The sequence below is a fragment of the Gigantopelta aegis genome, chromosome 8, assembly GCF_016097555.1.
Source record: "Gigantopelta aegis isolate Gae_Host chromosome 8, Gae_host_genome, whole genome shotgun sequence".
Taxonomy (NCBI): Eukaryota; Metazoa; Mollusca; class Gastropoda; order Neomphalida; family Peltospiridae; genus Gigantopelta; species Gigantopelta aegis.
In genome coordinates this window covers 67,015,446-67,159,624 of record NC_054706.1, presented here as the reverse complement: position 1 = coordinate 67,159,624, position 144,179 = coordinate 67,015,446, and the positions used below count along the sequence as shown (strand labels likewise).

The window sequence follows — 144,179 nt, the reverse complement described above, 5'->3', positions numbered from 1 at the left end:
TTGTATCTGAAATATAACAACATGCAACCCTCTATAACCTGTGAAATACAACATTTATACAGGGCGTAAAATAACTTTTGTATATTGTCTCTATCGTGAAACTTTTACCTGCATATTGCAACAGGGAACCCTCTATAACCTGTGAAATAAAACATTTATACATGGGGTACAATAACTTTTGTATATTATATCTGTCATGAAGATTTTAACTGGAATACAATAACAGGCAAACCTCTATAACCTGTGAAATAAAACATCTATACATGGGGTAAAATTACTTTTGTATATTGTCTCTGTCCTGAAGATTTTACCTTGAAATACAACAAGCATACATGTATAACCTGTGCAAGGCCACATATAGGATAATTTATCCTGCAAACTCTTTCTATTGACAGATTATGATGATGGACAGTAGCAGGATATGACTTTTGACGTGACTTATGTGACGTCACACGCATAGCTACATTACAAAATCACTCATTTGACCTCTAGGTCATCGTACAATGTGGCTCAAATAACAGAAATAATAGCTTTTTCACTGAATTTTTATGGTCTGCAGGATAAAGATAATAACAAGTTAATGACATAGGATATTGGCTTTATCCTGTTCAGGCTGAATTAAAAATTTCCGATTCGTACCTTCACAGGATAAAGCCGATATCCTTGTTATTCTTTATATAATTTTAGGCATGTGTACAGGGAGTGGTGTTTCAACCACCCCAAAAAAATTCTTTTTCTTAAATATATTTTCTGGGGTACCCAAGTAACTTCACTCACCAGTCTAGACCACCCCCCACCCCCCTATAATTTCCTGCACACACATCTAAATTTAAATTTTAAGGCTGTATCTAGCCAAGAAAAACCCAGGGGGAACAGAGAAATTAATAGGGCATTCAATTTTTAATTTTTTTTTCATTCTGCTATAATAGTACAAATCATGTACAATGTAATATAGATGTTCTGAAACTCCATCTCTAAATCTTATATTTCCAACCCACAATCTTTGATTCATGGAAGCATGGAATCCTGCTAAATCCACAGCCTGGTAACACTGGGTCTTTATTGGTCTGATAAAACAAATCCACTGTTTAGACAGTGATTCATGAGTACAACTGACCACCTGTTTAAATTTCCAATGAGCTCGGTATTGTGTAGGTTTCGATTTGTTTAACTAGTATTCAACTTGGAGCCCACTGCGCTATTTCTTGTTCTAGCCAGTGCACCACGACTGGTTACATCAACGGGATGGTGCATACAAAAGATCCCTTGCTACTAATGGAAAAATGTAGCGGATGTCTGCTCTAAGACTATATGTAAAAATTACCAAATGTTTGACATCCAATAGCTGATGATTAATAAATCAATGTGCTCTAGTGGTGTTGTTAAACAAAACAAACTTGAACTTTAACTTTCTACTTGGAAGTTCTTCTAATGGTGAAACACCTGACAGTAACTCATGGGAACAGTCATTATAATGGTGAAACACCTGACAGTAACTCACGGGAACAGTCATTATAATGGTGAAACACCTGACAGTAACTCACGGGAACAGTCATTATAATGGTGAAACACCTGACAGTAACTCACGGGAACAGTCATTATATTGGTGAAACACCTGACAGTAACTCACGGGAACAGTCATTATATTGGTGAAACACCTGACAGTAACTCACGGGAACAGTCATTATATTGGTGAAACACCTGACAGTAACTCACGGGAACAGTCATTATAATGGTGAAACACCTGACAGTAACTTACGGGAACAGTCATTCTAATGGTGAAACACCTGACAGTAACTCACGGGAACAGTCATTCTAATGGTGAAACACCTGACAGTAACTCATGGGAACAGTCATTATATTGCCAAAACATCCTTCTGACATTCCCTGAAATTATCAAGCATTGGTCCAACGAACAATACTATTGGATGATTTGATGCTTACAAACCAATGACCTTGTCGGTACTAAATATGACATCATCATAATTTGCCAAACACACACAATGACGTCATGTAGTTTAAAGAGTTGGCGTTTACGACTGTCTGTTTTTTTGTGTTAAATTTATAACAAAATGTCATTTTAATGCAATTCATTATAGATTTTGTACCAGAATAAAGAGCTTTTGTTTTTGAAAATTATTTATGAACGTGAAAAATTACAAAGTTATAGCAATACTCAGAACAGTGCATAAAGTGGTTTATATTGTTTCTATACATGTACATGTACGTGCATATGTGTATCGAAAATAAAGGCTTTTAGAGAACAAATGTTCAGGTAATAAATAGAATAACAAACTCGGCACCAGTTATTATCAAATTTATGTTCCTCGTGAAATAATTTTTATTTGTCACTTGCTAAAACTTATATAACTTATCCACTATGCCAAATACAACATGTACCAAAACTAGTCCAACAAAAATTTGGACATTATGTTCTACTTGAAGTCTGTATCCGATTCCAAAGGAAACAGATAGAAAGACAGACAGATGGACAATAAGGCTGGCAGAAAAAAAAAGCCAAACAATGTCTATCATTCCAGCAGAGACAATCTCATCTAGAACTGTAAGTTGAATGACACATTCCTTCCTTTTTAAAATCAATTCAGACTATGTGATATATCATTTTATTAGATATTTTTTAAGACACAACTTTTCATTTGCTAACACATTACAAAACACAGACATAACTTTTCATTTGCTAACACATTACAAAAAACCCCACAATTTTTCATTTGCTAACAAATTACAAAAAAAAAACCCCACTTTTTATTTGCTAACACACTGCCAAAAAAATGACTGCCCAATTACACAGGAAGAAAAAAAAAATTAAGTCTCAACAATCCATCATCAGTAACTATTAAGCAATATGATGGTCGTTATTATTTCTGTCTTCCCCTTAAAGCACATCTGTCGAATGATGATCATCGAGTTGCCCAGCCCTCCCAGCTCTCCGGATGCCAGGGATCCGAGCCGTGTTTACAAGCAATTATCACTGCCTTGGAGCCAACAATCGACCAGCGAGAACTATCAATTACCAACAGGTTAGGACACAAGTTGTAGTTTGCTGCAACATAAACACCACAAGTGTAATCTAGCAGCCCTTGCGTAAGACTTAATTACTTTAATTTGATGTCACCTGATGTACAAATGATGGTGAGAAGGACAAGGAAAGTAGGCCGATAGGATCCGTAAGATCAAACCACTCCGGTTGTCTTGATGATGGCAAGTGCCATGATCACAAGTTAAATATTGGTTGGAAGACTGGCATTACTTGAGGATCAAACATTACTGCAACCAGATATATGTAGATAACAATATGTTACGGCAGTTCCAAACGTGATCAAATGGCGGTAAGTGGGCGGGGACAAATACCCCCCCCCCCCACCCATCCACATATACTCAACAAAATTAATTACGGGACAATAGATCTTTTGGGTAATGTTATTTTAGCAAGTCGGATGACTTCTGAACATTGTTTCATGAAAATTTAACCTGATAACTGAAAAAATATGTATGTTTATTATTTTATTTTTTTTAGCATTTTTAAAAGCAACAAAAAATATGCATTCGGCTATGATTTGTTTTTGTTTTTTTAACCATTTTTAACAAAAAATGCTAAAAATATCTACCAGCCAGTAATACATTTTTTTTGAGTATATACATGTATCCACCATAAGCCTACAAAAACTGCAAGCATGATTTCGTTTGCCTGTGGTTCATAACAATTACATAACCCATTTTCATCCGCGCAGTATATTTAGGATAACATCTACATGTAATTATATAAATATCAGAGTAAGTGAGATCTACAGCTCCTGGTAACATTTTTGACTGACTGGAAAGAAATGTTTGAAACACTCAATCATGTTGTCTTTAATTGGCAGTTATTGAAGGGAAAGATAAGAAATGTTTCTTTAGTAACACCCAGGGCTCACACAAGGACAAATTTGGGTTTAGACAATTTTCGGATATGTACTGTACATGTATGTTAAGTATTTCCTTGAAAATTATTAAAATGTGGTTAATTAAAAAAAAAAAATATTAGCCAAAAACTAAATGTTGTAGCCACTTTGAATAAAAATTAGCAATTGGCAAATTTGGCAATACACAGGGTGAGCCCTGGACACCTTTTACAAAAACGATAATCTCACCTGTAATCTGTGTGCTCTAGTATCTGAAACCCTGGAACTCAAGCTTGATACAAAATGGAGCAGACTTAGGGACTAGATATATTCTGAGCACAAGAAAACAATTACCATTATGGTCAGGACCTAGCGGCAATTGTTCTGCTAATGGTTAATCACAGCTCCAGGACATAGAAGGGGGGAGTATATATATGTACCCGGTAGTAGATTTGATATGAAGTGCTCTTATTGGCAGTAGCTAGTGGGAATTTTTCTTTAATTTGTATGGGTTTTAAAGTCTTGCATGAAAGTTCTGTGGTTAGAATCCCTTCAGTGGAGGATGGTTTATTTTCCAGTATGGAAGATAAAGGGTCTTTTGAGATGTGGAACAGACATCAAGTCTGGAGAATAACTGTGCCTTGATTGAGTGTTGCAAAAACACCATAGAAACCATGGCAACAGCTTTATCCATAACTGACACTTCAGACTAATCATGAATTGAGATGGTCATGAGAACACTTTTTTCTGAACTGGAGTTAACAGAGCTTATTCAAGGCGACCTAATCAACAGTTTCACTGGTTATGGTTGCTCTCTGTTAAAAGTACACTCAAAGAAGACAACTGTTCATACTACAGATGGAAAACTTTAAACAAATTAAATGTGTATTCCCAATAGGTATAAGAATAGATGACAACCCTCCATATGGAAATCCAAAGACCTTAAACTCGAAAGCAGACACTAAGTACAATGCCTGGGATGATGTGGAAACAAATGTTACGGGACTGAGACAAAAATGTGCAATTTCTATGTGGAGAAAATTTCTTTTTAATTCTGGTTTACCAAGCTGGTCTGTCAATCAATAAAACAGCAAAAACATTTCTTTTTAAATGATGTCATGCAATGCATTGTGAAGACCAATGGTGTTCTTGTTATGCCATTAAGAGTGAAAAGGAATGGTCCAAAGATTCTATGTTGAAGATGAATTTAGTCCAATGTGCCTATGAATAAAAAGAGATTATTATACTAGCTTGTGTGCCATACTGATTTTATGAAATGAGTGTCATGATTCTTGTATTGCCGAAGTGAGAGTGACAATAATACATGATATCCTGACACGAGTTTCACAAAATCAGTATGATTCACACACAAGCGTAATACTTTCTTTATTATTCAGAATAAAAAAAATTATGAATCGGCTAACAAGGATCGTATCAAAATGTTTCAAACGTAACCAGAAGGAGATAACAAAACATAATTTTCTGAAATGGCGTCTTTTGGTAAGCGATTACACAGAGCTAAGACTGGGGAAGACATATTATGTTACGACGTCGCTTCTCAAAATGACGTCAGTTATTGGTCACATAAAATTGTTATGTCACACATGTGTTATACTGGTTATATTTCCCTATGAACTATGTGGATAATAAAGAATTTTATGAATTTGATAAAAAATTACAACATTCAACATTAGAAAATGTTGCTCTTTACTCAACATAGAATATCAAAATTCATCACAATGTAAAACAGTTAACTTTATTTATTTCAAGAATTTTGTGAATATGAGTGAAAATGGGGGAAAAAAGGAATCAACATTAGAAAAGGTAACTCTTACTCATCACTGAAGGAAACTCACCATAAATGACTTAATCTCAAAAAGTATATAACTTTATATATAAAAAAAACAAAATGACAACCACCTCCTCTCCCAATCAAAGGAAAAAAAAAAGACACCTCATCCATCCCCCCCAAAAAACAACCTCCACGTCAACAATAACAAAAATAACAATCAAACAAACAACTAGTCACTTTTCAAAAGAATTTCGCAAACATTCAGAATGTTAGCAGGGACCAGTTTATTAACAAAAGCTAACACCACCACATTTCAAAATCCTTCTCATTAAAAAACTCACGGATGAACTGATATGAACTTCATGCAGTGTTCTCGCTGCTCCATTTAAAAACCCCACAATGATCAGTCTGCACACTAGACATCAAAGCAATTGATAAAACATTTACGACAGCTACCGTAATGTAATTTAACAGTATTTTTAACAGCCTCTATTTTGTCCAATAACCGTATCTATCTGAATGTTTAATACACACAATAAATGTTATATTTTATTTGAGCAATGAAAACATTTTAATTTTTACGGATTTGGCAATCTCTGACTGTAAAACCCCAAATTATTTGGCGCCAAATTTATCACATGATCATAACGGTCATTCTGTTTTTTGTCTCCACTAACTATCTGTCTGATATTTTGTTCTCTATTGCAGATATAATTGGTTGTAACTCATGGTCTTTTTTTTCTGTCATTCTGTTTATTCAGCAATTCTTTATAAAATATTGTAAACTTTTAATTTTAGGGGGGATATCACCGCTTATAAAACCAACGGAAGCGGTAGTGTTTATCATTAAAATCATTTACCTTGGGTGCCAAATAATATATACACCGCCTTTACAAAAACGAAACTACTTTTTATCAGCTGGCGATAATTTATCACAGCGATCGATTCATTCGATGAAGATGGAAAGAACAAAAAATGTATCCGACATTAGGGGATCACTTTACAAACATTGTATATCTTGAAATCTTTATTAAAATAATAATATTAAAACTTTGAACGGTTCAGCAAAACCGGAACTGCCCATGAATGTCAGCCCGATAACATCTTTGGTTCAATTAAAAGACGAATCTGCTTGTATTTCGTATAAACTTATTGGCACTTTTTTGTAGGCAAAATAAGGACTATATCTTTCCACAACACACACTAATATGGTAACCTTTTTTTTTTTTAAGGGTGTGGTGCCGCGCGGCCGCCCTCCTTTAATTTTCACCCAGCAAGAACACTGCTTCATGCTCGATAAATGTAAAATCCTTTTAAGATGCTGATATGGATAGTGATAATGATGTACACCTTGAACAATGGACCTATGACCGCTTCATTACTAAGCTATTGGCATCCATATCAAATATTTCAAAAGATAGATTACTACCTGCATGTTAGACTTAGTAGAGAACTAGTCAATTTAAGAAAGTCACGAAATTTGAGCAACTTATACTTTTACTAATCAAGACTTAAAGTCTGAACCAAATTGTTAACAACTACAATAAATTACTCTCCTATCTTTAATTACCGTTAAGATTTCCCCCAAATTTTGTCCAAATACAAGTTTTCACAAGCTGAGATTGCATAGGGCAAAATATATGCAGTTTTCTGCCGTCTGCAAGTTTTGTCCTAGGAGATATTAACAAAGCCGATATAGGTGATATGGTTTCAGTCTAATATGTGGAATCCATGTTAATGTAATGTTTTTTCACGATTTATGTTTGAACAAAAAGTGGTGAAAATTAACGGTAATTAAAGGTAGGAGAGTAATTTATTATAATTGTTAACACTTTAGTTCAGACTTCAATTATCAAAGCTGACTCAGTTTTTTTTATTACCAGAATGTATGTAGAGTACCAAAATTTATCCTGCAACCACTGTTTCTATTGACAGAATATGATGACGGATAAAGCAAAGTTGTATCCTGTTACTAGCAGGATATGAATTTTGACATCACTCATGTGACGTCACACGCATAGCCTACATTACAAAATTGCTCATTTGTCCTCTAAGTCATCGTACAATGTAGCTGAAATAAAAGAAATAATAGCTTTTTTCCTTAATTTTTATGGTCTGCAGGATAAAGATAATAACTAGTAAATGATGTCGGATATCTGCTTTATCCTGTTCAGGTCGAATGAGAATTTCCACTCGGCTCGAAGTTCCCATCAGAGGATAAGGCAGATATCCAATGTCATCAACTAGTTATTTTCTATACATACTGTTGCCACATGGGCTACATTTCAATTTTGAAGCTTGGGATCTTTTGTGTCCTTCCCATTCAAGTGGGCTTTGGAATTTGAAACTCGACTAATCTACTAGGTAGGATGAATAATATGATTGTTCTTTTCTATGGAGCTCAAATTCTACTTTGATATCAACCAAAAGCACTGTGTTTATAACAAACTGTAATGAAGAGACATTTATACATTTATAAATTAAGTTATTGTACTTTACTTAACTTGGTATTGGCCCAAGTCCAAGTTAATAATCATACCTGATGACAAGTTGAATGTTCGTCCCTTCACCGTCTCCTTACTAGGGGACCACCAGTTGAGTAGGGAGCCTACAAGAGGAACTTGTCGCAACACACCCTGAAATAAACCAGTAGATATATAACACACAACTTGTCACCTCTATCTAAATAACATATGGTTACATCACACCCTGAAATAAACCAGTAGATATATAACACACAACTTGTCACCTCTATCTAAATAACATATGGTTATATCAAACCCTGAAATAAACCAGTAGATATATAACACACGACTCGTCACCTCTATCTAAATAATATATGGTTACATCAAACCCTGAACCTGTTGGATATATGCATTTATTATTTAAAATTATCTGTGATATGTGAATACAATACAAAGTTAAAGCAATACCCAACAGTAAAGAAGTTTACATTGTTTCTATATACATGGACGTGTAGCCAAAGTAGGCCATATCGAAAATAAAGACTTTTTAAAAAAACCCAAATAGCTGGGGTAATAAACAGAATAACAAACTTGGTACCAGTTATTATCAAATTTATGTCCCTCGTGAAATAATTTTCACTTGTCACTCGCTAAAGCTTATGACAAGTGAAAATTATTTCACTCGAGACATAAATTTGATAATAACTGGTAACTTGTTTATTATCCTCTATATATTACATTCAACCATCACAAATTTTTATTAAAATTTTATCACCACCATAGATATGCTAAATTACTTCAACATCATTAGAAACCCGAGAACATTCAGTTACCATTTAAGAATTGGTACTTTTGGCAAATGCAGAGATAAAAATGAGTGACAAAACAAAATCCAGAAAACTTCATTATAGTCTGACACAACAGAAAGAAATGTTTTATTTAATGACGCTCAACACATTTTATTTACGGTTATATGGCCTTACACAACAGTGAGTTGCTGAGAGCCTTTTCATAATTAAAAAATAAAGAGAACAGGGTCAGTTTTGAGGTGGCCATAAAATAGGAAATTCTGGAAAAATCCTCTGAGTTGAGGCAGTTTTGAGCTCTACGAACACCAGGCAGTTTTGAGCTCTACAAACACCAGGCAGTTTTGAGCTCTATGAACACCAGGCAGTTTTGAGCTTTACGAACACCAGGCAGTTTTGAGCTCTACGAACACCAGGCAGTTTTGAACTCTACGAACACCAGGCAGTTTTGAGCTTTACGAACACCAAGCAGTTTTGAACTCTACGAACACCAGGCAGTTTTGAGCTCTACAAACACCAGGCATTTTTGAGCTCTACGAACACCAGGCATTTTTGAGCTCTACGAACACCAGGCAGTTTTGAGCTCTACGAACACCAGGCAGTTTTGAGCTCTACTAACACCAGGCAGTATGATCAGAAATGCAATAGATTTGCCAAAATTTATATTTTAAGCAAAAACACTGTAAGTAATGAATGGTAAAACAGTCAGAATTTTTTTTCCTAAAACCTAGGGTCAGTGACTTTAATGTCGACGGTGTATTTTAGTTTTAACAAAAGTGTAACTCACCTCCTCCATCAACTTGTGGGTGCTTTCTTTCTGCAGTTCCTCATTGGCCTCCATGATTCCTTTCTGGACCATCTCTGACATGGACTCAAGGAACTGAAACACACACACAGAAAGTATGTCACTTGTCAATGATGTCACTCAATGTATAATGAATATAAAACAAGCAACAGTTCATGCAGCATGCAGATGGTAGTTTTTAAACAATTATTATAATTGTTGTTTTTGTGTTTTTCAAATCCAATTTTAACCTCTTATTTTCTTCTCATCCCATGGTAAGAGGTATCTGAACATACTTTTATAAAAGGGATGTGCACCCCTAGTCACCCCCACCCTTCTTGGATCCACTCCTGATTTTAAACTACATATATGGCTATTTGGAAATTAAAAAAACAGAAAGAAAGAGTATGTATAAGAACAGTTTGGCATATTTTAAGCTACAGTCATTTGGTTTTTAACATATGGTTATTTCGAAACATGGTCGAGAGTGAAAGAGAAAAAACCTTGCTAACACAGGATACTCCTACTGAAAAAGCAGCAAAGTATATTTTTTATGTCCTTGCCAACAGACAGGACAGTAAGACTGGTATATCAAAGATTTTGGTATGTGCTATCCTGTCTGTGGGATAGTGCATATAAAAGATATCTTGCTACTAATGGAAAAATGCTGCAGGTTTCCTCTCAAAGACTATATGTCAGAATACCAAATGTTTGACATCTAATAGCCGATGATTAATAAATCAATGTGCTCTAGTGGTGTCGTTAAACAAAACAAACTAACTTTTTCAATATAAACTTAAATAAGTTGTACTGCCACTCACTTTGAAAAATCTACATTTATAGAAAAGGCCAGACTCATTGGTTCTACAGCCATTAAGGAATTTAACTAGTTACCATGTAGACATATGACAAGATAAAGCTGAAGCCAGTGAAGGCCAGATGCTAAGAATACCAGACAGACAGGGATGGATGAAAAACACTTGGGTATACAAATCACATACTTTGGACGATTCCTCCACCTCTTTGCCGGTAGAAGCGACGAGACTGACAAGTTCCTCGATGTCGGTGCTGTCTGTTATCAACCCAAACCGAATGCATACATCGCCATCATCGGTGTGACCTGGGATAAACAATATATGAACTGATTTTTGAAACAAAGATTGGGCAATCTTATACTATTATAGCCATTGATCCTAGTTTCAGAGACAGTTACCCATTTCTGTTTTGTATAAAATCCATTTTGAGATTTTTGCAAACACAAGGACAACTAGAAATACACTGAATTTGCAAAAATTAGTGCAAATAACCAGGACAACTAGAAACACTGAATTTTCAAAAAATAGTGCAAATAATCAGGACAACTAGAAACACACTGAATTTGCAAATTATTATAATTTAAGCAAAACATTTTAAATAACGTGGAAGTTAATGGTAAAAAAACTCTAATAGTCAAAATATTTTCATGTGCCCCAAAACTAGGGTTAGCAGCTTGAAAACATATTTGTTTGCTACAAAACTCTTTTAACAGCAAATCACTTGGTTAATATTTTTATTTATTTATGAAACCGTACATTGAAAAATAAAGAAATGATCACTAATAAAAATAAGATTAAGTGAGGTATTCCCTAAAACTTTAATGTTAGGTTTTAAATTTTTTTTATTATCTAAAAGAAAGGAAGAAAAAACAATTATAGTTACATAAGAAAAAACAAAGAAAGAAGCAAATTGATCACCTTTTGTGTTTACTATACTTGTTGTTATTCACAAAAATTAATTTAACTGACAGATATGAACAGTTTTTGCCAGAGGGTATGAAATGTAAAATTACATACTTTAAAATCTTAAAAATTAATGGATACATTTAAAAAACACACACTTTTTTTAGCTAGATGTAGTGAGAGAACTACTGTTTAAAATTTGTCAAAAGTATATATGAATGCACTGTCCAATTTCAAAAGATTTCAGACACATAACCACCTAGTAGGGGCAATTATGATCTGTGTTGTTTTTATTATGTACCCTCAAATTATTTTCTGTAGGAAAGTCTGAAAATACAGTACTCCCTACCTGTGGAAAATGCTGTATCCATTGCTTTAAGCCGGTGCACAATTTCACTATTAAAATTGTTTATGTCTATCTTTCCCTGGTCGGGTAAAGAATCTGTCTGGCTGACCCACATGTCCGGGATATAACGAACCACACCAAGTCCTGCCCACGTGTCAATATCAATGAGAATCAAGTTCTTCTGGGTTGCCACTATCGACTGGAATTTTTTCCTTTGTAAACAAGTTGCATCTAGTACAGACTGTAAAGAAAGAAAAATATGAATGAATGTTTAATGACACCCCAGCACGAAACAATACATTGGTTATTGGGTATGTAAATGTATCAGTGATGTGCTGAATCAAAACATAAAAAATCTCAACTAAAAATAACATATCTGATGAACAGATTGAATAATAAAAAAAATCCTCATCAAAATACTTCCAGAAATGAAAATGTTATTGGACAAACAATCTGGAAACCTTTGAAAGGTCTTGAAAGGTCTTGAAAAGTAATGGTTACTGTTAACGTTTCATCAAAGAGCTACGAAAGGAGTAGTTTTGGCCTAGTGCTAAAGTAGAAAATTCTGAAAATATTCATATCTATTGTGAATTGTTTAAGATATACACTATTGCTGGAGGAAATGAATAGGGTAATGATTCATGCAAATTAAGTCAAAGTATGAAACTCAACTGAAAGGGAAAGAACTCTTACATAACTAACTGGTTATATTAAACATATAGGGTACTGGAAGCTTCCTACCGGCCTCGGTGGTGTGGTAATTAAGCCATCAGACATAAGGTTGGTAGGTATAGAGTTCACAGCCCAGTACTGGCTCCCACTCAGTGCGAGTTGTAACGACTCTTCCCTCTGACTAACCACTAACAACTAACCAACTGTCCTGGACAGACAGCCCAGATAGCTGAGGTGTGTGCTCAGGACAGCGTGCTTGAATCTTAATTGGATATAAGAATGAAAATAAGTTGAAATGAAATGATTGAAGGAAGCTTCCTTTTCAAGCAGATGACCCAATGGAGGTACATGGAAATCTTGCACAATTTGGTTTGTGATAAATAACATAAACTAGTAATTAATTTAATATTCTGAGTAACCTTCAGGAATTTTGGGGTGTTTTTTTTTACACCATTTTTTTTAGATGGTATACAAAATAGAAAAACTAACAATTTGATAACAACATTGAAATGTACTAAAGTTTGATGAAAACCTTCAGGAATAATAATTCAATCTCTTATATGGAAATATTATGTACTTACCAAATTTTCTTTCAAAACTCTTATAAATTCTTTTACATCTTCTTCTGTTGTGCCTTTGACTAAAAAAAATTTGAAACAATAAATAAATAAAAGTAAGTAAGTAAGTAAGTAAGTAAGTAAGTAAGTAAGTAAGTAAGTAAGTAAGTAAAAAAAAAAATTAATTAATTTAAGAAAAGACAAACTCAGAATTAATTATTAACTTGAAAAAATCTGTATCATTAAATAAAATAGTTACAGTAACATATGAACTATCAGTTTTAAATCTTGAAAAAAGGCTAGACACTTTCATCCCAAAACACCAGCATCGTATATAGAAACTGCGTACCGTGTGTATCTTATACTGTCTCCAATAGTGCTTATTGTATACTCAGGGATAGCTCTGACACTCACCAAATTCACCAATTGTGAATTTTGAAAGCAGTTGGCAAATTTTATTTTAATTTGGCGAAATAATTTCACGTAATAATTGACATTTAAAAAAAAAATTCAAACTTTATTTGACAATTTGGCGAAATGTTTTGCTCACCCAGAGCTAGCCCTGTATACTGCTTAATAAGTGCTTACTGCTTACCTTGTGCTGTCTCTAGTGGAGCGTATCGTATACAGACTCCTTCTCTGTCAACTTCCACGGCATCCACGGGAACTTTTGGACAACTTGTTTGTAGTGTCTCGGCAAGCTGTTAAAAAGAAGACAACTTTAGATTTATTTCAGGAACATATTTGAGCATACCCACACATATGTATTATCATCTTGACATGCTGCATTGTTTCATTTATAACTGTAATTATGGTAAAATAGGTCATAAAAAAAGCTATGGCTTTTGACCAATTTTAATATCAGTTTATCCAATGCATTAAACTGTTTGTACCTTTTGGTAGCAGAAGACCACATACAAATATAAAATGTTAGCACTTAGTGATTCGTCCGTAAGCTATTAAATTATTTTAAAAACTTGGATAATATCAGTCATAATTGTTAAATACTGACTAATGTTAAAACTGTTAAATATAAATGAAAAACTATTTATTTAGCAACCAGACAAGAAGAAGATCAAGCTAAAACAAAGAACATCTTGCATGAACTAACCCATGTGTTCAGTGAATCATAATAAACTGCATCCTTGTCTACTGGCGCCTCCTCTGTAGAGTTTGCCGTGGCGTACTGAGCAACCATAGTACCTGAAACATTTTGTAAAAGTGAAACCTAAGACAAACTATAATGGGTGTTTTTAAACTCTGACATATTTTTCATAATTAAAACCGTTTTGGATAATTTAAGTTAGAAGTACTTACATTTTATTATTTAAAATATTAATTTTCGTACATCTGAAGTGGTTCTGGTCATCCGGGTTTTAGTAATACTCCCAAATGCATTTTTCATAATTCTAAAAATGCATATTCGTCTGAGAAGTAATTGTTATCGAGCCAAGCTCTAGTTATTTATAAAACTAGGGTCTGCGACTTTAAGCTGTTATTTGCCCAAGATAACTTAAAGAAGAATTTGGTGAATAAGGAAAACTATATACTTAGGTGGTTTAAGCCATTATTTGATAGACAATTTGAAAAACCGTTTTTTAAAATGCTAATATGAGAATTATTATGTTTAATAGAAGTATATTTTGTTGCTTTTTGTGTCATTAAGAAAGACAATATAGTCAAACCTGTGTTAAAGAAGACATTAAAAAGTGTCAAAAAGTGACCTTTTAGGACTTAAAAGGACATACCCTAATTTTTAAACACTATAGTATATTTTTCACTATAAGAGTCATTTATGATCACTGAAATAAAAAATTACGTATATTTTATTGTTTAGATTATTCATTTCTGTAGAACCAAAGTGTTTCTGGTTATTCTGGTGTTTCTATTGCTACAGCAGGTTTGCCTGTTTTTGGCTATCCAATTTCAAATTATATATATCACTCTGTTAACAGAGAATATTTTTAATCCAGCTTAAACACTGTATAATTATATAAGAAACATTTTACAGACGTAGAATCTGAAATACACAAGTACACACACGTTATTATGAAAAAAAAGTTCTTGTTACCTGGACCTGCTACATCCTCACAGTAGCGGAACACACAGGTGGGAGTGACCACATCAAAGACAAGCTGAAAAACAGATGTGTATTAACACAAGTGAATTTCACTGAAAAACATGTGTATCAATATTTAAGTGAATTTCACTAAAAAACAGGTATTAATTTTTTTTAATAAAGTGACTGAAAAGCAGTTGTATATTACTATTCACATGAGTGAATTTCACAGCCTTTGCTTTGGTAAATAGGCTGAGTTTTTACTTTGGGCTCAACAAAATGTCATAAGAGACACATTTCATCAATGATCATGTTTAAATATGTTTTTCCTTTATTGAATGTGATCATAATATGAAGATAAAACTATTATTACTGCAATACAAATTTTGAAGGAAGGAAATGTTTTATTTAACGACACCCTCAACACATTTTATTTACGGATATATGGCATTGGACATATGGTTAAGGACCACACAGATATTGAGAGAGGAAATACACTGTCGCCACTTCATAGGCTACTCTTTTCGATTAGCAGCAAGGGATCTTTTGTATGCACCATCCCACAGACAGGACAACACATACCACAGCCGTTGTTATACCAGCCGTGGTGCACTGGCTGGAACGAGAAATAGCCAAATGGGCCCACCGACGGGGATCGATCCCAGACCGACCGCGCATCAAGCGAGCGCTTTACCACTGAGCTATGTCCTGATCTCTAAAGAAAAAAACACAAGCTCCAAAATTACAGGAAGGTTTTATTTTTCATTATTCAAGAGACCGTAGCCAAGTCAGAGTGCTTGCAATCAATTCAAATACTGGGCGTATATCTTCAAAGATATCTTAGTGTTATGAAATCGTAAAACGTACGTAGGCTATGACGTCACTATGGCTTGTGCTATAGTGATGTCATAGCCAACAATGGTTTTATGATATCATGGTTCTACGGTATCTTCGAAAATCTGTAGCCAGGATAGTTTAGGAGAGATCGCAAGCACACAAACTCCTCAACATTCTAAATGATGTTCACAAAAAGTAACTGTAACATTTGGAGGGACGGGACGTAGCCCAGTGGTACAGCGCTCGCTCGATGCACAATCCGTGTGGGATCGATCCCCATCAGTGGGCCCATTGGGCTATTTCTCGTTCCAGCCAGTGCACTACGACTGGTATATCAAAGGCTGTGGTATGTACTACTATGTCTGTGGGATGGTGCATATAAAAGATCCCTTGCTACTAATCGAAAAGAGTAGCCCATGAAGTGGAGACAGCAGGTTTCCTCTCTCAATATCTGTGTGGTCCTTAACTATATATCCGACGCCATATAACTGGAAATAAAATGTGTTGAGTGCATTGTTAAATAAAACATTTCTTTCTTCTGTAACATTTGGAGTACAGTTCTTAATTTTCTAAAGTTGTATTTATTTTTTTGTTGGTTTATCATTGTTTTTTGTTTTTTTAAAAACATAAATTAAAGTCATAAAAGACCGAAACCAAATGCAACACTGTATAAGATATTGTTTACTTGACAATGCATATAATTACGAACAAGTTCTCTCTGGTTTGCTAGTCAGTACAGGTACAAATTTGTGACCAGTGATCACTTCTCTATCTCTCATTTTACGTACCAGGGCACTGATGGCTCGACTGATCAGGTCTCCAATCGTCTGAACCGAATCCTTTTTCTTTGCATCTTTTTCTCGACTCTAAAAAACAAAAACACAGCTATTTGCCAGTGACATATTACAAGCCTTAACGATATTCAATGTATTGTTAGGAACTAAACAATAAAGATACCGTGGGAAATTACAATATTTATGTAACAGTTTATTGTAAACCATATGGGTAAAAATGTACAGCAAAACCAGACCCATATCATAGTAAAAATAACAAATATTATATTTTTCCATGGTTCTAGACTTGGACAATTTCACAATGAAGGAATCACTAATTAAAAATTGTTATGCCACTTACAGGCGCTGACCCTAATTTTAGATGTATTTGTCAGAAATGATAATTAAAAAACCAAAACATTTTAAGTTTAAGTAATGTGTAAGTTAATGATAAAAAACATTTTACTTTGCCTAAAAACTAGCATCAATGCCTTTAAGGAAATTAATCTGATAGACAGAAGTAAACTTACGATTTGCTTAATAGTTGTTATTTTATCCAGGTCTTCAAACATAGCTTTGGACTGGAACGTAAACAAGATCAATTAAACAAAGCATAAGGTAATATATTTGGCAAAGAATACACTTCAAAACTATTCTAGTTGCATAAAGTTCCAAAACACCTGATTCATAATAAACAAATCCACTGCAGCCACTGATCACATACTGAGATGCCACTAAACATTCCTTTCAGTTCTTCAAGACATACACTTTCTGTTCATTACTTCAGTATTGTAGTAGACATGACTTAAACATTGCACTCAATTAAATGACTTGCCTACATTAAACTTATTTGATGACACTGACAGTTGCATGTATAGATCTTTATTTTAATGCTTGTTAAAAAAAAAAAAATTTTTATTTTAATATACCGAATTAAAAAACAAAACAAATTCAATTAAAGAAAAAGAAAGAAATGTTTTATTTAACGACACACTCAACACATTTTATTTACGGTTATATGGTGTCAGACATATGGTTAAGGACCACACAGATATTGAGAGAGGAAACCTGCTGCCGCCACTTCATGGGCTACTCTTTTTCGATTAGCAGCAAGGGATCTTTTATATGCACCATCCCAGACAGGGTAGTACATACCACAGCCTTTGATATACCAGTCGTGGTGCACTGGCTGGAACGAGAAATAGCCCAATGGGCCCACCGATGGGGATCGATCCCAGACCGACCGCGCATCGAGCGAGTGCTTTACCACTGGGCCAAGTCCCACCCCCAAATTCAATTAAAACTTTTTTTTTTTTTTTTTTCACATGCATTGTAATGAACATCCCTAGATGCAACCAAAACAAGTTTTATTGATCTAGGACTTACATAGTTTGTGAGAAATGAATATAAACGCTAAATTTTAACCTTGAGCTAAATGCAAAAGTTGATGCCACTACCACTACAACCAGTAAATACCTATACTGAGCTAAATGCCCCCCCCGTAGAGCATGCAAATTTAGCTTAGTCAGCAGAATTAAAAAAAAAAAATTTTATATATTGGTTTAGCCTTGTTCAATTAATATTTTATGCTTGCTATCAGCATTATAAAATGAAATAATCATACAATTTTTCTAAAAGTTAAAAAAAAAAAAAAAAAAAATTACAACAGACAGATATACATGACTGTGTATTTAAGAGACATTAACTGCAATGATAAAAAACTAAACAAAAAAACAAACTCACCAGATTTACAGAGGACTTAACACGATCGACAATTCCATCGTGACCTAACGTTTGCAGACATATCCACAAAGGGAGACAACTGAGCTTGAGCCTGAAGTTGAACGTGTTGAGTCTTGCAGCGTGAATCAGGGTCGGGTCACATCCCTCTGTTTTAAACATTGTCTAAGAAAGTGTTAAGTCAAATGTTTCAGTTCACAAATGTATTTGCCTCTAGCATTATACTTAATCACAAAATCAAATTAAAGTCAAGTTAATGCAGTCCATAAAAGGCTTTTAACCTGAACATTTGTGACCATTTAACAATTATTTAACAATCCAGGAGGAGTGTCATGGGATACATTCAGAATGTAATGATGGAAAGGCTTATTTGTCAAGTTACATAATGTTTTCACAACGAGGACTCTTTTTGGTATATGTAAAGTAAATGCAGCCAGTCATAGCCAACCTGTACAAAAACCACTCTTTCAACTAAACATTCCCAGGTATTTTCCACTGAGAAAATGAAAAACTAAAGTCGCCATACTCTGAATTAATACATTTCCTGTTGGACTATTATTATTTCCGATGAGTGCCATGTGCACTATGCCAGGAAATATGAATTGGAGAATGCACTGTATACAGTGTTCAATATCTCGCCTGCAGTATTCAGAAGGTTAATATCAGAGGAGGAAATGGTTTTAGTGTTACAAAATGTTGCATGCAGTCTGTGAAAACAATACCAGATCTTCATGAACTTCCCAGAAGATGACAAAGTAAAAAATTTCTCAGGGCTAGCAGAATATATTGCCAAATTATCTAATAAACTTTTTAAAATGTAGAATCCTAGTTAATTTTGAACAAGATATCAAATATTACATAAATTTATTTCACCAAATTAAAATAAAATTCGTCAACTATTATTAAAAATTCATATGAATTTGGCGAATGCCAGAGTTAGCCCTGGTTTTTAAAATTCTTGATGAATGATGAATACTAAAATGTTCTCTAACTCTGCCAGCCATGATTAAGGATACAGCAAATGACAGAGCTGGAACACCGATCCACTTGCCAAGGTCAATTGTAAGACTGTCTCCAGACTTGGCCTGCATCACAGATGATGGGACGGAAAACATTGTTAATGTTGCCAGGTTATTTCTGAAAGGAAAATATCCACAGAAGCCTATACAGAACAGCCAACAAGGGAAGCACTAATCCACTTAACACTCACTACAGAATGATACAGATATACACGCACCTCAATGTTAAACAAAATTAGTGCAAAAACAAAAGTATGGAGAAAACTTGAGTGTTTTCTCTTTTATAGATACATTACCTGTCCTCAAACAAGTGCACCTCCCCCCCACGCAAGTGGTCTGGTCCGAACATCCCAACAGCCAATGGGATGGCCTAAATTCTTCTACTGTATACTGCTCTCTAGTTCCGGTCACATGACTGTAACTTCCTTCTTTTTCCATGAGCGCATCGCACGGAGAACAGGAAGCGGGGAGGCCCGGGCGGGATGAATCTTGAGGACAGGTAATGTATCTATAAAAGAGAAAACACTCAAGTTTTCTCCATTTCTATAGACATTACCTGTCCTCAAACAAGTGCAGCATTCAACAGATGGTGGTGGGTGCCGAGATCCGTAGATGCTTGTGATAACTCCCCAACCGGAAAAGAGGCTGACTAGTGGAAGAATAAGGCCAACCTTGGTAAACCCTCCTCCTAGGGATGCCCGTCACAGACCAATGCAGGTGATGTTAGTAACAACAACCAGAATGGTGGCATCCGTCAGCAGTGGCAGGTACGGCTCCTAGAACACATGAAACCAGGAGGCGGAAGCCACATCTCATGCTGGTTCTGACAGGGTGGGAAGACGTAGCCACCAGGGATGCAGGTGTTAGGTAACCCTCACGTATTGAAGTGTTATAGTTTTTCAATAACAAGCGACAACCTAATGAGGTGCATCCGTCAGAACATTGAACAAAACAAGACCCCCGAATGTTTTCTGTCTAGTACACCAAAGATCTGTTAGTTCAATAACGACAACCAATAACCACATGCAGTGAAGAGTTAAGGTTATCGAGACAAAAGTTCCGGCACCAGTGCGTGAACTGTGCAAAAGAACAAAAGTCTAAGCAATCCTCACCTGTCGATTCGGTGGACATCTCGGTATGCAGCCCAGAATCAGACAGACATCAACGGCGACGAGGATGGCTTGTATTCAACAGAGTCTGTGCAGCAACAACCGGACCCAGATGATGGAACCCCTCAACGTCTTCTGTGGAGACATCCCTCAGATAATAGTTGGCGAAGATGGAGTCCGTCGCCCAGAAACAGCCAGTGATGATGTGCTGAATGGATGTGTTGCAATGCAGGGACATCGTGGCAGCCAAGGCACGAAGTTCATGCGGATTGGAAGCAGACGGAGCAGGTAAACCCTCCTTCTGATAAGCGGTCAGGATAGAAGACCGGATCCAGGTGGCCACCGTGTTCTTGGTAATATCCCTCAACCGACTCTGGTTACAGGAAAGGAAAAGTCTTTTACGATGTTGTCGAAAAGATCTGGTCCTCTCGATGTACTGGTGCAAGGCTCTAACAGGGCACAACGCCAAGTCCTCAACGTCCGCCGGACCAACGATAGAGGAGAGGGCCTGCACAACATACGAGCGAGGCGCTTGGTCTGGTAACTGATTCTTTGCAATAAAGTTCATGAGTAACCCCAAGTTGACTGCACGCCGATCTCGGTGAAAACGTACCAAATCGACATCAAGAGCATGAAGTTCTGAGACACGAGCAGCCGTGGCGAAACCGAGTAAAAACACCGTCTTCCGTGTCAAATCTTGCAGGGAAGAGGACTCGATCGGCTCATAAGGTGCAGTCGATAACGCTCGTAACACCAAATTCAGGTCCCATCTTGGTGGCCGAAACCGGTGTACTTGATCTTCAAGGCGAAAACCTTTGATCATTTTATGGATCTCAGGAATACCCGATAACTTCGTTCCAGTAGTTACATCACGAACAGTAGCGATGACCGAAACGTACCCAGCGATGGTAGACCCCTTCAATCGTAAAGTGGTCCGCAGATATAGCAAAAAATCAGCAAGACGAGGTATCTGTATCGTCTGAGGTTTGATCTTTTTTCTAACACACCATCGGTGAAAGCAAAGCCATCTGACGTTGTAAGCCGCAGTAGTAGATGATCTGTGCGCTTTCAAAATGGCCGCCGTAGACTGTGAAGAAAAACCTTTCTTCCTCAAACTCTTGAAGATAAAGTCCACGCGTGCAGTTGGAACAACTGCGGACGTGGATGGTACAGTCTTGACGTGGGATGCAGCAACAGATGATCCCAGTCTGGCAGCGGTAAAGGATGTGGATCGGCAAGACGTATTAGATCTGGATACCACATCCTGGATGGCCACATCGGAGCAATGAGCAACAGGCGACAATGGTACAGCTGAAACCTCTGAAGCACCCTTGGAAGGAGGATTGGTGGAGGAAAAGCGTACGCGTCCATCTGTTCCCAGCTGATGGCCAATGCGTCGAGATCCAGAGCTTCGGGATCCGGCACCGGAGACACGTAAACCCTCAGCTGATGGTTGAATCGTGTGGCGAAAAGATCGATGTTTGGTGTCCAAAGTCTGTTGCACACCCATCGAAACGCTTCCGGATGGAGCATCCACTCCGTCGGCTGTGGAGACGACGGCCGGGACAAAGTGTCGGCTAGTACATTGCAAACCCCTGGAATATGACGAGCCCGAAGTTGCAACGGAATTTCGTCGACCAGCTTGTAGAGACGATAAGTCAACTGCAGCAGACTGCTGGAGTGAGTTCCGCCCTGACGATTGATGTAAGCCGCCGCGGTCGTACTGTCTGTGGCCACCATGAGAGAGGCTTCCGTCAACATCTGTCGCCAATGAAGGATAGCGTAGTAGACTGCCAACAACTCTAACAGGTTGATGTGGAGTCCGAGTTCGACGGGAGACCACAGCCCTGAAGTAGTCTGGTTGCTTAGATGGGCTCCCCAACCTTCCAGTGACGCGTCGACGAATAGGTGATGAGTGGCTATGAAGGCCCGCATAGAGACACCTTCTAAGACGTTCGATCGGAGCTGCCACCACTGCAGGCTGGAGCGTAGATCGTCTGGAAGTGAGATGATCAAGTCCGGATTGTTGAAACGAACAAAACGGGTTGAGAAACATCTGCAAGCGCCGCAACTGGAGACGACCTCTGAGTGTCAAATCCTGGGCAGAAGTGAGGAGACCCAGGAGACTCTGCCAACCGCGGAAGGTCATTGGAGCGGTGAGGGCTATGACAATCATGGTCTGGATCTTCTCCCAACGGTCTAAAGGAACTTGAACGAGGCCCAGGTCGGGTCGAAGCCAAGCGCCTATGAACTGTAGAGACTGTGTGGGAGCCAGTCGAGATTTCTCGATGTTGATAATCCAACCCAGCTGCTTGAGAAAGTCCATGATGAAGGCAACATGTGCAGTCAGCCCTGTCTTGCTGTGACACCTCATCAGGCAATCGTCGAGGTATGGGTAAAAGGATATACCTCTGCGATGCAGGAAGCGTGACATCGGAGTCGTGATTCTGGTGAACAGCCATGGCGCTATGGATATCCCAAAGGGCAGGACTTTCCATTCGTAATGCCGACCCTGTAGCACAAACCGTAGGTAGTGATGGAAATCGGCATGCATCGGAACGTGCAGGTAGGCGTCCTTGAGATCTAGCGAGGCAAGCCAATCCCCCGGTCTGATCACGGCTATGATATCTCGCAACGTTAACATCTTGAAGGTCGGAGGAGGAGACAGATAGCGGTCGTTGAAGACCGCCAAGTTGTGAATCATTCGCAGCTCTGGAGAATCTTTCTTTGGTACTAGAAAGATGTCCGAGTAAAATCCGGGTGTTAAGTGTACTTCCGAAATGCTGCGAACGGCTCCCTTCTCCACCAGCTTGTTGACGGACTCCTGTAGAACCTTGACTTGCGCAAACGGAATGCCGCGGTTCTCGAGGTGAAGTGGTCAATGGAGGGATGGCAGACAATTGCAGACGATACCCTGTCTTCAAGATCGACGTGACAAACGGATCTTGGCAAAGTGTCTGCCAGTTTCGCCAATAACGGCGAAGTCGACTTCCGACCATGGATCTTTCGACCGGTGTGGTACACACCGAAGCGTCAAAACCGAATCGTTGTTCTGGTTCAAAATCAGGGGCGGGCGTAGGTTGAAGCAATCTGAGCAGTCCACGATCTGTTGGCTGGCGTCAACGTCGACCAGGCTTCCCCTGGGTCCGAGCTGGCGGACCGGATGGTCGTCTGACCGGAAACCTTCGAGAAGGTTGACCTCGAAAGGAACCTCTCCAGCGTTTAGATGGTGGTTGTGGTGTGAATGTAGACTTCCGCTTTGTAGATTCCAATGTTGAAATAAGTTGCAACGCTTTGACAGTTGCTGTCGACTGTTGGTCCTTATCATTGGCCTTCACCACCTCAGAAATTTTGCCTGCAAATAGCTTAGTTGCTGACCACGGTTGAGCTAACAGCTCCTTCTTATGCTGAAAATCCAAAGTGGATTTCTTTAAATAAGCCTGGCGACGATATTGCATTAACATCGAGGACATCGAAGTCACCGAAGACGTCAGGAAAGCTAGCATCTGCGCCGATTGCTGAAATAGCGCGTAGCACCGTGCATCTTTTGCCTGGGTGGCCATCGCCGCAAGGAAAACGTCCAAGTAAGATAATACAAACAAGCAACGTCTCTGGGCAGTATCCATGGCTTGTACTTGTTTGTCCGTCAAATCCACGGTTGACGACTTCCCAAGACGGTGAACATCTTCATCCAAGGACGGAGCTACATCTGTAAAGGTCATGTCAAACACCGGATACATACGGTGACCCCAAGTCGGGAAGGCGACGAAAGACGCTGTGTCTTTAAAAGTGCGGTCTAAATCCGTCGCCACCTCGGATACGAGTGTACCGGCAGCCAAGGAACGGATCACCACATCTTCCGGAGGGACATCAGTCGCTATCATCGGTGTCGGTCCCTTCTTGGACGGCGTTGGTGGATGTGGCAAGGACGGCAACATGTCATAGACTGCCGCCAAGCAATCCCTCATATTCATATGATCAGAAGATTCAGTCTCATCAATGACGGAAACCGCTGTAGGCGCTGCATCTCCAAAGTCTCGAAGCACTCGAGCACAGGCTAATCGATCCGCCGAAACAGAATTCACTGGTGAACCGGACCGTGGACGGTCCCGTCGAGAACCCTCTGAAGCGTCAATAGAAGGTCTGCGCTGCCGATCCACGGAACCCGTAGGGAGACGTGCAGGTCGTGGGGAACGGCTACGAGCCCGGCTCCGGTCCCGGCTCCGCTGCGCCGAAGATGACTTTGAAGATCGGTGATCCTTGGAGGCCGTGGAACGCCTAACTGATTGAGTCGGCTTGTCAGAGGGCTGCGTAGTAACTGCAGGCCTGTCATCTGAAGTCTTGCATCCTGGAGCTGCACCCCCCGAAGAGGGGACTTGAACCGGACCTGTCCCCAAACCCGCCGGTTGTGGTAAGGCCGCCATTGACGCCATAGTCTCTTTCAGCATAGTAGGTAGCATCGAACGTAATACATCTGCTATGGAGTCCGCAATTGACGGCGAAGATTCCACTTTCTTGGCTCTCGCCGACAGCACCTTCAAGTAAGCCGCGAACTCGACAGTAGACAGGCCCGAACACAGGTCGCATCTCGAAGAGAGGCTACAAGGAACACGGCAACCCGGACATAATTCATGAGGGTCGCCGCCTGCAGTGAACTTCTTACAGCGTAGGCACGCTCGTACCTGACGCTGAACATTAACATCTGACATGATAATAAGTTTTCAATCTGTGAAAGAGAAAGAAAAGAAACCATGACACAAACACAAAGCCGGTCAACAAAGACGCCATTTTGCAAATGGCGTCCGACACGACAACCGGCAATATAACAACATTTCATGTAATTAACACTTGGCAAGTCAAGCGAAATACGCGAAACATACGAAAGGTAACGAATAAGGTGGAAAAAAAAACATTCCACCTAACACCAAGCCAGTCAATACAGACGCCATTTTGCAAATGGCGTCCGACACGACAACCGGCAATATAACAACATTCCATGTAATAAACGCTTGAAAGTCAAGCGAATACGCGAAAGAACATACGAAAGCTAACGAAATTTAAGGTGAAAAACATTTCACCCAAACACGAATACAAAACCAAAGGTCTTATAAAAAAAGTTGACTCCAAACAGAGCCAAACAAAAGACGTCCAGACCCTTTCGCGAAGAGAAAAAGAAGGAAGTTACAGTCATGTGACCGGAACTAGAGAGCAGTATACAGTAGAAGAATTTAGGCCATCCCATTGGCTGTTGGGATGTTCGGACCAGACCACTTGCGTGGGGGGGAGGTGCACTTGTTTGAGGACAGGTAATGTCTATAGAAATTGTTTTGTTTAACAACAAAACTAGAGCACAATCCCAGTACTAAAAATGTGGCATAAGCTGATGTATGCAAATATATACACAAAAGTTCTAAAAAAACCCAGAAGTTAAAGTTTGTTTTGTTTAATGACACCACTAGAGCACAATGATTTATTAATCATCGGCTACTGCAAATTAAACATTTGGTAATTTTGACATATAGTCTTCGAGGAAACCCGTTACATTTTTCCATTAGTATCAAGCGATCTTTTATATGAATCATCCCACAGACAGGATAGCACATACCACAGCCTTTCATATATTTAATGATGGTGTTCAAATGCAGTCTAAAAATGCAAACAATCCACCTTTGTTTGTAGATATAAATTCACTGCAATCACTTCTTATCGCATTATGCACCCAGTTTTGAAATGCACCAGGTTTGAAACGTATGAGATTTTAATCTTACCCTTCCACGTGCAACCAAATGGAATTGTTCTTGCAGATATCCTGCAATCTGGTCAGATTATCGACATGGCCGACTACAGGTGTGCCTGCAATATCATGAGATTAAAGAATATGAAAATTCAAAATGTAACAGATTTATAAATAAATATGAATCAAAATAAACAGACAAAAGGAAAATTTAATTAGAGTTGAGTTTCATAACATAGTAAATCTTTCCTATGAAATACTTCCACATGCTATAATGTTCTATTATTAAAAAAAGTATTCTTATGTCTAAAATACAGATATCATAAACAGTTATTCTTTGGTTTACAATATAGCTAAACATCTTAATCTCTAAAATGTTGAGAAAATGTCCTATGGTATAGTTTTTTCCACGAACTATTGTGATCATACCAAACCATCGACACATTGAACTTGGTTTGGAGCTTCAAGATGAAGAAGGAAGGAAGGAAATGTTTATTTAATGATGCACTCAACACATTTTATTTACCGTATATTGCCGTGTATTAGCCGACTCCTTGGATAAGCCGACCTCTTAGTTTGACCCTAAATATCTAGTACAAAATCATCGGCCTTGTGTATAAGCCGAAGTCATCTTTTGTCCAGCTGTATGTTGTATCAATTTCAATAATACTGTCAACAAATAGACTTGTGCTTTTCTTGTTCATTATATTTGTTTTCCCTTTAATTATTACAAACACGGTAATCGTGATCGCAATCAATGTGGCAATGATAACATCTACCATGCTGTGAAAAATAAGTTAGAACTGATAAAGCAAAACAGAAAAATAAATAATTCAAGCTGTAACAACATATCACTACACACAAGTAATTAATTTATTCACTGGACAGCAAAAAGTAAAATTGTTGAGGCATGTTTAATCCCCTACCACACACACAGAAACAAAAAACCATGTGGTCCGTGACTGCAGCTGTTCACTGTATATAGTATGGTCATGTGACAATAGTGGGAGTAATTATTGTCCTGAAATTCATGTTATGTTTTTTCAGTCGGTAATGTTAATAATGAGCTTAATTTATTTACGACATCACTTTACAGTTTAATGCACCCTCCCAACAAAACAATAATATTAAAAATATAATACTTGTTTGAAGAAAAAACACTGTTTTGTATCTTAAATTTGCTATATGAAAGACTGGTCCCAGCACAGGTCAAACAAAGATGGCGGACAGTTGGAAAGAATACGTTTTTACCATTGAAATGACAATAAAACAAGTAATTTTTTATTATTATTCATCAAACTTATAATGCATTCAAGAATAAAAAACTGCATAATATTGCATGATGGGGTGTTTTATTTATACCGTGCACAAATTATTGTTACATAATCTGTGAAAGGCACTGATCAAAATTTATAAGTCACGGTCGGTAGTATTTTCGATCGGAATTTTATGCTCCAATTTGTTGCCTCCGTGTATAAGCCGACTCTCTTCTTTTGGAAAGTGTTTCTAGACTTCAAAAGTCGGCTAATACACGGCAATATATGGTATATGGCGTCAGACATATGGTTAAGGACCACACAGCTATATAGAGAGGAACCCGCTGTCGCCACTTCATGGGCTACTCTTTTCGATTAGCAGTAAGGTAAATGTATCTTTTACATGCACCATCCCACAGACAGGATAGTAAATACTACGGCCTTTATTACACCAGTTGTGGAGCACTGGCTGGAACAAGAAATAGCCCAATGGGTCCAAAGACGGTGATTGATCCTAGATCGACTGCGCATCAAGCGAATGCTTTACCACTGGGACACTTCCCGCCCCTTTCCAGATGATGACAACATTTGACTGTACTCTGATATAAACAATTATTCTTGTTTCAGATACCGTACTAATACAGGAAACAATTATTCTACTGTATAAAACACTATAATTATGCCATATTTTACCTGCAAATGCCACCAACAGAAGTGGAGTTTTAGCTGCAGCAATGTCGTCCTGAATAAGTTTTTCTAGCAAAGCCACATCCTGGTCAGATATAAAAGAAAAATCAACGCCTGGCTGGCAAAATAATAAATTACTTTACAAATTACTCCATTAGTTATTATATAAAAACAAATCTGAATAATTGGGATAAACCAAGAATGTGTAGTTTATATTATTTTTAGAAGTCATCACAGAGACAAATAAAATTTAAACTGCAAATCATTAGTTAAATCTAACAAACTAATTAATAGAAAATCAAAAAATCTGTAGAAAGGATTTAATTGATTGTATATGCTGAATATTCTGTATCAGGTTAAATTATTGTAAAAGCAATTTCTTAATGATAATGATTACACCAACACATTTCACACAAATAAATAGACTGACAGACAGTCAGACATACGGTTTCTTTTACGAAGAACAAAAGATGATAATGAAAACAAACCATTTTGCTACTGGCTCCAAACACAGTGTTACATGGGACAGTGCAAATACAGGACATTGGCAAACCCAGCTGAAAGACAAATATCAGATGGTGATAAACAACTAAACAAGTGATATATATTTCAATATTTATAATCAGCAGAGCTCGCAACAGACGATGGGATCATTTTGATACCTGGTTTAGAGTGAAGAAGCAACCACAAGTTGCTGATTAGGCTATTTTTGTTATACGATCCATAAAACATGTCATAAACATTTCACATACAATTTTGTGACTTCACACTGATATGTACAGTGCCTGTTACAATAACAATATTCCATTTGCGTCTGACAAATTATTTAGATGGCTAAATGTTTATCTTGTATTTTCACAGAATAACATAGTAAAATAATTTACAAACACCTTTCATAAACTCTATAGGCCAAAACAAAAGAAACCATTGTTACCTCTAAACACAGATAGTTTCCAAGTCCTGGTTTAGCCGCTGCACTGATGTAGATGACTGGAGGTCGTGAGTACAAGGCCTCAAAGCCTTCTGTGGCATACTTGGGGTATTTCTGGTACAGAGCTAGTTTGCAAATCTTTGCCAGGCCTTTCCTTTCTTCATCATGGTACACAACCGCTGAGTCGGTAAATCTACATAAAACAGAACAGATTTAATTATATTAATGTAACACTTAATGATTATTAATCTAAAAGGGTATCACTGAAAGTTAGAATGTACCGCAAGAAGGTAACTTCAGTTACATCTCATTTAATTTTTATGGAGGAATGGTATTAGTTCCTTCGATTTCAAAGCAAGTAAGCTTAATTAAAGTAGAGTTATTGCACATTTTGTCAATAAAAACCTGGACAAATCATTTTACAAGAATGATACATATTAAAATCAATGTCAGTTTCCACTTGTTCAATTACAACTCAAACCCCAATGACATAAAACACTTACTAAGTGACTATCAGAATTGCACCTGAAATAAAGAATTATTTAAAAAGCCAATTTTCATAGGAGATTTTTTATTCATTGTTCTGAAATATATTCACTAAATTCAAATTCAATTCACTCAATTACAACTAAAACCTGGATCATGTAAAACACACTGGCACTAAATGACCATCATATTAGTACCTGGAAAGTATCTAAATTGAAAAATTATTTAAAAAGCCAATTTTCAAATCAGATTTTTGTTTAATTATTCTGATCATGCAAAACACACAGACACTAAAGCAGGCAGCGAAATAAGCTTTGTGTCTGGTAATGCATTTACAGGTTACCACAAAATATAGCCTGGTAACCTATAGGCTACCACAACAAAATGAAAGTTAGAACTGAATTCCTGTTACTACTACTTTTAATGCGGACGTTCTGAAATTGTATCGGTGTGCGCTAACATCGGTACGAGTAATGAAATCCGGAAGTAAATTTATCTAGTGGGCACTGCTAAAAGGTTCTAATAGACCAAATCAATTCCTATTGCCGATATTGTTAACATTTACTAATAAAACTTATATAAGCAGCGTATCAACATACCCAGGAAGTACAGCAATAAAAAGTGTGGCACCTCACATCTAATCTACTTGCAAGAAAATGGGGGGTCACATACCATTTAAGAGATTTAATTAATGTTTTTAATAGCAAGCGTCATTTTTGCTGAAAATTGCAGTTCCATTTTTGGGGGTACCCAGCATGAGTTTCAACCTCTGGTATATACTGCATAACAACTGTATAACAAATAAAAGTGTATTTATTTATTGTCAATGGATAATAGTATTTGCACAAATAATCAGTGTCACATATTACTACCAATCACACCCACTGCTGCTTTTACTCCGTAAATATTTCACAGTGCATCTCAAACTTTGACATGGGACTCTCTTCTTTGGTACTATGCAAACCTTAAACGCGGACTGCCGAAATTGCTTGCACGAACATCGGTGCAATTTCGTACGAGACAACGAAACGCGGAAGTAAATTCATCTAGTGGACGCTGTTTAAACGCGGAATGACTATAACTGTTTGCAATTGCACAAGTGCGCGCAAACATCGATGCAATTCCTGACGAGAAAATGAAAAGCGTTAAGTCCAGAATGCATTGCCTGGTTTACGTTCGGAAACGAAACCACATTGAAATTTTTGTCGAGAACGAAACACCATTCTTGACTTTTCTTACATGTGGTAACCTCCCGGTAACCTAACGACCATTCTCGACTTATTTCAATGCTTGTAAACTCACAGCTGACAGTTGGAGGAGATTTTTGTTTAATTATTCTGACACTAAACTCCAATCATACTAGTACCTGAAAAGTCGTATTAACCACAGCTGACAGTCGGAGGTGATTTTTGTTTAATTATTCTGACATTAAACTCCAATCATACTAATATCTGAGGAGTCGTGTTAACCACAGCTGACAGTCGGAGGTGATTTTTGTTTAATTATTCTGACACTAAACTCCAATCATACTAGTACCTGAAAAGTCTGGTTAACCACAGCTGACAGTCGGAGGAGATTTTTGCCGTGAACTTCTTCAAGTGAGCCTCGTCGAGAGTCGAGACGTACGCCGACAGACTGTATGCCATCACCGCTGCCTGGCCATGTGCATCCAGCTTCTGCAGCTCTGCCGGCCTGGAAGAAAGGAATGTTTGTTTAACACCACCCCAGCACATTATATGTTCAGTGTTGAGTTTAACACCACCCCAGCACATTATACATTCAGTCATTTAATAAGTCTCTATCATTTCAGAAACTGAATAGAAGATTTTGCTTTGGTTAAGATGTCACATGAATCGTAAAGATTAAATAAAATTAAATAAGTATGTTGGGATTCCACCTCATGATCTTACGCTTCCTACCCAAAATGTGGGATTCGTGGAAGCACATAATTTTGCAAAATTCACAGCCTGCATTTGGACTAGAGAACAATGTGAGTTTAATCAGTCTATGGACGAGGATTGATACTACAACTCGTTACATTTCAGATGAGTCATCTAATTACTAAGCTACCTCCTGGTCCTGGCTACAAATTTTTGAAGCTATTTTAGCACTACAATATTGTAAAACTATGACATCACTATGACACACACCATAGCCTACGACAGTTTTACAATATAGTAGTACTATAGCTTAAAAAATATGGGTCTTGGTCTAGAAACAAATAATTTACGCAAATTGGACATATTACGTCAGTATTTAAAACTTGAGAGTGCCAATGCTGGGACCTACAATGCAGTGTTTATCTTACTTGTGTTGGTGCTCACTGTCAGCTTCCTGGTACACGATCAGATCCTCCACCTCATGCATGATCGTATCAATCGTCTGGCCACTAGATGGAACAAACACATTTAGCATCAGGACAATCTTTAAAATACAGTCAAACCTGGGTTAAGCAGTCACCAAAGGAAATTTAAAAAACTGGTCGCTTAAGTCAGATGGCTGCTTAATAGGTCATTATTAGATAATTTAGGACAATACAAATGTGGCCTCTTAGCACAAGTGGCTACTTAAAAACAGATTTAAAAAAAAAATCGTGTTTATGCATCAGATTAAAAAAAAAATCGTGTTTATGCATCAGTGCATGTGTATTCAATTATTATCTGGTCATCCTACATTTGTATGTTTGTAGTAACCCTGGATTTTTCATGTGTGTGAAAAAACATATTAGAAAACAAAAGGTATTTGAGCTACTACAAATATTAGACATTATAAAACTATATATATTCACATATTCCTAAACTGATAACTGCAAAGCAAAAATATACCACTTCCAGTCTTGTGTATGTAATGATAAAACTCATTTTGTTACTAACACCTCTATAGTTTCCATTATTTTATTTTTAAAATAAATTCTGTGATATAAAGGAATTTTATATTTTAAAATATTATTTACACTTCGATACAAATCTGAGGCTAGTACATGTAACTAGTATGCCACTGCACAGGTCTGAATTCATTACCATTTATTAACTACATACTTTATAACTAATAAAGATTTACCTGCCCCTGAGAGCTTCAGGAATATGTTTGGCCATTCTGTCCTTCATCCTCTTCTTCCTCTCAGCAGCCATTTCCCTGTGAAGCAGGACAGAATAAAACACAATAATATATACCGGTATATGAAATAAGAGTACGGCACACTTAACACACATACTTGATCCACAAGTGATTAGAGTGAAAACAGATATACCCCAAAATTGGCTATGTAGCAGGATATGCAGAAGTTCAATTCACAATATATCATATTTAATGAGCTAGTTCACATGTCCAGTGATTATAGGTCATTATTTATTTTTATTATTCAGCATGAGCTCTGGGTGATCACAAAATTTTGCCAAATTATCTCAAAAATGCAAAACCTAACGTTATTTTCCAACAAAATACCAATTATTACACAAATTGTTTTCATCATATTAAAATAAAATTCTCCAGTTATCAAAATTCAAAATTGGTGAATGCCAGAGCTAGCCTGTTATTATATTTTTTTCACATTGAAAGTTTTTAAAATACACATATTCTTTTACTAGTGTTAGCATTTAAAAACCAAACTGTCAAAAACCAATGCAAAATAAATCAGTTAATATGTCTGTCTAGTTTGTTTATTTTGTTTTGTGTGTTTCTATTTGTTTTAAATGTATGTCCTAAAGTATATTCAAATTTCTTTATGACATATATACCAGTAAATAACCTTCTGCTAAAATATACATATACAATGCCGTGATACTTAACAGCTAAATTAAAACGTGGAATAGTGTTAAAATAGGGGAGCTATTGGTTATATACATGTACAATGTATTAAAAATGCATTCAAATGTGTTAATAATACACATCTATTATTTGTATATCTATAATTAACACTCTACTAAAACATAGTTAACCGTTGAAGTTGGAATGGTGTTAATATTGGGGATCTACCTAACAGTCCTTTTTCATTGGACCATCGACTGTAAACATTTAACTGACTCACTCAGTCATCTTGTCTAGAATCTCATTGTTCTTCTGAACTTGCTTCTCCATTTCTGCCAACATCGGGTTCATAAAATACTGAAAACAGACACAAACACAATGATGTAAACAATTTAACAAGCATACAATATGTAGTCATTGTATGCAGGGCAGGATATAGCCCAGTGCTTGCTTGATGTCTTAAGATCCATCCCCGTCGGTGGGCCAAATGGACTACTTCTCATTCTAGAGCAAGTGGAGCCCGACTCAGCAGTGTTTCTGTACGATTTGTTTAACACTAACCCTAAAGTGTGGGAGCTCCCTCCCCCCGCCCCCCACCCTACCCACTGTTGACTGTGGTTGAATTCAATTCCATAGCGCCATACCCAAAAATTTATTTATTTATGACAGAAACACTTGACTGGTATATCAAAGGCTGTGGTATGTGCTATCCTGTCTTTATACAAGATCCCTTTATACCAATGAAGTGCTCATGACAGGTGTGCGCTACGACACCTTGCTCTGAATGTGCATGTAAAACCCTATGGCCTGACCTGACCTAATGAAGTGTTCACCTACATGTACGTAATTTTGTATTGCTATGACCCTGACAGAAAGTGTAAAAGTCCAAATGGCCCTAAATTATAAACTCAAAATGGCAAGATGGTTTTCTATATTCTGTTTTTAATTTATTTGCAGGTGACAGCAGCAACTGCAGCAGCATGTACGTGACAAAAGAAGTATCTGACTTCAAAGTCCTTCTTAGAATGATATATCTGTGCAACATGCATACAAGAACAAACATAACGTGAACAAGCCATCACCTGAACAAACAGCACTAGATGTTTACAGATCTATAAAGCATTTTATATTTAAAACACCATCCGGGTTATTCATCAGAACAAAGTATAACCTATCTGAGGAGCAAAAAGGAATGAATGAATGAATGAATGAATGAATGTTAAACGACACCCCAGTACAAAAATACACATTGGCTATTGGGTGTCACAAAAGGAATGAGCATTCTGAGAGTACCGTATATCTTCGCCTATAAGTCAAATTTTTTTCACCCAAAAATTATTTTATAACTTGGGGGGTCGACTTATAAGAGGGTAAAAAAATTTCACCCAAAAATATTACCGTTTTGGGGATTATTTTACAAGTTTTATTGTTGAAGTATGCCCTGTATTTATACTCAAATATCTTAATTTGGCACATTTATTTTTTATAACCTTTTTTTTTTGGCATTATAACGGTTTTGGTTATGCGAAAAGGCATGCGATCTCACTCACATGCCAAGACAACAGTCCACTTAGTTAAAATAACAGTCATCACTAATAGCAAAAATGTATACAATACTAACTACCTGTTGCCTGAGTTTATTTTGAAATCTGGTCACTGGCATTAGTGGTTGTTCAAACAATGTTTTGTCAGTGATTAACTTCATGAACATTACTGAGCTTTCCCTTAAAATAGACTGATCTCTGCAGTTCACTAGAGCAATAGGGACACACATCATTTGGTACAAAAACCAGTGTACTTTCCAGTGTTATCCTCCTTACATGTATTAATATGGCGGCAAAACATGTGATTAACTGATGATACATGTACTTTCAGTTTTTTCGTAGTGATCTGTTGTCAGTGTTGATAAATAAAGTTGTTGTCTGTGCACAAAACCATGCTGTACAGTGCCATACAGTAACAGTCAAACAGCTTTCACTCTCTACGAAGGGAATATTTCGTTTTGGTGCTATGTAGTTTGATTGGAATGTTGCGATGTACAAAACGTTGAAAACGTGAAAAAGGAAGTTTGTAAAATAATTTTCTTTTGTTCAGATATTGTACATTATTGTTCTCATGTGCTGAAAGTAAGAAATACTTCAATATTTATAACTTGTTTTTCATGGGTCGACTTATAAACGGGTCAATAAAAAAAATAAGTTTTCAGGCCTTGAAATTAGGGACTCGACTTATAGCCGAGATAGACTTACAGGCGAAGATATACGGTACTGCAAAAGCAATACATTTTCCCTACTTGGCCCAACAAATTATCGTATCTCCTAAGTTCAAGGGCCATAACTAAAAAATGGGTAAATCATCATGAAAAGTTAAAGTTTGTTTTGTTTAACGATACCACTAGAGCACATTGATTTATTAATCATCAGCTATTGGATGTCAAACATTTGGTAATTATGACATATAGTCATCAGAGGAAACCTGCTTATTTTTCCTAATGCAACAAGAGATCTTGTCACTTTCTGACAGCCAGGAAAGCACACACCACGGCCTTTGACCAAAATGGTGATAAAAGTCAAACTTGATCTGTAATAGTATACTATAGAGTTATACACAAAATTTCAGTCAATATCTTGAGGCATTGTGAAAAAACCCCCATCCGGAAAGCTGTATGTGAGATGGATGGATGTACAGACAGAAGGACGGAGATGAAACCTACAGTCCCCTCTGGCTGGACTGGTAGGGAACTAATAAAACAGGCCACTGCATCAGGGTAAAGAGAATTGCCCACTGGCATACCAGTGTGGTATATATTGCAACAGGCTTCACCACAAGCAAAATCAAGGCAAGCTGTAGTTGACTCTCCTGAAATTGTGTTAGGCGAGCAATCACACGATGTGTCAAATGAACAGTATCAAATATTTTAGTTAGATGCGATCAATTTGCTGCTCTCCTAAATCTTTCTAGGTGAGTGTGGAGGGGAGCGGGAGTGATCACTCGCCTCTCCTGGCAAAGACTGTTGCAAGATGATGAAATGGTCCACCTGAGACTTTACATTAGGCAGAATGAAACCTTACAAGTGCTACTTGTATGTGTTTCATTCTAAACTGTTCAGCAATGTGTGAAGGCTGCTACTCTTGCTTCTCGGAAGAATACGATTTGAAATTATGTGTTAGCCATATAATGCCAAAAAGAGCATTTAAGGGCAATCAATTAAGTTCACCCTCATCCAGCCTGTGGCTATCAATTTGATCAGGTTTCAATGAATCTAAAAACAACACAAACCCACCCATTTTGTCCAATATGAACAAAATTAAAATATGGGCACAAAGGAATAGACAGTTACTGACAACAAAACTGCAGAATTGTTAAAATTAGGATTTGATTCTATGGAGGCTGTGGAACTATTAAGTGGAAGACTTGGTGAAATGCAAAGTCCCAGTAGAACAGGTGAAACTGCTATTAAATGACTTAAAACATACCTCTGGAGCATTCACAGATCTATATAATACAACTCAGTGGAGACAGCACCACCAATGGCCCAGACTTTGTACCACCTCAACTCTACACCAGATATGACTCCAGACAGTACACTTGTGCTTCGTCAGCTGGGAAAGGCACAAAACCACACCACCAAAGATATTTTCCAGGGACCCATAAATTTATTTAACGCCTTTAGAAAATCCTAAAAGTCAGGCATCCCATTATTTTATTGATACTTGTAACAATGTCATGTCATAGGGTTTTACGTGCACATTCAGAACAAGCTGTTGTACAACCAACAAGCTCCTCCGTCCATGACAGGAAAGGTGGGGGGAGGGGAGAGGGGGGACCGCCTGCACTGGCAGGTGCAAGGGAGCACCAGCAGCCCGATCAAATCGGTAGCAGGCAGGTGGGGGTGGTGGTGGTGCTATGGAATTTGAATGGAACAGTTAAATGCCAAAGAGAAAAGGGTGCGCAATTTTGATTGAGGGAATTTGGCACAATTTTGAACGGTCGGTCGAAAGGTAAATGGCCGAGCTAATATAGGTTTTGATATAGTTTGAGGGAAGAGGTGGTCTCAGGGTCCATGAATGGTCAGCTAGCTTTTAAGTCATGTCCAGTGAGCCAGAACTAGATATCTCAAAATCAGAGGTCAGGGTTTCTGCCACATGGTAAAAACGGGTATGGCACCACACCCACATATTTTTGCAGATTTTTCTTTTTCAGTTAACTTTTGTTTTACAAAATTGATTACTCTTATGATTACTGTATGATTTTCTTAACCCTAACCCTAAACTTGACCCATTTTCTCTCTGGTGGAGGCCCCCTATACCCCTTGTTGATTGTGGTTGCATCCAATTCCATAGCACCATGCATACCAAAATTTTTGCAATAATGAACAAACTACAGCAGGATGAGGCCGTGACACAATCAAATTACAAAACAAGATTGTATCAGCTCTTGGCAATCTATGTTAAATCATTGGCTTTCTTCAATGAGCACACTCACTCATTTCACTGGCGCCTAGATAGACCGCATCTTTAAGTGGTGTACCTCAAACCTAGGCAATCGCAATTATGGACAACACTGAAATCTGTAAATACTTTAATGGGAGAAGGATGTGCAAGTTGTCAGCATGTATGTTTACTCAAAAGTGTTTACTTAAAGGATGTATAAAAACACTTAATTGTAGCGTATGAGCAGTCTCTTGCTACACATGCAATACAGATTTTTACTGCACGGGAGCCTAGTAGAGACACGATCCTGACTATAAATTAATTCTAGGAGGCATAATAATCGAGGACGAATTTCACATTATGAATCCTAATGCAGCTCCAGCTGAGTCGGAAATAAAAAACACATACTTCAGCTTCCACTAATATTCCTGCATGTAAATATATGCAGCTGCTACAATACAGGTAAGACAGGAAATAGAGCATGGAAATTATGTGCTGTGACATACCCCACCAACAATGATAAGACCCATGGGGGCTATTTCAAACTCCGCTGGGCAAGTGAGATTAATACAAGATTGCAATCTTCTGGCACACAATGCTGTTAATGACTACACATGCATGTTTATCTTGCGACACTGTATCAAACACATGTATGTATACTAGTACAGCTTTACTGGTACATGTACACACATGTACCAAAATCTGAAGATGTCTAGCTTGCAGATCATATCCTGGATGTGAACAGTTCTTAGATATTTGTAGTTAAGACATTTTTTTTACCACAATAAAGTAAATTGATTTATAAATTGAATTGCAGCTTAAATTGATAATTAATTGCATATTTATTGGTACTTAATTTTCAGCTTTTTCATTCGGACAGAAAGAATAAAGAAGTTTTAATAATATTTGATGTATATCATGCACAAGCACGCAATAAAAGTATTTTCTGTCAATAATTTCAATTCAGCTTGATATATAAGATGTGTCAAATGTCATACATAAATACATGAAGGCTCTGAACCTTTAAATATCTATATACAGAAACAGGTAATTAACTTGCATATATATATATACTCTTCAAAAGAAGAAACGCAAAACCACATTGTCGTAACATTTGGAGAATTGATTTAATTATTGAATGGTGAGTCCGATAATTACCAAATGTTGCAGGATTGTTCACAATTCACTCTAGTCCATTGTGAGTAAGTGATAGGACACACCACCAAGGTCAAGGTCATCTGGAGTCAATACCGGGTGTGGCCTCCGCGTGTGTTGACAACTGCCTGGCACCGCCTGCCCATTGAAGCAACCAGAGTACGGATGACGTCCCGGGGGATGGTGGCCCACTCGGCCTGCAAGGCTGCTGCCAGCTCGGGCAGGGTCTGGGGCTGTGGTTGTCGCTGTCGGAGGCGTCGGTCCAACTCGTCCCATAGATGCTCAATTGGGTTCAAATCCGGTGATATCGATGGCCAAGGAAGGACATTAATGTTGTTGTTCTGTAGGAAAGCCGTTGTGAGACGTGCTGTGTGAGGCCTGGCGTTGTCATGTTGGAACACTGTGTTGGCGTTGGCCATAACTGGAACGATGTGTGGCCGGAGGATCTGGTCAATGTAGCCCTGTGCATTCAGGTTGCCCTGCACGTAGACCAGGTCAGTTCTGCCAGTGTGTGAGATGGCTGCCCACACCATGACACTGCCCCCGCCGAATCTTTACACTTCCTGCACGCAGTTTGCCGCATAACATTCACCACGACGCCTATACACGCAACATCTTCCATCATGACGTCGGAGCAGAAATCGGGACTCGTCACTGAACCACACCTGTCTCCATCGCAGTTGAGGCCATTGTCGATGAATCTGGCACCACTGCAGTTGGAGTCGACGGTGTTGTGGTGTTAAGATGACACCTCGAACTGGACGTCTGGCACGAATTCCTACCTCACGTAGGCGGTTCCGTACGGTCTGGTCGGATATCCTGCGCAAACCTGGTATTGCTGCGGCTGTGGAAGTGGCAGTAGTCAATCGTTCCCGAAGGTGGCGTACCCGGATGTAGCGGTCCTGCCCGGGGGTAGTGACCCGTGGTCGACCGGATCTAGGGAGGTCACGTGTTGATCCATGTTGCTGGTAACGGTCCCACAGTCTGGAGATGGTGCTTGGGGACACATGGAATGCCCTGGCAACGGCCGTTCTGGATTCGCCTGCGTCTAGTCGGCTGATGGCATTGTTTCTCTGCGGTTCACTGAGACGTGGCATGTCCTGGATTGTCAACTGTCGGCCAGATACAGCGGCCAGGCAAGCGAACACCCTGCACTTTTATACTGTCGGTGTTCATGTTGCACGTGCAGACAACGCACGTGCAGTGGTGACATGGTTTGCACGTGGCTGCGTTTTTGCGAATATTCACATTTTGGAACTTTATTGTACAGTAGCTGCGTTTTATCGAATGTAACCGTGGGAATGTGTTTGGGACATGCAATGACCTTATATTCACAAAGCATGAACCGGTAGGAAACATAAAATCGGAGTTATAACCCATTTGTACCCTTTTGCGTTTCTTTTTTTGAAGAGTATATATATATATATATATATATATATATATATATATATATATATATAGATATATTGCATATAATACAATTAATGTACTGAGTTGCTGGCCATTTATGGATACAATTCAGCAAAATCTAAGAAATAACATTTTAATAAATTATAAATTTAATTTATTAACAAGTTGGGATAATAGTTGCTTAATCAAGTTAATGTGGACTCCCTAGTAAATGTTACTTGCGGAAGCACATAATATACTCACTATTTTGCTAAATACCGTATATCTTCACTGTTTTGATGGATTTATTATTTTGTGAACCAGAAGTATTAGGAGCTTTTAATTAAAACACCCAAAAAGTACAACTTCTGAGCCTCAATTCTTGTTCTCATTGGTGTCCTCCCTATCATTTTGAAACTGAGAAAATTTCTCCAGGCAAAACTGATGGATGTAACTCTCCCATGGGTACAGAGAAGTTCAGTGCTGTCTAAATGAAGTCCAGGCTCTTTGAGACAATATAAATATGATTTCATCCATTTGAAACAGGAATTAGAGTGAAATATTATTTTCATTGTTATGATTGGCCAGGGGGCTTTGGCAGTGGGCAGAATTAAAAGTATGACTATGAGTAGTTAAGTAAAAATACATGTTTTATTTAACGACGCACTCATTACATTTTATTTACTGTTATATGGCGTCAAACATATGGTTAAGGACCACACAGATTTTGAGAGAGGAACCAGCTGTCACCACTTCATGGGCGACTTTTTCTGATTAGTAGCAAGGGATCTTTTATATGCACCATCCCATAAGACAGGATAGTACATACCACAGTCTTTAATATACCAGTTGTGGTGCACTGGCTGGAACGAGAAATAGCCCAATAGGCCCACCGACAGGGATCGATCAAACACTGACTACGTATCGAGCGAACGCTGTACCACTGGACTATGTCCCGCCCCGAGTAGTTAAGTAGTTGCACATGCAGTGTGATTTAATGTATTGGTTCTGGCTACACACTGAGTTGAAACATAGGTTTCTGTGATGGGTTTCATTTATTTCGTATGTTCTTCAAATAATATGAATGACGTTAAGGTTGTGCAACTTTATAATAAAAGGCTAGTGTTAGTCCGGTGTGTCGTGTGAAATACATTTCATTGTTTCTGTTATTATTTAGGCCAATTTGGCCAGAACGAGAAGTAAGGATGTCCAGTCCAAGTTCTTCTGCACAATAACGTAACAATGAGAACAGGTTGGAATATTACATGGATAAAGAAAAACCCAGATCAATTCCCAATGAAAACAGGTACGGTCACTTACAAAATAACCATGATATGCATGAAGGGTTACATGTACATGTAGTTTGACTAGAAATAACTCATGAGCCCCAAGCACAAATAGGCAACAAGCACAATGTACTTATCATTAAGACAAAACAAGTTACATAAAAGATGCAATCAGGAAACAGTATCGCGTCTACACAATTTTAAAACATTTAACAGTAGTTGCTTATCAATTTTCAACTGACTAGAAATATCACTAATCAAGATTTTGATAACAAAATGTTCTCTGGCAATGCGTTACTTAATGTGACTGGCACACCAAGTTAATCAAATGTATTTTAGGGTACCCTCTGGCAGAAAGCCTGCAAAGACGAGGAAATGCTGAGTACTACTAGAGCTATTACAGATCTGATGATGTCTTTGAATAAATGAAGACCCATGGAGAAAAACACCCTTCAGCTAAGGGACGGAACGTAGCCCAGTGGTAAAGTGCTCGCTTGATGCGCGATTTAGGATCGATCCCTGTCGGTGGCCCTATTCGGCTATTTCTCGTTCCAGTCAGTGCTCCACAACTGGTGTAACGAAGGCTGTGGTATGTACTATCCTGTCTGTGGGATGGTGTATATAAAAGATCCCTTGCTGCTAATCAAAAATAGTAGCCCATGAAGTGGCGACAGCGCGTTTTCTCTCTATATCTGTGTGGTCCTTAACCATATGTCTGACACCATATAACCATAAAGAAAATGTGTTGAGCGCATCATTAAATAAAACATTTCCTTCCTTCCTTCACTTCAGCTAAAAAGGAGGTTCTCTCTGTATCCTCTGCTACTGCTTCCACATCCAGTTTTCATTCCCAGTGATGACAACTAAGTACAGGTATGTATGTTGTTAATTAATTTCAGGGCTCGAAATAGGAAGCAAACCTGCTGTTATTGTTTTTTTTAAAGATAGCAGGTCAAAAGAAATATGTCCTGCTAGAAAAAATATGGTCTGCTGGGGGGGGGGGGGGGGGGGGGGGGGGGGGGAAGAAACGATAACAGGTGAGGGGTTTGGTATTGACCAAAATATCAACAACAACAATATACATAATGTATGTGGATTATATCTATTCGTGTGTATACATGTATATATAAAAATATGTATACCATATGTAATATAAAACATATTGTGAGACAATGAGCTCAGGGCACCCCAACCATGTCATTTTATATTCTGGGGACAACAACAACAACAACAACAACAACAGAAAAAGACATCTGAAATGGATCTTAACAACAACAACAACAAAAAGAACAACTTTTAGCAGGAGAAATTCTGCTAGGTCTAAAAAATAGGACTGCTTTTCGCAGGCCGCTATTTCGAGCACTGCATTTATTCACACCAGAATCAGATAATCAGATATATTGTGTACTACCAGTGTACACCGGTATTTAGTATTCAATAATCAACAGGTCAGCTACAGCACAAAGGTTGGCTTCAGACTGGACTTTTGGTGATAACAGTGAGGAGATTAAAACGGCTGAATAGAATTTTGTTTTAAAATGTCATTGGTGGATGGGGTGGATAGCTAAGGTGGGAATTGAGGAAATTAAATAAAAATACAAATGGTACTTAAAAGTACGTTGGTGGTTAAGTGTGGATGGCATTAAATTGGGGAAGGGGTAGGCAATAAATTAGGGGTACACTATACCGAAAGAATAATTTTTGTTTCAACTTTGTTATTAATTTTGGTTGTAGAAAGTGTAAAATGTTAATGGAGTAATGTGTTTCAACCCCATACTGAATCATTTCAAGAAAATTCGCCCCCGATTAATTTTGGACAAAAAATATATTGAAGTGGTAGGCCTACAACTAGTACAAGTTTTACCTTTTACTCACATATTTTCACGACGGTAATTTTTTTATTTTAAACTTATGCATCCAGCTTTATAATCAGAAAATATTGTCATTGAACCAAGTTTCCAAAGTGGTATAAATTTGTAATTTTTCAACCTCATATTGTAAGAAAATAACTAGTTTCAACTTTTAGTAGACATCCAAGTAAGTCTACTTACCATTTATAATAAAAATGTATACAATCTGAAGTTAATTATAAAAAACCCCACCCAAAAACCCTCGATATATATTAGTCCAAAATGAAAACGTTACAGTTTGTTTTGTTTAACGACATCATTAGAACACATTGATTTATTTTATCACTGGCTATTGGATGTAAACTTTTTTGTAATTTTGACATAAGAGAAAACCTGCTATATTTTTCCATTAGTAACAAGGAATCTTTTATATGCACCATCTCACAGGATAGTACGAACCATGGTCTTTAATGTAACAGTCGTGGTGCACTGACTGGAACAAGAAATAGCCAAATGGGCCCACCAATGGGGATTGATCCCAAACTGACCGTGTAGCCCTCTACATTAACTTTTTTTATCTAGGAGCCAGATGGCGCCTACAGGGTTCATACATTTAAAACATTTTCATTTTCCAGGACTTTTAAGCACCATTTTGGTTCATTTTCCAGGACTTTCTTTTTTTACATTTTTCCAGGAGTCTGAATACATTACCTGGAAAGGATTTTTTTTACAACACCCCAGTAAACTGTTTATTCAATGGTTGTTATGTCTGAAACATAAGCTACACCTAATTAGATATATCACATGGATGCTAAAGTAGTAAAAATACATTTCAAAAAATATATATGGTAGTGTGCAGATTTTTTTTTACTCTGTGTGTGTGTGTGTGTGTGTGTGTGTGTGTGTGTGTGTGTGTGTGTGTGTGTGTGCATGCATGCATCTGTGTATCAATGCTGGATCTTACAGCAAAACACTCCATAGCTATAATACATATCGAACCACAGTGTGGAAATTGAGGCATTCAATTATTTTTGGTCAAGATCCATTTATTTTTGGTCAAGATTCAGAATTATATAACTTTATATAGATGGGGCATTTAGGATTGCACCAAAGTCGAGGTGATAAAGATTGTGCCCAAAATATATATGCCCAAAACAAGCAAGCCCAAATTGAGTATAAACAATGTTAACCTCAAAACTATTTTTACCTCAATACCACGAAAATATTAAGATTAATTTGACTGATATAACTTGAAACACATTTCAGCAACATCTTTACCAGCTGTTATTAACATTACTATATTAACAAGATCTAAGAGTGCTCAGAACAGACAAAAAACAATTGTGCCCAAATTAATGAGATTTAAAACCCTGATAGAATAATAATCCATCAAAGTATTTTTTTTAAAATAAAAGACTTGTAATTCACTTACAAATAAACAATCAATAAATAAACAATGTACTGGGGTGTCGTTATATAAAAATAAATAAATAAAATTTTATGTTTAATTTATATTATACAGATTTTAAAAAAAAACACAAAAAAAATCACTCTTCTACCCAAATCTATGAAGGAAAAAAAAGAGAGTAATGTTTAAATACCGGTATCATTTAGGTCTATTATTCCCCCCCCCCCCCCCCCCAATTTTTTTTTTTAAATAATAAAACAAAGATTTAGATTGTTTTTGTGCAATGTAAGTCACTAAACGTCTAAACAATAATTAATACATTTACGGTATTACGTTTATAGGTCAGTGCTTTTTGAGTACATGTACTTTAAATCATTATTTATTTGCTTTTTTTAAAAGTACCTAATGACAAAATTACATAAATCATATAAACATGTTTTATTATTTTAAACTCATCAGTGACATCGTGTTTTGAAATTTACTGGAATTATACCCGTTTTCATGAGTAACTAAATGTCAATCACATTATTCATTGATAGCACAAAAATATTCTTTTGAAGTGGACTCTTTGTTACCACCAATTTACATCACAAGCAATCAAAACTAACCCATAAACTGATTGTTTATTTAGTTAATTGGTCGCTTTGAATGTTGACATGTGGATTCCGTTTTGCTGAGTATTGAGTCATCTAAAACTTCAAAATTCAATGGAGATCAAAAGAATATGTGTCAACTACAAGTTCTCAACTTTTGCACGAGTCTCGCTGCACAGAAGCATAGCAGACATAAACCGTAGGAGTATTTTTGTTGGAAGGTGCTGGTTACAGCTAACTACTGAATTATTTATCTTTGACTAGTTTCGAACTCACAAACATCAGAAACAAGACTGCTGACAGTTACATAATTTATCCAACCAATCACAAGTTGTGTTCATTTATGTCCATGCCTTTTTACTATATTTTAACAGTTGACCAATGGCAGTCAACCTCTTATAATTACTGTTGCGTGAAGGATATAGTTTGGAACCAAACGTCATAACGCGATTATTAAGCATCAAACACATATTAATTTAATCACTGTCATTTTGAAGTTTTAAAATGCTCATTAATAATTAATTACTAACCATTCTTACTGATTAACTTTATACGAGTTCACTATATAACAGAGTATGACAAATATTTTGAAAAGTCACTAGCCACAGGGCTAAGTGGGTTTGTGAAAACCACTAGCCCACCAAGATAAAGCACTAGCCCAAATTCTTGATCAATCATAACTGGATTTTTATCTAATTTTTGTAAGATTACACATTTACGAGTATAATAGTAAAAATAAAACAAACACTTAAATTATGTTGTAACTTTCAGTTTTGTCGTGTTGTACGTTTGGTCTTTTGTCAAGTGTGAGCCATCGTCATTGTCCAGTTTTCACTTTTGCCCTCTCCCCCGGAGAAAATAATTGAGCTCATGATTGGTATCTAAACCCACTATCAAAATAATTAAATTTAAATGAGGGTACGACAGTGTGACACACGGTAATAGATGGTTCAGTGTATTTGGTAGTGGGTTATACAGTAACATTTAGGGCCTACTATTTAGGTCGCCAGGAACGCTGATGCCAATTGCTCAAATACAGGGCATCATCCCGTGTCAGATCAGTATCAAAAGAATATAACGGCGACATCTAATCCGTTGTTAACTGATGAACAAAAATAGGTATTATCTTGTAGCCTATCGGCAGCTGCGACACATTATCCAAACCGTTACACGTAATAGGCCAAGCCGAGTCGTTGCATGTGCAGTTACCATTAAAGAAAATTGTTTTTCTGGTTGCCGATAACCATATGTAAGCGAAGTGTTAAATTAGAAAACAATAGGTAAATAAAACAAACACTGAAATTCAAAGCATGACTGGGGTTTACTTGATTGAGATTAACCTGTCGTCGCGATTGGTGATTTCCAAGTTCTTAGCCTAAAACATATGTGCGAGATTAACTACCACGTGACGTGTCCAACCAATCAAAACATGCATGCCATTAGACTTATTTCCTGTGCCAGAAACTTGAAAGGGAAAAGTAAACAATGCATGCTGTAACTGTGACGATGTAGAGATAGCATGTTACTGCAGTTTGCAGACCTAGTTCAAGTGGATTATTATTATATACTGATGGCGTTGTTGATACTATTCGATGACAAACGTCACAATCAAATTTATTAAACGAAATTTCAGCCGAGAGAAAAAGAAAAAAAAACACACGATTGAGCAATAAGGAGAGGGGGGTGGGAAACCACTAGCCCTGCAGGCTAGTGGTTTTGCGTTTCTCACTAGCCCGAACCTAAAAACCACTAGCCACGGGCGTCGGGCTAGCGGATTTGTCGAACTCTGATATAAGCACCACTGTCAAACAGTTAATTATTAATCAGTTCTTTTGTAGTTTTTGGAAACACTTCCGTATAACTGTCCAAATGTTTATCTAGCTCTCTTACAGTCAGAGTACTCGGGCTATGGGTGGGTGTTCTGTGCTGCCAATGAAATGCAGGCCTTCACAAATTGCACAAATGATTGATTCGTTCGTGCATCGGTTATGCAAATGTATTTCGCATAACTGATTTATCGTTCGTGTGAAATATGCTAAATGAAGTTTCTACATTTTCGCAGAGTACAAACAACTTGACGATTTCCGACATGTATTGTTATAATTACATTTAACGGAAATTGCAAATACTAGTCTAGTTAGAATACTTCTGTTGGGAAATGTAGTGTATTCTCAATGGTTGTTAGATGTCGCCAAAGGGAATTCTTTCAAAATGCGGACAATAAGAAACTGCGATACTTCCATTAACAAATGTTAATCAGAAAACTTCGCTGATTACGGAGAATTATCAAATATCAAACATGGCGAGGTTTTTCCAATGAAAAAAGTTGTCATGGCCCTGAAAGTGACAGTGGTCTTATTTATTTAAAATTAATTTTAAAGGGTTTTTTTTTACCATTTTTTAAAAACCGGTTACGTAAATAAAAAGGGATGCGGTGAACTTGTATGGAAACTAACTTGTATGAACGGAAAACTTGTATGGAAAACGAACTTGTATGTAAAAAAAATAACAGTGAATTCGTATGGGGATGCATGGATATGCAGATATACTACTTTGATATTTCTCTTAAATGTGTATTTTAACACTTGTTTTGTATACATGCTTCTTATTTATGTCACCATCACTCAACTATTTGTGTGTCAACCGCAGTTTGTGCGTCAACGGCAGTCACCGATTTTCGTGTTACCCGTGGTCACCTACCAGTTACAACTGTGTACTTTACAGTTCTTGATATTACAATATATAGATATAAATATTTAGTGCAATTTAATTACTATAAACATGTATAATTTGATATAGAAAATTAAATTAGAGTTTCTTAGCCTAAAACATTATGTGCAAGATTACCTACCACATGACTTGCCCAGCCAATCAAAACATGCATGTCATTAGACTTATTTCCTGCGACAGAAACCGTAAACAATGCATGCATGTTTTGAGTTTCTCCCTAGCCCTAACTTAAAAACCACTAGCCGCAGATGTCGGGCTAGCGGATTTGTCGAACTCTGCATAAAAACTACCACAAGTATTGGATATATCAGTTTGTAATTTCCATACGAGTTCACTGCATTTTCCCCCATACGAGTAAGTGTTCCATACGAGTTCACCGCAAAGCCAATAAAAATAGATTATGCAATTATGTATGGCATAAACTATTTTCCGGTTATGCAAATTTAGAATTTGTGCAGACCTGAAATGTTAAAAATTACAATGCCATGAAAAAAGAATAATATAATGTTTGTTTATGGTTAGTCATGTTTATAATAATTATTTGCATCACCCTTGAAACATAGTGGATGACGCGGAATTAAGTCACTGACGAAAACACCACATATGCAGCTGACACCTGATCGAATGAGTGCTCCAAATTTTGTCATCGTGTTGCACCCTGGTTACCCATGTCAGCGTACATAAATCGTTCGATTTAACACAGCAATTAAGTAATGGAAAATAAGCTTATATGCTTGTGACATAAAATAAAATTAAAAAAAAAAAAAAAAACCACTTCCGAGTTCCGAGTTGGCACCAAGACATAAATGTACTTACACTGTGAAATCCTTTTTCAAACGCTACCGTGTCAGGAAGTTTGTCAAGCAGACCCTTTGGTTTAGCATCCTCAGCTACAGATCTTTCCATCGAGAGCCCCGTATCTATTTTCTCTGACAGGTTTTCCTTCATGTTAGTATCGGCACTTGGAGACGACGACGCAGCCATTTCAAGTTTTTACACGCTGGCACGTCAACACAGGTGTTGTTACAAATGATTCCTTATGTAAAAATGCCCGGTAATTCCGTCTTTATAAATAGTGCGCAAGAGAAAGGAGCAACTTGTCCTGTCCTGGACGGAGGAGCCGGTTGGGGCCGGCACTTGTGCCCAGGACCGGCGTACGCTACAACAGCTTGCTCTGAATGTGCACGTTAAACAATTTGGTCTTGGTCTTGAGGAGCAACTATTCGGTGTTCAATATACACTGATGTACAGCCAGGATTTGGTATTGGAGGAAGGCACTCAAGGTCTCTTAGGTCTCATTTTTACAGGGGTTGTGAAATACAACTGCATAAAAGAAAAAAATAGTATCTATAATCCGTCCCATCCCCTTACAAAAAAGTTAATTTTTTTTGTAAATAACTTCAGTTTGGTTTGACATAAGAAGTGTTTTGGAAATATTAAAACCCCCAACTATGTTTGTGTGCAATTTAGAAATCAATCGGTTCGAAAAATAAATAACTTTACTTGACTAGTGGTTTAACGTGTCCATATACCACTATGGTTTCGAACACGCCTCTCCCGAGTCCGGTCTCCGATAAGTTCGGGGGTCCGACTCGCGATAAATAAATAACTTATAGTAAATTCCATAGTAAGAAAGAAGGCGTTTCCTGTGGGAAGGACTATATCATGTGCTGTTAGGACGGGAAAATTAGCAAAATATATAGGCCCGTCTGAGTGTTTTTCCGAGTTGGTTCCCGAATAATATTTATTTAACGTTTAATTTTGCAATAATAATAAAAGGAAGGATTTTGTTGGTGTCTACGTGGCTCTATACTTAGTAGCCTATAGAAAATAATAAACTACTACGAGGTATAAATTATTATTTCATGAGGGACATAAATTTGATATTGACTGTTACCGAGTTTGTTATTCTATTTATTACCTCAGTTATTTTTATCTCTAAAAACCTTTTATTTTTGATATCCATAACCGTAAGTCCTATATAGAAATGATGTAAACAACTTCACATACTATTTCGAGTACTGCTATAACTTTATATTTTATTCACGTTGACATATAACTTTCAAAAACTATAGTTCTATTTATTCTGTTCACAAAATTTAGAACAAATTGTATTAAATAACATTTTATTACAAATTTAATAATAAAAACTGATAGACGTAAATATATATGTTTGCCAAATCCTGATGACGTCATATTTATTACCGATAAAGTTACATTGGTTTTTAAGCGCCAAACCTGTCTTAAGAGTAGACAAAATTGACCGCTAAGGACAGGTGGCCGCTGATTACAGGTTGCCGTATATACAATCTTAACTCTTTAAAATGTGTATTGTTGCTGTACCGTATGCACAGCTAATTAATGGATGAGTGTTGTATAGTTTACTATTAGTCAAGTACTGTCGACATGTCACCTTAGAAGTAGGTCTAAATAAATATTAAATCGTTACCCCAATCCCCGCCCCACCCCCACCCCGTTGTTGGTGAAATATTTTTGGGAGTGGGGTTGTAATGAGTTTTATTCATCTACGCCATCGAACAACATTGTATTTATATTACGTCCTTCTGCAATAACGGGTAGCCAGTGCACCACGACTGGCATATCAAAGGCCGTGGTATGTATTACCCTGTCTGTGGGATGGTGCATATAAAAGATCCCTTGCTAATCGAATAGAGTAGCCCATGAAGTTGCGATAGCGGGTTTCCTCTCTCAATATCTGTGTGGTCCTTAACCATATGTCTGACGCCAAATAACCGTAAATAAATGTGTTGAGTGCGTCGTTAAATAAAACATTTCTTTCTGCAGTAATGGGAGGGTGTACTACTGTAGAATATAATATTGGTTTCACAGTATGGTAATGATATTTCACAGGTACCATTTGTAATCTACACCGTATTTTAGTTTGTAATAATTAATTTCTTCTCTCTGTAAATAAAATAGCTATTGACATTATGGGCAATATTTGTCATTGGTTACATTTGATTGTACAATATACTACAACAAAATCAGTTTAAATATGTTTTCTATTTACGACTGATTGATGAACTGCCGGAAATTAGTCTTACTCCCAAGTACAAAGTTGTTCATTGGTCAATTTTATGTAGCAATTACCAATCAAAAATGGTTTTATATTCCACTAAGGAATATTTGTAAATATGGAAGACCTCGTGGAAAATGTTCTACGTTCCGTTGCAGAAAAAGAAGCTAAATACAAAACGACCAAGGTTGAAAAGGCCATTGATTTAGATATCGACGAAGGCAATCTATTGGCATGCGATGCTAATCCATTGGATGTTAAATTATTTAGGTAGCCTAGTTATTGTGACAATATTTAAGAATTTGTGTTATTAAAAAAAATTAGGAGCAAGATTTGAAGATACAGGTGATGCGCCAGTTCCGGATCACCTGTAGTTACCGATCAGTCTGTCGGTATATTAAATTTTTAGTAATTTCTGTGTAAATTTCATTAAACAAATATTATAACAAACAAATAATACATGTTTCTTGAAATTGTACGTAAAATAACTAACAGTATAGGAGAAGCCTAGCCCGAGTACTCTGACTGTAAGAGAGCTAGACGGACATTTGGACATAAACACGCTCTCATTACAGTCAGAGACCAACCTATGTCTTTTTTTGGCAATTCCTGACTACCAAACGGTAGGCAACGAGTCCCGCTCTAATACCACAACAATCCTATGTTTGACGTCAAATACCTTTACATCAATCATTTTCGAGTTAAGTGATACAAAAAAAGCCACATATTAATCACTAATACACATACTACAGAAAGAAACCCGACAGCACCCACATTCAGCTACGCTTCGTGACACTCCGTCGCAACAATTACAAAGCTCGGCGATCTATTTCGAGACTGGGTGATTCCACCTTGTGCAGCAGTTACAGGGGTCGTCTCATAAGAGGAGGCAGTACGTAGCACATACTTTTGCCGTATCCTGTCGATAACACCCCAAATGTATCCTTCAAATTCAAAATGGAATCAATAATGTGTAATTGTTTTGGTTTAATGACGTAATGAAATCCAAATTCATCCAAAACGGCATTAGCCAACTCTTCCATGTTGTAACTTCGCTTGATATGAGACGGCCCCTGTAACTGCTGCACAAGGCGGAATTGCCCAGTGCGCGATCACGTGGTCTACGTCTCGAAATAGATCGCCGAGCAAGCGCGCGCATCTGGTAGGCAGAAGTCTATCATAATGACCATTAGTAACAAAGCGAACTAGCGTAGCGTGAATAGCAAAGAATGGCCAACACGTGCTTAAATTACCGCTTGTAGCACGGGAACGCTATTCTACATAGCTCCTGTAGGAGGAGATACATGTACTCTTTCCACCCATAAAATTTGACGATTGACTGAGTTCAAAACTATAGCAAACTTTCTTTTTTCTTTTCACTTGAATAAATATTTTTAGTCCATGTATTTTTAAAGCGTCTGGTCCATATTTCAAGTAAAGCATTACAAACGAGCGCGCGCACACAAATAAAAATAATAAAATAAAACGAGTAGGCCTATATTTTTTATTTAAAACTGTCTAAAAGAAATAATTGGCCTACACTTTGTTAAAGGAAATTATTTCTTTAAACAATTTTAAATAACCCATATGCATATATGTATGTATACATATACATATATATGTACATATAGATACACATACACACACACACACACACACACACACACACACACACACACACACACATATACATATATATACTCTTCAAAAAAAGAAACGCAAAAGGGTACAAATGGCTTATAACTCCGATTTTATGTTTCCTACCGGTTCATGCTTTGTGAATATAAGGTCATTGCATGTCCCAAACACATTCCCACGGTTACATTCGATAAAACGCAGCTACTGTACAATAAAGTTCCAAAATGTGAATATTCGCAACAACGCAGCCACGTGCAAACCATGTCACCACTGCACGTGCGTTGTCTGCACGTGCAACATGAACACCGACAGTATAAAAGTGCAGGGTGTTCGCTTGCCTGGCCTCTGTATCTGGCCGACAATTGACAATCCAGGACATGCCACGTCTCAGTGAACCGCAGAGAAACAATGCCATCGGCCGACTAGACGCAGGCGAATCCAGAACGGCCGTTGCCAGGGCATTCCATGTGTCCCCAAGCACCATCTCCAGACTGTGGGACCGTTACCAGCAACATGGATCAACACGTGACCTCCCTAGATCCGGTCGACCACGGGTCACTACCCCCGGGCAGGACCGCTACATCCGGGTACGCCACCTTCGGGAACGATTGACTACTGCCACCTCCACAGCCGTAGCAATACCAGGTTTGCGCAGGATATCCGACCAGACCGTACGGAACCGCCTACGTGAGGTAGGAATTCGTGCCAGACGTCCAGTTCGAGGTGTCATCTTAACACCACAACACCGTCGACTCCGACTGCAGTGGTGCCAGATTCATCGACAATGGCCTCAACTGCGATGGAGACAGGTGTGGTTCAGTGACGAGTCCCGATTTCTGCTCCGACGTCATGATGGAAGATGTCGCGTGTATAGGCGTCGTGGTGAACGTTATGCGGCAAACTGCGTGCAGGAAGTGGACAGATTCGGCGGGGGTAGTGTCATGGTGTGGGCAGCCATCTCACACACTGGCAGAACTGACCTGGTCCACGTGCAGGGCAACCTGAATGCACAGGGCTACATTGACCAGATCCTCCGGCCACACATCGTTCCAGTTATGGCCAACGCCAACGCAGTGTTCCAACATGACAACGCCAGGCCTCACACAGCATGTCTCACAACGGCTTTCCTACAGAACAACAACATTAATGTCCTTCCTTGGCCATCGATATCACCGGATTTGAACCCAATTGAGAATCTATGGGACGAGTTGGACCGACGCCTCCGACAGCGACAACCACAGCCCCAGACCCTGCCCGAGCTGGCAGCAGCCTTGCAGGCCGAGTGGGCCACCATCCCCCGGGACGTCATCCGTACTCTGGTTGCTTCAATGGGCAGGCGGTGCCAGGCAGTTGTCAACACACGCGGAGGCCACACCCGGTATTGACTCCAGATGACCTTGACCTTGGTGGTGTGTCCTATCACTTACTCACAATGGACTAGAGTGAATTGTGAACAATCCTGCAACATTTGGTAATTATCGGACTCACCATTCAATAATTAAATCAATTCTCCAAATGTTACGACAATGTGGTTTTGCGTTTCTTCTTTTGAAGAGTATATATATGAACATTTGTTACAAATGAACAACCAGTAGACAATATATAGACAGTAGTTATATATATATATATAACACATCAGACTTGTCTACTGGTTCATTTGTAAGGCTTTTCATCAACAACAAATTTAAGCAAGTATCTTATTAGAAAACTTTACAAAAACTTTAAAACTATTAATTTTATCAAGTCCTTTTTTATTCCTTAAACTTGCTGATATCGGATACATATTAACACATTGTATTAAAATGGAGGAACCTAAATTTAGTTTCCATACATGTTCCATGACCACACATACATTGCTCCCTCTAGCTACAGCGTCCCTTTTTAAATATTAGTATAGAACTTAGCCTTTTAAACCGGATACATCTCAAATTTACTTGGTCCCTCATCTTTGTGGTTCCATCTTCAGAACATTTTGTAGCATTATTTTTTTATATATATATATACATAAAAATTGCCATTAATATTTTAATCGCCTAATCCCATGCAGGCCAGGACATAGTTTAATACGCAGTCGATCTAGGATTGATTCCTGTTGGTGGTCCTATAGGGCTATTTCTCATTCCAGCCAGTGCTCTACAACTGGTGTAACAAAGGCTACACTATTTATTATCCTGTCTGTGGGCTGATGCATATAAAAGATCCCTTATTGTTAATCGGAAAGAGTAATCCATTGTGTGACAGCAGCAGGTTTCCTCCCTAATATTATCTGTGTGATCCCTAAACATGTCCGACTCTATATATCCGTAATTAAAATGACTTGAGTGCATTGTTAAATAAAAGATTCCTTCCTTTCAAATCTAAAACAGTGTCAGTTACCTTTGACAAGAGGCACAGTTTCAAAGGCTATCACTTTCAACCTGATTAATAAACCAGTTAAAACAACAAATTACTGTAAATGGTAACAATACAATGTTTTAATGTAAGACACACATTAACACAATGCAAATATCATTTGATCATTGGTTTATAATGATAATAGAAAAAGAAAATAATAAATATGTGTTGTCTATTGTTTCTCGATATAATTTTATTGATTTTGTAAAGTCTGTTTTTATTAGAAAATAGAGATCCTGGTAAAAAAAGATTAAATCCAAGTGTTATCAATGTCATCATCACATACTGAATAGCCCCAATAATATTGCATATGGTAGTTTGGAAAGTCAGTGTGTTATCAATGTCATCATCACATACTGAATAGCCCCAATAATATTGCATATGGTAGTTTGGAAAGTCAGTGTGTTATCAATGTCATCATCACATACTGAATAGCCCCAATAATATTGCATATGGTAGTTTGGAAAGTCAGTGTGTTATCAATGTCATCATCACATACTGAATAGCCCCAATAATATTGCACATGGTAGTTTGGAAAGTCAGTGAAAAAAGTTCTGGTATCCCTCTTATGCACAGAAACATGAGATACTGTAGAAAAGAATCGCTGAATCTGATACCAGTGTTCTTCTTAGCATCCCTTAATTCACCCTAAAACTTAAACGCCCTTAATTCATCGTGAAAGGCCCATTTTTCATCTAAGAGTTGCCGGTTCTCTTTTTGTCCATAAACAGGGATCACTGATACCTAGAAAAAAATAAGAAAATTGGTAAATTTCTATGATATATAAGTATGAAAGTTTTATATTGTGTATATTGAATATTATTGAAATATTAGAATACACATAAATGTATTTGTGAAGACATATTGACATCTGTCACTGATGACAATAATACTTATAAATACAATCAGCTCCCCTTTTCTTTCTTTATTTGCTGCAAACAAATTCAGATAACTTATATAATAAATGCATGTAACATAATTTATGTTTTTAATAAAATATAGTGGCTATCACCAACTTGTGGATCAATATCCAGTTTTATTATTAGTATTTATTTATTTTTAATCCCAAACAAATGATTTCATACACCTGATATCCCACCCTGAAATGTTTATACCTTTTATTTTATTATTAAAAAATCAACTTACACATTACAAATACACCTGTAGATCACTTCTTCAATAAAAAAAAAGTAAAACATTATAATTAACATATAATATAATTAATAAATGGAAATATTTCAGAACCATTTTCATATGAAACAATATATATATGCTTGATTGCACACACACGCACACACACACACACAGCTCCCTGTTATTTAATTAAAAATATAAATACTCCAGCCACCTACATATTTTATGGCATAATACAATATAAAATATATTCAGATTTTTGTTTTACCCACTATAATGGATCTGTCAATACAAACAAAAAGTTACATAAAACGTTGTTTGTCGATTGACTGGGTAGGCCTACTGTTCACAGGGTAACTTTGTTTCCATGTCAGTTTGGTGGGGGCTTTTATTATTATTATTTTTTATTTTATTATCTTTTCAATTTTCATTTCAATAAATACTGACGTGTATTAGTATTACGAATGAATAACATACAACAAACCTTGTATAAAATCGATCTCCGTTGTGAGATGGGCAAAGTTGATTGTTGTCAGCTTTAACTGTTCAACGTTTCGCTTCCACTGTATTTGATGAAATTAATTTCATAATCCTTACTACAGTGACTTGTGCATCTAACAACAACGTATGAAATTACCATGACAAAATACCATTCATCAAAACTAGTCTACACTGATTTAATTGACGGAAAAACATTCGATTGTTCATTACTACTAATGCCAGTATTGTCAACTGGTTTCTTGCCTACCAGCGCTCACGCGGTACCACGTGATCAAAACATGTGACGTCACCGTGGCTTCTCCTATATAGTCTTGGTTTTATTTTGGACGGCGATACATAACCACTATTAAAACTTTACATGAGCAGACGACGTTTAAAAAGAGATGAAGTTTTTGATGTTTTTCTTTTTATATCCTTTGAAATTTTATAGTACGATTAGGGGAAACATATATAGATTGTGCATGACTAGTTTTATGAAAAGTGACTTACTGTAACTCCTCAAAGGGGACACACTTGATACGCCAGTTGTGGATCACTTACAAAACGGAAATATTTACGTTGTAACTGCCGCTAGATGGGGCTATGAATGCAGGGTTTATCTCAAGACTCAAAAACGTTGAACACAGAATTTTTTTCTCCATGATAATTATTATTATTATTATTATTATTATTTTCTTCTTAAACCTCTCTTGATTTGTCATTTTAACCACTAGTTCATAATAATTCGACTCTGTATGTCTCGGGGCTCATGTCATAAAATCGCTGCACGCGTGTCTTGTATTTGCCCCATAAGACTATTCAGTAATGTTGCCCGCCCCCCTCAGTGTGAGAGCCGTCCACCCCATTACTTGATTGATTGATTGAAAAAAAAGAAAAGTTTACTGTACAAAGAAAAGAATCGGCACAAGTTTGACATGAGGACCTTTATAAAACCATGCCACCGCCAGTGGTCTTTTTCGCATACTCGACTACTCGACTTTGGGAGAGAGGGGGAAGGGGTCCTCTATTTGGTTTTGTCAACGAAGTGAAAATCTCTTATTCGGCTTAATTATAATTCGCATTTAAACAGTCTGTACCACTATAGGGTGGATTATTTTTTTCAGTGGAATTTTTGTTTTACACAATCGCATTCTGATGCAGGAGAGTCAGTCGGCCACTGATCTGTGTATTCACACGGTCAATCTGAGCTAGCCCTAGCCTTTAGACCATCGTTGAAAATAATTCTGTTTTCAGGAGCAGATCCAGGAATTATTTTGTGGGGGCGGGGGTGGGAGACTAACCAGAAAAGGGCAAATGGAACAACACGTCAAAAATAATAATTAATAATCCACTTTTGTGACTGTTTAGTGTGTGTGTCACTATATTAAAATGTATCATTATTAACAAGGGGTCTAACCGTCCTGCTTCAAAATTATTTGTTTGATTTTAATATTTAAACAGGGGCGGATTAGCCTATATCCGGCTAAAAAAAACACCCACCCCACCACGTAGATAACCTGTAAAAATTATAATTTCAAATTATAAACATTTACATATTGTTTTGGACCCCCACCTAAAGCATAATTCGCCCCTGTATTATGATAAATACTAAACAGTCCCAAAGTTGATATTTTGCTGATATGTCATTTCTTTCTATTTTCAAGCCTTTGTTCCTTTCAGTTTAAAAGTCATCAGTATAATAATAATAATATTTATTATTATTATTATTGATATATACGATAATAAATGAAAACAATTATTTATTATTAGTAATAATAATATTAATTATTATTATTACATACTAGAATGCCAGAAATCAAATATAATTCATCTTGTTGAAACAATGAAAGTACACAACGAAAATAACAAGGATCGCGCACCTTTACTTTTGACACACGCCCCGTATATCTGACGTCATGGGACGCCATCGTTGATTTTCAATCGATTTTAGAAATTGCTAATTAGGGGCATAATCAGGGGGGTGGGAACCCTATGGAGTTACAAATGATCATAAAATATGTCCGGCAGGATCCACGAACGTGCTGAAAGTGCTAACATGTTGGAAATAGTGTTTTTGAAGGCGTAATCCTATTTTTCGAAAGTGATCCGGAACTGGACAAAGTGATCTGCAACTGGCGTAAGTACGCCAGCTCGAACAACACTGTTTTTGGTGCCAAATGTTTACCTAAATTTACATTTTATATCACTGTTTAGTTATATGGTTGATTATCTTTATTACCAAGAATTTCTTTTAAAGTCATACGCGCACATGTTCACAGAATTCACAATTTTGTTTGAAGTGATCCGGAACTGGCGCATCACCTGTACTAGATAGGTGGAGTGTCATCTAGCCCTGCCCTCTTTATATGTTGGTTTACGGCTAGAGGGCAGTCTTTGAAATAGAATGGAATATGTAGATAACTTAATAGTCTCTGGCAACTGTCTAAAATACCAATTGTTTCGTAAATCGGAAGCCACAGACCTTTAGTTTGATTATTTTTGAGTCACATTATGATTATAACATTAATAAAAGTTAAATGTTGTTAACGAGAACCAATACTACACAAAGAAACCAAAGCCTGGCACTGGCCAAATCCGCCAGTTGATTGGTAAATTAAAAAAAACCCTGGCAAATATTATTTTAATTTGTTATAATAATTTCATGTAATAATTTATATTTTGTTTCAAAATAATTGGGTTCTCAGTAGCGGATCCAGAAAATCCATTGGTGGGTGGGTGGAGAGGAGGGGGGGGTATTGACATGAGATAGAATGCCAATGGAACTTTGGGTGAGGTTTGGAGTGGATCGTAAACAAATGAAAATTAATATATAATAAAAGTATAACTGTTGCAAAATTTAGGGGGGCGCATGATTCGCCTCTGGTTTCTGCAATTTTAGAAGTTTAATAGATCATTTGGTAAAATGTTCTGCTCACCCAGAGCTAGCCTTGCAATGCCCCTAGATGCAAAACTGTATATATCTTGTGATGACTTTGTGCAAGGCATCTAGACATGTTGCACTAATATCTAGCTGGTTCATTAAAATAAACCTCTACACAAAAGGTGTGGTATGTGCTGTTCTGACAGTCTGTGGGAAAGTGTATATAAAAGATCCCTTGCTAATAAGGATTAAATGTAGTAGGTTTCTGATGTAAATACATGTCAGAATTATCAAATGTTTGATATCTAATAGTAGACGATGATTTATAAATTAGTGTGTTCTAGTGGTGTCGTTAAACAGGAAGGATTGAAGGAATGTTTTTATTTAATGACACACTCAACACATTACTATTACTATACATGACAATAATTATTGTTACTTTTCTCATATGTTTACAGGTCAAATAAAGAAGATTATTTGAAAGCTTTAACACGAGATAATTCACAACTTCTCATTAACAAACTGTGGCAGGTAATCTTCACATTTGTCTAATTTTAGTTATTCTGTATACACAGTGAAACCCCGGAAAACCTCACCCTCTGTAAACTGGAATTCCACTGATACCAAATGTTTTTCATGTTCCCTTTCTAAATATCAGGACATAACATAACCTCTTTAAACTGAACATCCCTTAATACCTGACTTTGTTTTTGTCCTATGAGTGTACAGTTTAGAGGGGTTTCACTGTATTATGTATTTTTTTGTGAGTGCCCTACCAGTCTAACTGGATGGGACTATAGGTTTCGGCCCCGTCTGGCTGTCTCATTATCCCACATATAATTTTCCGGACTTGTTTTCTGCAATGACTCAAGATATTGAGCTGAAATTTTGTGTATATTTTTATCATAATTTTATACTGTTAATGACCATGTTTGACTTTTATGCCAATTTACCTTTTTTTCACAAGAGTTATGACCCTTAAACTTAGGAGATATAAAAATGTGTTGGGCCTGCTAGGGCACATGTATTGCTTAGCAGTACTCTCAGAATACTTGTTTAATTTGTTTATTACATTTGAGTTTTACTATTTAACATTAAACCTAATTCATACATTACATTTAGCATCACAGACGTTTTTCTTAATTGTTTTTTAAAATGTAATATTATAATTTAAAAGGTGGCATTTTATGGTTACATGTTGAATCTCTTATTTGTCTTTTCTTTTCAGCTTCCTGTTGAGAAAGTGGATGGTGTTGCAATTGCTGTGGTCAGTTTCTTTGTTTCTCTCGTTTTGTTACAACTGACATTGTATTATATACATTTACAGTAAAAAAACAACTGTTTGTTGACTTCCTATGTTTGACATATATCGTACATACAGTAGCTGTCTATCATAACAATGTTACATATATACATGTCTTGTTTGTGGGTCAAGTAAAGGTCATAATACTGGCCTCTGAAAATTGTGAGAGCGATTGTTTCGTTTACACGTTGCTCTTGTGAATCTAATTTGGCATAACCTATTTTTTGTTTGCGCGAAATTTGAATCACCATTTATTTGAATATAATGGATTATACGCAAAAAGAAAATGGGTTACCTGGATTTATTTCTGCGTAACCGATAAATGGGTCAAGCAGAGTTTCAATTCTCAGAGGTCTGTAACCGATCATTTATCTAAATGATTAAGCACATAATAATTGGTTCTTATGCTGATCGGCTAACAAATAACTTTTGGAGCTCAGGGCTTGAATTTAATGACAGCACTGACAGCAATTGCCACCATTGTGATATGAATTGTCGTGGTGTCAGGCACTTTACCGATGGGAGTTTTTTGACACTGGAAAAAATTATCGTTGTCGAGTGAAGGACTAATGTTTGCTTTTTATGTTTGTAGCAAAGATTACTGGTTTAAAATTGCTATTTAAGCAGGCACAAAATCGCCATCCGTTAGCATTTTACCTATGGCAAAAAAAATTCAAAATTGGCTTACATAACAAATTCTTTAAGTTCGAGCCCTGGGAAGTTGCCTGCAATCAGCTAGTTCACAGTATCCAGTTTTATCTTGGACTCCCCTCCATACTCAACGGCAACAAATTGATCACCTTGCAATAACATTTTTAATAAATTTTATTTAAAACTTAATGAGAAAAGCTCACCCAACACCATTTTAGGAGAGTTATCTTGAGCTTGCCTTGATTTTGCTCATATCCATCATATTCTGTCATGTGGGATAGAAAATAGAAAAAGTACACCCGAGGTGATGGAAATTTTGACTTGGTACGGGGCTTGCTAAATACCACGGTCAAAATATCTACCACTGAGGGTATAATTTTTCTATCCCGTATGAACGCATATGATGGAGTCTTTTTCTCTCATCCATTCAGTAAATATATTATTACTGTTAAAAAAGTAACTTCTTTATTTGACCATTTTATCATTTAAATAAACTACTTCATCATATTTGCTGTGTTTGTTTTGTGTGTTAAATATAATTTAGCACTACAAATGAACAAGATAGCTTTTATAATGATGGTTTTAATAACAAAATATCAAAAGTATCAAAATGACAAAATATTTGATAACCTCACATCACACATTAATATGACATCATATTACCAACAACTTCATATTAAACACAAGTATGTGATGTCCCATGTGAAATAGAAACATTTCTTGCATAGCTTTCTTCATGGGATAGCTCTGTCCCATATACCTGAGGATGAGAGAAACTGGTATCTATAAAGAATTCAGAATACTGGGGAAAGGTGTTGCATTCTAAAAATGCATTTATATATGCACTGGTTTGTGGAAATTTAAGAAATATTTTGATGTTGGTTCCTTTTTTGAAAGAATATTATTGTATTTGTAGTTACCAGATAGAAAAACGTGGATGCCTCGAGAAAAACCAGTGAGTATACAGCAGAGTCTACATGATCACATGTCGGCTAATAGCATATTATGGCTAACTTAATAGTTTAATGAAACAGAACCAAATCCAGTCTTTTCTTGTAAACATAATATGGTGGGGTTTTTTAATAATTTGCTTTAATCCAAGTTCATTCTGTTCCAGTTTCTACCCCTGGCTATCCAGAGACCGGATCCGGGATGGACATGCCGGAAACTCCAGTGGTATAGGGGCATGTTAAAATAGTTCAAGCTCAATCCAACTTCATTTCTGCTTTAAAAAAAAAGTTGGCTATAACATCCCTGCATAGATTGTTTAAGTGTGTAGTTGTCTCTTGATATTTCAACTGATTTATTTTCTTTTGTTCAGGTTCCAAAACCAAAAGCTGACACAAAATGGCAGGCATATGCCATGTTGAAAGGCATAAAGAACAAGAAAAAGGGACGAATGGTCTTTGAAGAGAAAACGAAGGTATCTTTTCACTTTCACTAGGTGTATAACTGCAGTAGATATTCTGTGTTAAACATTAATTCATGAAGTTTTGCTTTGCCAGTGTTTGATGACTGTCTGTAATTCATTTTTGTGTTCTTGAAACCATTCTTGTTTGAAAGCTGCTGACCCAAGTTTCCGAGGTACATAAAGTTAATTTTGAAGTACTGCAGACACTGGGATGACCAGAAAGCTGTTGGCTTTACAGGGCTAGAAACAGGAAGTAAAATATGGCCTGCTGAAAATAAGTCGGCCAGTGCTAGCTCTGGGTGAGCAGAACATTTCGTCAAATTAAATTTTTAAAATTGCAGAAACTGTTATTTTCTAAGAAAATATCAATTATTACATGAAATTATTTCACAAAATTAAAATAAAATTTGCCATTTGTTTTCAAAATTTGCAATTGGCGAATATTTTGGTGAGTGCCAGAGTTAGCCCTAATAGCATGGATTGAGTGGAGGATTTGGGACAGTGAGTGGGAAATTAGGACCTCTGAGATATATTTCACAACATTATAAAATTAAACTATAACAGAATCATGAACTCTCCCCTTTATGAAGTTTGTCTCCTCTTTATGAAGTGAAAAGGTGATATACAGGTATTACCTTTCTAGCGGGGATGGCAACAGTGTCAACTTTTGTGTTAATGTTAAAGTTATTTTCTCACAAACTATTATGCCCTAGGTCATTGAAATATGTTTTATAGTTGCACATGAATGTTTATCACAGTACACTGAAAATGTTTATGGAAGGCAAGACATGTACTATTGTTTAGATTTTCACTTCCAATACTAATATTTTTATATTTAATTTTATTAAATGGACGTTTTAATTTTGGCCTCGGTGTAGGTCCGAGGTATTAGTCCAAGGCTGGTTGTAATGCCAAGGACCAGTACACTGTATGGGGGATTAAACGAGGCCAGTGTGAAGACACCCACATATAATTAACTTTTTATTGATCATCTTTTAATGGGAAGGTGATGATGACATTCTTATGTCTTGACAAATATGAATTAGGTTTAGGGCATTTGAAATAATAAGTTTAGACAATGCAAGCCTCAAAGATTTTTTTCAAATAACAAAACTTGTGTGTGTGTGTGTGTGTGTGTGTGTGTGTGTTTTTGCATTTTTGCATTCATACACTGTTTTTGATTTGGTCCTCTATCGAGAAAGGATGTTATCGTCATAAAAATAAGTCGGTAGCCTTCATACATAACAAAAATCTGTTTCAATGTTTGTTTTGGGTCCCCTACCTATACAACCAGAGGGAACTATAGGTTGTTTCTCCATTTGTCTAGCTATCTGTCCCACATAGCTTTTCTGTCTTATAGTTACAGATCAATTTTGAGTTCTGTGGCGATTTGGCCATTTTTGAACATTATAGCCCTATCGTGTTTGACATATGTGGGAATGTATTCAAGGGCCACAACCATTAGAAATGGAATTTATCCATATTTGACACAGTTATGACCCTTGAACTCCAGTATCTGGTAGATGACATGTATTGCTTTGGCAGTATTCTCAGAATGCATGTTTTTTAAATACAAGCAGTATTATAAGTGGTTGCAGTGTTCGAGATTAACGGTATCCTGATATCCCGAGGATACCAGAATTTAATTTTGGATACCAGACTTCAAGAACCCAGTATCCCACCGGGATACCATATAATGGTGGGTTTTTTTTAATCCTGCGATTTTATTTTTCGTTAAACAATGAAAGTCATCATTTACTGGTGAAGTTGAGTAACAATATTTTCGAGCTCGTACCCAGTCTAATGCTATGTCATCACAATATCTCCCCCAACTCGTCTAATGCAACACTGGAGTAACAGTGGCGTAGCAATAGACTGGGAACCGCTAAGTCGCTATTGTTCTTGTTGGATGTTTCCTCCCTTCAAATTTTATTTGAGATATTGATACAGGTAGGTTTATCATTAATAATGTCAGAAACACATAACAATTACTCCTAAATATTAATTTATGTTAGTATTATTCAAAAATAGATTACGTTTGATTGCAAATTCCGCGATTTCGGCGTTGTAATAGACTGGGAATGAGAAAAGTGTCGTCCAAGTTTGTTAGGGTGTTATTTATGAATTTCATTTAAGTGGGATACCATTCTTAGGTGGGATACCAGATTTTGAAATGTTAGTATCCAACTGGGATAGTGCCCCAAATTTTTAATCTCGAACACTGGGTTGGCAAGACCCTGCATAAGTGATGTTTGTGAATTGCATGATCTAACCGAGTTAGGATGTCTAACAAGCTGTTAATCACAATTTCAGTCTTACAAACCACGCTGGGGTTACAAGAGAGCCAATGATTACACAAATGAATGGCTTATTGAAGTTCCACAGAATGCAGGTTTGTTCATTCACTAAAACACACTAGCTGTAAATATAGGCAAAGGTTTTATACAGATTATTGAACATTTTAAGTGCCTAGGAATCAGAGATTTAGAAAGATGTGCAACATGGTTTTCACTATAAAGTAGTGCAAAATGGTGATTTTCATTATAGTGTTACATAAAATTGTGATTTTTCAGTAGAATGTTAGGCAAAATTAAGTTTTTTACTGTAACATTACACGGGTGTAGGGAGGTGCCAAAGGGGGGGGGGGGGCACATACATATATATATATATACAGTGTTCTCGCTGGGTGAACATTTTAAAGGAAGGCGGCCACGCAGCACCACACCCTTCAAAAAAACTAAATGAAAAGCAAAAAAAAAAGGGCGGGGGGGGGGGGGGGGCTTGGTGGTTACCATGTTGTTGTGTGTTGATAGACTTTGTGGAAAGACATACTCCTTATTTTGCCTACAAAAAGGTTTATACGAAATACAAGCAGATTCATCTTTTAATTGAACCGAATATTTTATCGGTCTGATATTCACTGGCAGTTCCGGTTTTGCTGAACCGATCAAAGTTTTAATATTATTATTTTAATAAAGATTTCAAGATATACGAAAAACGAAAAAGACAATTGTGTGATCCCCTAATGTCGAAAACATTTTTTGTTATTCCCATCTTCATCGAATGAATCGATCGCTGTGATAAAATATTATCGCCAACTGATAAAAAGTAGTTTTGTTTTTGTAGTGGCGGTCTATATATTATTTGGCACCCAAGATGAATGATTTTAATACTAAACACTACCACTTCCGTTGATTTTATAAGCAGTGATATTCCCCCAAAATTAAAAGTTTACAATATGTTATAAGAACTGCTGAATAAACAGAATTACAGAAATGACAGAAAGTAAAAATTGTCAATTACAATCAATTATATCTGTAACTGAGAACAAAATATCAGACGACAGTTAGTGGAAACAAAAGATAGAGTGACCGTTCTGATCACGTGACAAATTTGGCGCCAAATAAGTGGGGGGGTTTTCAGTCGGAGATTGCCGAATCCATAAAAAATTTAAATGTTTCCATTGCTCAAATAAAATATAACTTTTATTGTTTGTATTAAACATACAAATGGATACAGGTATGGGACAAAATAGAAGCTGTTAAAAATACTATTAAATTACGTTACGGTAACTGTTGTAAATGTTTCGTCAGTTGCTTTTTCGTACACAATGCGGCTTGTTTCCTTTGATGTCCAGTGTGCAGACTGATCGTTGTGTTTTTTTTATGTATGGAAAAAAGTGCATTTAGAAATAGCAGATAGGTGCTGTAAAATATAGTAGGGTGCTGGAAAATAAAGAGGGGCACAGAAAAATAAATGAGGGTGGAGAACGTGAAAGGACGGTGGCAAAATGCAATAGCAGGGCAGGCCGCCCCGCTTAAATGGAGCAGCGAGAACACTGTATATATATAAATACATGAATAAATATATAAAAAACATCACTTCGGCTAAAAAATGGGGGGCGCTCCCTGCTTCCTACACCAGTAGTTATGCAAAATGGTGATTTTTATTAGAATGTGTGCATTGTAATGATTTTTTGTAGCAATGTACTAGGTTCAGTAAACAAATTTTAAAGTATTGCAAATTTTTTCTTCAAAATACCCCAAAATTACCTAAATTAAGTACTAGTAAAAGTTGATCAGTCAAATACAAGAATATGTAGTGCTTTAAATACATTTAACAGGTGGCTAATTCAGATACTAGCACAGTGAGCATTAAGACCCTATTGCCAAGCTGTCACATTGGTTTGCTCCATTCCAACCATTTTGGGAGACCAGTAAGACCTTGTTTCCATGCTGCCATGTGTTTCATTCTGTTTCCCCCCATTTTAGATCCCTATGAGGACCAGTTTGCAAAGCGAAAAGGAGCTAAGAAGGAACGTGTTGCAAAGAATGAACTGCAGAGGTTACGAAACATCGCACGTTCACAGAAATCGAAAGGTAAGCAGTCATTTTTCTTTTCTACTTCACCTGGCCTCAATCAAATGCATTTTCTCCAAAGGATATTAGTCTGGTCCGAACATCCCAACAGCCAATGGGATGGCTAAAAATTCTTCCATTGAGTCCTCCTTCCTGTTAGGTCACATGACAGTAACTTCCTTTTTCCTTCACTCTTGTGGTTCTCCATCTTAATCTAAGCCATCTGTCTGTTTCTCTTGGTTTAATTGAGAGGTTATTGTGTGGAATATCCTTTCTACACACTCTTACAATATTATTGTACATTATTTTGCAGGGCTCACCCTGGATCAAAAATACCTGTAGCCAAAATATTAGCCAAATGGAATTTTTATTAGCCATATTTAAAATGCTTTAGCCAAATTTGTTTTACGCAGTACTGTATAGAGTATTTATATATGAATATGAAAATGTATCTTTTTCAGCTAATTGTGTACAAACTGGAATAAATAGGAATAACAACACCTCAATGGGGGTAGGGGCAGTTAATATATTACTTCGAGTTTTTCAGTGGGGGTGAGGTTGGGATGGGGTTATGCAATATCCTCAGTTTGAAGCCAGTACCCCGTACACCCATCCCCACTTGTAAGGCCTATGACATTAAATTAACAAACATACGGAAATATGGGGGTGGGTGCATGTTTATGGATGGTGTTGTTTTTTCTTTCTTCCTTTTTTCCCAAATAAAAATTTGAGAGGTGTTTTTTTTTTTTTAATAGAGCTCATTATTTCTTTATGTTAATTTGAATAGCTTTTTTTTTTTTTTTTTTTATATATAAGTGACCCATCAATTCCCCACCCCAAACAATTTCATAATTGTGCCATGTTGTTGCTGTAGATTTCAGCGTCGTGTTAAGTGCTTCTTGTGATTTCTGCTTACAAAATACCTCGGCTAAGAATGCCGACTTCACAGTATACTCCATTTATTTAAAAAAAAAACAAAAAAAAAACCTTTAATAAAATTAAAATTCACCTCACAGTCTTACAAATTTATATATAAAATTATCTAACAAATATGATTATTGTAAACTAATTTTATTCAGTGTACATTTAACTGCAATTTGTATAATTTAAATACTGCCATGTTCATTTCTGGCGATCGTGATCTGCATGCGTGCTCTCGACCATGGGTATGAAATTAACAAAGACAAAGGAATAAACAAAAACTGCAGTTAGGTATTCATTGATGCGAATAACTATTGTTTTTCTACAAATTTACATCAAGATTTACTTTTGCGCAATCATATTGTTTAATGTCTGCAACGATGTCTCTTGACACGCGGGTGTCAACTGACTCTGAAGCATGACGTATATTCACACCAAGAGCTGTCCTCAGTTCAGCCAACGAACGTTCTTCCTAACGTACGCGAACTATTTGATTGGTGTTCGTCGTGTCCATTTGGTTTAACGTGAAGCACACAAACCAGTATAACTAACGTTTTGTTTTCGCTCAGTCTGGCTGAACTCGGCCCTTGAGATGGCCGACATGTCTTTCGGCCCTGAACTGGCATATGTGTATTCAAATTGACACGCATTCTCGATCTGTTTTTATTACTTTCTTTGGTTCAAAGATTTTACAAAGTAAAAATAACAAGTTACAGATCTTCCAGACATTGCTGTCTTACATGTTGAATGCATGCCGTTAAAATTAATAACCGTGATTATTAAAATAAGCAAACATTATAAGGCCTACGATGTATTCTGCATGACACCGTTTCTCGTTACCGGTCGCGAGATCGCTATTACGCTAATTGAATATTTGGTAGTATTATTATGTTGGTTTAACCAATATTTTATTAACAAATCAAATTTGGGATTGGCCAACAGGCAAGTGCCTATAATTATTATTATGTTGAGGTGTTGGATAGATTATATAACCGTTTGTTCACATCAGAAGACAGAAAATGGCTTAGCCAAAATTTTAGCCACTTGCAAATTTTATTAGCCATTTTTTGTAAAAATTAGCCAATGGCTAATTTGGCTACCAACAGCACGAGCCCAGATTTTGGTTTAATTCACTTTATTTAAAGTGTTATTTCCAATTTTAAAATATTTTAAGTTTTTTTTATATAGTAGGCGAGATATTTAATGTTGTGGAATTCTAGTATTAGATTCCAGTAATGTTAGGATGTTTCCTTTAGAATAGTGCATAATACAAATTGAGGTATCATTAATAAGCTAATCAGCGCGTAAAACACCGGAGGTTGAAATTGGCTGAAATTCATGCCGGACATTTGGTCCAGCATGGTTCAAATTCTACCAGCCTGAATCAAAACATGCTAGATCAGACATGATCATAATATATTTGTACTCGAATTTAATTTTTTTAATATAAACATAAAATTATCAAACCAGTGGGATGACAATCAAAAACACCTTAGCCCAGGGTGATGTTCATGGGGATATGGTGGGGGGAATGTTGGGACAACAGTATGGCAACCACTGAACAAGGATGGTCAGCTGCAAACAGTGGGACTCTTTGTTATTAATCAGTCTACAGTTTGACAGTAATATTGACATTTGTATTAGTAACGTATGTAATTTTTGATGTTTCTGTTTTTTTTTCAGTTCCAGGAGTAGGGTTGACACCAACAGAAACTCCAAGCAAAGACCATCTCTCAAAGGCTTTGGTTGTTGCCAAGAAGTCAACAGCATCTATAGGTCGATTTACAGAAAATCTCCCCAAGGAAAAAACGTCAAAACACTCGGGAAGGAAACGAAAGGTGTTTATCAAATGTCTTTATTTATGTTTGTTAGTATTTTTTAAGGCCAGCCAGTGCACCACGACTGGTACATCAAAGGCTGTGGTATGTGCTATCCTGTCTATGGGATGGTGCATATAAAAGATCCCTTGCTACTAATGGAAAAATGTAATGGGTTTCCTCTCTAAAACTATACGTCAAAATAGCCAAATGTTTCCAATAGCCGATGATTAATATATCAATGTGCCCTAGTGGTGTCGTTAAACAAAACAATTTAAAAATTGTTTTAGGGCAGGTTTGTTGCATGTCATTCCAATACACATACATTCTTCTTTTTTTGTCTTTTTCTTTTTATGTAAATGGGTGTTTTAAAAGGTGAATTTGATTAAGTGTAGATCCAAAACCTAATGCAATATTTCCAGGTTGGCTTGTCATGAAAAGGAAAAGGAAAACTGTTTTGAAAATAACAAAAATGTTTTATCTAACTAGCAAAGACAGATTTAAAAAGGTAAAATGAAATATAAAGTTAAGTAGTATAAGATAATAAAACGAAATTTAATTTCATACCCCAGAAGTAGATGATTTTTTTTTTTAACAATGGGTGAGTATTGCAGTTTTTTTCTATATTGAGCAATGTTTGTATAAACTGAACATAAAAATAGAAATTTTTTGTAATATTGAAAGCAATTTTTTTTTTTATGTCCAGTGAAGCTGAAATAATTGACACAACACACTTGAAATGAAGGCTGGTACAGGGTGTAAACCAAGTGTTTAAATAGCCATATGTTAGACAATAAAATGCCACAGTTTAAAATGTGCTGAGGTGTCAGTAAAACAAATATTAAATTTTTTCCCCTCTCTCTTTGTTTTTTGTCTCGTAGTTTGAATCAAACTATGGCGACCTGAAGAAAGAAGCGAAGAAGCAACTGGACATTCTGAACAGCATAACAAACAAACAGCCGCGGCTGGATGTCAACGTGGCCGTCAGAAAACAACTAGCTGAGGAGAAGATTGAGAGGTACGTAGAGTTCAGAAACGAAAGATTTACAAAGTGGTCTCCCTTAATACTTTATCATTTACTACTGTATCATTGGCATTGGCATGATTTGTCTCTCACTGTTACTGAGAAGATTTTTGTTTCCGTAAAAATGGACAATAAGTTTGGATAATCTACAAACTTGTAACACATCTGGATAAAGTTCCCTTAAGAGTGAAACTAGTCTGCGACATTGAAACGGGAAAATACCCTTAAAAATACATTAAAACTCGTCTTCATAACAATTACTTCTCAGAGATACATGTATTTTTGAAAATATGGAAAATGTATTTTGTGGTATTAGAAAAACCAGGATGACCAGAAACACTTCGGATGTACGGAAATAGATAATGTAAACAATAAAATATAAGTAATGTTTAATTTCAGTTATCAAACATGTCTCTAATAGTTTAAAATATGTCGTAGTGTTTAAAAACTAGAGGATGAAACTTTAAAATATATTGAATGATTTAATGTTGAGACAATGTCCCAAGCCAAAATATATTTTGTCCCTCCTTTATATTTCCAGTGATAGCTTAAGTGATGAAAAATAGTCATTCACACACACACTTAAGTGATGACATCAACTTTTGAATTAAATGTTTTCTCTCTTTTTTTCTTTTATTGTTGAACTATCACTCCTAGATCAATAAAACTTAATGTATATATCATCTCAATGCATGTTAAAACACTTAAAATTTATCAAATTAAAATTTTAATTATGGTTGTTTTCTTTCAGATCCAAATCTAACCAAAATGGACCGCCTGCAAAAGGGTCAAAAAAGAAAGGTGGTGGAAAGCATCCTAAAGGGGGGAAAGGGTGGGCAGGGCCTAAAGGGGGGAAAGGTAAAAAATCTGGGAAAAAAGGAGGAATGGGAAAACCTGGAAAAGGAGGAATGGGGAAAGGTGGAATGGGGAAGCCAGGAAAATTAAAGGCATTTGGTGGTGGTAGTCAGGGGAAGAAAGGACACAAGAAAAGTTAGCATTGTTTGTAAATTGTTTATTAAATGTAATTATTATATGACCTTTTAGTTTATCTTGTCATTATTACTCTATTACTCTCATCCCAACCAGCGTACCATAACTGGTATATTAAAAGCTGTGGTATGCACTGTCCTGTATGTGGTGAAATGCATATAAATGAATTCCGTCTACTACTGGTAAAAATGGTATGGTTTTCCTTTGAAGACTATTATCAAATGTTTGACATCCAGATCTGCTGCTTTAATCATTAAATAATCCATATATTTTATCAGTTTCATTAAACAAAACAACTATTCACATTTATTCTAACTCATGAGTAACCCGTCTTTGAAACTACTCAGTTGTTTCCAGGAGCATATTCAGAATGACCTCATTAAAGATGGTGTCAAACAGCTGCTAAGTACAGTGTGTATCTTTGAAAATGATTGCAGAGGTTTAGGGTTCGTCTATTCTCTCACCTTTAGGAACAACTGTACAGAGGTCCGTAACTCTTCATTCATGTGTTTAAATTTATTTTCGTCAATATATCTTTCTGGACACACAACTTGGCTAGCTGGAGCCATTTTCACAAAATATCTTGAAGTTTATGTTTGTGTCTAGCAGTCATATCTGCCTTACAATCAACGGCATTTGTTTCACACAGAAAATTACATAATTACTGTAGTTGAAACATTAAAGAGTGAAAGCGAATGACGTGTATACATCAAACTATATTGATCGTACAGTTTGTAGTAATACGAACTGGTTTAGTCATATATTTACGTTTACGTACAAAACTATGTTTACGATGTTTTGTAAAAATTATCCCTGGCCTATCTATAATTGTAAGTGAGAGAATGAATGAATGAATGAATGTTTATCGACACCCCAGCACGAAAAATACATCGGCTATTGGGTGTCAAATTATGGTAAATGCAAAAACAATGTGATGATCAACATCAATGAATGTCTGTGAGAGAAAACGTGGATATAGTAGTATACCTCTCCATTCAGCCATTAAAACTCCTTGAAAAGGAAATGTTTTTATTTAACGAATCGCTCAACACATTTTATTTATGGTTATATGGCGTCGGACATATGGTTAAAGACCACACAGATATTGAGAGAGGAAACCATCTGTCGCCACTTCATGGGCTACTCTTTTCGATAAGCAGCAAGGGATCTTTCATATGCACCATCCCATAGACCACAGCATTTGATGTACCAGTCGTGGTGTACTGGCTGGAGTGAGAAATAGTCCCAATGGGCCCACCGACGGGGATTGATCCTAGACCGACCGCGCATCAAGCGAACGCTTTACCACTGGGCGACGTCCCGCCCACTCCCCTTGAGAGGACAGCCAGTATGCTTAGGGATATCTATTGGCATTAATTGTGCTAGCCTACACTACCAATGCTGGGCGCAATTTCACTAAACATGGTAAGCCCAGTTTTGCACGTAAACGTAAATCTACGACTAAACCACAATTCTTATTACTGTTGTAGTACAACAAATATAGTTAGAAGTACACATATTTCATTGCCTTTTGTCCTTAAAATGTTCCATTGTTCGCAATGATGTAATTTTCTTCATGAAATAAATGCGAAACACTTGTAAACGTATGACCGATATAACTGCTAGTCACAGACGTAAACTTACGATGTTTTGTAAAATTAGCCCCTGGAATCATAACTCTTATTTGGCACCTAATACTAATGGTTTGAGAGGTTTTGAAATCCCACGACCGCTTACGGAAAAAAAGAGTGTTTTTATTCATTTTAAAGTGTCTTATCTGCATAAAACGTAGTTGACCGTTTGTTCTGGTATATAACTATTATAAGTAGTTTTGAATACCACCTACGCTGCAAAACGTCCTGGACCCATGTCTGGTTCAATTTAGAAAAATGTGTGAATTTTAGACACCGTTTTGTTGTCAAAAATAGCCACATTAATATATGGTCACATATATACACGCAAAAACAGAATAGTACTAAAGGACAAACGAATAGGCCTGACGGCCAAAATAATTTTAAAATAAATCAACCAAAGATCATTCTAAGTGTATTTATCCATATGCCTATAATGTTTTATAATTAAGGTAAGATTGTGTTTTCAAAAACGGGTAAAGCAGAATGTGCCCCTTCCCCCGGCGAGTGCGAGTGCGAATAATTTTAACATGCTCATATACCACTAGAGTTTCGAGCATGTCCGTCCCGGGGCCTGTCTCTGGATAGCCAGTGACTTGCTCCGGGACAGAACAAAATTAAGGGGACAATTTTGAAATTTACATCCAAAAATTAAATAGTGGGCCTTTAAAATTTTGATGCGCAACTCTAATTAATATAATTAATAAAGAAAATACTACTCTTTAAATTTGGTTGCTAGATTAGACTGGGCGGTCAAAATGAAATTAGATAACACGCCTGATTTGGGATGGGGGGGGGGGGGTGAAAATGGACAGAATTTTGAAAAAAGCAATTAGTAAAAGAAATTAGTAGGATTAAAATTAGAAAGAAAAAAGTTACAAGCCAAAAATAAAAAGAATTGACTGCTCGGTCGAATATTTATATAATTTGGAGCATTTTGGAAGGACAGTCCAAAAATAAACAAGAGAAAGAAGAGAGGATCGGACTATTTAATAATATTTAAAAAAAAAAGAGAAGTAATTTCGACATGAACTTTTGAACGAAGGTCTAAAAGTTTGTTAAGTCCGATCTATACGTCCACGTGAGTGGCCTCGTTAAGGCCGTTAAGTTGTTACGGGGGGGGGGGGGGGGCAAACCGAGAGTACAAGGCGACACGTCTGTTCTCATCGGGAATCAGTTCCTTCAGCCCTTCCCCCGGCAAACTGAAGTCTTGCCTGGGCTAGATAGTCTCTTTAAAGGCATACTGTCACGGATTTAAGGACTTTATTTCTCTAAAAACGTGTAATAAATAAAAATTATATTAATTGTTGGAAACAAAATCTAGCTATTGAATCACATTAACTGAACCATGATGGAGTGAAATCCACGCCAACCTGTCAGCAATTTTAGTTTTTAAATTATGGACCATTGCCATAATTCAAATATTTTTACAAAATATCATTAATAAATGGAGTATAGTGGTTATGAAGATGGTTGAAAAAGGAACATTTAGGGACAAATCAAATTATTTTTATTCAGGTAATACTTTGTTGGACCATTAAATTGGTCAGTGGTCTGTGACAATATGCCTTTAAGTAGGCAGATAAGTATGATACGTTTATGAATACGGAGAAGGCCACACCAGGCCTAAAAGACATGGAATGGCGGCTGTACGTTGAGAATTGGGACACGCTAATGAACGGATTTCCCCAGGTGGACAAAAAAGAGCATTTTTAAACTAAAACTGAACATTTTCGTAAGGGTCCACCGACGGGAGTCGATCTTAGATGGATCGCGCATCAGGCGAGCGCTGTGCCACTGAGCTACAGCCCGCCCTTCTGTTTCTTAATCTGTTACAGATCAAATGCTTACAAACCCTCTTGCAACTCCGCTACTTAAGTGGAGAGTAAGAAAGAAAGAAAAATGTTTTATTTAACGACGCACTCAACACATCCCACCTACGGTTATATGGTGTTAGACATATGGTTAAGGACCACACAGATTCTGAGAGGAAACCCGCTGTCGCCACTACATGGGCCTCTCTTTCCGATTAGCAGCAATGGATCTTTTATTTGTGCTTCCCACAGGCAGGATAGCACAAACCATGGCCTGAGCCTTGCGGAGTACTCACTCTGGGTTTGGAGTCGGTATCTGGATTAAAAATCCCATGCCTCGACTGGGATCCGAACCCAGTACCTACCAGCCTGTAGACTGATGGCCTAACCATGACGCCACCGAGGCCGGTACCGCTAAGTAGAGATGCGCGATATAACCGGTATATATACCTATTTATAAATTTTGAACAATACGTATCGCGATATTTTTCTAGCGTACCGGTATATTGAACGCGTATTATATTTTCAAACAAAAACTACCAGATTGAGAAAAAACCCCAACCCAATAGCTTTACTTGTTTGGGACGAATCTTAATTTACTGGTGTATCAGTTCATTATGTTATACATGAAACTGGAGCACTTTATAAATTCTAATAATTAAGAATTGGTCTTCGCAATATATAGTGGTACGTATCGTAATTAAGGTTCCTGTATCGCAATATATCGCAGTTCGAAAATGTTGGCAATGCCCATCACTAACGCTGAGTAGGATCATGGTATCCAAAGAGTTTAAGTTTCTACTATTAGGTCTGTGATATCAGCTGGGGCGGGACGTAGTCCAGTGGTAAAGCGTTCGCATGATGCGCGGTCGGTCTAGGATCGATCCCCGTCGGTGGACCCATTTGGCCATTTCTCGTTCCAGCCAGTGCTCCACAACTGGTGTAACAAAGGCCGTGATATGTACTATCCTGTCTAGGATGATGCATATAAAAGATGTTTGCTGCTAATCGAAAAGAGTAGCCCATGAAGTGGCGACAGTGGGTATCCTCTCAATATCTGCGTGGTCCTTAACCATATGTCTCACGCCATGTAACCGTAAATAAAATATGTTGAGTGCGTCATTAAATAAAACATTTCCTTCGAAAATATTGGCAATGTCCATCACTACTGCCAACTAGGATCATGGTATCCAAAGAGTTAAGTTTCTGCTATTAGGTCCGTGATATCAGCTGACCATACGTTTTTTAATGGAGTAAAATTCACCACAAAATATAAACTGTAATAAACCTAAATGTAAAAATTGCCGTGACATTGTTTTCAAACTCTACTTGTTTTAAAAAACCACCCTAAGATTTTAGACATATGTAGCCAATTAAAGCAGCCGTCCCTCCATATGTAGGCGTAGGTGTGTGTGTGTGTGTGTGTGTTATAAAAGAAAAAGTACTTAAAATAGTTGTCGTTTTTAAGAAATAATTTCCATTTTATTATCAGAAAGGAACAACTGCTAAATATGACCTCTCTCTCTCTCTCTCTCTCTCTCTCTCTCTCTCTCTCTCTCTCTCTCTCTCTCTCTCTCTCTCTCTCTCTCTCTCTCTCTCTCTCTCTCTCTCTCTGCTTGTCTGCCTCACTGTGTGTGTGTCGGTGAACTGTCAATCAACCGTTCACCTGGCGAGAGCATACAGCTTAGAACAAATGTTGTTATGGCTTTTCTGACGCGTCTGTCCATAGAATACAGCGCCGTTAGACAAACACGTTGCCAGGCCAACACCTGAGCATCTGCCATATAAATATTTTTATCTTGATATTTCGTATTTTCTTTCCACGAATCGGGTCAGGTCGGTCGCCAATGTGATCGTATTGGTGAGGCGCACAAATAGGCATCGCGTACTGGAACCGTAGAGAAAGTGGCGCTTCGCTTAGATGCACCGCTGGTTGTAACTGACATTGGTAATCTTATCGCAACATATTTATGAATATAGGTGTATAAACAATACTTTCCCAGACTTGGTAAATGTTCTAACCATATCTCTAACGCTCCGAACAGTTCCAATGGACTGGCAATCTAATTAGTTCCGCGTGCCAACTTGCTATATGACTAACTGGGTGTTTCCTCTTTACCGATATTTAAAATAGTGTTTCTGTACATATATACATACATACATACACACACACACGCACATATATACGCACGCACGCACACAAGCACGCACACACACACATAGGGCCTACAGATAATATATAGATATTCATTCATACATACATACACACATACATAGGAGTACACATGTAAGTTTGCACACTGTTTCGTGCACATAAGCGGTATCGACCGCGTAGCTTGTAGGCCACATGCATATAGTTCTGTTAAACAGCATTCTTTTTACGAATGACTCGATAAGCAAATCTGAAATGTGTGAGCGATTCGGTACCACAGGTTCGAGACCCAACAACTGGGATGAGACAATTTGTGTGGCCAGAAATTATTTAATTATCCCCTGCGCCAGTGTTAATATCCGTGTATATAATAGCCAAACCCGACATAGATACAATATATAGCTAAGATATTCATACATACATACAAACATGAAAACTCGACATACATACAACAGTATGGAAATTCATAAACTGGCACGCGCGCACACCCACCCACACATACACAAACGAAGGAAGAAGAAAGAAATGTTTTATTTAACGACGCACTCAACACATTTTATTTACGGTTTTATCGCGTCAGACATATGGTTAAGGACCACACAGATATTGAGAGAGGAAACCCGCTGTCGCCACTTCATGGGCTACTGTTTTTGATTAGCAGCAAGGGATCTTTTATATGCACCATTCCACAGACAGGATAGTACACACAACGGCCTTTGATATACCAGTCGTGGTGCACTGGCTGGAACGAGAAATATCATACACAAACGAAGACATCTTCTTTTACATTTATAATTTATTTGTCATTTATAATCAGGTTAGCATATTCATGCTATTTGTATATATGTAACATAGCCGTATGTAAATTACTCTGTGAATTATAAACATGAGGCGATCTTAGCGCCAAGATCACCTTAAGTTCATATGTCGGTGCACTTAGGTATAGATATCCCCAAACAATAACGGGGAGGGGGGTAATACTGAGGTAAGATATAATTTTATCTATTATGTACATGTTTATATCCTCAGTATTACGACCTCCCACTATTGTTTGGCGGTAACAATAACTGAGCAGCATACACATACGAAGGTGATTTGTGTGAGGGGAGGGGGTGATTTCAAAAATGGGGCTAACGGATAACCATTTGCCCCAACGAGTTTGATGGTGAAAGCTTTTTTATTTGTCCTGCCCAATTTCATCACGGGGCGGAGTGTAGCCCAGTGGTAGAGCGCGCATCCGAGGTACAATGGGTCGTGGGATCGATCGTTGTCGGTGTACATGTTCTTTCTCTTTCCAACCAGTGCCTTACGATTGGTATATCAAAGACCATGCAAAATGCAAACAAAACGCCATCTCTCAGTTGGTGTATCAAAAACCGTTGTATGGACCGTTGCATGTGCGTTCCTGTCAATCGCAAAGTGCATGTAAAAAATCTCTTGGTGCTATGCTGTAGAAGTAGCTTAACAATAAGATATGATAGGGTAAGAAAGAATAAAATAGGATAGGATAGGATATAATTGGACAAGACAGGACAGGATAGGATAGCATAGAAGATTTAACTGCATGTAAAGAATCACATTTGGAACAGCGTACACAAAATGATCCAACATTTCAGTCAATTATGTAGTAGCAGCGGGTTCTCTCTCTCTCTCTCTCTCTCTCTCTCTCTCTCTCTCTCTCTCTCTCTCTCTCTGTCTCTCTTTCTCTGTCTGTTCTTTCTTTCTTACTATGTTTGTGTCTATCTGCGTCTTGTTTGTCTCTCAATCTCTGCCACTCGCTCGCTCACTCTCTCCTAAGTATCGAAATAACCTATTGCGAGACACCAAATGGATAGTAGTTTACAATGTGCTGAGGTGTCTTTAACCAAATATTGTTTTCGTTTCTCGAGCTCGACTGTAGTTAAGCGTAATGCGCTGCTAATTACTGTACCCGATGATCCAACCACACACTCGTCTCCGTGTGTTTTCCTGATATACTGTGCTTACATACTAGTATATTGCTATCTCACGCAAGATAACAAGTCTGACAGCCTCTCTGTGCATGTTTTTTTCTCAATAACTGCGTCCCTAGTGATTAGATCGGACTCCTCAGCTATGCAAAACGAGATATTCGAAAGGAAAATCCAGAATTTCATATCAATAAGAAGGGTCGTACCTTACTTAAAATAACGTGAGGGGTGAGGGGTGGAGGCAGTCAAAAAAGAAAAGAAATGAGGGCCAAGTAATATTAAAAATGTTTGCAGTATTTTTCGGGAAGAGCAACACCCGCTTAACACCACCATCACCACACCCTTGCTGGTGCGGCCCTGAACAAGGTTTGGGTGTTGACTATTGAACCTAAAGCCAAGCACACTTTTTTTAGCCGACCGCTATATTGGATGTCGAATGTAATAACTATCAGGACCGCAGAACAGACGCATATAAGAGTCTTTTTTATCGAATTAACCATAGCATTTATTCATAATTTTGATGCGTCCGTTTTTCGTGTTCCGAGCTGCGCCGCACCAAAAATAGCGCACACTGAAAACGGCAGGATCGATCGCCCTCTTGTCCCTAGTGTTAAGTGCACCATGAGTGATCCTAGTATATATATAGAACGAGAAATAGCCCAATGGGCCCACCGACGGGAATCGATCGCGCATCAGGCGAGCGCTACATACTACTGAGCTACGTCCCGCCCCTACCTGTAATGAGAAATACTGCCATGACCAAATCATGATAAAATAATTATTTAATAATTAACTCTGTAATCAGAAATACTACCATGACCAAATCATGATAAAATAATTATTTAATTAGTAACTCTCTCTGATCAGAAATACTACCATGACCAAATCATGATAAAATAATTATTTAATAATTAACTCTCTGCAATCAGAAATACTACCATGACCAAATCATGATAAAGTAATTATTTAATAATTAACTCTCTGTAATCAGAAATACTACCATGACCAAATCATGATAAAATAATTATTTAATAATTAACTCTCTGCAATGAGAAATACTATCATGAATCATTTCATTTCCAGCTTACAGCATTCAGAAATTATATTTTGACAAGCAAACCTCTATTTTGTTTTCAACTTTCAATAATCAGAACTTGGTGTATGTTCTTGGGGACTCCCATGTTCTTAGGGACGAAGAAATTGTTGATGCCATCTTATATTTTTGGCCAGGCCTAACAATGACAGCAATAAAGATTGCGGCTATTTTGGATTTCGCATTTATCTAAAATAATCATAAACATAAAACCCCTTGTTACGAGTATTTATCACAAATGCTAACACGGTATCATTAATTGATTTATGATGGTTATTTGGTTTCTTCAAACAATTTTCACAGAAACCTTAAAATAGGCATAAGACAATGCTCTAAATACTGCCCTGACCAAACCATGATACGAGTAAGACGTGAAAACTAGATGATTCGTTTATTTCAAGTGAACTGACACTTGTAAAACCATCTGGACCGCTTACTTCTCCACGTACACGTGTAGTAAACGCCAGGACTTGTCTTTCAAAGGTATTCGCTTACGGTGCGTCCTCTGTCTCGAATATCCAGTAACGGAATCTCGAGTAGATTCCAAACAGTCAGCAATTTGCACTAGCCTGGCAATGCTTTGACAGCTCCCTCGGGCCATGGGCAGGAAATAGGGCGGGGCTGGAGTGCTGCTCGGCGCTGGTTGGTCGGACGTCGCGCGCGCATTATACAGCGGTTAGTATCGTCTGCTACATGACCAGTAAAGATAGCGAAACCGACTATCGTCTGCTCCATGACTTCACAGGAGGTGGCCAGTAAAGAGATAATTATTATCAAGATTACTAATATTGGTTGGAATTCCCACATTCAAAACTGGTTTTAAGAAGATTATGTCAGAGTAAATAAACACTAATTTCTTTTGGTAATGCTGAGGATAGTGTTTTGTGTGTAAGAAACACAAATTTCTTTCTATAATGCTGGAGATAGTGTTTTGTGTATAACAACCACACATTTATTTCTATAATCCTGGAGATAGTGTTTTGCGTATGGCAACCACACATTTCTTTCTATAATCCTGGAGATAGTGTTTCGTGTATAACAGCCACAATTTTCTTTCTATAATCCTGGAGATAGTGTTTTGCGTGTAATGATCACCATAATGAGCACGGATGTTCTACGATAATTCAAGAGGATATAATTATGACTAGAATGGGAAATTTCATGTTCTTGGAACGGTGCTGTTGCCAGTACGTATGGCCATTATTGTTATTCTTTATCGTCTGTGAGGCCAGGCTTATTAATGCTCAGAGAGAGTGTCAAAGAATATCGTTTTCTAGTTGTAGCAGAACCATTATAAATGGGACGTCTTTTCCAAACATCTACGGCCACGCCTCACAGGAGAAAGTTCACGAATCGATCTCGCCTTTACTCGACTCCCTGTCGAAAAACTGTCCATTTTTTACTCATTTTCTGTGTTCAGTATTTTTGCCCCCTTGCCCTGAGAATGTTCAGAATGGTGCCCAGGTACTGACTGTACCTTGTCGCAATCAATGCGAAGCAGCTTACGCCGAGTGCAACGGCGTCATGGACCAAACTGAAATGACGTGGCCGTCAGAACTAGACTGTGTGAGTTTCCCAACGGAAAAGTGTTACATCATCAATGGTAAGTGAGAATACTTGTGAAATTATTGTTCTGACTATATTATTCTGTATTCAGCAAAAAATGCTACTTCCGCTGTATCAAAAGCCGTGATATATGCGCTTCTGTTAATTGGAAAAGTTCGTATAAAAGACCCCTTGCTGTCATACGATAGGAGTATCTTTTGTGGTGGCAGCGGGTATTCCTCTCTCACACCTAACAAAGCCGTAGGAACAATATGCAAGGAATCTTTTATATGAATGTTTCCAATAGTAGAGGAGTTGTAAAGCGCTTGCCTGATGCGCAGTCGGTCTGGCACCGATCCCCGTCGGTTGGCCCATTGGGTTATTTATCTTTCCAGCCAGTGCAATACGACTGGTATATAAAAGGCCGTGGTACGTGCCATCCTGTATGTGGGATGGTTCATATAAACGATCCCTTGCTACTAAAATGTAACGAGTTTCCTCTCAAAGATTATATGTAATAATTACCAAATGACTGACATCCAATTGCAGATGATTAATAAATCAATGTGCTCCAGTGGTATCGTTAAACATAATAGTAAAACAAACAGCAGTCCAGGGAAGGTAACTTCTAAAGGTGGTTATTTGATTGAAAAAAGAAGAAAAAACCCCCCACTTTGCAACAAGACGTCCTTTATATACATTTTCCTCACACAGATGTCGAATATCAATTACCACGACTTTTGATATACCCACCGCTGAGCTCTGGTACTGTCTACACTACAGCTATCTGTATGCGTTCCAAGGCGGCCATCCGTCTTAAGTACTAATCGAATCCAACATATTGGTATGAGTAAGAGCCGGTGTTTCAACATCTAATGGCCGTAGCTATGTAGCTGATAAGAAATGTTTATACATCTTTACGTGGAATATACGGCAGTGATGACAGGTTCCATTTGAGCAAAACCATTTGAAACCGCTTGTTTAGATTTTTAGAATACTTTGGTGGCAGAAAGCACATTACTTTGAAAACGCAGCCGCTGATGAAATCGGAAAGGATGAGGGTGGTGGTGGTGGTGGTGTAAGGAGTAAAAAGACGATGTGGCATTTCTCCACTTTTTCAACCACTTCTGTTGTATTATCGTTTATTTTAAGTGTCCCAGAGTGGACCTGCGAGAATTTGTGATTCAAAAACCAAGGGAGTACGATGGAGGGCATATTACACGAAGTCAAACTCCATAAACGACGCTACTAAAATAAGTGGCTAAAGTTGATGAATGCAAAGATACACATGGAAGTTATATGGATTGGTTGCACATTTCCAGTAAAACAAGGAACACATATCTTTGACTACCTTGCTCCAAACAATTCCACTCTAGCCTCAGTGTTCTGCAGTCGTATGCTGGTTATAGGTTATAAAAGAATACGGCTAGAGTACACTAGATGTGAAACAGATTGTCAATTTTATCATCTAAACGATTGACTAGTACTGTGTGGTCCAGTTTGAGTTTGACCATAACATTAAATTAATGTTAATGACGAAACCTGCTGAGTCTATTTCTCTTCCACTGTCTGTACTGGTCAAAAACATGTAACCTTAATATTAAGAATGAACTCCAAAATATTCAAACAAAAGGACCGTCACATCAGATTTAATAACTGGCCACAGACCACAATTAATTTCGCTATATGTTTCTATATAGCGTTAGTGGCTATAACATTTTTATTAATATCAGCAGGCCCATGGATGTTTATACCTTTGCCTGCCTGGGGGACACATACCCTGAAAAGATCAACCCCTGTTGTCCAGCTCTTTCTCCCAGCATATTGGTTTAAGCAAACACACCCTCTAAACCTGGCCGGAGTACACCTATTTTACACAAAAAGCACTACTTTTGCATGGGCCGGAATTACCACAAACAAGTCTTCAATGTCAACAAGTTACACATGTTTACAAACTACATACTCTCCCCTGTCACTTCAGTCAAATAGTTGCCACTTCATAGTTGTTTGCTATGAAATAATCACAGTCAAACAGCAGACTACTTGCGCAGACAAATTTCCGGACAACCAAATGTGTAAATAACTGTAATTTGAGGCCAGCTATGTGTATTTTAGACACTGTACTTGAAGATCATTTGATCGTCGGAAATGTCAAAATCGAATGTACATAACCCTAAGCGCACTCTAGTCGTATTTACTGAGGCTATACTGCCTTTATTAATTTCTAACTGAAAATGCCCTCTTATTATTCGTGGTTTTACGAACTCCTTCTCAGGCAATTTATGACTCTGGACTCCGTCCATGCTGTTGGCCATATAACACGGTTTTCCGACAACTCTCACGGCTCATATCTCACTAATGTCAGGCGTGGCACCAATACATGCTCTATTTAAACTTAAGGTCACTTTGACCTTTGTCCGCGAAGGTGCCGTTTGGTATAGTAATTATACGTCTTACGTAATTATACGATTTATATAATATATGTCGCGTCGCACGCGTGCGGTTAGGCTACGGCAATTGAAATCAATGGTTTCTAAAATAATCGCGCGCATCGCTCGCGGCCGGTTAGGATACAGCTTTACACTTACCCGCAGATGCCGACTTGACGAGGGCCGAAAGGGACCCGAGGCCCTCTATTTCTCGTCAAGTAACTTTTTTTTGTGAGTTTGAGGTGGGTTTTTAAAATTCTTTTTATCGCCACCGAATTGCATTATACAGACGATATTTTCGACATTATTTTCTGAATGTCAATTATATTAGCTAGACCATAATGTCACGCATGGTATTGTTCCATTTTGATGAAAGTGGGTCTAAGCAACCCATAAATGAATTAAAATCCACTGTCATTGACACTGTCGACTAGTTCTAATGGCGAAAACATGCTTACATTTGCACGTAAATTAGGGCGAAAGCGAAAGGTCTGCTAAGTGCCCATAACTTGCTTTTTCACAAAGCGCTTCATTTGCACGCTTTAGACGTGTATTCCATGTTCCCAATGCTGAATTTCCGTATAATTGGAGCTTGCGTTCGTGTACGGTGCACACACCAAATTCGATAATGGTACGACTTCAACTGACTATCGAAGATCGAGGAAGGGCTATTGCTTGGCTTCAGGATGGCAATACGCAAAGAAATGTTGCTCTGAGACTTGGTGTCAGTCAGAGTGTCGTTGGCCGACTGTGGCAACGGTACCAAGCAACGAATTCTGTTCGAAATCGTCCACGTTCGGGAAGACCCCGAAGCACTACAAATAGAGAGGACCGCTACATCACCAATATGGCTCTACGTCAACGCACAACCACTGCACGCCGATTACGTGACAATCTGCGGACTGCGACTGGAACTCGAGTGTCTGATCAAACCATACGCAATCGTCTGAGAGCCAATAATCTACGCTGCCGTCGCCAGGCTGTTCGACCACCACTCCTACCACGTCACAGAACGGCCAAACGTCACTGGTGCACGCTTCATCTAAGGTGGCAACGTGTTCAGTGGGGTCGAGTGATGTTCACTGATGAGTCCAGGTTTAGTCTCCAGTTCAACGACGGTCAGGTTCGTGTCTACAGACGTCCTGGGGAGTGCTTCGCTGACGTTAACGTTAGACGTCACCGTTTCGGTGGTGGCAGCGTCATGGTGTGGGGCGGCATCTCTATCCACCACAGGACCCCCCTCTATGTGGTGGATGGCAATCTGAATGGAATCCGCTATCTGAATGAGATTATCCAGCAGATTGGCGGCGGGGCAGTTCTGCAGGATGACAATGCCAGACCCCACCGCGCCAGGGTGGTAACGGACTTTCTCAGACAACAAGGTATCCCCAGGATGTATTGGCCAGCATATTCGCCTGACTTGGCCCCAATAGAGAACGCCTGGGACGAATTAGGCAGGAGAGTTCGGGATAACCATGCCCCGCCGGCCAACCTTCATGATCTGGGTCAACTTCTTATGGCAGAGTGGCAGGCCATTCCCCAAGAGTTCTTCAGACGTCTGATCAACAGCATGAGGCAACGATGTGTCGAGTGTATTCGCGCCAGGGGTGGATTCACACACTATTAAACGAATGTTCTAATGTGTAAAATCCATGTTTGACAACCTTCATCTTTGACAGCATGTCATGTGACTTTCTTGTATACAGTGACGTTTATTTGTGGTTTTTTGTAAATATGGAACAATAAATAAAAAAATTGGTGTAGTTTACATCATCAATCTAATACACTGAAACTTATTTGGTTATAAATTTTTGACCCTTAAATTCTTTTGAGTAGTATATTTGTATACCAACCGCCCCCTGCGATAGCATGGATAGGTAAATCGGAGAAAACCCACATTTTGTTTATTTGCATGGATTCGCAAAGTAACTGTAATGAGAGGAAACCAATATGTGATATATAAGATGTTTGGACTCTTCAGATGTTTATTTGTGGACTCGGAATATCAGTATTAGCCTAAGTCATTAAGTATGGGCGTGCATGCGCGCGCACACCATTTGAGAACAGCTGTAACCTAGCTTACCGGAAATGGAATGAATGAATGAATGTTTAACGAAACCCCAACACGAAAAATACATCGGCTATTAGGTGTCAAACTATGGTAATGGAAACAAACAAGGTGATGGTCAACATCAACAGAAAAATTCAAGATATAAATAAAATCAGTGTAAAGAACTGTGCAAAAATACAAATACAAATATCACAGATAAGTACTGACTTTTACTCTAAATTTCAATTTGTGCTGTATTGGCCATTCTCAAAGAGAATGTTACACCCCTGCACCACGGTGAGGTTACAGCACACGCAGGGGTACCGGAAATGGAGTGTAGGAAGAATGTTAAAGTGGAAAGTTTGTATGCTTTAACGACACCATTAGATCACAATGATTTATTAATCGTCAGCTAAGCTGGATGTCAGACATTTGGTAATTCTGACATACGTTTTCAGATAAAATACCAGGCGCGTCTGCTAAAATTCCTGCACATTACTAGAGCACATCGCTTTACAGTGGGGTAGCCATTACTAGAGCACATCGCTTTACAGTGGGGTAGCCATTACTAGAGCACATCGCTTTACAGTGGGGTAGCCATTACTAGAGCACATCGCTTTACAGTGGGGTAGCCATTACTAGAGCACATCGCTTTACAGTGGGGTAGCCATTACTAGAGCACATTGCTTTACAGTGGTGGGGTGGGGGGGGGGGGGGGGGGAGAGGCACGGTGGCTATCCTCCAATCAAACATTTAATTTTTAAAAATTAAATTTGATAAAATTATACCATCCTACCTACCTACCTACCTACCTACCTACCTACCTAGAAAGAAAGAAAAACATATTTTATTTAACGAGACACTCAGCACATTGCTATTAAAAGTTATATGGCTTTGGACATATTGTTAAGGATAAAACAAATAATGAGAGGGGAAACCCGCTGCCGCTACTCCATAAGATACTCATTTTCGATAAGCAGCTAGGGATCTTTTATATGTACCATCCCACAACCAAGATAGAACATAGTACAACTTTTTTTCTTTTACACTTGCTGCGGAGTACTGGCTGGCTTTCCAGAAAAAGTGAACGATTGGTCGGCTTAGCCGCTGGACTAAAATAACTCAACGAGTCCACGAACGGGGATCGATCCCAGATCCTAGATCGATCTCGCATCAGGCGAGTGCTATACCACTGGGCTACTTCCCGCCACGTTTGTTTGTTTGTTTATACTTATTTTCTTGCTTATATCCATTTATTAGTTAATGTTCAAGCACGCTGTCCTAGGCACACATACCTCAGCTATCTGGGCTTTCTGTACAAGACAGTGGGTCAGTTGTTAGTGGTTAGTGAAAGAGGTCGGTATAGTGGTCAGTTTGTACTAAAGCAATTTCTGCCAGTCATCTGTCATCAGTTGACATCAAATAGCTCTAGTGGTGTCGTTAAACAAAACAAACACACTGTCATCAGAACTTTCTAAAATAATATGAAACTAGCAAAGAATTAACAAACGTCAACTGACTCATAATTACTTTTGTTGAGTATACCTTGTACGCGAACCCGAAAAGGTACTTTAATGTTCTAAAATAATATGATGACATGAGGAATATGGAAGCAACCTTATTCATATGCATAGTCAAAGTTAAAGTTTGTTTTGTTTGACTCCACTAGAACACGGAAGGCGTGGTGTAGCCCAGTGGTAAAGCGCTCGCTTGATGCGATATCAAGTATATTGGTAATTGATAATCAAGTATATTGGTAGCAAGTCAGCGGCTATAGATTTTGACTGTCATTGTATAGGGCGGGACGTAGCCCAGTGGTAAAGCGCTCGCTTGATGCTCTGTCGGTTTGGGATCGATCCACGTCGGTGGGCCCATTGGGCTATTTGTCGTTCCAGCCAGTGCACCACGACTGGTATATCAAAGGCCGTGGTATGTGCTACCCTGTCTATAGGATGGTGCTTATAAAAGATCCCTTACTGCTAATCGAAAAGAGTAGCCTATGAAGTAGCTGAAACGGGTTTCCTCCCTCAATATCCGTGTGGTCCTTAACCATATGTCCGATGCCATATAACCGTAAATAAAAATGTGTTGAGTGTGTCGTTAAATAAAACATTTCCTTCTTTGCACTAGAACACCATCGGCTGTTGGATGTCAAACATTTGATAATTCTGACATATTGTCTTAAAGGAAACCCGCTACATTTTCCCCATTAGCAACAATCTTGAGCTCTTTCATATTCACTTTCCCCATAGACAGGACAAAACATAACATGGCCCTTGATAAACTAGTACTTGTCGTGGGGCACTGGCTTGAACGGGGGGAAATCTTCTGAGGCGTTTCGACCTTGCGACCATAGCGCCCCAAGCGAGCGTTCTAGATACCAACTGAGCTAGATCCCATGGTCGGTAATGTTACAAAACTATTTAATGGCAATGAGAACACAAACATGAGGAAGCAAACATATTAATCGGCTGATTAGTGCTGGCAGTTGACCTATATAGTCAAACTACTAACTGAAAACGTAATATGCATTGGTCCTGAATAATATTTTATTCGAAAAAAAGAAAGAAAAAACTCCCCCTCGACATGTTAATAGTTACAAGTATTTTCGTATCAAGCTCCATTATGTTTTTTTTAATGTTTTTTTTATTTATTTAAAGACGCACTCAACACATTTTATTTACGGTTATATAGAGTCAGACATATGTTTAAGTACCACACAGATACATGTGTATTGAGAAAGGAAACCCGCTGTCGCCACTTCATGGGCTACTTGCTCCATTATGGATGCGTAGCCGTAATATATCGGAAAAATAACAAGTGTTCAATTATTGCTGACGCCAGCTGTAAGACAATTTAGGGTAGCAAACGTATAGTTGAGAAGGAACGTACACCTAGCAATGGTAACGGGTTTCTTCTCCTACTTTCTAGATCAGATATCACAGTTAGTCAGTTACAGTGATTGACACGTAGTGGCTGCAAATTTCACGATGTGTTGACATGTCCTTAAAAATACATTCCTTTCTTTTCAGTGGGCGTTCCAGGAGTCAAGATACATCCGTTTAAAACATGTGTCTTCGATAGATCTATATCATAATCAAAATAAGCATGCTGCCATTTCCTTATTTTCCTGGGTTTTGGCTATACATGAGCGTCGGTAGTTCGTGTAAATATTTAAGAAGTTCAAACTCCTGTTTATTTGTCGTACAGTTTATGTAAATTACTTACAGATAGCCGGTCACGTAATCTTACCATTGGCATTCCCGCAATTTGCATCTGTCTGCGAATGGAGATAAGTAATACGGTTTTAAGTCACCATGCGAAATTAATGGTTCTCTTTGATCGTTAATTGAATATTAAATAACATATAGTATACACATCAGAAGAAGTGGTGGTGGTGGTGGTGTGGGGGGGGGGGATACTGCTCTAACTCTGAAGCTGAAGTAGTCATAGCATGCGGTGCCTCCCCAATCCCCCTCTCCCCACCCCAGTTGAAAGTCGATTTAATAACTGCGTTGCCATAGTTGCTGGCATCTTCTGACGCTTGAGATATCAGAATAGATGGCGTTTGAAATATGCGTAAGCTTGGGATTGAATTAGAATGAAAAGATAGGAAAATCTTTGTTTAACAATAGATCAGCACATTTCAAACATCAGCTATATTTGATGACTAACATACAATGTTTTTTCAAACTAAGAGAGAGTGTGTGAGAGAGAGAGAGAGAGAGAGAGAGAGAGAGAGAGAGAGAGAGAGAGAGAGAGAGAGAGAGAGAGAGAGAGAGAGAGAGCCCGCTGCTACTACATGACTGACTGAAATTTCTTTGGGATTATTTTGTGTACGCTGTTCCAAATGTGATTATCTACATGCATTTAAATCTTATATGCTATCCTAACCTATCCTGTCTTGTCCTGTCCTGTCCAATTTATTTAACGACACACTCAACACATTTTATGTACGGTTATTTGGCGTCGGACATATGGTTAATGACCACACATATATTGAGAGAGGAAACCCGCTGTCGGCAGTTCATGAGCTACTCTTTTCGATTACCAGCAAGGGATCTTTTATATGCACATCCCGCAGACAGGATAATACATACTAGTCGTGGTGCACTGGCTGGAGCGAGAAATAGCCCAATGGGCCCACCGACGGGGATCGATCCCCAACCGACAGCGCACCAAGCGAGCGCTTTACCACTGGGCTACGTCCCGCCCTATACAATGACAGTCAAAATCTACATCCACTGACTTGCTACCAATATACTTGATTATCAGCAAAGGATCGTTTATATGCTGTTTCATACAGACAGAACAGTGCATACCATGGCCTTTGAAGTATTAGTCGCGGATACTGAGACAAGGGCAAATGGTGTCTTCGCTTAGGGAAATCAATTGTGCGATCCACTGCACCTTACGCGACCGTTACCATATGTTTGACATCTGATAGCCGATGATTAATAAATTCATTGTGCTCTAGTGGTGTCGCTAAACAAAACAACTTTCATACGCGAGCGTTTTGCCTCAAAATATGAACGATAAAACTTTTATCGTAATGAGAAATCGCATCTCTGCACAAACCAGTCAAATAATACATCATTCACATGACCTAATAAAAATAGAAGGAAGGAAATATTATTTTATATAACGACGCACTCAACACATTTTTATTCAAAGTTAAGTGGTAGCTTACGGCCTAGAATCTGTTGTTTTGTTATGTTGAAAGTGCAATCCAAGGGTATTATTTTAGAACAGGGTCCCGTTTTACGAAGCGATCTTAGCACTAAGATCACCGCTACGCGCTATGATCACCGCGCTAAGATCACCGCTACGCACTATGATCACCGCGCTAAGATCACCGCTACGCGCTATGATCACAACGCTAAGATCACCGCTACACGCTATGATCACCACACTAAGATCACCGCTACGCGCTGTAATCATCGCGCTAAGGTCGCTTTGTTAAACTGGGCCCATATTACTTATTATAAATCATCCGCATCCATTTCCTTCCCGTTTTACGTCATTCTTCATGCACAGATGATGCAGTCGTCAGTTTACTTAAGTGGTCGTTAGATCTCATCTATCTTATGAGTTGTTGCAAGACGTATCTAACGAGCGAATGTTATTAAAGATAAATGGTATCTAAAGTAACGGTCACAACTGTAGTATTCTGTTTCTGGCATATCGTCAAATCATAAAGTCGTTTTTCAGCTGAAACGTATTTACAGCGTCTGTAGGCTACTTGCACAGTTCACTGTTAACTTCCATGATGATGTCAGTAGTGTTATTTTCAGTGGACAGTTTGGCTTTGTCCTCTAAGTCATCTCTATGGAACAGAGATAAAACAGCCAATGGATCTCCAACATAAGCGTGATACTACAGATCAGGTGTATACGAAACAAAGAGCTTTAATTCGCCATTAACCATCAAAACGCTTTGTCTTCACTGTTTAGTATAACAAGGTGTTAAAAAAAACAACCCAAAACAGGAGGAGAGGGTTGCATATTTCAGGCAGAAGTTGTCACTGACTTGTCAGGTCCTGGTGAATGATGGAGAAGCTGATGAAATATTTCACCATCTGAAGACATCTTCGATTTCAGACCTTTCAAGAGAGCTTGCTGCTGGACCACCTTAGTAGTTCGTAATCTTCCATTGCCAATATTAATCATCATTTATACCTTAAAAAACACCCATCCCCAACACACGATGACAACAACAACAACAACAACAACAACAGTAGCAGTACTGCAGTGCAGCAGCAGCAGTACCAATTCCTGGTCCTCGGATATTAAAGGAAGGAAATGTTTTATTTCACGACGCACTCAACACATTTTATTTACGGTTATATGGCGTCGGACATATGGTTAAGGACTACACAGATATTGAGAGAGGAAACCCGCTGTCGCCACTTCATCGGCTACTCTTTTCGATTAGCAGCAAGGGATCTTTTATATGCATCATCCCATAGACAGGATAGCCTTTGATGTACCAGTCGTAGTGCACTGGCTGGAGCGAGAAATAGCCCAATGGGCTCACCGACGGGGATCGACCCCAAACCGACAGTGCATCAAGCGAGCGCTTCGGATATTGACACCAATAACTAGCAGAATGACAGTTAAACTTTGTTTTTGTTTGCGTCTATTTAATTTAATTTTAATTAGATAAATATTTGAAGCGGCTCTCATGTATGTATATATAATTAAAACACTAAACATATATTATGTAGATAAATTATATATTTTAAAATAAATACTTTTGGGGTTCACAAGATTTAAAAAAAAATGGCGGAGAGTAAATTAAACACAAAGTGCCGATACGCTGAGAAATTTCTAACAGGCATTTTTTATGATAAGACGTTGTTATAATAAAATAGTAGTATTATATACACTGATAACATTCTTCAAATTGGCCAAATTCACATTTCTTAGTAATAATAGGCCCAGCATCTCAAGCAGTTTTCCCCGATTTTTGACACTACCGCTAGAAATATACTATTTGCCAGATAAGCATTGTCAATTTTTGTTGCATTACAAATAAAAATCACCCTACCCATTAAAGGTGTCGCCACACGAAACGATTGCCTCGTACAAGAATAGTGACGAAAATAACGAATAGCAGAGCAACCGATGGAATCGTAATATTTGTTTTGTTAATCGGCAATTCTCGTTCGAAGCATTCGTCTCGTGTGACGTCACCTTAATCCATGATCGTTTGTAAAGTGTTGGGAGTGCTCGTTTGATTAACGACGGATTGTAAAACCGATTTTCCAAGATGAATACGTTACACTCGACCACCACCCCGTCCAAACCGATACTGGGAACTGGGAAACTCTATTAACGTGCCCCTATCCACAAGGGTTCAGGCACGCCCGCCCCGGATTCAGCCTCCGACTTCGCCAGTGACCGACTCCGGGGCGGGAGGGTACCGATACTACACGACTGGTATGTCAAAGTCTGTTTTATATGCTAGCCTAGCTTCTAATCTGTACGAGTAGTGATTGTGATAAAAGCCGGTTTTTTCTTTATAAACACTTTCAGTACTAGACCAAGATGAAGTCTAATTTTTGGGAGTGTCATTAAACAAACAAGCCTTTCCTTCTCTAGTTCGTACTGGAAAGGAAATCATTAGGTTATTTTCGAATTAACGATCTAATAAACCGTAGAAGCTAGAATACGTTATTGCCATAGTAATATAACCGATATGGATAATAACAGTAGCTTTATTGTACGAGAAAGAAAATATTTTCCCAAGCTTGTTTCGCACACACAACTAATAAATCTGTTATTCGGTGCGAGCATTTCCTGCCGCCTGCGATGCATTGATAATTTCCTTTGTTGTTTAAACATTTTGACTGTCTTCGTTATTTGAAAAATTCACTTTAGTTTTGAACTTGTGAACGAGAATTAGTGTCGCTCTATTTCCTAAGGCGGATAGACACACCATGTGGGAAGCACGTGACACGTCCAGTATGCAATCTCGACCCGATAACATTCCTTCGGCGCCGAGGGAACATTTTCGTGTGTTAGTTTCATTATCCATTTTTGACTTGGTATGCCACTCGTGGTTCACTGTTTTCTGGAAGAGCAATATTTGGTTCAGTAGGTAGAGCGTTCACTTAGTTCTCCACGACTGGTATAGCAAATACCGTGGTATGTGCTGTCCTGTCTGTATGAAAAAAAATCCCTTGATCACATTTTTCAGTATATTTACTTCTTAAATTGTCATATCTAGGGCATTTTAACAAAAATGATATTCGTTCTCAACTTTATTTAGATTACAATAAATACAAGTTCTTTCTATATTCCTGTACCTTCCAGTTTTTATAGCCATAACGTATGCTGATAAAAGAGCCCTTTCTGCTTTCCGGAAGTAGTTATATTCTTGTGTGTTTTCAAATATGATCTCTTTGTTATCAGGGGCGGGACGTAGCCCAGTGGTAAAGCGCTCACTTGATGCGCTGTCGGTTTGGGATCAACCCCCGTCGATGGGCCCATTGAGCTATTTCTCGTTCCAGCCAGCACACCACGACTGATATATCAAAGGCCGTGGTATGTGCTATCTTGTCTGTGGGATGGTGCATATAAAAGATCTCTTGCTACTGATGAAAAAATATAGCGGGTTACCTTTCTAAAATTATATGTCAAAATTATAAAGTTTGACATCCAATAGCCGATAATTAATAAATACATGTGCTCTAGTGATGTCGTTAAACAAAAGAAACTTTTGTCTTTGTTGTCACTTTAGTCGGCTGTCAATCCGTCTGTCTATAATTATTTAGGTATGTGATGACTTTTAAGTTGAAATTACTTTGAGAAGAAAGAAGAATTATTTTGCTAAACAGTCTCAAGACTACAAAATCACTTTTATTATGTGTGTAGGTCTATCCACATGGTAAAATCACACCTGCATCTAATTAAGAGATGCGCCGACGCTGACGCCGTCAAAAACAAATAGGAAGTAATTGTGGGTAATACACGTACACGCGTAGTCAGTCGCTTACATCGGCTTGTCAGTTCCAATAATTTTTACCTTCCACGTGAGCAGCACGAGCCGACGATAATCGCCATAGTTCAATGACGTTTTTGGCAGACGCAAAGATTCTAGGTTTCGTATTCTTCCGTAAACACCATCAATTTGTAGATAGCTAAATAAATACACGTCTCGGCCAATATGCTGGGTAAACTTTTGAGATCTTCTGGGTACTCTCTAACCCTGATAACAAATACCAGGTTTATAGGATCCAGAAATAGTTGATTTAATGGGCACTTGCGTTCAGTGTCAGCTGCTTCTAATAGCGAGACCTATTAACCGTCAATCTAGCGAAATACTTGTTTTTTCAAAAACACGTGTTTCGAAGTTTTTTTGGAGTTTTTTCTTCTTTTTTTCTTCTTTTTTATGCATAGATATCTTTTTTCTCTCTCTCTCTTTCCATTAACATAGTATTTCTTTACGAGAAGCTGAAAAATAAACCCAAACCAGATTAGCTTAAAACAAGCCTTCTTTGAAATGAGATATCTCAGAAGAATTTCGTTCCATGTGGTCCTGTATTTAAACGAACATTTAAATATACTTGTATTTTGTAGTCTCGATAACCGAGAACAGCTATTCGAGAGATGGGTGGGCGATTACAAGATGGAACAATTGTCAATCCAGATCAAGTAACACCAACTTATATTGCATTCGTATACAGTGGATTATCAAAAATAGTATGCTGTATCGGGGGCGGATCAAAGGTTTTTTAATAGGGGGTGAAAAACAAGACGTTTCACCTCATATAAAAAGGGGAGGAAGCAGACCTCTGGGACACCAATCTAAATCCACACTTGATTATAGCAAAGTCTGAAATAGCTTTTAAATAAATAGCTAAAATATAAAATATAAACTTTCATCTTTACTTCTCTGCATTTTGTTTGTTACTGACATATAAAAAATGTACATTTATACACGGCCGTAGCTAGCGGGGGGGGGGGGGGGGGGGGGGGGGGGGGGGGGGGGGGGGGGGGGGGGGGGAGGGGCACGGCCTAGCTACGGCCCTGTTTATACGCATAACAATACATCAATAAGAATAACACAATTTTATATGGAAATCCTTACGATGACACTAGCCGATAATGGAGGACAAAATGCTCAAGAAGGAATACAAGCAAAACACCGCCAGATATACCCCACCTACATCTGCCACCACCCCTCCCCCCCCCCCACCTCCACCCGGATTTAGGATTTTGTTAAGCCTGCTGCCTAACGTTGATATTCCCTTCATGGTTTACTTAAAACCTAAAGGCCATCTAACCACCCGGCATTCCTTAACTTCTCGTATTTCGTTATATACCGAAACAGGTTCGAGACGTAGCCCAGTGGTAAAAGGCTCGCTTGATGCGCGGTCTGTTTGGAATTGATCTCCGTCAGTGGGCCCATTGAGCTAATTCTCACTCCAGCCAGTGCACCACGACTGGTACATCAAAGGCCGTGGTATGTGCGATCCTGTCTATGGGATGATGCATATAAAAGACCCCTTGCTGCTAATCGAAAAAAGTAGCCCATGAAGTGGCGACAGCGAGATATCAATATTTCATAGCATTTCACACACCAAAACGAAACTTGTAGTTTTCCCTATAAAATAAAATAAAGATGTTTTAGATTGGATAATTTTCAAGGTCAACAGAGGTCATATTATGACGTCATCATGATGTTGCCTTTAAATTACGATTCCCAAACATTGTAAAAGACCCTCAAAAGCTCAGAATAAACATAGAGATTGTTTATTTAGCTTTTCTGCAAGAAGGTAAGTTTTTAAAATCATAACCTTTGAAAAAGGTAACATATTGACCACTTATATGACATTTGAACTTTTGACAAAATCCCCAAATTACTCGATTTTTGGTAAGAAGTAAAAAAAAACCTCGGCAAAACTTGCAACAGTAACGTTTCATTTGGTAAAGTTCATCATGTACCAATGCTAAAGTGCAAAGGAATATCTGAAAAATGTTTTGTATACATTGTATAACCAATATATTTACTATATATGAAATACCTTACGTGATCTCAATAACACATTATTTATTAAACAAACACAACGTTTTGAATAAAACGAGTTCAATGGTTTGACTTAACATGTACTATCTTTGAAGTATCGGTAGAAGTAGCCTATGTGGCGACAGCGGCTTTCTTCCTCCACTTTCCTTCCTCCCTCTCTCTCTCTCTCGCTTGCTACTCTCTCTCTCTCTCTCTCTCTCTCTCTCTCTCTCTCTCTCTCTCTCTCTCTCTCTCTCTCTCTCTCTCTCTCTCTCTCTCTCTCTCTCTCGACCATATTTCAAAATAACCGTACGTTAGACACCAAATAACCGTAGTTTACAATATGCCGAGGTGTCGTTAAACGAAATTAATATTATTTTCCTTTACTCTCTTTTCCTTGGCGGTGGGTTGTGTAAAATAACTGCTAACTCGTCTCCAGTCTTGCTGGGTGAACCCTCGCGGTCTTTGTGAAAAGTTGTTTAGTTGATTTACATCTCTCATCGCATGCAGTTCTCTCAACAGAGTCTGTGCCATAGATAAAGTTGTGAGTTACTGTCAACATCTATGGGTTTATTTCTCTTCTTCACAAAGTGAACGAGGTTACAAGTACAGGTGCGGGTTTCATCTCGGAGTAACTAAAGAGCAGGCGATGTATTAGGGGGAAATATAGCTCAGTGATAAAGAGCTCGACTGAAGTGTGATACAAAGTTAAACGTTTGTTTTGTTTAATGATACCACCAGAGCACATTGATTTATTAATCAGCGGCATTTGGTAATTCTGACATAGTCTTAGAGGAAACCCGATACATTGTTCTATCAATAGCAAGGCATCTTTTATATGCTTTAGTCCACAGACAGGATAGCACATACATGTACCACGACCTTTGATACACCAGTCGTGGTGCACTGGCTGAAACGAGAAATAGTTCACTGACGGGAAGCGATCCTAGACCGACTGCACATCAGGCGAGTGATTTACCACTGGGCTACGTCCCGACCACGAAGTGTGATACAATTATATAGTTAAAGTCAGCATCGATGCCAGTTTGGGGGCGGGGGAGGCAGTGGTATTGCTTTTGAAAAGAACTGTCGCCCCCTTTGAGTCTGCTCAAGTACGCTTATATACTTCATGTATATCAATAGTAAGACAAAAGCAGGAAAGATGTAGTGGAATGGAGAGTGGCAGTCCTCCTAATGGCGAAACGCCCTACAGTGACTCGCGGGGCAGTCATAATATTATCAAAATTTCCCTTTGACTTTGTTTCGTGTAGAGATACGAGTTTTGAAAATGTTAATAGTTTTGACGTTCAGATTTAATGATTAGTTGTACTTTGTTAATAAAAAATAAGTAGTGACCCATCTTTTGAGCCGCTAAAACTGGATTGCAGTTGTGTCGAACCCAGAACCAACAGCTTAACAAAGGTTACAAATGTTTGACATTGAGTCGACGATTACTAAATTAGTTTACTCTTGTGTTATCGTTAAACAAAACGTAATTTTTTTATCCTTGAAACCGACGGCTTAACAGCCAATGCCTTTGCACAAAGGTTACAGTTAGTTTGTTTTGTTTAAAGACACCACAAGAACATACTGATTCATTAATTATCGGCAATGAGTAATTCCGACATATAGTCTTGGTAGCAAGGGATGTTTTATATGCACCATTCCACAGACATTCCACAGACATTCTACAGACATTCCACAGACATACCACAGACATTCCACAGACATACCACAGACATTCCACGGCCTTTGGTATACCAGTCGTTGTGAAAGGTTACAGAGACTTTCCTCAGTTCGTTGCCATTGTAACACATTTCTGACAATAGTTCCTTTATTAACCAACCCCTACAACTGCTCACGGCAATCGGCAATGCCGTGGGGATTTTAACTATCCACGGCACTTTTTTGCTTTGGACTATATTTATGTTTTTTCAATGGCATGTTTTTGTTTTGCCATGGATTGCAGGTGTTGTTAGCTACCAAAATTACATATTCTTGTTTCATGTGTTTAGAACAAGATTACATCACTGTCTTTACATTCAGTGCGTTTCTGAACGAACAGATATTCGTAAACAGCTCCGTCCATCAATCATAATGCATGGTGCGCTGCACGTGCAATATCTAGCGCGTGCTTCCGTCGTCGGCGCACGTAACAAACGTCTTTGTTTACACTAACACATCTCCCGGAAGCGGTGTTGTTTTCTGCAGCTGGTTTCCACCTGGTGGCTCCACGAGTAGGACAAGAGAAAACACCAAGGTATGGCCGTACAGGTGTTACAGGCTCCGACTGTTCACATTCTGAACGTAGCCGTAAAGGAGGTGAATGCCCATCAAAATTACCGGTGTCAGATTAAAAACGGACCCCCGTTGAAACACCCGACTTGTTTTCAAATTTCAGCGTTAATAGTGAGCCTCTCTCAGTCGAACATATTGAAATTTGACACTTAAACCGGATAATATTTCAACGGGAGACCGGTTTCAATCTTACACCGGTCTCGGTGGTTAATCCTAAAGTTGGTGTAGGCCTAGTACAGGACTGAGTTCAGCCAGACTGATCAGAAAAAAAACGTTCGCTAGACTGGTTTACGGGCTTCAAGGTAAACCAAATGGACCACGTCGGGAACCATTCAAACAGTTCGCGAACGTTTGCAGGCTGAACTTGGGGCTGGGTTCGCACGCAGGGTTCTTAACGATTCATTTTGTCCCATGACTCTCCCCTCACCTCCCTTTTGCAGTGTCCTGTTAATGACTTGCCCTGAAAACATGTCTCTGGACATCTTTATTTCAAACCGGGGAGCATGCCAACGAATCGCCTACAGATCTCGTTTCACTTGCCTTTGGGAAACTCCAACTTACCTATTTTAGAATTTTGTGACACATCCCTTACAAAATGTTGGATCCGCTCCTGATTTGGACGGGTAATTGGTTTCATGTTTAATAGCCTCGACTAAGTTTTACAGCTGTCACATGTTTGACATTAGTTAACTAACGGTATCGTGATGGAAAATTTGCTGCGTGTTCAAGAGGCCGGACGCTCGCGAACTGTTTGACTGGTACTATCGCCTTGTATCATATTTATCTAACGTTAAATGCAAAAACCAGTCTAGTGAGCGACTGAACATGCCTCTGAAGACTATGTCGAAGTCAGATCTACCTCATCATATCTACTATCTAGTCTGACACCTAACACCCTTGATAAAACACACGGGCGTTCGAGTCCTGGTTGGAGTTTCTAGGTATATAATTAGTACCAGTCGATGGAACACCCAAGCGCGTTACGCTATATAACCTGTCTTTATATGTATATATATCTGGAGCGTAGCCAGAGAGAGAAAAAAAAAAGCCGAAGCAAACCCAGATCTGTAAACTAAATATCATTGTCATGGGAAAAATAAAATAAATCTGGGGAAATTCCAGGCGAAGCAAGCGCCTCGTCTGCTTCATGCTGGCTACGCCATTGTATATATACGAAGACAGACACTATAGGTAGCAGTATACAGTTAGCTTCCTTGTGTACCAGGGGCCTAATTCACAAAGGTCTCTTAGGCTCTGCTAGACAACAACGCATCGTCTTTGTAAGTCTTTTAACATTGCACTGCGAGATCGCAAAGTTGCGAGAGTTTAGTGAATTAGGCCCCAGGCGCGCAAAGAGTTCGCTTGTTGATTTTGCACAGATCCATGTTTGAAGGCTAATTATTTGGAATAGGAAGTAAATTACTAAGCTTAGTAATTGTGATAGCCAAGAAGTTACTTTTTAAAATGACAATTGGTTTGTTACATGCAATGTAAACTGTTTATCTGTAATGATGCTTAGTATTCATACACCGGGTTTTCCTTGTGACAAAAGTGGGGCGTCATAATTTTGGGTAATTTTCAAATGAGCTGATTTTGTGAAACATTGAATGGCTAAATCTTTATTCGAATCAGGGTTTTTGTACGGTTTGATGAGCAAAGTTTCCATAAATATATGTGTGGTATCCGCCAATTCCCGCTTGGGTGTGCTTTGTATGGGTGTGAACAATGTCACAAATGCACCCAAAATCATGCAGTTTGGACACATTATGATGAAAGTAACACAAACATTCAACCAAAAATATTTAAAATAAGTCCTCTTTATAATTATGACCCTTTTTGTAATTTCCTTTAGACTAAAAATACCTGTATCTTTCTTTATTTTTAAACCATCTATAGGTGGGCATTTAAGATGCCATAGGCTAGTATGCATAAATCTCAGCTGAAGATTCAGAAATAACTGTGATATTCTACCATAGCGTGACGCGCATGAGTGTTCTATCAACTGGTACTAATCGTGCACCTAGAAACTCCAACCAGGGCCCCGTTCCACAAAGCGATCTTAGCCCTAAGATCACCTTAAGTGCATAGCTACCTTATCGAGCTTCGTGGAACAGGGCCCTGGACCCGAACGCCCGTGATTAAACAATGAGCTGAAATAACGTTAAACAAAAATGTCTTCCATTTAAAGAAAATCCCATTTCTGTGCGTCATTCCAGGTAATGGTCGTCTGCAGTTCGTGGAACAGTCTTTACACGCTCAGTCAATTCCACGGCACCAGTACAGCGTGCGTCCACCCAGCCTGGCACCAATAGAGTCGGAACTTGGTGACAGCGACCAGTATAACATCGAGGTCGTGTCCTTGACAACCAGTGATATTCCGCAGAGACGATATGACGTCATCGATCTGGGCGATCCCGAGTTTTTTCAAGGATGGGCTGATGTACAAGGAACTGGTGCGGCAAACGACTATTGCAGGTTAGGAAATGAATTTGTGTGCGTGCATATGTGAGAGAGAAAATGAGATAGACGGACAGAGAAGAGAGAGAGGGAGGGCGAGAGAGAGAGAGAGAGAGAGAGAGAGAGAGAGAGAGAGAGAGAGAGAGAGAGAGAGAGAGAGAGAGAGAGAGAGAGAGAGAGAGAGAGAGAGAGAGAGAGAGAGAGAGAATATGAATGCATGAATGAGACAGACGGTCTGGTTACCGACATTGTCATTTGATTTACTGTGAAGCACAGAAACCAGTTTCGCGAACGTTTTCTGCTCGGGTTGGCTGAACGCACGCCTGCTGTCGCATATTTTATGTAGGTAGAAGAAAAAAAAAATCACTTAACTTTTTTTTTCATTACTGACATATTTCGATCTTATCAATATGTTTTATGTTTCATGTAAATTAGAAAGCATAACTGATTCCCTTTAAGACGGCGCGGAGCTTGACGTTTCAGAGAAAAGCTATTTCGCGGTATTCACATGACCGTCGTCTCAACCATCATGATTGACAACGGCACGTGGTTGTCAGTTCTGGGAATTGAAATGTTATGATGTTTAGATATTCTTGTCAAGAGCACTTTTTTTTTTGGGGGGGGGGGGGGGGGGAGAAAATGGTGGCTTTTGTGGCGGTAGTAGGCATTTTTTTCAGTCTCTAGATCAAATGTCGCCAATTATTTCCAGTGGCAGGACGTAGCCCAGTAGTAAGGCGTTCGTTCGCATGATGCGCGGTCGGTCTTAGATCAATCCCAGTCGTTGAGCCCACTGGGCTATTTCTCGTTTACGTTTTAAAGGGCGTTTTGTATCCAATAGCCGATATTTAATAAATCAGTGTACTCTAGTGGTGTCGTTAAACAAAACAAACTTTAACATTTACTTCCAACAGCCGTAATGATGTTCAAAATGTCTTTCAAGTATTACTGTCGTTATGGGATCTAGCTCAGTCGGTAGAACTATCGCCTACGGGTCGAGGGATCGAATCTCTTCGAAGGACCTACTCCCGTATTGTTTGTGCCAGTCCAAACCACTGCCTCACGACTGGTGTATTAAAGGCTATGGTATGTGCTGTCCTGTTTGTGGGGAAAGTGTATATAAAAGATCCATAGCTGCTGATGGAAAAATGTAGCGAGTTTCTTCTGTGTGACAAAATGTCAAAATGTTTGACATCCAGTAGACGATGATTAAGAAATCAATGTAGTAGTGTCGTTAAATAAAACAGATTTTTTTTCAGTTACTGTCAACATGTAAACTACGTGGGTTTTTCTTGGTTTAAAAATAATTTGAATAGGGAATAAATGAAACGTTTATTTAACGACACCACTAGAGCACATTCATTTATTAATCATCGGCTATTGGATGTCAAACATATGGCCATTTTGACACAGTCATAGAGAGGAAACCCGCTACATTTTTCCATTAATTGCAAGGGATCTTTTATATGCACCATCCCACAGACAGGATAGCACATACCACGGCCATTGATATACCAATCGTGGTGCACTGGTTGGAACGAGAAATATCATACCCAATCGAAGACATCTTCTTTTACATTTATAATTTATGGGCCCACCGACGGGGATCGATCCTAGACCGATAGCGCATCAGGCATGCGCTTTACCACAGGGCTACATCCCGCCCATAATATACTCTTCAATAAAAGTAGGGGAACTCTAATAAGAATTTACAATTGCCAAAATTGTAAGGTATATTAACTGTGGAGAGTGGTTATATGATACTATTAATTGGGCAAACATTACAACCGGTAGTTCAGTATTACAGTAGGTTTTATGGCCACCTTGAAAGACGATTGGGGTCAGAAGTGAAATTTGAAAGTTGACGTTTTTTTTATCAGTAAATCGCAAATCCAAACAATAAAAATGACTAAAAACAAAACAATAATAACTGTATGATCAACAGAATGAAAACGATGGACAGAAATAATGTTCCACAATGATTAATGAACCTTCTTGGAAATCGTGTATGGGGCAACTGCGTGATGCATGTGCAAACTATGAAATGTGTTTCGGTGTGTTGATAAACAGACCTGAACGTTCTTTACTAGAACGTCTGTGATCAAAACCTATGTTCGGTCTAATAGTTGAAATTAACATTAATATTTCAGGTTCCCCTACCTTTTTTGAAGAGTATACATTGAAGCCAGGAAATGGTACAGATGGTCCGGGTTGCATTAGTTCTATCTTTATGGTTCAATTTAGACAAGGGAAAAGGTTACAGAGATAACCAAACAGCATATTGAACACTGTTTACGTGTACGTCAGGGCTGTACCTAGGCCGAGCTATGGGTGGTGGTGGTGGTGTGGTGGGGGGGGGGGGGGGGGGGCAGTGTCAAAAGAACCAGGCCACATTAAAGAGACTGTCTGAGTTTTCCACTATTGTTGAGACTTTTCCAACTAACAGAAACGTTTTAACGATTGAAATAACTTATTAAGCGGCGGGGAGTAGCCCAGTGGCAAAGCGCTCGCCTGATGCACGGTCTGTCTGGGATCGATCCCCGTCGATGGGCCCATTGGGCCATTTCTCGATCCAGCCAGTGCACCACGACTGGTATATCAAAGGCCGTATTATGTGCTATCCTGACTCTGGGATGTAAAAGACCCCTTGCAATTAACAGAAAAATGTATATGGTTTCCTCTCTAAAACACTATGTCAAATTACCAAATGTTTAACACCATATAGCCGATGATTAATCAAATCAACTTGCTCTAGTGGTTTCATGAAACAAATAAAGTTTTAAACTTTTAACATATTAAATGAATTTCCTTGTTTAGAATTTCAGTGTCTCTAGGGGGCGGTACTTAGCCCAGTGGTAAAGCGCTCGCTTGATGCGCAGTCGGTTTAGGATCGATCCCCGTCGTTGGCCACATTGGGCTATTTCTCGTTCCAGCCAGTGCTCCACAACTGGTGTAACAAAGGATGTGGTGTGTACTATCTTGTCGGTGGGATGGTGCATATAAAAGAACCCTTGCTGCAAATCGAAAAGATCAGCCCATGAAGTGATGACAGCGGGTTTCCTCTCTCTATATCTGTGTGATCTTTAACCATATGTCTGACGCCATATAACCGTAAATAAAATGTGTTGAGTGCGTCGTTAAATAAAACATTTCCTTCCTTCTTTTCTTCAGTGTCTGTATATTCAGTGAGTTTCCAATCGTTTGTATCTGATTGTCAAACTTGTGCCCGATTCTTTTGTTCTTTGTACGGTAAACTATGTATTTAGTCAATCTGATCAAACTACATTTTATTTCCTAAGATATAATTTTTCGTACTTACTTAATTATTTTCAGATAAAATTCTGTTTGGGTTACTACAAAAATTAGGACTGCCAGGAATTACACTAATTTTAAATGTTCTGAAGTGATTTAAACCAATATTATTTTTTACTATTTTAATTGTTTTAGTCATATCTCTGTACAAGACAGAGACTTAAAGTCACAGACCCTAGTTTCAACCCAAAAAAATTAAAGGGACATTCCTGAGTTTGCTGCAATTTTTAAGATGTTATCGAGTAACAGATACTTTTTAACTATTGCAGTTACACATCAAATATATTTTTCTGCATAAAATATTAGTGGTTGTATATTAAACGTGTTTCTGATCATTCTAATATTTGTACTAGGTTAAATTTCCTTTTATTTCCTAAAATATTGTTTTTTTTCGTAAGTACGAAATTATTTGAAGACAAAATCCAGTTTGGGCTTCTTAAAAATATTAAGACGACCAGAAACACACTGAATATACAGACACTGATATTCAACACAAGAAAATATATTTAATATGTAAGTTTAATCGTAGAAATATTTTATTAGTCGGAAACATCTTACAATGGAGCAAACTCAGGAATGTCCCTTTAGCACTAAATTTAGTTAATCTACAAACCTGTAACACATCTAGATAAAGTTACAATAGAGTGAAAGAAGAGTCTGTGACGTTGAAACGGTGAAATACCCTTAAAATAGACTAAACTCGTCTCCATAACCGTTACTTCTCAGACGCAGTTGCGTTGTTTAAAAAATATGAAAAAAGCATTTTGTGATATTACAAACACCTGGATGACCAGAAACACTTCGAATGTACGGAAATGGATAATGTGAACAATTAAATCTAAGTAAAGTATGATTTCAATTATCAAAACTGCTCTAACAGTGAAAAAATATACCTTAGTGTTTAAAACCTATGGTCTGTCACTTTAATAGGCTTCTATTTTGTTTTTTGTTTTTTTTACATGTACATCCCTGCATTTTGCAAGCAAACAAAACCCCATAAACCGATGGCGTACTCGAAGAAACGGTTGAAAAAATATGTGCTAGACATACTTATTAAAACCATCTTTAAACATCACGCAGAGATTTAGTTTGACTTTTTATCTTGCGCACGCAGCGAGAGATAATTAAATGTTTGACAGAACAAAGGTCGTAGTTGTTTACCACGTTTAACGCATAGTCTATCACGGTTATTTATTACACTGCCTGAGACTCGAACAATAACACTGCTCTACATTTATGAAGTGTTTTCGGTTTGCTGTGTGTTATCTCTGCGATCTTTTCGGTTCAAGACACGGACGGAACCTTTTTTTTTTGAAGAGGTTTCTCCCTCTAGGTTTCCTGGTACCAAAGAAGAAAGTTCCGTGTCAAAGTTCAAATATATCCGGAGTGAAAACAGCTGCGGCTTTGATTGGTAGTAATATGTGACATTGATTATTGATTTCAGAGTTTGAAACTAGTGCAGGCTACCCCCCAGAACTGTGATTTTCAGAAGAAAAAAAAGACGGTTGCTAATAAAAACATTAATTAAATCTATTAAATGGTATGTGACCTTTCCCATTTTTGCAGGTGAATTACATGTGAGGTGTCAGACTTTTTATTGGTGTACTACCTGGGTGTGTTGATACGCTGCTTATATCCGTTTTATTAGTAAACGTTAACATTATCGGCAATAGGAATTGATTGGTCCGTTGGAACCTGAAAGGGTTTCTTCCTGTAGGTGGATGCCACACAATCAAATAACATAGACGGCAATAATAACATGTCTGAACCGTCCTCGGTGGTGTAATCTTTAAGCCATCGGACTTAAGGCTGGTACTGGTAGGTACTGGGTTCGCATCCCGGTGCCGGCCCCACCAAGCCGAGTTTGACGACTCAGTGGGTAGGTGTAAAGCAACTACACTGACTTCTCTCTCACTAACCATTAACAACTAACCACTAACTACTAACCCACTAACCCACTAACCCACTGTCCTGGACTGACAGTTCAGATAGCTGAGGTGTGTGTCCAGGACAGCTTAATTGGATATAAGCACGAAATAAGTATAAAACAAACAAAGAAACAAACAGGTGTGGCTAAAACTGCTACACGCAGCGTTTCAATCAACATAATAAGAAAAAAAAGAAGTTTGTTTTGTTTAACGACACCACTAGAGCACATTGATATATTCATCATCGGCTATTGGATGTCAAACATTTGGTAATTCTGACTGGTGGTCAACAGAGGAAGCCCGCTACATTTTCTTAAAGCAGCAAGGGATCTTTTATATGCACTTTCCCACAGACAGGAAAGCACATACCACGGCCTTTGAGCATCTATGGTGCACCAATCAACATAATATACATCATCGATATAAATACTTCCACCCGGTTAAGCTACTCATAAGACATTACGGAAAACGTCTTTCAAAGACTATGCTCGTCCTATTTTTAGTAAGACCAATAATAAGCCATTGGACTACAGGTTGGTACATGTAGGTACAGGGTTCGCAGCCCGGGAATCGGCTACAACTCGGAGCGAGTTCTTAAGAGCTCAATGGGTAGGTGTAAGGCCACTACACCCTCTTACCTCTCACTAACCACTAACCAACTAACAACTAACCCACTGTCCTGGACAGACAGCCCAGATAGCTGATGTGTGTGCCCAGAACAGCGTGCTTGAAATTTAATTGGATATAAGCACGAAAACAAGTTGAAATGAAATGAAGAACAATAATAGTTGGTACATTAACATTAGTTCAAATTAAATTACAGGAATTTCCTGGCCAGATGAACCAACATTTTATGACATATACTGTCACGTGTATCACTAATGGCAGGACTGTGCAGTGATGTAGTAGTTTTATGACATATACTATTATACTGTCACATGTATCACTAATGGCAGGACTGTGCAGTGATGTAGTAGTTTTATGACATATACTATTATACTGTCACATGTATCACTAATGGCAGGACTGTGCAGTGATGTAGTAGTTTTATGACATATACTGTCACATGTATCACTAATGGCAGGACTGTGCAGTGATGTAGTAGTTTTATTTTATTATTTGTTTCAAATATAATTGCATTTCTACACAATTTGGCATAACGTAGATGCTTCATTAGGTGTGCATTATATCAGGTTGCACCGCACAAACAACACTTTCAGTTTACGTTGTCGCATTATATCAGAACACAGAAGATCCTAACAGATATAAAAACACCCAACTGGACATTTTTGAAAAAATATGTTTTGTTTTGTTTTATTGGGTTTTTTTTTTTTTTCAGGGGTGGGGTGGTTATTATTATTATTTTTTTTTTTTTTTTTTGGGGGGGGGGGGTATTTGGGGGTTTTGGGGTTGTTGTTTTTTTGGGTTGTTGTTTTTTTAGGGGGGGAGGGGTATAGGTTGTATGGTACCAAAGAAGAAAGTTCCTTGTCAAAGTTCTAGGTGCACCTTCAAATATTTACGGAGTAAAAAGAGATGTGGCTCAGATTGGTAGTAATATGTGAGTGATTATTTGTGAAAATACTATTATCCATTAGCAATGAATAAATACTATTTTTATCTGTTATACAGTTGTTTTGCAGTATACACCAGAGGTTGAAACCAGTGCAGGATATACCCCCAAAATGGCACTGCGTTTGTCATAAAAAATGAGGGTTGTTAATAAAAACATTAATTAAATCTCTTAAATGGTATTTTCTTGCAGGTAGATTAAATGTGAGATTTTGTATTGGTGTACTATCTGGGTGTGTTGATACGCTGCGCTTATATCAGTTTTATTAGTAAACGTTGACATTATCGGCAATAGGAATTGATTTGGTAAATTGGAACCTGAAACGTTGGACACAAATCAAACTCGGTGAGATACTATTTGGTGTACAGCTGCCTCTATAATTGGAACAGTATAAATTTACATACACTGCTTGCAGATCATTGTTTGAAATACTATTCTGAACACATTCTTGTTCTCATTCAGATATCACTCTGTTAACAGAAACTGTACACTTAAACCCAGTTCTCCTTTCTAGACAAAACACCTGACAGTGAGTCATGACTACATACCCTCACAACTTAATCCTTTTGACTATACGACTGGTATATCAAAGACCGTGGTGTGTGCTAATCTGTATGTGGGATGGTGCATATAAAAGATCCCTTGCTACTAATGGAAAAATGTAACGGTTTTCCTCTCTAAGACTATATGTCAAAAATTACGAAATGTTTGACATCCAATAAATTAATGTGCTATAGTGCTATATTTTTTTTTATTAAACAGATATATAGCTATTACGTTTGTATGGGGATACAGCTATTCTAATAACTCTCATATTTGTGTTACGTAATAGCTGACTTAGTTTGAAAACTGATGGTGATATTATTTAATGTCTTTAATACGGAACTCACCGATATGAACTGAAAGAATACAAGCATAAAATTAAACTTATCTTCAGTATCGTCTTTATCAAAGAATGTATAAAGACGTTTGTTTTTATCTAAAGGTAATTTTCTTAAACGACTTCACTAGAGAATATTTATTTATTAATCATCCGTTATTGGTTAAAAATTAAAGTTTTGTTTTGTTTAACGACACCACTAGAGCATATTGACGAATTAATCATTGGATATCAAACATTTGGTAAGTATGACTCGTAGTAATCAGAGGAAACCCGCTATATGTTTTCCATTAGCAGCAAGGGATCTTTTATATGTACTTTCCCACAGATAGGAAAGCACATACCACGGCCTTTGACCAGTTATGGTGCACTAGTTGGAACAAGAAAACCCCCCAGTTGGTTGAATGGATCGAAAGCACCTCAAGAGAGCGCTCAACCGACTGGGCTAAGTCCCGCCCTAGTTATCTTTTGATAGCATATACCACGACTGCTGACCGTCAACGTAAAGATAGATGTTTTTAAAACATTATTTCTTTAAATTAGGCTCTTGGCTCTCTATTCATAAATGTACTAAAGTTAATATCTTATACTTATCTACATACTCATAAAGTTAAGATAAGTACCGTGCATTGACTCAAGTATCGGCATCGGCTTTCAAACTAATTCAGTTATTACATAACCCTAGTATGAGTAATTACAAACATCTGTAAATTTATCTATGTTGCTAACCGGCCTCGGTGGCGCAGTGGTTAAGCCATCGAACTACAGGCTGGTAGGTACAGAGTTCACAGCCCAGAGCGAGTTCTTAAGGGCTCAATGGATAGGTAAGACCACTAAACCCTCCTTTCTCTCACTAACAACTAACTCACTGTCCTGGACAGACAGCCCAGATAGTTGAGGTGTTTGTCCAGGACAGCGTGCTTGAACCTTAATTGGATATACGCACGGAAATAAGTTGACATTAATTAACTATGTTGCTACAGTAAGACATCAGTCATAAGAACAGCTGTAGGCTATACAGTGTAAGTTATACGGCAGCTGTGGTGGCAGTACTTTTGACGGGTGGGGCAGGATATGCTCATCTTTCGCGAACAACCGATATCACCACTGTTATGACAGTGATTCATGAGTGCATGTCATCACGACTGTACATATTCTAATGAGCTCTGTTTCGATTTAGTAAATTAGTTTTGTTAGTGGCGGTGCAAGAGAGATTAACCACTATTTTTGTGAGTGGCGGTGCAAGAGAGATTAACCACTATTTTTGTGAGTGGCGGTGCAAGAGAGATTGACCACTATTTTTGTGAGTGGCGGTGCAAGAGAGATTAACCACTATTTTTGTGAGTGGCGGTGCAAGAGAGATTGACCACTATTTTTGTGAGTGGCGGTGCAAGAGAGATTAACCACTATTTTGCAAAATGTTCATTCCACTCTGAATTGTGCAGAGAGCGACCTTGTGTTGTTTTGTCGTTCGGATCTTTTTAATCATTTATATGTATTGTTATGTAATGTATTGTTTCATAATTTGTATATACATGTAGTTCACAATTTTGTTAACATTTTTTATTTTATGTTTTAAAATGTGCTGTGGGTATTGTTAAACAAATATTCCTTTCCTTTTCTTGGAAAACCAAAAAGTTGATGTATGATCCTTTTGATGTCTACAGGTAGATCTGCAGGCCCGTTAAAACATCTGGATGAAGGAGGCGCACAATCTCCAGTGAAGGTGTGTGTGTGGGGGGGGGGGGGGGGAGTATCTAGTCGGAGGGGGAGCACAAGCCAAATGTATTTCTTTGTTTATATATAATACAATAACACAAACAAAATCCGTACATTTCCGTCCTCGAGTGGGGGCCGTCCTCCCCCCACCATTTCTACGCTTCACCCCACCATTTCTACGGGCCTGATCAGACGTCTTTTTTCTTCTCTTATTATTATTATTATTATTATTATTATTATAGGGTAATCGGACGAGGCAAGAGAAAGTTCCTGGCATGCGCGTTAGCTGGTTCCGTTGGCCAGGAACATCGATATGTATCAAAACTAGGCTTCAAACCTGGTCACAGTCACACCTGGTTCATGCGAGATGTCGACAGTGACGGCCGAGATGACTATTGCAGGTACGTTAACAAAACCAGGGTCACCTATACACATCCCTCGGCAGGCAGCTTACATAGGGAGTCGGGGATCAAGCCTCACCTTCCTCCCCCGCTCAAGCAATTTTGTTCAATATATTTCCATGGGAACGTGACTTAATCTCTCCTTATAAACTTCTAGTCGCCCAACCCCCGCTAAAAAGTTTGCACACGCGCCAGCTTTGTCCAAAAATAAAGTTCGCATATATAATAGCTTTTCCTGTTGACAATTAGACCAATTAATTAATTTTTTTAAAACGAAAGAAAGAAAGAAAGAAAAAAAATAATGGAATCAAGAAATAATCAATTGAACTCAAATAAATGAATGTGAAAGATCAGTATTATATATTATGATTATTTCAAAACTAGCTCGTATAGTGGACCTAAATATACATGTAGTTTCCATAACTGTTATTAAAATTTCTGTTAAAACATGTTTATTCAATAAAATAAAAATTATCGTCTTTGTTTTAATATGTTTCTTTCAACGTATATTTGTTCAGGTGTGTTGGAAAACCCGAGGAGTCGAAGATCTACTGCATGAAGTCAGGGGAGAGAGGCTTTTACGGAAGTTCCACCCAGGGTGGAAGTCAGTTTACGTTTGAACTTCCGGGCTCCAATGGGTGTCACAACAGACGTTTAAATCCGTATCACGGAGCTTAAAATTGACAGAGACAAAAACGTTTGTGTTGTTCATCAGTGGCGGTATGAGCAGGCAGGCATGGTCCGGGGGAGGGAGGTGGGGGCTGGCCAGACATCGTGATATCGTGGCCAAGTCGGTACAAAGAAAACGACACATCAAAAAGAGTTCAGAATCCTATAGTCCGTCCCACGGTGAAGGCCTTTTTTCATGCTATGAAAACGACTATAAGTTATTTATATCTGAGCCGATTGTTTTCTAAATTGGACACAAAAAATAGTATTGTTTTGTTATTTCCAAAACAATTTCACTTTTCTTCTTACGTCAAACACAACTGAAATTATTTACAAAACACATTTTTGTAGACGGATGGGACGGACTATAAGTAGAAGGACCCAGATTATCTCTAATCAACGTAAACTGGGCTGTAATTGTTGTGTAGTTAAAGAACTGTTTCAGAATTAATCATATACAGGCACGGGTCCAGGGGAGGGTGTTGGGTGTGAACACCCTCAAGAGCGTCATAATGCCTTGAAATATCCTGCAGCTTTCCGTGATATGAGAAGTGAAGGCGAAGAACTGTTATATTTGCATGGTTACTCTTCCGTATCGTTTGCCCTATGCAGTCTTCATTTAAATCCAGTTTTTCTTGGTGCAAGGTCGGGGCGAGATCTAGCTCAGTTGGTATAGCGCTCGCCTAAGATGTCATTGTTGTGTTTAACGACACCACTAGAGCACATTGATTTATTAATCATCGGCTATTGGATGTCAAACATTTGGTAATTTTGACGTATAGTCTTAGAGAGGAAACCCGCTACATTTTTTTATTTGTAGCAAGGGATATGTTATATGCACCATCCCACAGAAAGGATAGCACATACCACGGTCTTTGATATACCTGGCTATAATGAGAATAGCCCAAATGGGCCCACCGACGGGGATCGATTCCAAACCGACCGCGCATCAAGCGAGTGTTTTACCACTGGGCTACGTCCCGCCCTTTCATAGGAACAAAGCACCTCCAGTGATTGGGGGTTTTTCAATCCCATCCAGTGCCCCACAGTTGGTTTACCAAAGGTCGTGGCATGTTTTGTCCTATTTGTAGTCAAGTACATATAAAAGATCTCTTGCTGCTAATGAAAAAAATGTAGCGAGTTTCCTCTGACTTTGTTGCACAATTTTTGACCAAATGTTTGACATCCAATAGCCGATGATTAATAAATGTGCAGTTCTAGTGGGGTCGTTAATCAAAACAAACTTTAATTTAGTGATAGGACGGGAGGCAGTTGCCCAAGAGAAACATACCAAGAAAAGAGTCCCTTTTATGCTTGTCTCACTGAAAAAAAAGAAGTTTTACTGTGAGTGATGCGCATATATTTTTAAAAAATGCAACTTGCCTTGTTAATAAAACAAATTTTTGGAACGTCCCAGAGTGAAACATTGCTGGCGTTCTCGATTGATTCAGTGTGATGGATACTAAATGTGGCGAGCGTTCGCAAGCGCTCAGCCTCCTGAACGCGGCATGGATCTTACTGCAACTTCGCTTTGGAAATCTCCTTGTAGCCTAATAGATCTAACCAAAGACAACATTAACCCGGTCCCAGATGACCTTTAAGTCGATCAATCAAAAGATGACCGCTGGGCATAACCGTGCCAGTGGTCTAGGAAGATTTAGGCCTTGGGCCGAATTCACACAGCTCTTTTACATTCTCTTAAACTCTCTTAAGCAACAACACATCTTATTTGCAAGTCTCTTTGCATTGCACTTCGAGATCGCAAAGTTGTGAGAGTTTAGCGAATTAGGCACCAGGTTTCCATAAAATGTGTAACCGATCACCGACTGACGCAGATCAATGCAGAGAAAAAACAAACAAAAAAACACACAAAAAAACAACAACAAACAAAACCCAACAACATTTAGGCCGCGGTCAGATTTGTTGGGGTTTTATTTTTCATCCGCACCCGCTTGCGTCGTCCGTCAAATTCGATTCAAGTTCTTTATTTGCTTTGAGTTTTACAACTCATCAGCTGGATACATAACATAAATAATACAACATAGTGGGTGTGGGTGTGGTTTATATATAATCACGGACAAATGATTACATAGCAGACGGGTGTAAATGTGCGGGGGACATAGGTATTTTCGCACCTACTAATTTCATTACAGTTGAATTACGTACAACATGTTCGGAAGCGGGTGCGGATGCAAACAACAATAAAAACAACAACATCAACAACAACAAACGGATACATCTGATTGCGGCCTTAAGGGAACACAGTTGATGACCGTCTGTGTCAGACCGGCGAGACGGCTCGGGAAAGTTGAAACCTGTTCTATTTTGCAGATATGTCGCGGAAGATTTGCATTGAGCTGCGTCGATCTTCCACTTTACCGAGTTTTGGGAAACCAGTCTTTAAAGGGACATTCCCGAGTTTACTGCAATTTTTAAGATGTTTCCGACTAATAAAATATTTCGACGATTAAACTTACATATTAAGTATATTTTCTTGTTGAGAATATCAGTGTCTGTACATTTAATGTGTTTCTGGTCGTCTTAACATTTGTAAGAAGCCCAAACTGGATTTTGTCTTCAAATAATTTCGTACGTACAAAAAAATATATTTTAGGAAATAAAATGAAATTTAACCTAGTACAAATATTAGAACCATCAGAAACACGTTTAATATACAGCCACTAATATATTATGCAGAAAAATATATTCGATATGTAATTACAATCGTTAAAAAGTCTCTGTTGGTCGATAACATCTTAAAAATTGCAGCAAACTCGGGAATGTCCCTTTAAAAACATTAGTAAGGATACGGCGTGATGAAAGATAATAACAACATGAAATGGTGTCGACTCGTGCCAGATATACTAATGGTTATAATGTCTGTTTTGTTTAACAGTGCCACGCGAGAGCACATTGATTAAATTAATCATCAGCTATTGGATGTCAAATATTTGTTGATTCTAAACAGATTTTAGAGGAAATACGCTACATATTTCCATTAGCAGAAAGATCTAAAAAAAAGTGTTTCCGGGAACTTGACCAAAACAAATTAAATAAGATAGGTCGGCTTTTAAAAGAAAATACTACATTCACACACATACATCCCCCCCCCCCCCCCCCCCCCCCCCCAAAAAAAAAAAAAAAAATGTCCGGATAAAATGTTATGTATGTACAGTGTACATATATATATATATATATCCCTTTTTTCTAAGTAGGCTAGCGTCGGGTTTCTGGAAACACACTTTTTTAGGCCTATTAGAATATTTTTTGTGCACCTTCTTCAGACAAGAGAGGACATAAATCGGTCTTTAGTAATGCAAAATACAAACACAACGATAGCTTTAAAAAACCACTCATGTGTTCTAGCTATCATGGACAAGTTAAGTTAAAGTTTGTTTTGTTTAAAGACATCACTAAAGCACACTGATTAATTAGTCATTTTTCCTAATGCAATACGCCTTACTGTAAGGGATATTTTATTATGCACTTCCCACAGACAGGCCTTTGACCAGTTGTGGTGCACTGGTTGGAACGTGAAAAACGCAATCAGCTGAATGAATCCACCGTCGTTGTCCGATCCTGCGACGCAAGCACCTCAACCGACTGAGCTAAACCTCACCCTTCATGGGAAAACGTTCAAAGCATTTACGAAGTCTCGTTGCGCTTTTTCAAATACAAGTGTACAATTATAGTCCTTTCCAGCCTCCATGAACATTGTAGTTTTTTTCTAAATAATTTCAGTTTCATTTTACATAACAAAAGTAAAAGTGTTTTTGAAATAATAATAATAATAATAATAATAAACAAATAATAATAAAAAACCCCACCCTAAAACCCCACTATTTTTGTGTGCAATTTAAAAAACAATCGGTTCAGAAATAAATATATTAACGTCCGAAAGAAACTTTACAGACATACAATTTGAATAATTTGATAAATAGGCCTATTGTTGCTAATACAAAAGAACCAATTTAGAAACCACCTTACAAATAGTTTACATCTATCACGAAGTGCGTTGTGACGTTTAGATGTTGAACTTCATGATACTTTCATATTCCACCTACTGTTTGTTAGTTTTCTATAGTATAATTTAAAGCCTTATAAGGTTTATTTTGGACGTCAGTTTATATTGTAATTTCCATAGCAGGGTCCATAGTGGAAAAAAAAAACGTTCACTGCTGGGAAGGCTAGCCTTTATAGATAGGTCGGAATCGTCACACCTTGTTCAGGAAATACGTTTCAAAGTGAGTTAATATTTGTAACAGTGTACAATTGTGAAATAAAACTTACTATATAAATGTACCTTTATCATGTATTTAATTGTGGAATTAATTTGTATATTATGCACCAGACACTGGTATGACCATGGAGCTTCAAGGGGCATAACTCACTACACGGAAAATTTGAGAGGTCTGAGTTCCATCCCCTGATTGAAAACTCGTCTGCATTAAGAGACAATGGACGTTAGTAATTATTCTTTGGTAGTCTCACTTTATTTTAGCAAGTTTTGATGACAGATAACTTCCTAACATTGTTTTAAGTAAAACGACCCATGATAAACGTAACCGTTTTAAACACGGTGGGTTTTTTGTGCAGTTATGAAAACTACTCTGAAGGCCTAACTGGATACCTATTTGGTCAGATAGAGAATACTAGTACTACACGACAGGCCGTTAGATGCCATTTATCTTATGCTAGCATCAAACTGTCAACTGTCACGACGATGTTGGCCAACTCAACGGTTGCGTTGTAATATCACCCACTCGCTTTGTAACACCACTCACTCCTGACTCCTGACGATGGATGCGCTCAGATTACATACGACGAGAATCGACTTGTAAGAGAGCTCAGACTAGTAAACTGGACAATCGTAGAAGTAACATCGGCGAGTTGACCAACTTCGTCGTGATAGTTGGTAGTCATATCCTAGCATAATGCTAGGCTCAGAGTACCAACTGCCAGCATCGACCACATGCATGGATCCTGGTGTGTGTGTGTGTGTGTGTGTGTGTGTGTCTACGTGCACCTACTTAAATGGAAGTTGTATATTAGCGGTGGCTTACTCCCATTTGGTCGAATTCCCAATTGGTCGAACTGCGAAAACAACATTAGATATGGTTCAATGATCTTACTGACATGCATGTTGTTACCTCAGTCATTATAATGAACTGTTCCAGATTATTTGGAAACCGATTATTATTGTATAGATGATATAGATATCGCTTAACGCATAAAGTATGCAATATGACAAATATCGAAATAATCCATGTATTGAATGTAGTGAATATCTGTAATTAATTAAAAAAGAAGGTCACCATCTAAAAATGTTTTTTTTTCTTCACAAAAAGCAAAACATTTTTCAACATTTTAAAATATTCATTCTTTCAAGTACACATGCAAGTACAAATGCAGCAGTTTCTTTCAGAATGTTACACTCACAATGTCACAATCACTGCAGCTTCATGGGGTGACCAAAACTTGTATAAACATGAAGAGGCCATGTTCTAGGAATAGACAGGTAATCAGGTAGTTGTTATATAACATACCAGTACTTATTTTTCAACCAATTGACATTTCGACCAGATACTGCAACACAGGCTATGAAAAATCTATTTTTAGATGCGGCTGAATCACTCTAGGTCATGATCTTGCACGATCAAGCGACGTGTAAAACTCAAAGGTAACCAATCGCTGTTCGGTAAGACACACAGTTGTCGAATTCTACGCGAAAAATATCATGAGGCCAAAAAAACGTATAACTCAAGAATAACTTTAGAAAATAAACAAAGATTAATTAATGCAAGTAAAACGTATAAAAAGTCCTTGCTGAAAGAACATTCCGTCCAAAGATTTAATATTGAAAAACAAATGCGACAATTGAGGACAAACGACCCAAAGGCTTTTTACAAACTACTTAAACGACCTAACGAAGATAATAACTTACCACCGTTAGATGATTTCTATCATTTTTTCCAAACTCTAAACAAAGGCGAATCGGACGATAACGAAACAAAATTAAACTTTAATAACATAGACTCAGATAGTGAAAATGTTTTAAACAGTAGAATTGAAGAAAATGAAATATTAAATGCTATAAAACAACTGCAAAACGGTAAGGCACCTGGAATCGACAAAATCATTAATGAATACATTAAAACAACTGCCGGCATAGTACTACCAATCTATATTAAACTGTTTAACATAATCTTCGACAATAGTGTTTTTCCCAATGAATGGTTGACTGGAGTAATTAAACCCATTTTTAAAAATAAAGGAAATCGTTCGTTACCAGAAAATTATAGACCAATAACATTGCTCTGTTACATCTCTAAACTGTTCACCACAATTTTAAATAACCGATTTTAAATGCTTTTATTGAAGAAAATAATATACTGATTGAATCTCAGACTGCTTTCCGAAAAGGCTACTCTACTACCGACCATCTATTTAATATACATTCTCTGATAGAAATTTTAAAGACAAGAAAAAGGAAATTATTTTGTGCTTTTGTAGATTTCCAAAAAGCTTTTGATCTTATTTCTAGAACTTGCCTATGGCAGATACTGTTAGAAAATAATATTAATGGAAAATTCTTTAAAATAATTTATCAAATGTATCAAAGAATAAAGTCATGTATTTGTACAAAAACCGAAACCTCTGAGCTATTTCCATGCAACATCGGTGTCCGACAAGGAGAAAATTTGTCGCCTGTCCTGTTTTCCATTTATTTAAATGATCTAGATAATTACTTAAAAAGCCAAAATTGTACTGGGGTATCCCTGGATAGAGATGAAACGTTCGATAAAACAGCTCTTTACTTTTTATGTTTATTATATGCTGACGATACTGCGCTTCTCGCATCAAACGCCTCTGACTTACAACAATCCCTAAATGTCTTTTCACAATATTGCAATAAATGGAAACTCAAAGTAAATGCAAGTAAAACTAAAATAATCATTATCAATGGCACCAATAATGACTACAAGACAGTTTTTACACTTGGACATGATGTGCTTGAAAACGTAAAAGAATATAAATACTTAGGTCTTACTTTTACCAAACTAAATAAATTTAATACAAGCAAAAAACTATTAACTCAAAAGGCAACAAAAGCAATGTACTTTGTTCTGTCTAAATCTAAAGACAATAACTTTTCAATAGAATGCAAATTAAAACTATTTGATTCCATTGTACTCCCGATTCTCTTATACGGGTGCGAAATACGGGGTTATGAAAACATCGATATCATTGAAACTATTCATATAAAATTCCTAAGACACATCTTACCAGTTAAAAAAAGGCACCCCGCTATTCATGTTATATGGAGAACTAGGAAGAAGACCCCTTAAATTAATTATTCAACAAAGAATTATAAGTTTTTGGGCTCGTATCGTATCTGGTAAACAAACAAAATCATCGTTTTTACTGCATGAATTAATGTTACACGACTCTTCTGTTAATGGATATAGTTATAAATGGATAAAAATGGTCGAAGATGTATTTAACCATCTAGGCATGACAAATGTTTGGATGTCACGGAACTTTTCATCCGTAAAAATACTTCTTAATCAAGTAAAATTAAGACAAAACGACCAGTATTTACAACAATGGAATACAAACATAACTTTATCATCAAAAGGTAAAACGTACACTATATTTAAGGAAAACCTTAGATTAGAAAAATATCTTATTATATTATCACAAACATGTTGGACTATATTACTCAAATTTAGAACATCTAATCACTACTTACCAATCGAAACAGGACGCTGGAACAACACCCCAGTGGAAGATCGAACGTGCACATTATGTAACAATAATGATATTGGAGACGAATTTCACTATTTATTCACATGTACTTATTTCACTAACTCCCGTAAAAATTTGCTTAAGCCATATTATTATAATAAACCAAGTACGCTGAAATTTAAACAACTAATGACGAATAGCAAAATAAGTGTTCTCAAAAAATTATGTAAATTAATAAAAGAAATTATTAATAAATGCAGTAAACCATAAAATATATGTATATGAATTATGTACAATGTCTTATTACTACCCAAGTATACATGTATATATGTGTGCGCATGTCTGATTAGCACATTTGGTAGGAATTACAATAATGTGACATTACATTACTTTATTCTAATTGTATTATATTATTCCTTATTATTCTATTGCATTTGTATTATACTATTGTCTCTATTACTTTATTGCATTTGTATTAATGCTATTGTTCTATTGTCTCCTGTAAACCCTATCTCGTCACTACAGTTTATATATCATGTTCCTCATATGCCGTTGTGTAACGGCCTGAGCTTAATAAAGTTCTGTTCTGTTCTGTTCTGGGAATTCGACCAAATGGGACGACACCTTAGCGGTGAATGTATTTTAAAATTAGTGGTAAAAACGATCTTTTATCGTTAGTCATCCACCCCTAGATGACACCTTACATCCACTATTAGGGATAACTGTTGTTAGTGTATTACAATTTTCTGACAACCATCAATTGGTTCCTTTTATTTGTGACTCCCCTTATATTTCGGCCCTGAATAAGGTCGATCCAAATTACGTTTAATTCCCAATTTTTCTGAAAAGAAGAGCTCACTATTGGTTTGAAAATCGTGAAGAAATTTGTTCAACTATTTTCAGCATCCTGTTACTCATTTAGCCGCGGAATAAACAAATGTGACACACACTGTCCATCAATATTATACTTATGGCACTAAGATGTTCGTTGAAGATGGTAAATATCCATATGGTAATGATTGAAAAATATCAAAGCTATAGTTCCCATTTTATTTTTGTTAGGATGGATCAGCTATCTCATTTTGGCCTTAGGGTTTTGACCTAACTACTAAATTCTTATTCCAAATTCCGCCCACCTCAAACGTACCGCCCCCCCCCCCCCCCCCCCCCCCCCCCCAGCCCGGACTTAGTCACTGGCGATGTCAGAGATTAGCCCGAGTCAGGCGTGTGCGAAAAATTCGTGGTATATGCACACGTGAAAAGAGTTACTCACTGTAAGTTCAAAAGAAACAGGCTTGTGGCCAGTAGACTGAATGCACGCTGGGATGTGTTGACTCAGAATTTGTCATTAAGGCACTGAAAAAGATTTTTATCACTGCACCTCATCCAGGAATCATAAGATCAGATATTGGCCGTGAATTCAATAGCAATAAAGTAAAATCATATTTGAAAAGTGGATGGGATATCCTAAAACGTTCAATAGCTGGATTCTAGAAGCAAATCCCCAGTCAGTATAAATAACAGTGGTTTTCTATTTGACTAAGTTTATACCTGGACATCATGCGATCAACATCGTATCCAGATTGTCAGCAGCAGCAGCAGCACCACCACCACCACCACCGCCACCACCACCGCCACCATCACCACCACTACCACCACCATCACCACCACAAGTGCGATCAAGAGAACAGTGTATCACTCCTTCACCACCACCACCACGACCACCGCCACAAGTACCATCCAACCCCAAGCTAGAAATCCGGACGCAACGAAAACAAAAGAAAATGGCTGCTCCAAGTTAGCAGGAATAATCACGTTTTTATTAACTCTAAAATTACGAGTTTTTCATTTCTTAAAGTGTCAGTATGTGTCGGTGGTCCGGTTATGCATATTTCCAACACATAAGGTTCAAAGGGGTACTTCAAAGGGGTGGGTGCATTAGTAAATGCATTGGTCAGGTGTCTAACATATGTACTATATATTATTATTATTATTATTATTATAGTCGTGGGGTACTGGGTGAAAGGGAAATATACAGAGTCCATCGAACGCGATGGGACAAAAGGCGAGTGATCCACAACTGAGCTACAACCAGCACTGGTTTAAAAGTAAATAAAGGCTCATATAGACGTGCGTGCGGCCCGGCTAAAAAACAACAACAAAAAAACAACAAAAAAACCACCCTTAGTTTCAATGAAAGCGTCTAGACTGGATGCGTGCGTCTGAAAACGCATGCGCCTACCGCAATGAGATAATCGTACGTCAGGCCGAAAACGCAAGTCGTTGACGCATCCAATCTACATGGGCCTTAAGTCGCGCAGTTTATGCAAACAGACGAGCAGGCAATAGTAGTCAAGGCAGGTAGTCAAAGCAGGCAGGCAGACAAAAACAATGTATTAACATTTCACTTTATATACATCACACCTTATGTACACCACATAAATGAAAAAAACAAAAAAACAAAAAACAACAACAATAACAACAACAACCCACAAACAATGCACAAGTCATTCCCTTACAAATTAGGAGGCTTGCAGTGAAAATAATACAAGTGTGTATAAAAAAATACCACTATCGTTACTCATGTACAACAAAACATACACTGAGTAATTTACAACAACTATAACACGGTGCGTAAATGAGTAGCATAAAGTAACTTAACAAAGTGTCACTTACAACAAAAATAACACTATCTTGTGTGAAGGATAAAAACTATATCATGCGTCACGTACAAGAAAAATAACACTATCGTACGTAAGGCATGGAAAACAATAGCCCGAGTACTCTGACTGTAAGAGAGCTAGACGGACATTTGGACATAAACACGCTCTCATTACAGTCAGAGACCAACCTATGTCTTTTTTTGGCAATTCCTGACTACCAAACGGTAGGCAACGAGTCCCGCTCTAATACCACAACAATCCTATGTTTGACGTCAAATACCTTTACATCAATCATTTTCGAGTTAAGTGATACAAAAAAATCCACATATTAATCACTAATACACTTACTACAGAAAGAAACCCGACAGCACCCACATTCAGCTACGCTTCGTGACACTCCGTCGCAACAATTGCAAAGCTCGGCGATCTATTTCGAGACGTAGACCACGTGATCGCGCACTGGGCTATTCCGCCTTGTGCAGCAGTTACAGGGGCCGTCTCATATCAAGCGAAGTTACAACATGGAAGATTTGGCCAATGCCGTTTTGGATGAATTTGGATTTCATTACGTCATTAAACCAAAACAATTACACATTATTGATTCCATTTTGAATTTGAAGGATACATTTGGGGTGTTATCGACAGGATACGGCAAAAGTATGTGCTACGTACTGCCTCCTCTTATGAGACGACCCCTGTAACTGCTGCACAAGGCGGAATCGCCCAGTCTCGAAATAGATCGCCGAGCTTTGTAATTGTTGCGACGGAGTGTCACGAAGCGTAGCTGAATGTGGGTGCTGTCGGGTTTCTTTCTGTAGTATGTGTATTAGTGATTAATATGTGGATTTTTTTGTATCACTTAACTCGAAAATGATTGATGTAAAGGTATTTGACGTCAAACATAGGATTGTTGTGGTATTAGAGCGGGACTCGTTGCCTACCGTTTGGTAGTCAGGAATTGCCAAAAAAAGACATAGGTTGGTCTCTGACTGTAATGAGAGCGTGTTTATGTCCAAATGTCCGTCTAGCTCTCTTACAGTCAGAGTACTCGGGCTAGGAAAACAATAACACTATAAATAGTATCATGCGTCATGTGCAACAAAAATAATGCCAGCATGCGTCGTGTGCAACGAAAAAAATAGGTGAATAACTAACACTTAAGTGTTACAGGTGAATAACTAACAACAATTAGGCGTTACATGTGAATGACTAACAACAATTAAGCGTTACAGGCAAATGACTAACAACATTTACGCGTTACAGGTGAATGATTAACAACAATTAGACGTTACTGGTGAAGGACTAACAACAATTAGGCGTTACAGGTGAATGGCTTAACAACAATTAAGCGATACAGGCAAATGGCTAACAACAATTAAGCGTTACGCGCAAATGACTAACAACAATTAGGCCTTACAGGTGAAAGACTAACAGCAATTAGGCGTTACAGGTGAATGACTAACGACAATTAGGCGTTATAGGTGAATGACTAATAACAAATAAGCGTGACGGGTGAATGGCTAAACAACAGTTAGGCGTTACAGGTGAATGACTAACAACAATTATGCGTTATAAGTGAATGACAAATAACAATTAAGCGTTACGGGTGAATGACTTAAGAACAATTATGCGTTACAGGTAAATGCCTAACAACAATTAGGCGTTACAGGTGAAAGACTAACAACGGTTAGGCGTTACAGGTGAAAGACTTAACAACTAGGCTGTTCTGTACACAGACTTTCGTTTTTTAATTAACAGGCGCGAGCGCTATCACGCCCGTGAACCCCCGTCAACTCAGTCTGACGGGCGCGAAATAACGCGCCTCTAAATTGACCAAATCATGCTTGTATTTTTTTATTTTTTTTTTAACTCTGCCATTTTAATTGTTTATTGAATCCAATCCATAACGCCGCAAACTTTTCCATTCTGTTTACAATGAACTTCCTAGAATACATTTTATAAATTGAAACACGATTGATTGGTTATCTTTACACTGAGCCAATCAGCTAGGAGTTCACTTATTATTAAGATCTCGTCGGTTTTGTTGTGTTTAATTCCGTACAATGCAGGTAAAATCGCAAAATATATTTTACACTGTCGTCGTTTTGATCACGTACAGAAAACATAATACGGTAGGTGCGTTGTCCAATAATTCTATGATGTGTATAATGTTTATACATGTTGATATCACATTAAATGCGTACACCAACAAAAAAACAAATTTAGTAAAGCAGGTTTTGTTTTCGTTAATAGCATAGCGACGTATGGTGCATATAAAAGATCCCTTGCTGCTAATCGAAAAGAGTAGCCCATGTAGTGGCGACAGCGGGTTTCCTCTCAAAATCTGTGTGGTCCTTAACCATATGTCTGACGCCATATAACCGTAAATAAAATGTGTTGAGTGCGTCGTTAAATAAAACATTTCTTTCTTTCTTTCTTTCCTACTCCAGATATTTCTACTGTCTGTTTCACGATACTGCCACGTGATTTAAAGCCAAGGACATTGACCTTGGTAGAGTCACATTTCTAGTACCAGTAATCGGTTGACGGGCACCTGAAACAAACCTACACCGATTTAATTTCAACTCAGTACTTCGAATTTACCGAGTGTAAATCATGTATATTTTAAAATTTAATTTACATTAGGTTGGTTTTGTTGGGTTGGGGGTTTTTTTGTGTGTTTTTTTTTGGATGGGTTGCTATGATTCGAGTTAGTAGTATAATAAATGACTTGTTAACTACAGTACACCGATAATCGAAGTTAATCTTGTTTGTAAAAATATATATTTATAAAAATTGTAGTAAGATATATTTGGGTAGAAAACAATAGATGTTGACATTTTCTCTGTTATGACATTATTATTATTTTTTAAAATAGAGAATTTGCATGTACATAAAATGTATATTGTGATATCATGATAAATGTGATAACCCTGTGCCATGTGGTTGTTACACTTTTACATTCAGTTCACAGGTTTGTGTCCATGAAGAAATCATATCATTCTGCGATGAAAACTAAAATTATTGTACTTGTTTAAATAAAACAGAATAAGCACAAACAAATCAGTTTCAACAGCTTATTCATAAAGAGTCAACAGATTATCATGATTCAGAATTTTAATGCATATAATACATAAGAAATCGACAAATGTTGTGTTCATGGTGTTTCGTTTTCTTGTGTAAGACTGCAATGACCCATTCCTTCCATCTTTGAGAACAACCATCATATTAGTTAAATTGGGATATTTGTTTTGAAAACACAAAACATTAACCCTTAAGATATTTAATTTAGAAACTATAGCTCCTCAAACTTAATCATATTCATGAGTGCAATTCCTCTCGGTCTCTTGCTTCTGATTCTGATTATTTTAAGGGGTGCGATTTTTCCCACCTCTGCATTTTGAGGAGTGTGATTTCCACCCCTACCGTAAGCATTTTGAAGTGTGCGATTTTGAGCTCTCCTGGGTTTTTCAAAAACGAAAGTCTGTGTACACTACCTGATATTATGGTCACCACGCGCGTTTATCAAAATAAAACAGTTTACGCTTGTACATTGACGTATCAAACTGTAACCGTCCATTCTGCTCTGCCTCCACCTTCTTAAAGTACCACTCCTGAAGACAGTCTAGAACTAGAGGCTGGAAGTCGTAATGGAACTTGTTGGCAAAAAGGTGCGGTATCGTGGTCAGCCTGGGGAGGTCTCCAACGCCGAAGATGCATATATGGTGTACAAACTTGCCGAAACAAGGTTTGGCCCAGTCTTCCCAAATCTTAAGACGTGTAAACCACGCTGGACGGTGGTGACTTACATCACCTAAAAACACAAGCAAATGATAATGACGATGACGATGAAGATGATGATGACGATGATGATGATGATGATGATGTATTATATTAATTGTGACACTTAGTCTAGCAGTTGAAACAAGAAATTCAAATGCATGTATGTTGGTGATGGTGTGTGTGTGTGTGTGTGCGTGCATGCGCGCGAATATATAACTATTACATACAATACTGTAGATGGATGGATACACACATTGATGGATGATGAATGGATGGATGGATGGATGAATGAGTGGAAGGAGGAAATGTTTTTATTTAACGACGCACTCAACACATTTTATTTACGGTTATATGGCGTCAGACATATGGTTAAGAACCACACAGATATTGAGAGAGGAAACCTGCTGTTGCCACTTCATGGGCTATTCTTTTCGATTAGCAGCAAGGGATCTTTTATATACACCATTCCACAGACAGGATAATACATACAACTGCCTTTGTTATACCAGTTGTGGAGCACTGGCTGGAACGAGAAATAGCCCAATGGGTCCACCGACGGAGATCGATCCTAGACCGACCGCGCATCAAGTGAACGCTTTACCACTGAACTACGTCCCGCCCCCTGGATGAATGGGTGGATGAATGGATGGATGGGTGGATGAATGAATGAATGAATGGATGGGTAGACAGGCGCAGGCAGAAAGACTGGCAGACATGGATAGATTGTTACAGACAACAATATAGATACAGATATACACAGGTTAAAGTTTGTTTTGTTAAACGACATCACTAGAGCACATTGATTAATTAATCATCAGCTGTTGGATGTCAAACATTTGGCACTTCTGCAGCAAGTAATCTTTTGTATGCATTTCCCCCCACAGACAGGACGGCACATACCACTGCGTTTGATATACCAGTCGTGAGGCACTGGTTTGGACAGGAAAAAATCCCAATCAGAGAATCCGGGTGTTCGATCCTCTGACCCAAGAACTTCAGGCGAGCGTTCTACTGACTGAGCTAAATCCCGCCACTTATAGACAGGTGTAGATTGTTCTGTGTAGGTGTGTGTGTAGGTGTGTGTGTGTGTAGGTGTGTGTGTAGGTGTGTGTGTGTAGGTGTGTGTGTGTGTAGGTATGTGTGTAGGTGTGTGTGTGTAGGTGTGTGTGTAGGTGTGTGTGTAGGTGTATGTGTGTCTCACTGTGTGTGTGTCTCTCTCTGTGTGTGTCTCTGTGTGTGTGTGTCTCTCTCTCTATGTGTATGTGTCTCTCTCTGTGTGTGTGTGTCTCTCTCTCTGTGTTTGTGTGTGTGTGTCTCTGTGTGTGTGTCTCTCTCTGTGTGTGTGTCTCTGTGTGTGTGTCTCTCTGTGTGTGTGTGTGTCTCTCTCTCTCTCTCTCTCTCTCTCTCTCTCTCTCTCTCTTTGTGTGCTTGTTTGTGTGTGTGTGTGTATGTGTGTGTATGTGTGTGTCTGTGTGTGTGTGTGTCTCTCTGTGTGTGTGTGTGTCTCTCTCTGTGTGTGTCTCTGTGTGTGTGTCTCTCTCTGTATGTGTGTCTGTGTGTGTGTGTGTGTGTGTGTAGTGTATGTGTGTGTGTATGTGTGTGCGTGCGTGCATGCGTGTGTGTGTGTGTGTGGATAGGTGGATGAATAAACATAAGCTCACTAGTATATAACATGTGCACACCTTTGTAGGTACCGGGAATCTTTAAGTGTGGGTTATAATTCATTGATGCAAAGTACGTCTCGTCAGGTACATCCGTGCCCTTAACCCACTCGAGAAAATCCAAAGCTTTCTTGTTTCTTCTGATATGCTCCACGAAACCTCGCGACGCTGTGATATGAACGGGACCCTTCTTCGGAATAATTCCGTAAGGCACATGCTCGATATCTTTCCAGCGATACTTGTAGGTGCTATACAAATATAAAAAACGAATACCAAGTTATAGGCTTTATAAAAACATATTTTAAATTAAATTGTTGTCGTCATTGCTCCGGTGCCTTCGTGGGGTGTGTGGGTGGGGTGGTGTGTGTGTGTGTGTGTGTGTGTGTGTGTGTGTGTGTGTGGAGTAGCCCGAATACCCTGACGTTAAGAGAACTAGCCGGACATATGGACAGTTATCAACACTCTTAACGTCAGAGACCACTATAAAATCATATGTATATTCTGCGCAATAGCTGCCTAGCAAACGGTAGTCAGATATTTTCGCTCTAATACAACAACAATCCTACGTTTGACGTTAAATAAGTATTTAACCGGAACTTTATTGAAAGGGGCTGCTGTCGGGTTTCTTCCTGTAGTGTGTGTATTAGTGGTTAATATGTGATTTTATATATATCAGGGAGCTCGAAAATGATCGACGTAAAGGTATTTAACATGAAAAATAGGATTGTGGTTGTATCAGAGCGGAAATCTTCAACTACCGTTTGGTAGGCAGCGATTGCGCAGAATTTGCATAGATTGGTCTCTGACAGAACAGAACACAACTTTATTACACCCAGGCCGTTAGGCAACGGCATATGGGGAAACATGAATAATTACATAATATAATATGTGACAAGACAGGACAGGGTTTACAGGAGAACATTAAATAGTAAATAATATAGTATATGAATAGTTAAAATTATATAAATACAGAAATACGACGAGTGGACATAACAAGAATACATATAATAATACAATAAGTCAATAATATTAGGTATAGTAGAATAACTGAAGTTCATTATATAATTTGTTATACATGTACTAATATATTTCGATTTATTAAAATAGAAATATCTGTGATATAATAATAAAACATATTTAACTCGAGTGATGTGGTATATGTTGATACAAATAGCTATGGTCTTTTAAATTTATCATTAATTTCTTTAATTAATTTGCTGACTTTTCTTAGGACACCTATTTTATTACTAGTCATTAACTCTTTAAATTTTAGGGTACTGGGGTTCACATAATAATATTGTTTTGGGAGAGTTTTTCGAGACTTAGTAAAGAAGGCACAAGTGAATAGATAATGATATTCATCACCAATATCGTTAGAATCACAAAGTGTGCATAACCTATTTTCTACTGGTGTATTATACCACCGTCCTATTTCAATCAGGAGATAATGATTTGATGTTCTGAATTTAAGAATAATGATCCATAGTTTTTCAGGCATTATGGTGAAGTATTTTTTAAAAATTAGCTGATTTTTAAAAATTGTATAAGTTTTTCCTCTAGGCGATGATGCAATGTTATTGTTCCACGTTTGAAGGTACTGGTCATGCTGCCTCAATTTGATATATTCAAGAAGTTTTTTTTTTTTTTTTGAAAATCTTCGAGACAACCATATATCTGTCATACCTAGGTTGTTAAATAATTGTTTGATATGTTGAATCAAAGTGTAGTTGTGTCCATTTACGGACGAGTCCTGTAACATAAATGCATGCAATAGAAAGGATAGTTTTGTTTGTTTTCCTGATACAATTGTGGCCCAGAAATTTATCATTCTTTGTTGAATAATTAGTTCTCCGTATAACAAATATCGGTGTACCTTTTTTAGCAGGGAGCAGACGTCTCATGAAATTTATGTGTATGTTTTCAATGATGTCAGTGTTTTCATAACCTCGTAATTCACATCCATACAGAAGAATAGGTAATACCATTATGTCAAACAATTTTAACTTACATTCTATTGATAGATTGTTATCTTTAGATTTAGATAAAACGAAATACATTGCTTTTGTAGCTTGTTGGGATAAACATTTTCGTGTGTTGAACTTGTTTTGCTTATTAAATGTTAAACCTAAGTATTTATATTCTTTAACGAGAACCTTATTTCCGATGATAAATGTTTTCTTGTAATCATTGGTTGTGCCATTAAAAATTAATATTTTTGTCTTGTTGATATTGATTTTAAGCTTCCATTTATTACATTAATTGTGAAACATGTTAAAGGTATGTTGTAAATCGCGTGGGTTCGTTGCTAAGAGGGCTGTGTCGTCAGCATATAGCAGGGAAAGCAAGCAAATACCAGCTTCAAGAAATATATCGAGATCATCGATAACAGGAGAGACTCCAATGCACTTTTGGCTAAGAAGATACGTTTCCAGGTCATTTAAGTATAAAGAGAATAGGACAGGTGACAAATTTTAACCTTGACGCACGCCGATGTTACATGAGAATAGTTCCGAGTATATATTGTTAGTGCAAATGCAAGATTTAATACCTTGATACATTTGGTGGATAATTTAGAATTCTTTTCCATTTATATTATTGTCTAATAATTTTTGCCACAAGCAGGTTCTGGGGATCATATCAAAGACCTTTTGAAAATCGATAAAGGTACAGTATAGTTTCTTTTTCTTATTTTTAATTTTTTTTATTAAAGAGTGAATACTAAATAGATGGTCGGTAGTAGAATAGCCTTTTCGGAATGCTGTTTGGGATTCGCTCAATATGCTATGTTCGTCAATAAATGAATTTAGTCTTATGTTTAAAATTGTGGTAAATACTTTAGAACAGCAGCATAACAACGTTATTGGTCTATAGTTTTCAGGCATCAGTCAGGTTCCTTTATTTTTAAAAATCGGTTTAATAATTCCTATTAACCATTCATTAGGAAAAATACTATGGTCTAGCATAAGGTTAAATAGTTTAATGTAGATCGGGATCATCAGATCGATAGAAGATTTTATATACTCGATTACAATGTTATCTATTCCAGTTGCTTTGCCATTTTTCAGTTGTTTAATCGCATTTCTTATTTCGCCTTCTTCAATTTTTCTGTTTAAGATATTATCGTTATTTATATCGATATCGTCAAGATTTAATTCGTTCTCGTGATCAGATTCAGGCGGCTCTCCTTCATTGAGGTTTTTATAAAAATTAAAACGAATCTTCTATGGGCGGTAGGTTTTTCTCCTGTTTCTCAGCTTTAAGGATTTTATAAAAAGCTTTGGGTTTCGTTTACTCTCAGATTTCTCATTTGCTTTTCAATTTTAAATTTCTGAGCAGACTGTTCATTTGTTAAGCATTTTTTATATGATTTACTTGCATTAAGCAGACTAAATTTATTTTCTAAAGTTCTATTATTTGTATATACTTTCTTTGCCTGATGGTATTTACAACGGAGAAGTCGAGGTGGAGGTGTGTGGATTTTGTCGGGTTTTGTTTGAGTATTTTCTTTTGTTGTTGTTTTTCATATTCCTGTACTTGCCTTTGTTTGACACCGAATAGCCAATGTGTATTGTTGAGCTGGGGTGTTGATAAACATTCATTCATTCATTCGTTCATAAAATACAACACCCAATAGCCGATGTGTATTGTTGTGCTGGGGTGTTGTTAAACATTCATGCATTCATAAAATACAACACCCAATAGCCGATGTGTATTGTTGTGCTGGGGTGTTGATAAACATTCATTCATTCATTCGTTCATAAAATACAACACCCGAATAGCCGATGTGTATTGTTGTGCTGGGGTGTTGATAAACATTCATTCATTCATTCGTTCATAAAATACAACACCCAATAGCCGATGTGTATTGTTGTGCTGGGGTGTTGATAAACATTCATTCATTCATTCATTCATAAAATACAACACCCAATAGCCGATGTGTATTGTTGTGCTGGGGTGTTGATAAACATTCATTCATTCATTCATTCATAAAATACAACACCCAATAGCCGATGTGTATTGTTGTGCTGGGGTGTTGTTAAACATTCATTTTTCATAAAATACAACACCCAATAGCCGATGTGTATTGTTGTGCTGGGGTGTTGTTAAACATTCATTCATTCATAAAATACAACACCCAATAGCCGATGTGTATTGTTGTGCTGGGGTGTTGTTAAACATTCATTCATTCATAAAATACAACACTCAATAGCCGGTGTGTATTGTTGTGCTGGGGTGTTGATAAACATTCATTCATTCATTCATTCATTCATTCGTTCATGCACGCATTCATTCAGTCATTCATAAAATACAACACCCAATAGCCGATGTGTATTTTTGTGCTGGGGTATCGTTAAACATTGATTGCTTGATTGATTGATTGATTGATTGATTGATTGATTGATTCATTCATTGTTATTGTTGTTGTTTTTGTTTTTCGTTGTTGTTTGTTCTGTGTTGTATTCAAGAGAAGATAGCACTGTCAATGTTATGTTTGGGTGTGTTTATTGGATTGCGATATGTTTAATAACACATTAAATCATTAAAAAAATAATTCAAATAAAACTTCATTTTAAGACTGTACTGGTTCTGTTTGTGAGTATATTTACAGTGAAACGTCTTAGAATCGGACCCTCTGTAATCCAAAATTCCATCAAAACCAGACATTTTTCACTATCTTAAAAATCAGTACAGAACTTAAACTCACTAAACCGGACATTTTACTTAGTCCTGAAGGTGTCCGGTTTAGAGGGTTTTACTATAAGGCATGGTAAGCTAAACACTGGGGGCATTTCCACTGTTTTCAAGGCACATATTAATATATAATTAAATTTAGTATACTTTAATTTACTTGCTTTAATAAATTGACGGCAAAAAATGTCATACGTGTATTATGTCGGAGATTTTGTTTGTGTGTGTGTGTGTGTATGGGGGGCATGCTCGCCCTGGAAATGTTTTAATTGGATGGCTTTAAACAAGTTTTCTTGGTCTCTGAATCGCAAAATTAGCCATTTTAAACATATTTTTAAGACTATGTTAAGGGTTAGTTTTCATAGTATTATAACCCAAGATCATTTCTAAAAACAAACCCCGCAATATCTTGGCATCTGAATTACCTATTTTCAGATAGTGATGTTAGTTGCTCTTTTTTGAGTTTTATAACCCAAGAATTAGTATTTAGACAGAGTTGAAACACGTTTCTCTTAGATCTGATATTTGATATGCAGAAATTAATGTGACAGACCCTAGCTTCTAACCACTATAGCGTATTTTAAAACATTTGGGCCATTTTTGATAACTGAAATCAGACTTTAGTTAGATTGTATTGTACAAATTATCCATGTTCGTACATCTGAAGTGTTTCTGGTCATCTTGGCGCTTCCAGTACCATCAAATGCATTTTTCGTATCTATAAAAGCGCACGTACCTCTGAGAAGTAATGGTTATGGAGACGATCTCTTAGACTATTTTTAAGGGAATTTACTCGTTTCAAAGTCACAGAGTTGTTTCACTCTATTGTAATTTTATCCAAATGTGTTACAGGTTTGTAGATAAACCAAACTTAAAACTAAGGTCTGAAACTTTAACATTAACTAACATTGTAGATTAGCCAAACTTAAAACTATAAAACTAAGGTCTGCGACGTAAACACTCCTAAAAACCTTTTTTAAAATTACGTTATACTTTTTCAATGGATTCTCGATAGTAAATTTCCATATTTCAGAGCCATATAGTAAAATAGGAGCTACTTTAGTATCAAATATATTATGGACAATACTGTATGATAATGTAGGGTATCTCTTAAATAAAGTAAAAATAGGAAAACCGGCTTTTCTCACTTGTATAGATAAAGTCTCGCAAGCCTTAGACCATTTCAAACGACAAGAGAATGTTATACCAAGATACTTATAATATGACACAGTTGTTAATTGAATGCCCTTATAAAGCCACTTCTCGTTTCGTCTTAATTACCCACCATTTCTAAATACAATTATATTAAATTTATCAACATTAACTTCTAACCCTCATTTTACACAAAATCTTATTTAGTACATCAAGCTTTTTTTGCAAACATATTACTATATCATCAGCAAAGAGAAGCATTAGTACATCATTAATATTTTCATTCACAAACATTCCTCTAAAATTACTATTATTCATCACATTTATAAATTCATTAATACAAATTATAAACAAAACTGGACTTAACATACACACTTGTCACACCACTAGATGTTGTCAAGGGATATGTCCTAACATTCTTTAGTATAACACAAGCTTTTACTTTTTCATATATATCTTTTAAAATGTTAAATATGTTACCTTGAATACCCCTCATATGCAACACAGTAATTTTTTCTTATCTACCAAGTCAAAAGCTTTGCGAAGATAATTTTTCCATTAGTAGCGAGGGATGTTTTAATATGCACTATCCCAGACAGGGTAGTACATACCACGAACTTTGGTATACCAGTCGTGGTGCACTGGCTGGAACGAAAAATAACCCAATGGACCCATCGACGGGGATCGATCCCAAACCGATCGCGCATCAAGCAAGCGTTTTACCACTGGGCTACGTCCCGCCCCTATTTAGCCACTCTGATTAAAATTAGCTCCACTGGTTAATAAGTATAGACCAGCAGAGCTAGTTTTAATCAGCTTGCTATTTAGCACGATGAGTCCATCGGATCCGAGCGCAAAAGTTAAAGTTAGTTTGTTTTGTTTAACAACACCAGTAGAGCACACTGATTTATCATCGGCACATCGGCTAGTTACAAGAAGGCGATCGGCAATGCAGATCAAAATAGGAGAAGCCATCAGAACGGTCGAGATATTTTAAAATGGCCTCGCGGATTATAATTTATCTTATAATAGCTGGCATATCCATATTACTAGTGATCGCTAGCCCTCCCCTTTGTTTGTATGTTGAAAAAACCCCACAACAACAACAAAATGTCATTAGTTTATTTTTTATGTAAGGATATCCGACGTCGTTCCCATTCAAAACGACAGCGCAATGACCGCATCACATATTCCTACGTCATTTGAATAACGATTAACGACCGAAAGACGTGATTTTGGAACGCACATCACGAATCTGATGTAAACGTCCACCAAACAGTCAAAAATAAAATATTGTCAAATGTCTTCAAATCGGACTTTTTCAAATGCATTAATATATCAAATTATTTTATATCTGCTTTTTTAAATTATTTATGTGCATATTTTTTTTTTTCTGTGGGCCGATGATAGGCCTATATAATATTCAGATTGAAACCCAAATTATATATTGTTTGCGATTTTAAGCTTTGGACTGTTCTGAACATCAAAATCCATGGACATCATTTTTATTGGTACCTATACATGTTTGTGTTCGTTGTAATTGTGAGAAGATGGTGCACATTTTAAGGTATAGAGTATGAGAGTCATTAAGTGCTTGTCCCTTCAATGACGAGATTATGTTTTCTACCGTCAGCGTGCAATTTTTGTGATTCCGTCACAATTTACATTGTTATTTTATTTGGACATCGTGATATATACGGCAACTTAAATGCAAACATGATAATTAATAATAAATTTAGGCGTTCTGTCTAGGACAAATACAGACATTTGTCATAATATCCAGGCCCGTAGCCAGCATTTAGAGTGGGAGGGTTCGACTAGGTATTTGCTGGGGCCTTTCTGAAATGAAGTTGTATAGGGATCCAGGGGCATGCCCCCACCCCCCGGAAAATCTGAAATCACTGTAAGCCTAAAAAGCGTTTTCCTGGCATCTGGAACTTAAAAATTTATTTTTTAAACAAGTAGTTTTCGACTATTTTGTAGATTTTTGTCAACAACAACAAAATAAAAGAAGTGCTTTTTTAAGATACCCAAGGTATATGTTAAATATTTTCGGCAATTGCTTATTATAACCTCAGCAACAGAAGCGATATCGTGCGTGTACATGAGAACTATGATCAGTTCATTTAATAATGAACATATTTATGAAAAACAGAATACATTAAATTCTTAAAAATTGTATAATCACGAATCACCGCCAACACTTGCAGCCCGTTTGGTTTCCGGCCATGGCTGCTAGCTGCATGCATGTGCAATGAGTTGATGGTAATGATGTCATGTTCGGGTATTCAGCAGCTACGTATGTTTCTGGAATTGTTCGACAAGTGATTGGTATGTGGTGTAGATGGTTCATATTCACATTACAGTGTGATGCAGAGCTGCCAACTAAGCTAGTTTCTTGATATATTCCAGTGAACAAAGGCATTCGACTTGACATTCTCCTTGAAACATTTCTATTCTTTGCGTCCACGTATGAAGTTGTTTTTTACGAACGTCCAGATTGCTCTCCCCCCCCCCCCACTCTCCCCCCCCCCTACCCTCGGGGCTTTGTTTTGCGAATTGGTCGTTTGACCAAATATCGCATTCAACATGATGGGAACTCAGCCATTGTCACCTTAATTTATATGCCGAGGTCATCTTTCAGTAGGAGGAGAAGGCGTCCTAAGGCGACACGTGGGGAGGGGGGGAGGGGACCAAACCCGGCGGCTCAACCGCCAGGAGCGACCTCACCTGCTTCAAAGAAGAAACCGAAACCGGCAGGAGCGACTCGGGGGGTGGGGGTGGGGGGGCAAAACTGGCGGCTTAAAAACCGGGGAAGGTCCCTTCTGCTTCATCGCCAGGAGCGGCAAACGGGGAGCAAAGCTGTCAGCTCAACTGACAGTGGCATGTAGGATGAATCAGCTTTCTCATTTTGGCCTGAAGTCTTTGGCCTAACTTCTACATTTTTATTCCAAATTCCGCCCACCTCAAACTTTACCCCCCCCCCCCCCCCCCCCCCCCCCCCCCCCCCCCCCCCCCCCCCCCCCCCCTTCCTAGCCCGGACATCAGAGGTTAAGCCCGAGACAGGCGTGTTCGAAACTTCTGTGGTATATGAACACGTTAAAACAATTCTCTCTCTCTCTCTCTACTTGAAATCTTTCAACCGTGAATGTGCGATATCCGTACTGCCCATTGACTAAATCGTTTTTTTCAGTTGGTTTATTTTCGCTGAAACCATTAACCATTCAACCGTAACTTGTACTCACTGGTGTAGCCTACCGTCACTCGGTGAAAGTTTTTGTGAGAGGCCCTTATGGGGTATATTATGATTCTATTAATGTGTGTTGATCACCAAAGAAACTGGCTGATTGGTGCGGATGCTAATATTGGCAAAACCACTTGTGAAGATACATCTGTTGTTGATTACACTATTGTCTCAGCGGAAACGTTTAAAATTATGGAAACGTTTCATATTGCTAACTTCAACCCAACTTTATCTGACATACATTGTGCTATTGAATTTTCCTTTTGTGCAAAACCTATTTATGACGAAGCCAGTATTTGTAAAAACACTTCTAAAAAAAAGTCGTAATTGGAAGAATGACCCCCCCCCCCCCCCCCCCGATGATTTTGTGTTTAATATTGACATTACTTTAGTAAATGACTTACTGTTAATAACCTTGATTTATTGACCTCTGAAGACTGTAAACGTATATGTGATGATCTGTGTAATATTTTCAAAGACAGTTCGAATAAAACATTCGGAGATTGTACAGCCGATGGGCGCACTATGAGCAAGGGAGATAAACCATGGTTCGGAATAGACTGAAACGAGCAAGAACTTTTTCATACCGCACGTAAAAATACAATGTTACAAAACGGTTAGATCATAAGGCTGATATGATTACAGCTAGTAAAACATATCGTAAAACTGTAAATAAATATCTTAATAAACATAGAAGAAATGTCCAATGTAAACTTCGTTATATGCAGAGTGAATGACTTAAAGATTTTTGGAGATTAGTTAATGGAATGAATAGGAAGAAAACACCAAATGATATTGATTTGAACGTTTTATATAAATACTTTGAAACTGTAAATAGTAATGTAAATGATGAAACATGTAACGTTTCTAATGTTGACAATGCTCTACTTGATGCTGTAAGTGATGAAACATGTAACGTTTCTAATGTTGACAATGCTCTACTTGATGCTGTAAGTGGTGAAAGATGTAACGTTTCTAATGTTGACAATGCTCTACTTGATGCTGTAAGTGGTGAAAGATGTAACGTTTCTAATGTTGACAATGCTCTACTTGATGCTGTAAGTGGTGAAACATGTAACGTTTCTAATGTTGACAATGCTCTACTTGATGCTGTAAGTGATGAAACATGTAACGTTTCTAATGTTGACAATGCTCTACTTGATGCTGTAAGTGGTGAAACATGTAACGTTTCTAATGTTGACAATGCTCTACTTGATGCTGTAAGTGGTGAAAGATGTAACGTTTCTAATGTTGACAATGCTCTACTTGATGCTGTAAGTGGTGAAACATGTAACGTTTCTAATGTTGACAATGCTCTACTTGATGCTGTAAGTGGTGAAACATGTCCCGTTTCTAATGTTGACAATGCTCTACTTGATGCTGTAAGTGATGAAACATGTAACGTTTCTAATGTTGACAATGCTCTACTTGATGCTGCTATAACTGAATAAGAAATTCGTTATTCTGTAAGATGCTTGAAAGATGGTAAAGCACCTGGTGATGATGAAGCAATCAATGAACACATAAAATGTACTATTGACATTTTATTACCTTTCTATGTCACCCTGTTTGACAAGATATTTGATACAGGTATAATTCCCGACAGGTATAATTTCCTGGTTAAATGGTATCATTTTACCTATATATAAAAACAAAGGTGATGCATCATTACCTGGGAAATATCGACCTATCACTATACTTAGCTGTTTTAAATAACCGTTTAACGAAGTTTATTGAAAATGATAGATTGCTCTCTGAAGTATAAGCTGGTTTTAGAAGAGGCTATTCTGTGACTGATCATTTATTCACGTTACATTCTGTTATTGAGTATATCAGATGTCGCAATAAGAAATTATTTTGTACATTTATTGATTTTAGTAATGCTTTTGACCAAGTCTGGAGATCTGGACTTTGGTTTAAGGTTTTATATATTGGTATATCTGGTAAATGTTTTGTTATTTTCAATATGTATCAACACATCAAATCCTGTGTAAAGTTTGATGGCAAAATGTCTGAGCCCTTCTTGTGTCAATCTGGAGTAAGACAAGGAAACAATTTGCCATTTATCTTAATGATCTTGAAAGCTATTTAAATAATGAGCATTGTAATGGTGTGAAGACAGATGACAATGCTTTAACAGACTTTCTGAAAATATGTAATCTACTTTATGCTGATGAAACTGTTATTGTTGCTGAAAATATTTTTGATATGCAAAATTCGTTAAATGTATTATATACTTATTATATTAGATGGAAACTGACTGTTGATATAGCAAAGACAAAAGTTGTTTTTGAATTTAAAGAAAAGCTGTATACCTCCTGTGTTTACTATAGATTAGATCGTGTTAGAAGTACTTGATTGTTATAAATACTTATTCATGAGCAAAGAAACGTATCGTGGAACAAGCCACAAAAGCCATGTGTCTGCTTAAATCTCGAATATGTAACCTCAATTTGCCTATTGATTGCTAATTTAAACTTTTTTACCAAACCATTTTACCTATTTTATTACACGGTTGTGGGATATGGGGCTTTGAAAATTGTTCTATTATCGACAGTGTACATACTAGGTTCCTGAGAAGTATTCTTGGCGTAAAACGTAGTACACTTATTATCTATGTGAAAGCTAGAATGATTAGCTATGGGTGTAATATGGTATGTGGTTATAATGTAAATAAGCTATCTCACAGAATATACAAGGCATTACTTTCAGATTATGCTAATAGAACCTATACATATAAATGGTTTAAATTTACTGAAACTATTTTGAATGAAACTGGATTTAGTTTTGTATGGTTATTCCAAAATAATATTAACTACGGTAATTTGAGTAACGTTATTTTCTAGACTTAAGGACCAATATTTGCAAACATGAAAATATACTGTTTATCATTCAAGCAAAGGTACTAATTACATAATTTTTTAAAGACAGCATTAAGTCGGAACCTTATTTATTACTACTAAATGAAAACAATAGATCTACTTTGTTAAGTATCGTACTACCAACCATAAGCTACCAACTGAAGTTGGAAGGTGGGAGAATATTCCTAGAGATGAACGTAATGTGTTTTTGTGATGAAGATATCGCTGGTGATGAATATCACTATTTATTTCAATGCATTTTTTCAATAAAGCAAGATGCATCTATATACTAAAGTATTTCTTTACTAGACCAAATATTGTTAAATACCGTAAACTGTTTTGTAGTACGAATATTAAGTTATTAAATAATATCTGTAAATTTATTGACTGTGTTTTGAAAACATTTAAATCCCAAAGCTAATAAATTTATTATGTATTTATTTATTTATTAGGTAGGGCTGTAATAATATGTATTGTACATGCAGTAGTAGCTAGTTGCTCATGTATAATTTTTTATGTGATCCGATTTCAAATAAAGTTGTGTTGTTATTTTTGCTGTTGTTGGTGTTGTTGTTAAGAGTACAGGTGTAGTCCTCAAACGTTTTCGGCAAAAGGTATTGCATAAGGTATTTCATTCCATTTCATTTTTGTCATTGATGCGTCATATCAAAATGGCATCTACATGTTGGCCGTAAAACGTTTTGAAATACATGGAAATAACCGGCATGGTAATGTAACGGCTATGCCAAAATGACACAAGGGTATCGATTTTAATCTCTTTAATATAAAGATCAAGGCATGAACAGACTTACTTTCTGTTGTTAACCTTTTATTTCTAACTTTGGTTGATAAATCAATGGAAGGTGAATTGCTGTCATTGTCATGTAATTATCTAATGCTACGAGGTCATCAATATAGCAAAAAATACAATTAAACAGTGTTGCTACAAGTAGGTTCCTTTGTTTTGATTTTGCCAGATTAGCTACTAACTTTAAAATTCCGAATCATGTACACTGCAGCTTTGGTAAGGGAAATACTAAATGACGAAAACAAGCAAATATTGTTTTAAGGGAGAGTTGCAAACGTTACACTCAAGTATTTGTGCAATATTAAAAACAGAAAAACGTGGACCTTAGCTTTTGCGGAGGATTTAGACGAAGCCCCCGAACCACTCCCCCTTTGTTAACTGGTTGTTACGGCGTTTTTGAAAAACCTTTTCCGCCATTAAACAATTCTATATTTATTAACTTACATATTCTAAGATTAATGCACACATACAAGTACAGGTTTTTTTTTTGGGGGGGGGGGGACGTATATGTAAAAAGACACCTTTGAAAAACTTTCTCGAAAATAAAATGTTCGCACAGATTGATAGATAAAAACATATGACCAATGTAAACACAAACGACAGGGCGACCAATCTAATGGAAATATTTTCCCAGAATTTTCTGGTATTTTCATTTTTAAGCGCGCGAACGCCCTTTTCAAAACAATAGTTTAAAGCACGCGAAAACGCCATTTTCATATAAAAAAAAAAACCCATTATAAACAGCGCCATGTTTGACATATTTGCAAAATAACAACAACCAAAGAGATACATAACAATACAAATTTGTATTATTTATTGGAATGTTATGTATAGGGATATTTCCTGTCCTAGACGGAGGAGCCGGCTGAGGTCGGCTGAGGTCGGCTGAGGTCGGCACCTGTGTCCAGGACAGGCGTGCGCTACAACAACTTGTTCTGAATGTGCACGTTAAACACTCTGATCTGACCTGACCTGACCTGATAGGGATATTCGCCAAGCCAGGATATAACGCAGTACCGCCCATGGGCGTAAAACTGAGTGGCAAGAACCATTTCGTGTCTTATTGTAATGGCTGATAGTTAACAAAGAACTTAGTTTTCAATGGCCCTTTGTCAGCGTATGCGGGTTCACTGAACACGGATGCTTGCTTGAACTCTTGTAACGTTTTCATATACCTCTCTGACCAGGGTCGGGCCTCTGGCTATCCAGAGACTGGATCCGGAACAGACATGCTCGAAACGTTCTTCGTATATGAGCATGACAAAATTATCCGCTCCGCTCATATACCACGAAGGTTTCGAACACGCCTGTCTCGAGCTTAACCTCTGAGTCCGGGCCAGGAGGGAGGGGAATGGTAAGTTTGAAGTAGGCGGAATTTGGAATAAGAATTTAGTAGTTAGGTCAAAGATCTAAGGCCAAAATGAGAAAGCTGATACATGTCTAACAAAAAAAAAGAAAGAGTTAAAGTCCAAAAATAAAATTAGAGTGCTCGGTTTTAAGGTGATTTGACACAGGCAGCCAAAAATAAAGTGCGTCGGACTATTTACCAAAAAAATAAGCATAAAATTTTGAAGGACAGTCAAAAAGTTTAAAGTTCGACTAAGCCCTTATCTGGTGGCGAACGTTTTTTTTTATAGAAAGGTTGGCGCTACGGCGATCCCAAGAATGTTGCGTCGGTAAGTCTCTCGGCTAATTTTGGCAGTCCCTGATTGAGAATGTCCGATACTGTGGTGACCGATACGCTGAATCGAAATGCTGAGTCCAGGTGTTGGGGATTTAATTTAGTTTTTTTCATTATCAGGCACATCAGTACACACACGCACATCAGTACACACACACACACACACACACACACACACACATACACACACACACAGAGAGAGAGAGAGAGAGAGAGAGAGAGAGAGAGAGAGAGAGAGAGAGAGAGAGAGAGAGACAGACAGACAGACAGACAGACAGAGAGAGAGAGATACAGACAGACAGACAGACATACAGACAGACATAGAGAGAGAGACAGACAGGGGGGGGGGGGGTACACTTACACATACACAAACATTCATACATACATAAGTTATATTTGATGTGCAAAAAAAACCCCCCGAAAAACCAACAACGTTTTACACCGTTTCATTTGTTTTGAAATGTAAATATTTTGACTCTTGCCATTTTAAATTTGACATTGGCTATCTAAATCACCGTGACCTACATCGTTTTAATGTGCCCCCTTTTTTAATGTTATAAACCCCAACCTTCCCTTTTTCTTCTTCTATTTTTTTTTGGGGGGGGGGGGGGGCGGGAGGTATGGGGGGTGTTGCTGAATATGTCCCTGACAAAAATATTTTACCTGTAGGCTCATCATCTGTAGGCTTCTTCCGAGGCGTCTGGCGCCATATAACCGTAAATAAAATGTGTTGAGTAATACATAAACTACTCACTACTTGCTCAAACAGTGTCACTATTGTGATGACATATTGGAAGATGAATTCCATTGTTTGTTTATATGTCCATTATATAGGGATTTGAGAATAAAATATCTGTCTCCAAACTAAAGGTGTCATCCCAATAGATTAAATACAGAATGTCATACACATAAGTGGAATTTAAGTAAATTTATTTGTGAAGCACTTAGAATTCGGGAAGTATTCTGTAATATTTAATTCAAGTCATTTTGTTAGTATGCATAGATATTATGATTGATCTGCATATTTCATATGTATGTGTTGATATCTGCGCTACACTTCTTGTAACAGGGTGGTCAACCCTAACAATGAAATAAATAAATAATAAACATAAACTACTCAACTATAACACGTAAGACAAATTTCATACATGGCTTAAGTTTACTCGATTGTCAAAAACA

At 37.7% G+C, this 144,179-nt stretch overlaps 4 protein-coding genes across 5 annotated transcripts in view; 2 read left to right on the top strand and 2 right to left on the bottom strand.

Moving 5' to 3' along the window:
* Positions 1-49,253, bottom strand: part of LOC121378323 (putative pyridoxal-dependent decarboxylase domain-containing protein 2) — a 57,069-nt gene extending 7,816 nt beyond the window's left edge. Inside the window, exons 1-21 of the mRNA XM_041506434.1 lie at positions 49,081-49,253; positions 33,701-33,777; positions 32,734-32,808; positions 31,982-32,062; positions 31,210-31,365; positions 29,191-29,380; positions 28,745-28,813; positions 28,263-28,341; positions 26,348-26,432; positions 19,468-19,588; positions 18,455-18,616; positions 17,242-17,292; positions 16,727-16,804; positions 15,114-15,177; positions 14,154-14,245; positions 13,638-13,743; positions 13,067-13,125; positions 11,817-12,054; positions 10,751-10,869; positions 9,753-9,845; positions 8,234-8,330 (exon numbers count right to left, since the gene is read on the bottom strand). Of these exons, the coding sequence (XP_041362368.1) occupies positions 8,234-8,330; positions 9,753-9,845; positions 10,751-10,869; positions 11,817-12,054; positions 13,067-13,125; positions 13,638-13,743; positions 14,154-14,245; positions 15,114-15,177; positions 16,727-16,804; positions 17,242-17,292; positions 18,455-18,616; positions 19,468-19,588; positions 26,348-26,432; positions 28,263-28,341; positions 28,745-28,813; positions 29,191-29,380; positions 31,210-31,365; positions 31,982-32,062; positions 32,734-32,808; positions 33,701-33,777; positions 49,081-49,248 (2,260 nt within the window). The 5' untranslated portion in view covers positions 49,249-49,253. The remainder of the gene's footprint in view (positions 1-8,233; positions 8,331-9,752; positions 9,846-10,750; positions 10,870-11,816; positions 12,055-13,066; positions 13,126-13,637; positions 13,744-14,153; positions 14,246-15,113; positions 15,178-16,726; positions 16,805-17,241; positions 17,293-18,454; positions 18,617-19,467; positions 19,589-26,347; positions 26,433-28,262; positions 28,342-28,744; positions 28,814-29,190; positions 29,381-31,209; positions 31,366-31,981; positions 32,063-32,733; positions 32,809-33,700; positions 33,778-49,080) is intronic.
* Positions 49,254-51,403: 2,150 nt separating this feature from the next.
* Positions 51,404-72,349, top strand: LOC121378966 (ribosome biogenesis regulatory protein homolog). Its single transcript, XM_041507376.1, has 10 exons — positions 51,404-51,571; positions 60,287-60,359; positions 61,057-61,095; positions 62,699-62,737; positions 63,104-63,205; positions 65,507-65,585; positions 67,465-67,572; positions 70,156-70,310; positions 71,171-71,307; positions 72,065-72,349. Exons 1-10 carry the CDS (start codon positions 51,420-51,422, stop codon positions 72,306-72,308), a joined length of 1,128 nt encoding a protein of 375 aa, XP_041363310.1. The 5' UTR covers positions 51,404-51,419; the 3' UTR covers positions 72,309-72,349.
* A 9,056-nt stretch (positions 72,350-81,405) lies between these two features.
* On the top strand, positions 81,406-112,735 carry LOC121379247. The gene is made up of 4 exons (XM_041507770.1): positions 81,406-82,545; positions 101,993-102,251; positions 111,882-112,040; positions 112,559-112,735. Exons 1-4 carry the CDS (start codon positions 82,083-82,085, stop codon positions 112,716-112,718), a joined length of 1,041 nt encoding a protein of 346 aa, XP_041363704.1. The 5' UTR covers positions 81,406-82,082; the 3' UTR covers positions 112,719-112,735.
* A 13,490-nt stretch (positions 112,736-126,225) lies between these two features.
* Positions 126,226-144,179, bottom strand: part of LOC121378902 (beta-1,3-galactosyl-O-glycosyl-glycoprotein beta-1,6-N-acetylglucosaminyltransferase-like) — a 37,657-nt gene continuing 19,703 nt past the window's right edge. For both annotated transcript variants that reach the window (XM_041507277.1, XM_041507278.1), the window contains exons 3-4: positions 128,587-128,813; positions 126,226-126,935 (exon numbers count right to left, since the gene is read on the bottom strand). In XM_041507277.1, the coding sequence (XP_041363211.1) occupies positions 126,631-126,935; positions 128,587-128,813 (532 nt within the window). In that variant the 3' untranslated portion in view covers positions 126,226-126,630. The remainder of the gene's footprint in view (positions 126,936-128,586; positions 128,814-144,179) is intronic.

Coding starts and splice junctions, on each gene's coding strand:
- LOC121378966 (XM_041507376.1), top strand. CDS start 51,420: ATGGAAGACCTCGTGGAAAATGTTCTACGTTCCGTTGCAGAAAAAGAA. Junction 63,206..65,506: donor TCTTTGAAGAGAAAACGAAG/GTATCTTTTCAC, acceptor TCACAATTTCAG/TCTTACAAACCACGCTGGGG. Junction 70,311..71,170: donor ACTCGGGAAGGAAACGAAAG/GTGTTTATCAAA, acceptor TTTGTCTCGTAG/TTTGAATCAAACTATGGCGA.
- LOC121379247 (XM_041507770.1), top strand. CDS start 82,083: ATGACTAGAATGGGAAATTTCATGTTCTTGGAACGGTGCTGTTGCCAG. Junction 82,546..101,992: donor AAAGTGTTACATCATCAATG/GTAAGTGAGAAT, acceptor GCGTCATTCCAG/GTAATGGTCGTCTGCAGTTC. Junction 102,252..111,881: donor GCGGCAAACGACTATTGCAG/GTTAGGAAATGA, acceptor TTATTATTATAG/GGTAATCGGACGAGGCAAGA.